The 144,179-nt window shown below is 41.0% G+C and overlaps 5 protein-coding genes and 1 long non-coding RNA gene across 15 annotated transcripts; 2 read left to right on the forward strand and 4 right to left on the reverse strand.

The window, feature by feature from the left end:
- Positions 1 to 252: 252 nt before the first annotated feature.
- LOC131217837 (eukaryotic initiation factor 4A-8-like) lies at positions 253 to 16,156 on the reverse strand. The gene is made up of 5 exons (XM_058212687.1): positions 15,988 to 16,156; positions 2,567 to 2,636; positions 2,325 to 2,431; positions 1,807 to 2,237; positions 253 to 1,104 (listed from the first exon to the last, which is right to left on the reverse strand). Exons 2-5 carry the CDS (start codon positions 2,632 to 2,634, stop codon positions 469 to 471), a joined length of 1,242 nt encoding a protein of 413 aa, XP_058068670.1. The 5' UTR covers positions 2,635 to 2,636; positions 15,988 to 16,156; the 3' UTR covers positions 253 to 468.
- Positions 14,209 to 36,838, forward strand: LOC131217853 (eukaryotic initiation factor 4A-15). Of its 4 annotated transcripts, XM_058212689.1 has the most exons (6): positions 14,209 to 14,218; positions 21,690 to 21,749; positions 26,680 to 26,749; positions 26,901 to 27,007; positions 27,087 to 27,517; positions 35,915 to 36,838. In XM_058212689.1, exons 3-6 carry the CDS (start codon positions 26,682 to 26,684, stop codon positions 36,548 to 36,550), a joined length of 1,242 nt encoding a protein of 413 aa, XP_058068672.1. In that variant the 5' UTR covers positions 14,209 to 14,218; positions 21,690 to 21,749; positions 26,680 to 26,681; the 3' UTR covers positions 36,551 to 36,838. The 4 variants fall into 4 exon arrangements, with proteins under 4 accessions (XP_058068672.1, XP_058068671.1, XP_058068673.1 ...); XM_058212688.1 differs by lacking the exon at positions 14,209 to 14,218 and having other exon boundaries at positions 21,611 to 21,749; XM_058212690.1 differs by lacking the exon at positions 14,209 to 14,218 and having other exon boundaries at positions 21,694 to 21,760.
- A 3,258-nt stretch (positions 36,839 to 40,096) lies between these two features.
- On the reverse strand, positions 40,097 to 63,158 carry LOC131217761 (eukaryotic initiation factor 4A-15). 7 transcript variants are annotated; one of them, XM_058212682.1, is made up of 6 exons: positions 63,115 to 63,158; positions 62,997 to 63,058; positions 47,344 to 47,413; positions 47,088 to 47,194; positions 46,561 to 46,991; positions 40,097 to 41,171 (listed from the first exon to the last, which is right to left on the reverse strand). In XM_058212682.1, exons 3-6 carry the CDS (start codon positions 47,409 to 47,411, stop codon positions 40,536 to 40,538), a joined length of 1,242 nt encoding a protein of 413 aa, XP_058068665.1. In that variant the 5' UTR covers positions 47,412 to 47,413; positions 62,997 to 63,058; positions 63,115 to 63,158; the 3' UTR covers positions 40,097 to 40,535. The 7 variants fall into 7 exon arrangements, with proteins under 7 accessions (XP_058068665.1, XP_058068664.1, XP_058068666.1 ...); XM_058212681.1 differs by lacking the exons at positions 62,997 to 63,058; positions 63,115 to 63,158 and adding an exon at positions 49,867 to 49,930 and having other exon boundaries at positions 40,097 to 40,370; positions 40,511 to 41,171; XM_058212683.1 differs by lacking the exon at positions 63,115 to 63,158 and having other exon boundaries at positions 62,997 to 63,090.
- On the forward strand, positions 51,935 to 53,038 carry LOC131249532 (uncharacterized). The gene is made up of 2 exons (XM_058250339.1): positions 51,935 to 51,993; positions 52,153 to 53,038. The coding sequence occupies exons 1-2, from the start codon at positions 51,935 to 51,937 to the stop codon at positions 53,036 to 53,038; spliced, it is 945 nt and encodes a 314-aa protein (XP_058106322.1).
- A 21,027-nt stretch (positions 63,159 to 84,185) lies between the features above and the next one.
- LOC131217916 (uncharacterized) lies at positions 84,186 to 85,072 on the reverse strand. Its single transcript, XR_009157506.1, has 2 exons — positions 84,737 to 85,072; positions 84,186 to 84,573 (listed from the first exon to the last, which is right to left on the reverse strand). It is a non-coding gene; the product is annotated as an uncharacterized LOC131217916 (long non-coding RNA).
- A 1,388-nt stretch (positions 85,073 to 86,460) lies between these two features.
- LOC131217900 (pathogen-associated molecular patterns-induced protein A70-like) lies at positions 86,461 to 87,620 on the reverse strand. Its single transcript, XM_058212692.1, has one exon. It carries the CDS (start codon positions 87,443 to 87,445, stop codon positions 86,822 to 86,824), a length of 624 nt encoding a protein of 207 aa, XP_058068675.1. The 5' UTR covers positions 87,446 to 87,620; the 3' UTR covers positions 86,461 to 86,821.
- Between the last annotated feature and the right edge of the window lie 56,559 nt (positions 87,621 to 144,179).

The following is a 144,179-nucleotide window of genomic DNA, read 5'->3' on the forward strand; positions in this document are numbered from 1 at the left end:
AACGCTGTCATCCTCTGGATTTGAAGACCAAGGTAACAGGCAAGATCACAAACCCACACCCCCATGAAAAAAATAAGTGTTTCAACTTTCAATATGCATATCAAGCAAAGAAACCGTGAAGGCTCCAATGTAGTCGAGTCTGATCATCATCATCATAAGATCAAATCAAATTTTCGTTCTACATGGGCCACTTCCGAAAGGAAAATAGAACAGATCAAAACTGCATCCTTTCAGGTAAAAAGAAACATATGATACAAAAATGCTTTTGTTGCTAAGAAACCTGCAAAGACGAGTTCTCCACACAGCATGGGTGCCTCATGGAACCCAACATGGCAAATGTGCTTGGACCCAACATCACTCCATTAATATGTTTCAAGATTCACCAGAATAATATACTAATCCATAACAATATTTCAAATAATAATAATAAAAACGAACCTTACCTCGATAAACCACGGGAAAATGTCATCAGAGGAGGTCAGCGACATTTGAGGGGAGCTCCTCAATCACCACATTGTAGAACTTTTGGATATCAAACAGCATCCGCTCATCGTCAAGTGTTACGAAGTTGATCGCGACACCTTTCCTTCCAAAACGACCACTACGCCCAATACGATGGAGATAGTTCTCTGGCTGTGTTGGCAGATCATAGTTAATGACAAGCGAGACCTGCTGGACATCAATACCACGAGCCAATAGATCAGTGGTAATAAGCACACGGGAGGATCCGGACCGGAATTCGCGCATGATTATGTCTCTTGTGTTCTGGTCCATATCACCATGGGTGGCAGAGACTGTGTGATCCCGGCTGCGCATCTTATCAGTCAACCAGTCAACCTTACGTCGGGTGTTAACGAAGATAACGCTCTGAGTGATGGCCAGGGTCTCGTAGAGGTCGCATAGGGTCTCCAGCTTCCATTCCTCCTTTTCGACATTCACATAGAACTGTTTAATTCCCTCCAGGGTCAGCTCATCTCTTTTCACCAAGATCCTCACAGGTTTGTTCATGAATTTCCGAGTGATCTCAAGAGCCTCGGGTGGCATGGTAGCCGAAAAGACCCCCACCTGGACTTTCGAAGGGAGGAGCTGGAAAATGTCATAAATCTGACACACACCCCCAAAAAAAAAAAATCAAATCAAATCAAATCAAAAGAACACTAAACTCTATGCAAACGTCATCTAGAAGAGCATAAGAAGTATTTCATCAAGTTAAGGAAGAGCCAAACACAAAATAGGGTCTAGTAGTGAAGGACAGATAATCATGCACACACATGGATATGCCCCCGCAATCATAAACAATAAAAATCTGAAGATATCAGAGCTGACAAGTATGCAGGCCCCCACCATATACTTTTAGAAGGAAACTCACTGAAACGATGTCCCTAATATGAATGCATATTATGCTTGTGCTTAAACCAAGGGAGGAGCATTGTCCTAGCTAGTCGAGGTCAGCCAACAGAACATCCTCATCGTTGTAGTCTTGTCCTAGCTCTTAAGAATCATGATTGATTGGCCAAAGTTTAACAAACAGCCATTTTACTCAGGCTTGGGACCGGCTGGCATCTCACCACTAGTTTATATCATACATAAAACTTCTAACTAATAAGCATATTTTGGAAGCAGGATAATTAAACATGTAATCCAGGCTTGGGACCGGCTGGCATCCCACAAGCACCCTTATAATACATGTAATCCAGTCTACAAAAGATAAACTACAGATTACATGACAAGCACGGGATAGCATATTTTGGAATCAGGACAATTAAACATAACAGCATAGAATTGAAGGTTAGAATAGAAGAGAACCTGATCCTTGAAACCTCGTGAAAGCATTTCATCTGCTTCATCCAGTACAAACATCTTAATGCAGTCAGGGCGAAGGGACTGTCTTCGCAGCATGTCAAAAACGCGACCAGGTGTGCCAACAACAACATGAACCCCACTTGAAAGAATGCGCTGATCCTCACGCACACTGGTTCCACCAACACAGGCATGCACCTTCACTCCCAAATAATCGCCAAGTGCACGCATAACCTTTTCAATTTGTTGGGCAAGTTCTCGAGTAGGAGCAAGAACCAAAGACTGACACTCAACTAGGCCATAGTCAAGCTGCTGCAAAATCCCAGAACAGAAAGTTGCTGTTTTGCCAGTACCAGACTGTGCCTGCTGGATGACATCGAGACCCTTGCAGAACGGCACAATTCCTCTCTGTTGGATTGCAGATGGCTTTTCAAAACCTACAAAGAGAGATTAAACATTTAAGTGTTTCTTCTTTCTTCTTAACATTCAACCAAAAAAAAAAAAAGATATAAGCACGTATCCACCATAAGCATAGATGCCTCGCAGAAGATTCTCCTGCAGGCCCATAGAATCAAAACTTTCATAAACCTCATCATATGAGGCAAAAAAATCTTGTCCATCAGCTGTCAACCTACACCCATCCATACGACAAGCCAAACAGGACCATTAGCATTGTTGTCACAAGTACTATATTTTACATCATTGCAATTTATAACAAAATAAGCATACAGAAAAAAAAGTGTTAGAAGGCAATAAAAAAACTTACAACTCATTCATTTTGGCATCATATTGCTTAGCATCAAATTGCGAGCCTTCTGGTGCCAAGCCTGCCATGACTGTAAAAGAACATTTAAAAGGCAACCCCAAAACATATTTAAGGTCAGACAATCTGGTCCTTATAAAGACAACATTGACTTCCTTTAGCTAAAATCATTACTAAAAAGTTAAGATGTTGGAACCAGAGATGCATGTGGGACTATTTTCTTAAATATAAGTAAGTGGTGCAGCCAGCTGATGGGAAAGATCCACCCAAAAGTCGGCACCTTCAATCTCGGCACGAGAATCACAACCAAAGCAGAAGAAACAATTCAAAATTTTTATTCAATTCAAAGAAGCCTCAAGACTACAAATGTAAGGATCGTAAATAAGGCTCCTATGATGTACAAAGAAAGTAGGTTCATAATATCATTGACAAGCAATGACTAGTTGCAAAAATGAAAAGGTGATAAAGAGATGCCTAAGGGATAAGAATGCATTTGAGATTTGATTGATTGATTATTACCTAGTTAGTTGATTGATTTTGCTAGCTAGCTACCTAAATAGGAGGGAATTAGGCCTCTTTAATGATGGGATAGCTGTGGGGCCTGGGCTTGAGCTTAATGGGCCTAGCCCTAGCCATTGATCTTGGGCCCAATTCAGCCTGGATCAGTCCTCCCTAGTGTGAAAGAACTTGACTCAGCGACTTAATGGCCTGATATTGCTCGTAGAGGTCAGGATTCAAGCAAAGTCGGTAGTTGTGATCCATATAGCAACAAAGAGAGGTCGTCCTTGCCAACTACGGTATGCTAAAAAAGCCGTTACGGGGTTGTAAAGACTGTTACGTAAAGGTAACGATGGCAACTGTTACACGTTGCAGGGTCATAAAGGTCATAACAGATGTTATGGAAAAATGACCCGTAATGGCCTTTACACAGCCTCCTAAACAGCCCGTAATGTCCCCCGTACAGGACATAATGACACCATAATGGACTGTTACGAGCCAATACAGGTTTTTCAGATTTTTTTCTATATATATATATATATATATATATATATATATATATATATATATATATATAGAGAGAGAGAGAGAGAGAGAGAGAGAGAGAGAGAGAGAGACCATAACAGCCATTACAGCCCCCATAACGGCCATTACACCCCGTGTCATAGAGGTAACGTGGTGGCCGTTACGACCACCACTACGATTACGGAATACCTTGTTACCAACAAACAAGAAACTTTTGGTAATCACCTTTGTGAGCCGATATGATCTACTCATCAAGAACTTTAATTGTCATATCTATAGGTGGCAAAACAGTTCCGCATAAGCATTGGTCGGTATGGTAACCACCTTTGTGCGCGGATGTGACAACTTGTTCTTTGATACCATTGTCAGTATGGTGCCCACGATAGATGGAAAGATCTTCCACATTGAAAGTATGAATACTAAGTAAATCTCATTGGAGATCGAAAACATAAGCATTGGCACTAATCTTCTTTATGATCTTGAACAGTCCCGCATTGCGAGGATGGAGATTCTTCGAGGATCGAGGGCTAATCAAGACAAATACATACCATAACCATGTCGTCTTTCACAGATTCGGCAAAACGACGACTTGCAACTTCATGTTGCTTACATGCAGTGATATTACATCGAACATCATCATACACTTGCTGCACATTGTAGATGAAGACAAACTGAATATCCCACGGAGGGAGCAACTCCTCAGGTGAATTATCAAGGACTAAATCTTTTGTTTTTAAGGTATCAGGGCCATCGGGTACTAAATCCTGAAGGTCATGAAGCATAAATTTAACTCATCAGAAGTCGTTTTGTGACTAAATAGGCTCATCTTGATTAGTAAAAGGCTCTTGCACCTGTTTTTTGACTGGAGTGAACATTACTCCTTACTCTCTTCCTCGAACTTCCGCATGGTGAGAATATAGAAGTTAGGGAGAGCAGTTGATGTCAACGACGGGGGCATAGATGGAGATGATAGATGTTGCAATGGGCGAACGTGGTTTTGATATGAAAATGAAATCATTCCATCAGGATCATGCCCCTTAGTATAAAATTATGTAAACGGTAAGAAAAGAAGACCTCTCAATATGAGTATATCCCTGATCTATCATAAACCAGTCAACAGTCAAGTTTGGATCCGATTCTCCTGACTAACCATCCATATTTTCCGTTCAAACCAAAAAGGAATATCTAGAGATGAACGAAAGAGATGAAGAAGAGATGGGTTCAAGATAAAAGAAAGTACGGGATTCTAGGACATAAAAAAAAGACGACAGCAGATTCTTACCTTTTCCTGCACATCGAAAATCTAGAAAGAAAAAGAAAAAAAAAAAAAACTGAAATCGGGGTGAAATTCTCAACACCCAAGGGTCAATCCTGAAACCCTAATCTCTTTGGTAAGAGAGGAAGAAAGCATGCGAATTCTCATTCATTCAATAATTAAAATAGAGTTTCTTACAGTGTATATATAAGCCACGGAAAAAACAAAAAGTGCACTAAAGCACCTAAAAACAAGGAAAATAACAAAAAAGACACCTAAAACTAAAAGGTGCACTAAAGCCACTGAAAACAAGGAAAATAACAAAAAGGCGCCTAAAACTAAAAGGTGCACTAAAGCCCTTAAAAACAAGAAAAAGAACCAAAAAATACACATAAAACTAAAACACCCGGGCAACAGGGTGTAAAATTCGCCCCATGGGCCTGTGGTCAAGGGTACAGTCATGCCGCTCTTGTACTCGTAACACGTCAGAAAATGGGTTCGATGGAACCGATGTCCATCCATGTCAATTCCTCCGCTCCAGTACTCTGTTGGCGACGCCTCCTCCTCTGGTACACTCTAAAGAGTGCACCACTGATGTCTACATCACCATTGTCATGTAACTTTCGATCAAAGAGCCAAAGGTTGGCAGAGATAAATGCTAGTGGCATTCATTGAAATTATGTCACACCAAATGTTGTCCCCATAGATGTCGATTTTAAAGGACACCAAACACTTTCGAGTCACAGGGATAGCAATGCCATCAATCTACCCAACCTTAAATAGTTTTGGATGCATTCCAGTTGGCAATTTGAGTTTATCAATTACACCTCTCGCTGCGTTGCAAGCTCTATATAGGGTTGTTACATCTTGATAAGCTCATCATAATACTCGTGGTCGTCCGAGCAATAGAGGTCCTCATTACCACGGTAATAGAGGTTCCTAGCTTTTGAATGCTCAGTTAAAACTTGTCATACCTATCTACAATAGTAACGGTTAGCATCGGGGAGGATTAGGATTATGACCTCGTAATTTGGTGTCATGCCCCTACAATGCTGGTTGCCTTTAGTATGTTTTTTTTTTTTTAACGGTGCCGTTGGTATGAATTTTGCGGCATAGGATGCTATAAAGGTCGTGGTTACCTTACAAGTGGAATCTACATCTGTGGGTGTGGCTAAAAAGGGTAGGAAGGTGGTCGGTAGCCCTGCGGTGGAGTCCGGTTAAGATATGGATCCATACCTTACCTCACAAAAAGTTTCCCGACTAGAGGGGGCTGATTTTTTGGGGCTTTTAATTGGTTGGATTTTTGGGGCTTTCAATGGGCTGTAGTAGGGAGCTAGATTTGGACTGGAATATGGCTGAATTGTTTTACCTTTAATGGGCTGGTATAGAGCTAAAATGTGTGCTTTTAACAGGTTATAATTGGGAACAAGGCTGATTTTTGGAGCTTTTGATGGGTAGGTAAATGGCTGCCAAACTATCGGTGGACTCCCCCTTTGTCAATTGAAGGTTTGGGCTTTGTAAAAGAAAAGAATAAAAGTGAATGGGGGTAGGATGGATAGATGCAATGAAGAGAACAGGGGAAATGATGCAAAATTTTATAATTAAAGAACATAGAAACAGAATATCGACATTGTTGTTGATCTAGGACTTCAATTCAGCTGTTGGAACCCACTTTGACACCAAAGCGGCACAGCCAGCTGGTCGGGAAGATCCACCCAAACGTAGGCACGTTCCATCTAAGTACGAGAACCACAAACAAGGTAAGAAGAAACGATCCAGAAATTTTATTCAATTCAACAGTGCCCTTAGCCCTTAAATAAACTCCTTAGATGTACAAAAAAGATAGGTTCATAACGTCCTTGACAACCAATGTCTTTTACAAAAAATGGAGAGGTAATAAAAAGATGCTTAAGAGATAATAATGCATTTAAGAATATTTGATTGATTGATTAGTGCATAGCTCGCTAAATGATTTTGCTAGCTAGCTACTTAAATAGGAGGCTTGGGCCTCTTTATTGATGGGATAGTTGTAGGGCCTGGGCTTGGGCTTAATAGACCTACGCCTAGACCATAGATCTTGGGCCCAGTTCAGCCTGCATCAGTAAGTCTATTTCATAGCCTTGGTGAAACAATATTCATGAAACCGACACCTAATAGTTGAAAGAACAAAGTACAAAGAATATAGGTTCAGAATGTCATTGACAACCAATGTCCTTTACAAAAATGGAAAAGTAATAAAGAGATGCTTAAGGGATAAGAATGCATTTAAGAATATTTGATTGACTGATTAGTGCATAGCTCGCTAAATGATTTTGCTAGCTAGCCACTTAAATAGGAGGCTTAGCCCTCTTTTTTGATGGGTCAGTTGTAGGGCATGGGTTTGGGCTTAATGGACCTAAGCTTGAGCCATAGATCATGGGCCCAGTTCAGCCTGCCTCAGTAGGCCTATTTCAATAGCCTTGGTGAAACAATATTCATGGAACCAACACCTAATAGTTGAAAGAACAAAAGGAAGCTAAAAGTCAAATTGAGCAGTGGGACAATAGAAGCGTAAGGAAAAGACAATGATTAAGAAAACACATCCTTCTTATGGTGAGAACTTTGCATGTGGGCAGAAGTATGATCGTGGCAGGCCATTGGATAGAAGGGGTCAACCATGGATTGCACAGACCCCATATTAGCCCAATCAGATGATCGCATGCAACCATACTATATATAACACAAGCAGCTTTTCGACATTTTGGCCCTGCAATCAGTTTAATAGGGTGGAAAACTTTCATTAGAAAATATTTTAAATGGAGTCTGGTATTTTGGGAACTAAAAATTGTGGTTGTTGTCTATCACGCTCAGATTTCACTCACAAAAAGCATGCAATAGCTTAAGAGTTTAGTATGTTTTCAATTCTTTCATGCGAGTAGCCAGCTCAAACTTCTCTCTGTGGCCTGCATAAAGCATAGAAGTAGGGAGACCATGCTTTGTGGGGTTCACTATGAAAATCCATACCTTAGGTCTGTTGGCCGGTTAATGTCCTAACATCAACCCAAAAATGAGGCAACCACACAACAAGAAAAGGTGGAGATGAGTCATTGTCTGTTGAAACCATGAGCGCCCCCTTCTCTCTTTCTCTTTACATGTAACCTACACCTTTACTACTATTTCCACCCCTTTTCTCCTACTTTATCTCTCCCATCCTCTTGGTACGTGCTCATGCCACTTCCCTAGTCCAAATAAGGGCCTGACTATCATTTTTATAGGCAGCACTTACTTGAATGGCTTTGATCACTCAGTCATGGTAGTTTTGGGTTGTCAAACATATAGAGGATTCCCCCTATCCAACAGTGTTTGTTGATTGTAGGAGGGCCCAGTTGCACGTGCATGTAGGTAGGTAGGTGTGTGGGTATGTATGCATAAAGCCACACCATAAAAGGATTTTTTTTTTTTTTAAAAGACATTGAACGTCCATTGTTAGCTATGTAAATGTATATGACACTTATCTACAAAACAAGTGAAACCGCATGACCACCATGTCCAAAAGCACAAAGCAATGGGAAGACCTTAACAGAGACGGAAATAATAAAAATCCCACTTATAGAGGTGAGGTATTCTAATTCCACATGTGGTGGTGTAGCCCATCCACATTCATGCTGACCACACATGCCAACATGGCAGATGTGCTGAAATCCAAGCTGTCCATTAGGAGAGCCCCACTAGAGAGTGGACCAGCCTGATTCTTGGCCAGGGTCCTAACACCAGCCCACTTGATGGATTGCTTGGATCTCACACCAGTTGGCACATGGCAGCATGTAAGGGGGTGTGTTGTGCATGAACATGATTAGTGAACCTCTAAGAAGACTGTCTACAATATCCAGGACTAAGGCTTGAAATAAAATCAAGAATGCAATAAGCTCACTCTTTCCAACTTTGATGTGGCTGCAGCATCTATAATAATCGTCTCATGTTAACCCAACATCAATATCAATATTATGGAAGTATAAGATTAGTGAGAGCATTGTGTTTTTGAATAGTTTAGTTTGATGAACACACTGTTTTCTGGCTCAATGTTTATCATCCCTCATCCGTTGACTTTTTCAAAGATGACGAAATAATTAAACCATAAAAAGAGGTACAGGGTCCAAGAGACCCAAGGCCATAGTAACCATCTTGTCACTGCACTTAGATTACAAGAATCACGGCCCCTCGACAGAGCACAAAAAGCAAAAACAACAAAAATAGCCACAAAAAAAAAAAGAAAAAAAATCATGGTCATAAAGGCCAGGCCAAGGAAAGGATTCATCCCTTTAAAATTGCATCCCCCAATCACTTTCAACCCAACTAACAATAGACCAGGAAATTCCAGAAAGACTAACCCCCATTCCAGCATCAAAGACACAGTGTCCCCCCACTAGAAGGTCTCCAACAATGCTACTTTGAAAATTCTAGCATTTCTTTCCTTCCAAAGGCCCCATAGAATTGCAAAATGCAGCAGCTTCCAAATGATTTTACCCCCAGACCATCAGGCCATCTCACCATAACCGCAAAAACAGATCTACTAAGCACCAATTGCACCAGAAATAGATTTTAAGCAGAGTCCCAAACTGCTAGCGCAACCGTACAGTGCAGGAATTGGTGATCACTTGATTCCTACGTACTTCTACATATTGTATACATATTCAGGATTGCAATTCCTAGTTTCTTTAGATTGTCAGTTGTGAGGATTTATCTGCCGATGCAATCCACACGAACGCTTGTACTCTGGGAGCAGGCACTTTCCACACAGGCACAGAGATGCATGTCTCTACCAGTCATACAAGACAACTGATTTAGAGGATAACAATCCCTCTGAAGATCCCTTCCTCAACCTCAGATCCTCACTTGAGGGATCAATTTTGACTTCATAAAGGATCTCTAAAAGAGCAATGGAATCTGCCACATCTCAGCATCTCTCAAGTTTCGCTGAAGGTTGACGAAGTCCCAAATCACCCAGAAAAGCACTTAAGCACTTCTGAACCTCGAATTTCTGTGGTGTAAGTGTAACTGATCATGCATAATAAGGCTACCTAAGAACTTCAGAACCTTAATTTCCCATGTTGGCACCAAATTAATTGGAAATTCAAATTTTCGAAAGTCAATCAATAAGGGCCACATGATATTACACAAAATGGTTCGTTTCAGAACCTTGAGATCCATGAAGCATTGTGACAAATATCACCCACACGTGTGTACAATTCAGCTAATGCACATATTCCAGCACAGTGGATATGTGCAATATCCAGGCAAACCATCAAGAGGGTACTAACTACTAAGTTGATACCCTACCCCAAGAATCAGGATGGTCCACTAGTCAAGTGGTCCACAATTAACTGAATAAACGTAAGGTTGTGAAAAGTCAGCCAAAGGGTTCTCCACTTAGCTGACTTGTACACGCATGATATTTTCACGGAAAATTATGATATTACCATGATAATATTGCAGATTTTCATAATATCAGCAATTATAAATTTCCGTGATCTTACCACAATTATTAGCACAAAAAATATTTTAAAAATTAAAATAATGATTTAAAGTTTAAAAATATTTAGTAATTTATAATAATATTTTGTAATTTTTTTATTTTCAATGTGGTTTTTCTAATAACATCGTGAGAAAAAACATCAGATTATGATCCCAATTCCCAAGAAATTGATGGGAACAATATTTATCACTATGCCATGAAGATGCATGCAGAATTGAGATGTCGGCAATACAATATCTAACAAGCACTTATATCTACTGATGCTCATTTAATGAATCCAGCATAATAAAGCTTGTTTGAAGGTTTCAGCATTAAACATGCATGAGATAGGATTAGCCCTTTTTTATGAGAATGCTGGAAATTTATATCCAGATGCTAAACCCAATGTCTTCTAATGCCAAAGGAGCCATTTTTATTAGATTGGCACTTGAGTCATCGTGTTACACTTCCTATACAAGAATCCCTATATGAATTGACCACACATAATGTGGACATACACCAAAAACATGCATTGAAATTTCAGACTTTATAATGCACTGCAGAAACTCTATTTATTCCTAGCATGGTTTTAAGACTCATCCGAGTCACTGACTCAGAATTTCAAGGACCTATTCCAGTTCAATTCCACAGGTTGGGGAAAGGGCAGTGACTTGACCAAGTCAGGTAGGACTCGGTCAATATGGCCGAGTTTGCCTGTCCGACTCATTCATCTCTCTCTCTCTCTCTCTCTCTCTCTCTCTCTCTCTCTCTCTCTCAGAGTAAAGGTGTGCCTACAACTGAGCACCGCACAGAAAAGAATGTGCATCAAATCCACCCCGTCCATTAGGTGCATGGCCACATTTTCACCATGGATCCTACAACATAGTTCAATCCAAACCACAGGGAACGGTGCAAAATCATGGGTAACAACTCTACATTCACATCAATGTGGCCACACGAGTCTTGGATGTATGGTTTTTTCTTGGAATCCATTCATCCCAGTGTGGCACGTCAGATGTGTGAATTGGATTATTGGATACAATATACACACCACAGAGGACCCCACGATTTGGATGATTTTAGTTGTGGAAATTCCCATCTCAACTGTTCCCCATGGTGTAACCCACCTGAGTTTTGAATCGACCCGATTTTTGGGCCGCAGTCCACACACCGTGGTGCATATGATGGACAGTGTGGATCTCATCTACATTAAGTCCTCCATCCATATCAGTGAATAGTCACACCCCCCACATCACTAGACATGGTCACGCAAGCATGAATTGGGCATCTGGGCTTCACAATAACTGGCTTCACAAAAAAGGAAAGAAAGAAAGACTTTGATACTTTGGATGCATGTGATGAATGACAAACAGGCACTTATTAATTCAAATTAAACCATCCAAATGAATGCTATAGATTTGGATGTATCAGGACCCAAAAATTACTGTTATTTCATTTATAAGTATCAGATTGATGGACATTTATTGGAAAATAAATGATGAAAAATGTGCAAAATTGCAATGATCTTATTTCAGCAAATAAGGGTCCAGAAATAAGAGCATCGTTGTCAAATAGCATAAGCAATTATATGCGACCCAAGGGGCTTGTGTGCATATGTGATCACATATGCCATCGCACAAATTTTTTCATTGCATAAGTGATGACATAATCTCTTATTCAATCACATAACACAACCACCTCATGTAATAGAATGCCAACTCCACAAGATTATCACCTAGCTGAAAGTAGGCTCGTGTCTCAAGGCAACAAAGTGGCTGACAAGGCTAACAACGTGCAAGGGAACCACTTTTATTTTTAATTTTCACATTTTTTTAGGGGTTGTTTGGATGCATGTAGATGGTTTAAGTGGGAAATGATTTACAGATGTAAACCATTTACAGTCTGTCCTATTTGGATGTAAGTTGTAAATGATTTGGTAAATGATTGTCTGTGTTTGGATAGCCAATCTTAGAAAATATAGCCGTTAAACTATATATGTGGAGCATGTAAATGAAATCCCACCTTTTTGCCTGTAAATCAAATGGGGGTAAATGTTGTAAATCATTTACAGCTTGTAAATGATTTACAGGCCAAAAAGGTCATCCAAACAAAGAGAGTAAATGATTTCCGAAATCATTCACAATTTGCCTAATTTACAGGCATCCAAACGACCCCCTACCATCAAGATTTTAGCAAGTTGAGAGTGAGGAAAAAAGAAGAAGAAGAAATGTGCATTCAACCATCTCAGTTTCTCACAAGAGTCGCGACAACAAAACATAATTTCAAATCTAACAACATCCATACTGATGTAGAGCGGGTCGCGGACACTTTCATGTCCAAGATGGATCAGAGAAGACCCGATCAGAAGCAGAAATCATCAAGACCATCAGAACCTTAAAACAGTCATATCTCGCAAACCGGAATGAGTTACTCGACGCACCATATATGATTTTGGGGTAGGACGAGCTACTTTGGCCAACCAACCCGGCTGCCCACACCGAATTTCGAGATTGCATCATATCAACGGTCAAATTCCATGTGTATTTCCGTTTTTACTATTTTTAGTAAGTTTTAGTTTGATTATAACCCTTCATCCGTTGGGCTTTAAGAGTTGCGTCCAACATGAAAAGTGTTTAGAAAATTTAGGAGAATAACGTGGTTAAGCCACATAGGACACTTACTATAAAAAGTAGATTTACTATTTATAGTAAGTTACGAATTTTAGGGAGTTTTAGTTATAGTTTAATTCTTAAACTTCTTCCTAGTCTTGGTATCCCTATTTAAAGGGTTGTAGACTCGTTTATTTCACATATCAATCAATCAATACGTTTCTTTCATATATCTTAAAATTATTTCCATTTCTTTTCCTCGTGGATTCAAGAAGTCTCTGTGAGGAGTCTAGAAAAGCTCCGTAGATTCGGAGTAGTTATCCTTGAGGAAGACGGTGATCGACCTCATCACGTTCATCCCTGCGTCAATTGGTATCAGAGTGAGGACTCCCCTCAGGCCGATGGCAAACAACAAAGGTATGAACAAAAATCCTGTAGACAGTGATCCAAGGATTCGTTATCTTTCGGAAAGAATAGAAGCTTTCCACCGGGAGAGTCAGTTGACCATGCAAGGGCTGCAAACAACCCTCAACCATATTGCGGATGCGCTAATTCCGCCACGAGTTCAAAGCGATGCTCAACCGGCCGTGTCCCTGTACGACACAAACCCGATTTCTGCAAAGCACCATCAGATGATGGTAAATCGCAGGCCACCACTTTGATCGTGAGGAAGCCGTTATACATGCCAAAGGTAGAAATAGAATTACAGCAAGACAACATCTTTCAAACGAGATGCACTATAAGCCAAAAGGTCTGTAATGTGATCATCGATGTCAGGAGCAGTGAGAATCGCATGTCGAAAATAATGGTGAAAAAGTTACAACTGAAAACAGAAAAACATCCATCTCCGTACACGATTGGATGGACCAAGGAGGTTAACAAAACAGAGGTAACCGAACAATGCACCGTCTTATTTTCAATTGGTAAAAATTATAAGGAACGAGTACTTTGTAACGTAGTCGACATGGAAGTTTGTCATATGTTACTTGGTCGACCATGGCAAAATAATATTAATGGTATTGCTACGCATAGAGGTCAGGATGACGCATTTATATTTACTAAAGACGGTAGAAAGATTGGCCCCGTCGCTATGGGAACGAAGGACCAACCCAAGACTTCAGAGTTGAGGAACATTCTCTCACAACTAAATAGGCTTTTGTTAAACAATCTGAGGAAATAAGAGATATATATGCATTAGTTGAAAAGAAAGAATATATGGAGCCTCTGAACATCCCAGGGGATTTGAAACCAGTGTTGCACGAGTTCAAGGCAATTGTTCTCGACGAACTCCCAAATAAATTATCTCCAATACGAGGAAAAAAAAAAAAAACCACATTGATCCCGACTTAAGGGCAAGTCTGCCTAATTGCCCACATTATCAGAAAGAATATGAGATCTTGAGGGCAAAAGTAAAGGAACTAATCAATACTAGTCAAGTCAAGGAAAGCATGAGTACATGTGTTGTGTCAGCTCAAGAGCCTAATGTCAAATATAATAAAATGGCTAATAAACATCGGCGTCGAAAGTTATCTCAGAATCATGAGCCAAATTCCTTGAGTAACTCGAGGACGAGTTTTTTCCAAGTGGAGGGGTATAATGTAGAACGTGTCAGGAATATATTCCTAGCATGGTTGGACCAAAAGAAGTTGGACCGTAAATTGATCATAACTTTTGATCTGGGAATCGTTACAACGCACCAGCCCGAGTATCAAGAACCAAAGCAGCACGAGACTCGAGGACGAGTTCTTTTGAAGTAGAGGGGACTGATGTAGAGCAGGTCGTAGACACTTTCATGTCCAAGATGGATCAGAGAAGACCCGATCAGAAGCAGAAGTCATCAAGGCCGTCAAAACCTAAAAACAAGCATATCTCGCAAACCGAAATGAGTTACTCGACGTACCATATATGATTTTGGAGTAGGACGAGGTACTTTAGCCAACCAACCCGGCTGGCCATGCCGAATTTGTGAGATTGCATCATATCGACGGTCGAATTCCATGTTTATTTCCATTTTTACTATTTTTAGTAAGTTTTAGTTTGATTATAACTCTTCATCCGTTGGGCTTTAGGAGTTGTGTCCAACAAGAAAAGTGTTTAGAAAATTTACGAGAATAACGTGGTTAAGCCACATAGGACACTTACTATAAAAAGTAAATTTACTATTTATAGTAAGTTACGAATTTTAGGGAGTTTTAGTTATAATTTAATTTTTAAACTTCTTCCTAGCCTTGGTATCCCTATTTAAAGGGTTGTAGACTCATTTATTTCACCTATCAATCAATCAATAAATAGTAACAAAAGTTTCATTACGTGAATTCGGAGTCTCTATGAGGAGTCTAGAGAAGCTCCATGGATTCGGAGTAGTTATCCTTGAGGAAAACAGTGATTGACCTCATCACGTTCATCCCTGCATTACATACTCATGCAAAAGTTTCATTACTGTCGCAAATCCATATCAGCTGACATGAGAAATTAACATAACTGCATTCAAATAGCTACCGAAAAGAATCATATATACAGTTCAACAGAAATTACTTCACAACTCCCTAATTCGATATCAAAGAGAGCTATCGTTTAAATTGATCAGCTACCATCCAATTTCATCAAAACACAAAACATCAAAATCTACCATAGAAAAAGCTACATACAACATACATAACCCATCATCAAACATAAAACACTTTAAATCAATCTAAACACTAAAACATACATTCCAAAACCAAACACAGAACCCTAGATCATCTTGCCGACAGATCTATCAGTCAAAATCATAGGAATCTCCATCCAAACGCATCGAAAACAACATCTAGATGCCCGTAAGTTGGGTAAAATGTAAGTAACTTACAGGGAAGTCACTTACAGGTGGTGTTTGGGGGAGGAAATTCACATGTAAGTCACTAACAACCTATAAGTCACTTACAGTCAAATCTTCCAGGAAACTGCAGGGGGTTGGGGGTGAGAAGTCACTTCCCTGTAAGTGACTTACAGGCACAATGTTCCGATTTTTGAAAAGAGGGAAAGGGGGAGAAGTGCACCAACAGCCTACCTGCAATTAGCTCCAATCTCTCTCTCTCTCCCTCTCTGCAATCGTCTGTCTCTCTTTCTCTCCCTCTCTACAATCGTCTCTCTCTCTCTTTCTCTCCGTCTCTGCAATCAGCTCTCTCGCTCTCTCTCTACAATTGCCGTGCGCCGGTTGCTAGGGTTGCAAGCTTCTTCCTTTTTTATTGCTTTTGAATCGGCCCGATTCGGGGAGGCCGTGACAGTGGGGCCCACCTTATGTATTGATAGACGCGGATTTCCTGCGAAATCCTGCGCAAGGATGCTCGGTGGGGTCCACTGCAATGTATGTAAGAAATCCGTTCCGTCCATCCTTTTTTGGATCTAATTTTAGGTCGTGCGGCAAAAATAAGGTAAATAAAAAACTATGTGGGTCACACGATAGAGAAAATTAGGGAAAGAAATTTCTACCGTTGAAACCTGCCTAGGCTCCACCTTGATGTTTATATGCTATCCAAACCGTTTAAAAGGTCATTCCCGGTAGGATGAAGTGAAAAAACTAAAGGTATAGCCTGATACAAAACTATTGTGGCCATAAGAATGCTTCAACTGTGTTTACTGAATTCCCGCTTTTCCTGTTGTGTGGCCCACTTAACTCTTGGATATACGTCATTTTTTGTCACAGGTCCTAAAATGAACTCTAAAAACGGATGGACAGAATAGATTTCTCACGTAAATTGAAGTAAGCCCCACCCAACATCTTACGCAGGAACTTCCTGCTAAAGGCTTTAACAGGAAATCCGCTGATATAGGAAACAAATTGGTTACTCTAGTGGTCGTTGTTTAGTGGGCCCACCATGATGTGTGTGTTTCATCCATGATGTTCATATATTTTTCCAGATCATTTTATGGTATGAAACCAAAAATGATGTATATATCGATCTCAGTTGGACCACGTTAAGGAAAAAAGTGCTGAATGAGTGTGGTCCATTAAAAACCTTTTGGGGGTCATAAAAGTTTTGGATCAAGCTGATCTTTGTTTTTTTCCCTTCATTGGGACTGTATGACCTAATCAACATATTGGATGTCAAATGAACAGTACACTGGACACTAGGAGGATTTTAATGGTGGATATCCAATTACTATTGTTTTCATGTGGTGTGATTCACATGAGACTTATATTCCTCTAATTTTTGGGGTCGAGCGCTAAAATTATCTTTAAAAATGGATGAATGGAATGAATGAAGCATATACATCATAGTGGGGCCCACATAACACCAACCATCAGCCACCGTGCTGGTGGGAGGGGAGTAGCCATTCCGTTTCCATACGCGGATTAGCTCGGATTTCCAAGTTCCTGCACCGGGTACTAAGTGGGGCCACCTTCATGTTTTTGAGAAATCTACCACGTTCATACGTTTTTTGAGATCATTTTACGACATATGGCCAATAATGAGCGGGGTTCGATACTCGAGTGGCGACAAAAACAAGGATTTAACGTCCACAGTTGAAATATTTGTGGGGCCAAAAAAGTTTCAAATTAGGATAATGTTTGTCTTTTCCGTTTATCCAAGTAATAACGATGTTATCAACGGTATGGATGGCATGCAAACATCATTGTCAACCCCAGAGATATTTCAACGGTGCGAATTTCCCTACCCACCTTTTCCTTGAGTACGGCCCACTTGATAATTGGATCCGGTTCATTTTTTGCCTCATGTTGTAAAATGATCTCAAAAAACGGATGAACGTGATGGATCTCTCATAAACATAAAATTGGCCCCACCTATGTTCCCTGCGCAGAACTTTTGCAGGAAATTCGCGTCCCAGGTTGAGCAGCGACGCTCGCTACCGAAGTGACGTCACTAAGTTCCGTGGGGCCACCATGATGGACGTTTCGTATCCCCACTGTCCATCCAATTAGAAATATCATATTAGGTCAGATCCAAAGCTCGAATGGACCTGCCACAGAAAACTGTGAGGAGAGTGACACCCACCATTAAAGAGTTATAAACGTCACGATAGTTTTCGATCAAGCTTACATTTGTGTTTTCCATTCTTTGATATCTGAGTTAAAACATAAACAGGATGGATCTCAAATAAACATCATAGCGACCTTCCGCATGTTTCAACTATGGGCGTCACTCTCCCCAATACTTTGTATGGTGGGGTCCACTCTAGCCCTAGATTTGCCTTATTCTTTGGATCATGCCCTAAAATGATCTCTCTAAATGTATGGACGGTGTGGATACAATACAGACATCACGGTGGGGCCCACAAAACTTGGTGATTTCACTTTAGTAGCAAGTCTTGCTACAAGGTGTGTCAGTAGTTAATCGGCATCCTATTGATATATCCACGTTGTCCATCGGTTATATAATCATGGGCTAAAAAATGAGGCAAATCCTAATCTCAAGTGGTTCACATCGCAGAAACAGTGGTGATTGAATGTCCACCATTAGAGACCAACGTATGGCCTATCATTATGTTTATATGTCATCCAACCTATTGATAATGTCACACATGCGTATAAGGGAAAACAAAAATATAAGCATGGTCCAACTATTTTGCAGCCACAAAAGTTTTTATTGGTGGGCATTCAATTATCAGTAATTGTTTCTCACTGTGTGGCTCATCTAAGATTTGGATTTTATTTTTTTATGTGCAAAGCCTTGTAATGAACCGATGAAATATACATCAAGGCAGGTCCCATGGTCTAGTCCGTCGCGGTGGACAATTGCTCTTATATTTTTATTTATTATTATTTAGCTATTGTCCATTAAGATGGGCCATTTTTATTTTATTAAACCATATTGTTCGTGGTCCTGGAAGATATATGATGATCTTAATGAGTTGTTATCAACATCTCCTCCTATAGTTATGGTTGATCTAATCTTCAATTGCCTTGAAAGAATCCATAGTCTCTTAGTGAGATGTTTCTTCAGTATGTTGCACTATTATTTTATGGTCATTCCTTTTGTTGTAAATCCGGCAAAGAACTCAATCATCTAGCTACAACAAAAAGATTTCTTAGTGAGCCTGGTTAAATTTTTCCCATAGTTTCCTACCAATTCTTATATTAAGTTATTGCAATATATTACAGGTATTTTGAATCAATGAGCTCACTTTTATGGCTAAGTCGATGATTGTTTAACCTAAAAAAATTGGCTTAAATATTTATCTAGATGGGCCTAACAAAATTATATATTCAATGCCAATTTTTGTTTTTTATGTAATCATAACAAATTGGAATGATTCTGTGCGTTAAACTTATTTCGATGTAAATATAAAACTTCATATCTATAAATAACTTACAGGTTATTCAAATGTAAAAACCAACTTACTTGGAAGTGACTTACAGCTTACATTCAAACAAGATTACCTCTAAGTAGCTTTCATATGTAGGTCATGTAAGTCACTTACAACTTAAAGAAGTTACGGGCATTCAAACACACTTTCAAACTATGCAATTCATTAAAAAAATATAAATAAATAAATAAAAACAAGAGAGGAAAAATCGAGATCAAGAGCTCTCCATCGAAAGTCGCTCCGCAAAAACAAATCTACATAAGAAGAATTAGGGTTCGTTGAAGAGGAGAGCGGATCATTAGCAAAGAGAGAGCTAGGTTTTTTTTTTTTTTTTTTTCACTCCTTGTATCTCAACCACGGGGTCGAGAGAATGAAAGTGTAAGAGAGTGACATACGAACATGAGATTTCTACAGTACGATTTAAGGGGTTGCTTGGTACTCTCCAACGATCCAGTATCTTGTGTAGTTTGGAACTCAATTTCAGAATTTCCATGATTTGAAAATATTGGATTTCAATTACATCACTTGTGTTTGGTAGCTTATAGCCAAAATGCACTGAAATAAAAAATAAATAAATTCATACTTGTATGCATGTTTGAATTATGAGGGCATTCACTTTCAACATCCACAATTCAAAATTGTTTTAAACCATGAATTTATTTGTCTCAAACTTAACGTTCAATCCTTGAGTTTCTTTGTCTCAGATTCTATACGAAAACCCAATGTTCGTCCTAATATCCCTTGTTGGGAATACAACAAGCCTTAACATGACTTGTCTGATGTAGAAGTAACTTCAAACAAAATTGCACAGCACAATAGGGAAAAAAAATAAATCAATTAATCACATAAAGGTTTTATTTGGGCCTCATTATCTCAGCGGACAGGTCTGTGCTCAGTCAAAGGTTTTATTTCTGTGGGCTATAACTTTGGACAGAACTTAGCCCAGCCCATTGATGGATCATTGGGCCTGTATAAATGGTTTAATAAAATAAAAAAAAGCCCATCTTAATAGGCAATGGCTAACATAAAATTTAAAAATATAAGAGTAATAGTCAACCATGATGGACTAGACCATGGACCTGCCTTGATGTATATTTCATCAATTTGTTACGAGGCATTTCAAAAAATTCCGAATCTTAGATGAGCCACACTGAAAGAAATAATTGCCAGTAATTAAATGCCCACCAATAGAATTTCTTGTGAGCCACAAAAGACTTGATCAAACTTATATTTAAGTTTTCCCTTATTTACATATGTGTGGCCTTATCAATTGGTTTAGTGAAAACATTAGATCAGCCGTAGCTCTAGAAGCAGATTGATAACAACTCATTTATGAGTTGGATAGACCATGACACCCGCTTTGATGTATATTTCATCAGTTCATTACGAAGCAGTGCCCAAAAAAATTATTGGTAACTGTATGCCCACCAATAGATTTTTCTGTGGGCTGCAAAAGAGTCGGATCAAGCGGATCAAGCTTATATGTATTTTTTCCCTTATCTACATGTGTGACCTCAACCGGTTGGATGGCAAATCAATGTTACGATGGGCTCCATGTAGTCTTTAATGGTGGACATTCAATCACCACTGTTTCCCGTGATGTGACCTAAATGAGATTTGGATTTACCTCATTTTTTGGCATAAGCTCTAAAACGAGATCGCGGAACTGATGAGCAGTGTGGATATATCATTACATAAGGTGGACCCCACTGTCACGGCCTCACCAAATCGGGCCGATTCAAAAGCAAAGAAAAAAAGCGAAACGGATCGGCTACCCCCCTGCCACCAGCCAATGGCTGGTGGCCGGTGCTTTGTGGGCCCCGCCATGATTTATGTGTTTCATCCATGCTGTCTATCTAATTTTCCGGATCATTTTATTGGATGAGATAAAAAATGAGTTATATCACAATCTCAAGTGCAGCACATTACAGGAAACGGTGTTGAATTAGTGTTGACCATTAAAAACCTTTTGGGGCCATAAAAGTTTTGGATCAGGCTGATTTTTGTTTTTTCCCTTCATCTAGGTCTGTATGACCCAATCAACAGGTTGGATATGAAATAAACAGTACAGTGGGCCCTAGGATGATTTTAATGGTGGATATCCAATCGCTATTAATTTCCTGTGGTGTGGTCCAAAATGGAATTTTTATCCCCTCATTTTTAGGGAAAAACATAAAATGATCTTTAAATGTGGATGAACGGAATGGATGAAACACATACATCATGGTGGGGCTCATAGAGCACCGACCACCAGCCACCGGGCTGGTGGAGGGGGAGTAGCCGATCCGTTTCCGAAAAATAGAAGCTTGTAACCCTAGCAACCGGCGCACGGCAATTGGAGAGAGAGAGAGAGAGGGAGGGAGAGAGAGAAGAGAGAGAGAGCTGATTGCAGAGAGGGACAGAGAGTGACGATTGCAGAGAGAGAGAGAGAGAGAGAGAGAGAGAGAGAGAGAGACGATTGCAGAGAGGGAGAGAAAGAGAGACGATTGGAGCTGATTGCAGGTAGGCTGTTGGTGCATTTCTCCCTCTTTCCCTCTTTTCAAAAATCCGAACGTTGGGCCTGTAAGTCACTTACAGGGAAGTGACTTCTCACCCCCAGCCCCCTGCAGTTTCCTGGAAGATTTGACTGTACTTACAGGTGAATTTCCTTCCCCAAACACCACCTGTAAGTGACTTCCCTGTAAGTTACTTACATTTTACCCAACTTACAGGCATCTAGATGGTGTTTTTGATGCGTTTGGATGGAGATTCCTATGATTTTGACTGATAAATCTGTCGGCAAGATGATCTAGGGCCCTGTGTTTGGTTTTGGAATGTATGTTTTGGTGTTTAGATTGATTTAAAGTGTTTTATGTTTGATGATAGGTTATGTATGTTGTATGTAGCTTTTTCTATGGTAGATTTTGATGTTTTGTGTTTTGATGAAATTGAATAGTAGCTGATCAATTTAAACGATAGCTGTCTTTGATATCGAATTAGGGAATTATGAAGTAATCTCTGTTGAACTGTATATATGATTCTTTTTGGTAGCTATTTGAATGCAGTTATGTTAATTTCTCACGTCAGCTGATATGGATTTGTGACAGTAATGAAACTTCTGCATGAGTATGGATGCTGTTAGATTTGAAATTATGTTTTGTTGTCGCGACTCTTGTGAGAAACTGAGATGGTTGAATGCACATCTTCTTCTTCTTCTTCTTCGTCTTTTTTCCTCACTCTCAACTTGCTAAAATCTTGATGGTAGGGGGTCGTTTGGATGCCTGTAAATTGGGCAAGTTGTGAATGATTTTGGAAATCATTTACTCTCTGTGTTTGAATGGACTTTTTGGCCTGTAAATGATTTACAAAATTTACCCTCATTTGATTTACAGGCAAAAAGGTGGGATTTCATTTACAGGCTCCACATATATAGTTTATATATAGTTTAACGGATTTTCAAAGATTGGCTATCCTAACACAGACAATCATTTACCTGTAAATCATTTACAACTTACAGCCAAAAAGGACAGACTGTAAATGGTTTACATCTGTAAATCATTTCCCACTTAAACCATTTACAGGCATCCAAACGACCCCTAAAAAAAGGTGAAAATTAAAAATGAAAAGTGGTTCCCTTGCACGTTGTTAGCCTTATCAGCTACTTTATTGCCTTGAGACACGAGCCTGCTTTCAGCTAGGTGATAATCTTGTGGAGTTGGCATTCTATTACGTGAGGTGGTTGTGTTGTTCAGAATAGATGCTGTAAGATTATACTGGCCTTGTCATTCCCTCTATAGGCTGTTTTTTGTGCCATACCCACCTTTCAGCTTTTAGAAAGGGTGAACATTGTTGTTCAAGAGTGATACTGTTGTTGGAGTGCATTTGTTGTTCATACTACTGCCAAACAGTTAACCATCTCTTGGAGATTTTACCTGACTGGTCATCCAAATGCAAAGCTTGAGTTACCCATAGAGAGTCCAAGACACTGAGATACATGGTCCCACTTAAGGGTAACTTACTTTTTTTTTTTTTTTTTTGAATTTCTAGTTTCTTTTTATTGATAAGTTGCACAAATGATAATCTTGTGAGACTATTGATTGGAACTGTGAAGTGGAAACATTAGGTCATGTTTGGAAGGCATGGATTCATGCCAAAAAATGGAAAAGGAAAAGGGTTTTCCATTGATTTGATGATTTGTTTTGTTTGGACAGCAGAGAAAAAGGTGGATTCCCCCCAACAATCATTACACTTTTTCATATTTTGAATTCTTGGCACAAGAAACTAGGTGAATACTGTGAGGGGAATATGAGATTTTCACTTGATATCCAAACAAGAACTCAAAATCGGAATCATGTTTCAATAGTTCTCATAGAAATCATCATTGGATAATTGTTATTTTTCCTTTCCTTTTCTTTTGTTTTCATGTATCCAAACATGCCTTTAAAAACAATATTTGGAATTGGTCTTTCATTGCTAGAATTGACTCTCTCAAATTTGTTCACTCGTATATGGTAGAGTTGCTCTATGATGGACCTTGATTGTGTTTTTGAATAAGGAACGAGGGAGAGTTTCTGCAATACATTATTGTCTGTGAATGCACATATGCGGAACCAAATCACCGGGTTGCTTTCATTCCAGGAGTGAATATAAAAAAATGATTTATTTAGCATCAGAAATCAATGCATAAATGCATCTGGTGTATAGGTTGAAGCTAATTTTGTCTCTGGCATGTTGAATGCTAAAACTATCAAGAAAGTATTTTGTATGATTGATTTGTCGAATGAGCACAAGTAAACTTAAATCTCTTGAACTTGAAATGGCTTGTTAGATATGGTAGTGTCAGCATCTCAATATTGCATGTCTCCATTGCACGTGCCCAAACCATCTAAGTCTACTTTCCCTCATCTTATTATCTATTAGTGCTACCCCTAAGTTCCCTCTAATGCAGTCATTTTTTAGTCTATCCTTTCAGTTTGAGTGGTACACGATAATCACATAAACTCCACAGCACATTTCCATTTCCTCCAAACAACTTGAATTTATGGGCAACGTCCTTCTCAATCTCTCCACTCATGAATTATTGACCCAAGGTAACGAAAGTGGCCATTTTGGGAAACTTCTTGGTCACCAATCTTAACTAATTCCTTGTTTTCACTCCCATTGTTACTAGAATTGCACTCTATATACTCTGTTTTAGTCTCTCTTGCTTTTTGAAAATTAGGCTTGTATGTTAATATGGGGACCGGGTAGGAATTTTTTCGAAAGTGCTTAAGTGAACTTATGCATGATCACTTTTACACCCTAGAAGTTTTTGTGGTTCAGGAGTCTTATGTCACTGTCTGTTTGATTATTGATTAATAACACCAGAAATCTAATACTGAACTCTCTCATTAATATCATACTTTTCAACATAATTGGACTTTAATTTGGATCAAATGAGAAAAATATCAAAGATACCCGTGCAACACCAAGCTTCAAAATTTCAGATGATTATCATTTAGGAATTACTGGCAGGGATGGGTGGGCTGGTGTGAGACGGTGGTGGCAGAATGGTGATCTGGTTTTCTGGGCGGGTTGAGATTTCTTTCGCGGTCTTGCTGCAGATGTTAAAATTTGTTATTCAGTTTAACCTTTTCCTATAACCATCAAATACAATTTTGTCGGTCCTTGCTAACGTTATTCCCAGAGATGCTAACACAGTGGATGCCCTTGCTAAGCAGGTGTGAGTAGGCAGAATCTGTGGGTTTGAACACTCCCGCTAAATTTGCAACATTTTATAGTGTCTGAGCTGTTCGTTGACCCCTGCTTGCATGTTGTTTTGTTGCTTGGCGCTGCCTTCTTTGGCAGGCCTTCTGTTGTATCATGTTTTCTATTTCTTAATAACTCTCAGTTTGTGTATAAATAAACAGTCCCCTTAATGCATTTGCAATGCTCTTAATTTGCATAATATAGACAGTCTTCTTGGAGGTTCTTTAATTCTAAGCATGCACAAAACTGTCCCCTTGCATGCTGCTTTGTGCCAACACTCATGTGTGAGATTAAGCCATCCATCACATGGGTCCCGGAGTGGATACCCTGGCCCAAAAATTAGGATAGTCCACTCATCCCCACAATGTATTATACAAATAGACGGATGAAGAGCCCGGCTAGGTTGTTTTAGCCGTCTATGTATGCTAGCCCACCTGATTAGTTTTCTTGCCCAATTTTGGGGCTAGGGAATCTATTCGGTGGAGCTTACCTGATGGACTGCTTGGATTTCTGCACATATGCCAGACTGGCATGTGTGGCAAAATTCACGTGGATGGACAATACCACATGTGGAGTTAGCATATGCTTCCCTCTTGAGTGGGATGCTTATTCTTTCCCGATTCCTGTTTTTCTAGGGTTCCCACTATTGCTCCATCTTTTGTTTTTGTTTTTTTTGCCAACTTGACTGGGGCTCATTTAGGGTTTTTGTCCAAGTTTATGTAACAAGGTACTCCATATTCCAGAAGATTGCAATGATGTCCATTGGTCTTGGACATATTGACACAACAAAGAGTAGTTTGATATCTTAATTTATCCTTTTTATTTCTTCCATAGTTATACCTTTATACTCCATAATCATTGAGGTGATCCACTGCAAAAGACTGAAGATTTTAGGCCCCTGGCTCTATTATCTACAAGCTGCGTTTGTACTGCAGTATGGTGTTGGCACTGGGGGTCATATTAACTGTTATCCATCCCTTTCGCAATTTCTGACATTTGCAAGAGCTTGCAGGGTTTCTTACATCCATGACCTAATATGAATTCTTTGCCACTTATTAGGGTCCAAATTTCTGTGTGTGGCCAAACAGGTCCACCTATGATAAGAATTCACTGTAGATTGCACGTGACCACAAATAATCATGATGGGCTAATCACATCCATGCAATTAAGTGCATGCAAAATGGAGAGTAAAAGTGGTCTTATTGCACATTTTGCAGGCCCTTGTTTGGATGAATGTGATCATCCGATCATGGTAATGTTGGAACAATGTGAATCCACACTTCAACCCTCTTATCCAATGGTCCACCTCGATCATGTATGGGCTCACTTGAGCCCCATATAATTCGCACTATAATAAGTTATGAAGAATATGTACTGTATTGTAGCTTTAGTTTCTTAATCTATGTTTTCTATTTCTGCGCCTTTTTATTTTGTTGAATTTGTTATTCAGCTTCCTCTTGTTTCATCAACTATTTGGTGTCAGTTTTATGATATTGTTCACTAACTAGATTCAAAATAGGATCTGGAAAAAATCAATATTTGGAATAGGAATCCTTAAATCCAGGAAAATATTCTCCTGTTCAACCTCTTTAGTAATTATCTATCTCAAAGATTTCAATGTTCTAATCCTTGAAAAAAGGCGCTCTCTATAAAGATCGATGATCCAACCTAAATTTGCTTATGTGGTGTTTTTTTACTGTTGTAGTCATGGCAGGATCGGCACCAGAAGGGTCACAATTCGATGGTCGTCAGTATGATACTAGAATGAATGAGTTGTAAGCCCTTTTTTTTTTTGTCATTGCACTGAATTATATTTTTCCTTTTTGTATGCCAATTGAGTTATAAATTTAAAAACATAAACTATAATGATTTTCTTGTGACAACGATGCTAATGGTTGTTTTGGCTTGTTTTATGGATGGATGTAGGTTGGCGGCTGATGGACAAGATTTTTTTACATCATATGATGAGGTTTATGAAAGCTTCGATTCTATGGGTTTGCAGGAGAATCTTCTGAGAGGCATCTATGCATATGGTGCATGCTCATCTGTTTTTTTTTTTTTTTTTGGTTGCGAAGAAATACTAAAACTCAAATGGTTAACGTCTATTTGAAGGGTTTGAGAAGCCCTCCGCAATCCAGCAAAGGGGAATTGTGCCCTTCTGTAAGGGTCTTGATGTGATTCAGCAAGCACAGTCTGGTACTGGCAAAACAGCGACTTTCTGCTCTGGAATTTTGCAACAGCTTGATTATGGTCTAGTTGAGTGTCAGGCCTTGGTTCTTGCTCCTACTCGAGAACTTGCCCAACAAATTGAAAAGGTTATGCGCGCACTTGGAGATTACTTGGGAGTGAAGGTGCATGCCTGTGTTGGTGGTACCAGCGTGCGTGAGGATCAGCGCATTCTTTCAAGTGGGGTTCATGTTGTCGTTGGCACTCCTGGTCGTGTTTTCGACATGTTGCGAAGACAGTCCCTTCGCCCTGACTGCATCAAGATGTTTGTACTGGATGAAGCGGATGAAATGCTTTCACGAGGTTTCAAGGATCAGGTTCTCTTTGACCTTTTGCTGTATGTTGTGTGTATCTTTCATGAATTAATTGACTGTTGGATTAATTTCTTTTTTCATGAATTAACTTACCATAAGGGTTTTTTTTTTTGTTCCCGTCTTTGATGAATTAACTCACCATAAGATTAAAACCCTTAGCTCACAACTTATTCCAAAAAATTATGAACACAACCTTACGGCCCTTTGGTAAATCAGTCATAACTCGTAAGTTAATTCATCACAGATTGGCATGTTCTTGGGCCTTTTTGAAATCTAACTTAATGGACATTGAAAAGAGACCAATTTCTTGTTCGTCAGATGTTGTTTCGCACTCAAATTGTGGGTATGAAATTGTCTAAAAAAGAAAGGAATCTATAATTTGTTGTTAACTAATCCTAGACAACTCCAAATACAATAGGCTCGCCGAAAGGCCCAAAAAAAAATCCATTAATGTGGTCAAGGCTCACTGTGGGTTGCATACTTGGTGTTAGTTCCACCTTGTCTTGCTTCCCCAAAGAATAATTCTCAACCTCATTCCTCTTGCATTGCATGCAATCTTGGCGAAATGTAGGCATTCTAGCCCTCCTAAGCAGAAAGTTTTTATGTAGGTAAGGAATCTCAGAATGAGATCAATCAACACTTCTGATGCAGGACAATTTGATTGTCCAGTGGGAGCCCACAAGTATCCCATTATTGGCCGATCAAAGATCAGGACATCTGATTGCAAACCTCAATCCAATTGAAACATTCATCTGATATTTCATCATATCTATCTAGAGTCTAGACCATCAATGTGTGCACAGATCCTCTACCTGGATGGTTGAACAGTCCTTAGGATTTATTTTTTAATTAGTTCTTAAGAGTTTGAGTTGCTCATGATTTGTTGATTGTGTTTCCCTATAGTATTTTTGCAAGTATTTTGTGGTGTCAAGTTTCAGGTGTCAAATGGTGTTTTGATTGACATGAAATCAGTCCCTTTGATGACCTATTCAATTTCCTTTAAAAGGGGCCCAGGATTATGCAATTCTGATATAATTATAGTGAGTTCTGGATGATACAGGGAAAACATATATGGTTATGACAGACTGAGGGGTATTTTTACTCATTTTTAATATTTTATGAGATGGATGATTAAGATTATGAGTAATGGGCGATTATAGTGGGGTTACTTTTGCTTCAAGGAAAAATATAAACATATAGAGACTCAAGTGACTCGGAAGAAAAGATGAAACTAAAACTGCAAGTTATGGATGAAGACACCTGCAACACCCCCCACCCCCAACAAACAACAACAACAACAAATAAATAAATAAATTGCAACGTTTTTCATTACTGTGAAAGCATTTGCACTTTACTGTGAGTGAACTCATGTTGAATGAAAAAATGATCCACTGTTTCCTCGCCGTGCAGTGTGCAAGCACAAAGAACAACAATTAGGTAAGTTCATTTGCCGTTTCGTAATACCCTTGAGTTTATGATTGATTTTTAATGGTTATTTTGAGATTTTCAAGCACATGTTGCTTCTATTCCCCTCAAGCACGTATTGCTTTATGTCCTTGCTGGCTGATTAAGACTAGAAGGCTACGGGGTATATTTTCCAGTCCCCTTCAATCAATTTGGATATTTTGGTATCGGTTGTACTAGTAGACTGTCTGTGCATACCAACAACTGCTTATTTGGTGTATTTATCTATTGTGTGGCACTTTTGGAATAATCCAGACACTAGAGCTTAATCTGGCATCTATCTTCAGTTTAATATATCGTGTAGCCAATTCACCCAGCTGCTCCAGTGTTTGTGGTTTATATATATATATATATATATATATATATATATGGAAATGGTCCTATGCGGTCGAGCTCATGGGAACTTCCCATGAGGTCGAGCTGTGTGGGCCCCACCGTGATGTGTGTCAAACATCAACACCATGCATTTGATGGGTCCCTTTTAAATTATGGGATATCCCAAAATCCACCGTATAAAGAACTCAGGTGGGCCATACCATCTAAAATCATGTCAAGGCATGCCTAAAACATAGAAAAGTACTTGGTGGGGCCCACCTAAAATTTGGATGCGTCTGAAACTTGGTGTGACCCCTCATCCAAGTGGGACACACATTATGGATGGACTGGATTTGTGAACCACATCTCGGTGGGCCCAACAAATGATTATGAATGTTTTAAAGGGAGGATAATCCCTCTCAACTTTTGTATGTGGTGTGGCCCACACAAGTCATGGATTGACTTGATTTTTAAGCCCAAGGCCCACCATGGAATGGTGCATCTAATTGATGGGGTGGATGTTTGACACGCATCACGGTGGGGCCCACACAACTCGACCTCATGGGAAGTCCCATCAGCTCGACCGCATAGAACCATTTCCCATATATATATATATATGTATGTATATGAGTCATGCTCACCGACGCACGTGCGCACCTTTGCACACGTGTCATAGGCGTCTAATTCGAACAGTCTATGTGATGCGGAATCCCATGAAACCCTAAAAGACATTTTCACCCTGATTTAAAATTCTAGTGGTCCACAGCAAAGAGAAATGCAAATCAAGGGAGGAAACTGTTTTCATTTTTCATGGCCCACTAGAGTTTCAGATCAAAGTAAAAATTGGGCCTGGGGTGTTTCATGAGGTGTTGCTTCATGTGGACCGTTCAGATTTTGGAGTCAAATCACATACGATGGTGTAGACACCCTACCTAGGCTAACATCTTGAGAAAGCTAAGACAATCTGAGAACCATGATCATATCCTAAACCAAACCCTAATCCCAGCTTAAACCCTATGAACGCTGGAAATCAGCACCCATGTAGATTTATGTTTTATGGTGGGGTGATTTGACTGATTTGGACTGGTGATGCAATGTAGACTTGGAGTCGCCACTAGCCACTTAACTCAAAATCCCGCAGTCGGCTAGAACCTGCAAAATATGTAAAGTCAGAGAATCCGAAGACTCTTACTTTAAGTTGACTCCGGATCTGCGATTTTAGAGATTCTAAGTAAGGGACCTCGGTTACAAAGAGGGAAGGTGTTAGGCACCCTCTCTACCCGTATGGGTGTACGATCTCTACTTTGTGTGGTAAGATGATCTTAGGGGATGTGATGATATGATCGAAGTGGGACTAGACAAACCCAGATTTCTGATGTAGCAATATCTTGGATTCTAGCAAGCTACAGAGCACACGTCCAAGGAATGTCTAGAAAACGGATGTGATGATGCTCATGCAAAAAGGTAAAGAAAAGTGGACTAGATCGCTAGGAATTTCTGATGTGACAGGATCCGATATACGGTAAGTCACAGAGCATACATTCACTAGAGATCTAGAAAAGCAGGGGGTTGAGAAGGGAATAAATGTCATGATGAATGCTTGTATGTAATAAAAAGATCTTTGGCTTGATCTTGAGTAAGCTAAGACATAGGTTGCACCATGATTAATCCGGGCTAGACTTGTGGGTTGAGAAGGTTAGGAGGAGGCCAAGGGGTGGCTGAAAAATCTGAACTTGGAGGCTTGAGAGCTCCTTCTCACCCTTACTCTCTTCCTTTTTCTCCCTCTCTCCCTTGAAATGAGAAGAGTTTTTTCTCCATTGGAATTGTTGTGTATGAAATGTGAGAGGAGATCGGTATTTATAATTATTATTATTAATTTTTTTAAATTTATTTAAGATAACGATTGTATTAAGGAGAAAAAGAAAACAAACAAAAAAGGCCTGCTTAGATAGTAGAGCCGAACAACCTAAAAACCCAAAAAAGCAAGATTATAATCTTTAAGGCCCAGAACATTCACCACCCATTCAATAATCAACTTTTTAGAATAAGATCCCACTGATTTAGCCGATGACTGAGAGTTGTTAAAGCATCTTTCGTTCCTTTCTTTCCAAACCGCCCACCAGGTAGCAAGAATCGCCATTCTCCAGATGCGAGTTTTAACTTTACCCAACTTAGTACCTTGCCACGCTGCTAGCAAAGCCGGAGCAAAATTAGGGTTACAATCGCTGACGTTAAAGCAAGAGAAGAGATCCCACCAAATTTGGGTGATAAAGGGACAGTGGACCAATAGATGGTCGATAGTATCCTCGCTTTGAATACAACAGAGACAGATGTTTACCAATTGCATCCCTCTCTTCCTGAGATTATCGATTGTTAGGATCCGGTTCATAGTTGCCAGCCATCCAAAACAGATGATTTTTGGGGGAGCATCATATTTCCAAATGAAAGGGCATACCATTGCTGAAGAGGAATAATTGTAAGCGAGAACAGAGTAGAACGATTTAACTGAAAAGATGCCAGACTTATCTCGATTCCAGATAATAGAGTCGGAGGTAGATTGGTCCAAAGGTGACATTAGATAGGCAATGAAGCAGCTGCACATAGTCATCCATCTCCCTATCATGCAAATTCCTGAAGCAAGTAACTTACCACACCCCTCCAGTAGCTGTATGGGAGAAGAAGTTAGCAATCGTACTGTCCTTTTCCACAGCAATCCGGTAAATAGCAAGAAATCTTTCACGCAGGGTGCAATCTCCCAACCATTTATCTTCCCAGAATCTAACTCTCGTTCCATTTCCCACCGCAAAATCGATATTGTTAATCACTGACGATTTAAGATGGAGAATCCCTTTCCAGATATGGGAAGCCCTGTACAAAGAATTATCCTTGGTCCACCAACCACCAGGGGACGACCCATATTTACCTTTAATGATTGTGCTCCAAAGAGCCTCAGGTTCCTTTTCCAGCCTCCAGATCCACTTTCCCAAAAGAGCCGAATTCATTATCTTAAGATTCTTAATAGTAGCGCCCCCATTTCGAAAATGACTGCACACATCCGTCCAATCCATAAGATGAAGCTTGTTATGATTTTCTTTACCATTCCAGAGAAAATTGCGTCTGAGATGATCGATACGATTCAAAACTGACGTCGGACATCTGAAGAGGGACATGAAATAGACTGGAAGGTTAGATAGCGCGGCTTTAATGAGGGTGATCCTACCTCCAATCGAAAGTTAACGACATTGCCAAGTAGCAAGCTTCTTTTAAAATCTATCAATGATTTTATCCCACATCGCAACTGGAGGAGGTCCAACAGCGAGAGGGAGACCAGCGAAGAAGGTGGGAAACGAGGCAACCGAACAGCCCAGACTACCGGCAAATCTGGCGATGTCCTGATCTGATCCATTCACACCATACACTTTGGACTTGGCCATATTAATTTTCAAGCCCGACACTGCCTCAAAACATTATAAAGTCGTGTGAAGATTGTCGAGCATCAGCTTCTATCATGATAAGAGTATCATCAGCGAATTGGATGTGAGAGACAGGAAGGGTAATGCCAGGTATCGATATACCTCTAAACATGCCTGCATGCTGCCCTCTAGCAATCATTTGAGACAAAGCCTCACCAATGAGGAGGAAAAGGAGAGGGGATAGAGGATCACCTTGGCGTAAACCTCTTGATCCACGAAAGAAGCCTTTGGGTGCACCATTCAAGAGGATAGAATAATGAGCGGACTCAACACATGATCTGATCCATCTTCTCCATCTTTTGCCAAAACCCATACGACGAAGCATGTATTGCAAAAACTGGCAGTCAACGTAGTCATAGGCCTTCTCGATATCCAAGTTACAGAATATGAAATTCCTTCCGGTAGTATGACATGAATGAAGACATTCATTGGCAATCAACTCACCATCAATAATCTGTCTCCCTTTAACAAAAGCATTCTGATTATTAGAAATAATCCTTCCCATGACTGATGAAAGCCTAGAAGACAAGACTTTGGCCAGGATTTTGAAAGGGGCTTCAATCAAGCTAATTGGCCTGAAATCGGTCAGCGAAGATGCACTAGCAACTTTAGGAATCAGAGTAATAAAAGAAGTGCCTATGCTTTTAGACAGCTTCCCCCTCTCATGAAACTCCAAGAGAAACTCCATAATATCAGGTCTGACCAAATCCCAAAACACTTGGAAAAACAGCATTATGAATCCATCAGGGCCTGGGGATTTATCACCTGATAGAGCGTGAATTGCAGCTTTAGTTTCTTCTTCAAAGAAAGGAGCCTCAAGCAAGACGGCCTCCGAAGACTGGATGGTAGAAAAAACAATACCATTGAGGTGAGGTCTGTCCCACCCTTCAGAGGAGAGAAGGGTCCTAAAGTGGTTGATCGCACAAGCAGCAATCTCATCCTTATCTTCAATATGCCTGCCATCAACAGAAATGTTTCGAATGGAGTCATGCCGAGATCTCATATTGGCAATATTGTGGAAATATTTGGTATTCCTGTCACCTGCTGTCAGCCACCTCACTCTCGATTTAGCCTTCCAGGAAATTTCGTCTTCCAAAGCTCTAGTAGATAATGACTGGATGATCTGAATCCTTCTGGACAGAGTTTCAATTGGGATCTCCTCATCGACGATCGAATCATTAATAGAGATCTCCTCATTGACGATCTGAATCCTTCTGGTTATTTATAGCCTTTTGTGATGGCATTGTGGTAATTGTTGGGCTTATGAAGGGTAAAAGCTGACATGACAGCTTGGGATTGGTTGAAGAGAGAGGAATGCCATGTGGCATGCTCTCATTGGCTCTTGGGTTTGGTAGGATGGTAAATAAAGTAAACTACATGGGTAATTTCATATGAAAGTTGACTTTTGGCTTGGTAGGATGGTAAATAGGGTGAACTACAGGGGTAATTCCATATGAAAGTTGACTTTTGACTTGGTGAGATGGTAAATAGAGTGAATTATAGGGGTAATTACATATGAAAGTTAACTTTTGGCTTGGTAGGGTGGTAAATACAGTGAACTACATGGGTAATTCCATATGAAAGTTGACTTTTGGCTTAGGTAATGGTTTAAGATTTAAGCTAGGGTTAGGCTGGGTTTAGGGTTTAGGCTTAAGGCTAGGGTTTGGGTTAGGGTTAGGTTGGTTTTTGGGTTACGGTTCAGATTAGGGTTTAAGCTGGGATTAGGGTTTGGTTTAGGATATGATCATGGTTCCCGGATTGTCTTAGCTTTCTCAAGATACTAGCCTGTGTGGGGTGTCTACAAACCCTAATCCGAACTTTAAACCAAAAACCAGCCTAACTCAAACCCTAGCCTTAACCTTAAACCCAGCCTAAATCCTAAACCCAACCTAACCCTAGCTTAAACCCTAGTCCAAACCCTAAACCATCACTCAAGCCAAAAGTCAACTTTAATATGGAATTACCTCTGTAGTTCACTCTATTTACCATCATACTAAGCCAAAAGTCAACTTTCATATGGAATTACCCCTGTAGTTCACTTTATTTATCATCCTATCAAGCCAAAAGTCAACTTTCATATGGAATTACCCGTATAATTCACCTTATTTACCATCCAACCAAGCCAAAAGTCAACTTTCATATGAAATTATCCATGTAGTTCACTCTATTTACCATCCTACCAAACCCAAGAGCCTGTGAAAGTATGCCATGTGGCATTATATGTTAAAGTCATGTGAAGACATGCCTAAAACATATAAAAGCACTTGGTGGAGCCCACCTGAAACTTGGATGCGTCTGAAACTTGGTCTAACCCCCTCATCCAAGTGGGACACACTTAATGGATGGGCTGGATTTGTGAACTACATCTCGGTGGGCCCAACAAATGATTATGAATGTTTTAAAGGGGGGGTAACCCCTCTCAACTTCATGGATTAACTTGATTTTTAAGCCCAAGGCCCAACATGGAATGGTGCATCTGACTGATGGGGTAGATGTTCAACATGCATCACGGTGGGTCCACACAGCTGGACCTCATGGGAAGTTCCCATGAGGTCGACCGCATAGAACCATTTCCCATATATATATATTGTTTTTTGAATTTTTATGAGGTTAGGAACTTTAGCCACAAGTTAAACTGCTTATTTCTCCAACCACTGTGTGGGCTGTTGTGTGCTGCTGCCATCAGTCTATTTACCAAAAATGAAAAGAAAACATCAGAAGGGCAGAAATTGCTCAACAGAGACTTTTCATAGAATATCTGCAAACTCGACTCTTGTGATGAATATCATTGTCTGATGAAAAGAAATATTTATCTCTGAGACCCCAAATTTTATCGAGGATGTTATGTGATCTCCAAGGAATCCTTTTACACATCGAATACCCCCAGAAATGTCAGATCCCCTTTCTCCATAGACTTCTTCTGCAACAAAGGGCGAAGATCTCAAGGCCTTTGGGCATATCCGCTTCTATCCCTGCATTTTTTGCAGATGATACATTAGTTTTTTGAAACTGATAAATAGAACATTTTTTGTGACATGTTCTAATGATCAATTGATAGACTGATTACTTTCTTTGAAAAAAAAAATCTGTCCTGATAATAATGACATTTGCACAGTTTAGTATTCTAACAATCGATTTTCTGTGCCAGATCTATGACATTTTCCAGCTCCTCCCTTCCAAAGTCCAGGTAGGGGTCTTTTCTGCTACAATGCCACCCGAGGCTCTTGAGATTACCCGCAAGTTCATGAACAAGCCTGTGAGAATTTTGGTGAAACGAGATGAGCTGACCCTGGAGGGAATTAAGCAGTTCTATGTGAATGTCGAAAAGGAGGAATGGAAGCTGGAGACCCTATGTGACCTCTACGAGACCCTGGCCATCACTCAGAGTGTCATCTTCGTTAACACCCGACGTAAGGTTGACTGGCTGACCGATAAGATGCGCAGCCGGGATCACACAGTCTCTGCCACCCATGGTGATATGGACCAGAACACGAGAGACATAATCATGCGTGAATTCCGGTCCGGATCCTCCCGCGTGCTTATTACCACTGATCTCTTGGCTCGTGGTATTGATGTCCAGCAGGTCTCACTTGTCATCAACTATGATCTGCCGACACAACCAGAGAACTATCTCCATCGTATTGGGCGTAGCGGTCGTTTTGGAAGGAAAGGTGTTGCGATCAACTTTGTGACGCGTGATGATGAACGGATGCTGTTCGACATCCAAAAGTTCTACAATGTGGTGGTCGAGGAGCTCCCGTCAAATGTTGCTGACCTCCTCTGATGACATTTTCCCCTTGTTTGTCAGGTGCTCTTTTTTTGGGGGGGAGGGGATTATTTGGTATTTAATACTATTGAATGTGGCCTTTTAGTTAGTGTGTTGTTCTGGAATCTTCAAACATATCTGATTATGGAGTGATGCCAGGTCCAGTGCATTTGCATTGTTGGGTTCCATAGGGTGCCCAACACAAGGGGTGGCTCTATGTAGAGATCCCATTTTGCAAATATCTTAGCATCTATAGGCGCCTTGTATCGTATATTTTCTTGCTACCTAAAAAGGGCAGTTTGTATCGGTTTTCATGTTTTTATTTCTTCTATTGTCCAATGATAAGAGGTTCATGTAGAATGAAAACATGATATGATATTGAGGATTGGACTTGACAGCATTGGGGCCAATGCAGTTTTACTCTTCTCATCAATGGTGAATCTGTTTTCGCATGGGACTCTAATTCCTTTGCATGTGGTTCATGTACTGCAATATGATCTGCATCAGCCCATGCCTGGGGTATTTATATTGAGCTAAATGGGTTGAGAGTATGAGAACCTATATATATATATATATAAAATCCCAAATCTGAATCGATCATCACATAGGTCTCCCCTCTGATGGCTCACATGCAGAAGTATTGACAGGTGGACCACACTACAGGAAACAGTGGTGATTGAATGCCCACCATTAAAATCTATTGGAATGTTTATCTTCCATATAACCTATTGATTAACTTGAACCAAAACTTTTTGTGGTCCAAAAGTTTTTAATGAGAGGCGTCCAATCACCATTGTTTCATGTGGTATGGTCCACCTAAGATTTGGATCTGCTGATGCTGTCCGTAGCCAGTAGGTATTGGCAGATGTTTTGTGGATCTCCATAATGCATGTGTTTCATCCACGCTGTACCTCCATTTTTAAAGTTTATTTTAAGGCATGAGCCCCAAAATGAGGGAGATCCATTCCTCGTGCGTTCCATTGCAAAGAAAACAATGGTGATTGAACGCCCACCTTAAAAACTTTGTAAGGCCACAAAAACTTTTGTATGAAGCTGATATTTGTGTTTTACTTTAATCCAAGTCTGCGTGGCCCAATCAACAGATGACAAATAGGATGCGGATTGCGTCTTACTCCCGTGGTCTCCGACCAGGAGCTCTTTGTGGCCACGTGATGTATGGGTTTTATCTGCACCGTCCATCTACTTCTCCATGACATTTTATGGAATGGTACCAAAAGTTAAGAAAATTCAAGGCTCCAGTGGACAACACTACAGGAAGCAGTGGTGGTGATGATGCTCACAGTTGAAACTTTCGTAACGCCCACGGTGATGTTTATTTACCATCTAACCTATATTCTAAAGTACATACATCACGGTAACCACTCAGAGCTCCTCTCCGTTCCCAGCTGCTGGAGCCGGGCGGAGGTGGGACACGCAAACATTACAGCGGGACTTATGAAGTTTTTAATGGTAGGTGTTCAATTACCACTGTTTTCCCTTGGTATGGCTCATTTAAGATTTAGATCTGTGTCATTTTTGGGCTCATGCCCTAAAATGATTTAAAAAAATACATGGATGGCATCAACAAAAACACATATATCATGGTGGGCCCCAGAGCACTGTCCAGTAGCCAACTGTCAAGTGACAGCATCAGTAGGCAATGGGCGTCCCTAATTTTTAGCCCAGTAAATTAAATAATCTAAAAATAAATAAAATGAATGGACAGCATGGATAAAATGCATATATCATGATGGCCCACAGCACCGACCTTGGAGGATCACTACCAAAATTGAGCCCAGGAAAGCCGGACGGAGATTGCCTGCTAAACCCTTTCGCATGCACTATACTAGGTGCGGCCCATTGTGATGTTTCTGAGAAATCCACTCCTTCCATCCATTTTGCTGATCATGTTAGCACATGAGCCCAAAAACGAGGTAGATCCAAAAGTCAAGCGGGCCACATGAAAAGAAAATTTGGGTAGGGATATGGCCAGTGTTCAAACCTCCCGGGTCCACCATGATAAGGTCATTCCTACTGGGATGAACTGAAGAAATGAAAATATCAGCCTGATCTAAAACCTCTATTGCCCCACGAATGTTTCATCAGTGGACATTCAATCCTCACTGTATCCTATCCTCCTATCCTGTCTGTCCACTTGACTTTTGGATCTGACTCATTTTTGAGCTCATGTCTCACAAACACCAAGGTTGGCCCACCTAACTATGGAGCTTAGGAACTTCCTTGGGTTTGGCAGGCATTCCGTGGAGAAAGCCCCTTAACCCTAAGCTCTCTCGGGAGCATCATAATGCCCGTGCTGTATCCACTCCGTTCATCTGTTGTGCCACCACATGTTAGGATGTGGCCCACCATACTGCCCCACTATGATGCATATATCTCATCCAAACCGTCTACCAGATGTGCCACCCTGTGTGGACAGTAGCCCACGAGTTAGGCGGATTCAAGACAAGTCAGCCACATCACAGGTAACAATTTCCATCACAATTTCATTAATTACCTTGAAAACAAAGGATGTCGCAAACGGATTAGGAGATGTCTTTTGCTCTTTTTAGAATATATACAAGGACCCAGCAGTCATAGCTGGGGAGGAGCGTGGCTAGATAAGCATTTTTGGGCCAAAGATCCGGTTCCAACCAGAATGCTTAATTACCAGGAATTGGCCCACAATTGCCCATCAAGCAATGGTAGGCCAGCTACACGGCCCATGGCTAGCCTTTAGGAATGCCAGAGTCAGGGAAGTTGTCCTGTTTAGGATTCAAAGGTCCGAAATTATTCTCCCTTGGCTGAAAGTTCACGGACACATGCAATGAATGGATGGATCCCATCAAGATATTGGTGGGAGCTGGCCAATTAAATTATCCTCAAGTACTCACGCCTCATGGGCTAACCTTCCTTTTTTTTTTTTATTGAAGGAAACAGATTGAGATAAGCAAAGCTTACTACTCTCACCAGCATTCGAGTTTATAAGGTTTATTGTTTTTCATACACCCCATACAGAATCATGGCATCAAACCTTCAAAGAAGGATGGGAGTGCAATTTTCAGTGATGCACTTACTGGTATAAGTTGGGAAAGAACTATGGTAAAGGCCCGCCACATCCAAACGCATCATCGGAAGGGATTCCTTTGGTTACTACCCATGATTACGCTAATGGGACGTTCATTTCCATTCTGTTGGAAGACTTCGGGAGAGTGGATGATTAAAAATAAATATATTTTGAAACTACCTTTGACCATCCTTTTTTCTGTTGAAACTAAAAAGGATAAAAAAATAATTATAAAAAAATAATCATAGTTTCTGCATGTGAGCCATCAGAGGGAAGACCTATGTGATGATCAATTCGGATTTTATATATATATATATATATATATATATATATATATATATATATATATATATATATATATATATATATATATATGTTCTCTTACTCTCAACCCATTTAGCTCAATTTAAAGACCCCAGGCATGGGCTGATGCGGATCATATTGCAGTACACGAACCACGTGCAAAGGAATTAGTGTCCCATGCGAAAACAGATTCACCATTGATGAGAACAGTAAAACTGCATTGGCCCCAATGCTGTCGAGTCCAATCCTCAATATCATATCATGTTTTCATTCTACATGAACCTCTTATCATTGGACAATAGAAGAAAGAAAAACATGAAAACTGATACGAACTGCCCTTTTTAGGTAGCAAGAAAATATATGATACAAGGCGCATATAGATGCTAAGATATTTGCAAAATGGGATCTCTACATAGAGCCACCCCTGTGTTGGGCACCCTATGGAAACCAACAATGCAAATGCACTTAGACCTGGCATCACTCCATAATCAGATATGTTTGAAGATTCCAGAACAACACACTAACTAAAAGGCCACATTTAATAATATTAAATTCCAAATAACCCCCCCCCCCCCCCCCCCCCCCCCCAAAAAAAAAAAAGAGCACCTGACCTTGACAAGCAAGGGAAAAATGTCATCAGAGGAGGTCGGCAACATTTGATGGGAGCTCCTCGACCACCACATTGTAGAACTTTTGGATATCGAACAGCATCCGTTCATCATCACGCGTCACAAAGTTGATCGCAACACCTTTCCTTCCAAAACGACCGCTACGCCCAATACGATGGAGATAGTTCTCTGGTTGTGTCGGCAGATCATAGTTGATGACGAGTGAGACCTGCTGGACATCAATACCACGAGCCAAGAGATCAGTGGTAATAAGCACGCGGGAGGATCCAGACCGGAATTCACGCATGATTATGTCTCTTGTGTTCTGGTCCATATCACCATGGGTGGCAGAGACTGTGTGATCCCGGCTGCGCATCTTATCGGTCAGCCAGTCAACCTTACGTCGGGTGTTAACGAAGATGACACTCTGAGTGATGGCCAGGGTCTCGTAGAGGTCACATAGGGTCTCCAGCTTCCATTCCTCCTTTTCGACATTCACATAGAACTGCTTAATTCCCTCCAGGGTCAGCTCATCTCGTTTCACCAAAATTCTCACAGGCTTGTTCATGAACTTGCGGGTAATCTCAAGAGCCTCGGGTGGCATTGTAGCAGAAAAGACCCCTACCTGGACTTTTGAAGGGAGGAGCTGGAAAATGTCATAGATCTGGCACAGAAAATCAATTGTTAGAATACTAAACTGTGCAAACGTCATTATTATCAGGACAGATTTTTTTTTTCAAAGAAAGTAATCACTCTATCAATTGATCATTAGAACATGTCACAAAAAATGTTCTAACTCTCAGTTTCAAAAAACTAATGTCTCATCCGCAAAAAATGCAGGGATAGAAGTGGCTATGCTCAAAAGGCCTTGAGATCTCTGCTCTTTGTTGCAGAGGAAGTCTATGGAGAAAGGGGATCTGACATTTTTGGGGGGATTCGATGTGTAAAAGGATTTCTTGGAGATCACATAACATCCTTGATAAAATTTGGGGTCTCAGAGATATAAATATTTCTTTTCATCAGACAATCATATTCATCACAAGAGGTGAGTTTGCAGATATTCTAAGAAAAGTCTCTGTCCAGCAATTTCTTCCCTTGTGATGTTTTCTTTTCATTTTTGGTAAATAGACTGACGGCAGCGGCACACAACAGCCCACACAGTGGTTGGAGAAATAAGCGGTTTAACTCATGGGGCTAAAGTTCCTCAACTCATAATATATATATATATATATATATATATATATGGGAAATGGTTCTATGCGGTCGACCTCATGGGAACTTCCCATGAGGTCCAGCTGTGTGGGCCCACCGCGATGTGTGTCGAACATCTAACCAATCAGTCAGATGCACCATTACATGGTGGGCCTCGGGCTTAAAAATCAAGTCAATCCATGACTTGTGTGGGACACACCACATACAAAAGTTGAGAGGGGTTACTCTCCCATTAAAACATTTATACTCATTTGTTGGGCCAACTGAGATGTGGTTTACAAATCCAGCCCATCCATTATGTGTGTCCCACTTGGATGAGGGGTCAGACCAAGTTTCAGATGCATCCAAGTTTCAGGTGGGCTCCACCAAGTGCTTTTATATGTTTTAAGCACGTCTTCACATGATTTTAGATGGTATGGCCCACCTGAGTTCCGTATACCGCTGATTTTTGGGATATCCCATAATTAAAAGGGGACCCATCAAATGCACGGTGTTGATGTTTGACACACATCATGGTGGGGCCCACACAGCTTGACCTCATGGGAAGTTCCCATGAGCTCAACCGCATAGAACCATTTCCCTATACACACACACACACACACACACCACAAACACCAGAGCAGCTGGGTGAATTGGCTACATGATAGATTAAACTGAAGATAGATGCCAGATTAAGCTCTAGCATCTGGATTATTCCAAAGGTGCCACACAATAGATAAATACACCAAATAAGCAGTTGTTGGTATGCACAGACAGTCTACTAGTACAACCGATACCAAAATATCCAAATTGATTGAAGGGACAGGAAAATATACCCCATGGCTTTCTAGTCTTAATCAACCAGTAAGGACATAAAGCAATAGGTGCTTGAGGGGAATAGAAGCAACATGTGTTTGAAAATCTCAAAATAACCATTAAAAATCAATCATCAACTCAAGGGTATTTGGAAACGGCAAATGAACTTACCTAATTGTTGTTCTTTGTGCTTGCACGCTGCACAGCGAGGAAATGGTGGATCATTTTTTCATTCAATGTGAGTTCACTCAGAGAACTTGGGAGAAATTCGTTGCTCTGTCGGAATCCTTTTGGGTGATGCCCAAAATGGTGGGGAGCTGTTCTCCATGTAGAACTTCACTCAATCAGGGAGGAAAAGGACTGTCGGCGCCACTCCCTCACTGCCATTCTATGGGTGACTTGGCCAGAACACAACAACAGATCTTTCAATGACAAGGCAGCGACCCAGACCAACTGTTCCACAAGGCCAGGTGGGTTGTTTTGGAACAGGGTAGAGTGTCTAATACTTTTTAAGGGTTACACCTTGGAGCTTTTCCAGGGCAGCTGGGGGGGTTCTCTCATCATTGCATTAGCTGGATGATTCCTCATCATCCCTTTTGTATTTTCTCCCCTTCTGTTTTATTTAATAAAATTTTGAGTTACCCTAGAATAAAAATAAAAATTGTTCATCCAGAGATTCAAGGGTTTAGAGCAACGTATAAAAAAACAGTTCTGTAACAGCCATAAAGCTAAAGACATAAGCCATTAAGTGATATGGATTCGTAATGGCCCATGTAAAAAAAAAGGATCATAATGGGCCTATAATGGCTGTAATGGTCCACCATGCATAACAGCCTTGGCCTGTTTTGCATAACGGTTCCTTCTCTTGAAGACATTTTTGCTTCTTGAGACTATTTAAAATCCAGTTTTCAACTATATTTGTGGAATTTCTGAACACTAAAACAGAAGATTTAAGCCATTTTCAAAGCATCAAAGATCCAGGGCCAAATTTGGGAAAATCGAAAAATATGTAAGCAATCTTCTTCTTCTTTTTCTTACTATAAATGTATTGATTCAACGTTAATTACCAAATCTTGCTAGATTTGTGATCAATTTGGCCATGTTTGTATAATGTCAAAATTTTTTTGGTATTGAACCCTAGTAAATGGAACTCCCAAACCCCATTCAAATTTCGAAATCCCTTCAAATCAAACCGTAAGTAGAAGCATATTCCAACGACCCTTTCAAACAAACCCTATTCAAATCTCTTTCAATCAAAACTATAGCAGAAGAAAATTGCAATTTGCGTTATGTAAATGTTGTCCCAAAATTTTCCTACTAAAATGCTCCTTCTTTTTCCCACTCCCCAATGAGATGTTCTCCTACACGAATGGGCCGCTCGTTTTGTACCACATACAAAAGCCTCTAAACTCTCTCATATGCACACAAGCCTCTTATTTCGCACTCACATGTGTCTCTCCCATCCCATCTCCACGCCTCCCCTCGACCAACATTTGGCTGCTTCCATGCAACTACCGACTCTTCTTCATCGAGAATTCTGCTTCGGCGTTCATCTCCCCACCACTTGCGTATGTTGTGTAATGTTTTCTTATTTTCAAATGATTCCATTCAAATATATTTGAATGATTCGAGGGTTTCGTACAAACGTCAATCATGATTTCATTTTATTCTATTGTAATTAAATTTCTATCAATTTCAGGGATTTGATTCAAATGGATAAGGGAGATTTGGGGATTTGTTTCTATTAGGGTTTGATTGAAAGGAATTTGGGATTTGCTTATATCTACGGTTTGATTCAAAGGGATTTTGGGATTTGCTTCTACTAAATTAGTAATCTAAAGAGGGGTCTGGGGATCTGCTTCTATTTAGGGTTCGATTCGAAGGAATTTTGAAATCTGATTCATGGGTGTGTGGTTCCTATGAAGGATTTGATTCAAGAGAATATGGGGATCAAATAATTGCAGACAGGTACATGTCTTTTTCTAGACATAAAAAGTGGGCCCCACATATTGGTGTGTATATTGGGGCCCATTTTTCCTTGGTTTAGATAAACGTTGGTTATAAGAATGATCATAACAATAACTATATATATATATATATATATATATATATAAAGAAGAAGAAGAAAAGAATGATCATAAAAATTCACGAATGTGATGGTTTTAACAGGAAAGACCCATGCTGGTCCTTTTTTCCTTTACCTATAAAAGTGGGCCCCACATGTGTTGGTTTGTATGGTGAGGCCCCTTTTTTCTTTGGTTTAGATTAATTTTGGCTACAAGAATGATCGTGTATTCGTGAATGTGATGGTTTAAATAGGTAGGAACATGTGTATGTCCTTTTTCTTTACTTAAAAAAGTGGGCCCCACATGTGTTGGTGCATATGGTGGGGCCCCTTTTTCCTTGGTTTGTTTAGGCAATCTTCGAATAAGTGCTTGAGAAATTTAAGTTCATTTTGGGATGTGCTTTGAAATCATAGAGATTTCTGCACTTGTATTATTGTGTAAACAAATGTGGGGAAATGAATCACATAATAAAAATATAGGAAAAAAACAGGCACAGTAAAGTGCAAATGCTTTCACAGTAATGAAAAACGTTGCAATTTATTTATTTATTTGTTGGGGGGGGGGGGCGGCGGTGGGGTGGCTGCTGCTTTGGGATTGGGTTTAATGAACTCTCTCGCCATGTTCTTTAATAAATGAGCATATTTTTTGCTAGATCAGCCTTTTTACCTAACAAGCATTTTTCAAAGAGGTGAGTGAGGTTGCAGGTGTCGTCATCCATAACTTGCAGTTTTAGTTTAATCTTTTCTTCTGAGTCACTTGAGTCTCTATATGTTTATATTTTTCCTTGAAGCAAAAGTAACCCCAATATAATCATCCATTACTCATAATCTTAATCATCCATCTCATAAAATATTAAAAATGACTAAAAATATCCCACAGTCTGTCATAACCATACATGTTTTCCCTGTATCATCCATAACTAACTATAATTATATCGGAATTGCATACTCTTGGGCCCCTTTTAAAGGAAACAGAATAGGCTCATCAAAGGGACTGATTTCATGTCAATCAAAACACCATTAGACACCTGAAACACGACACCACAAAATACTTGCAAAAATACTATAGGGAAACACAATCAACAAATCATAAGCAACTCAAACTCTTAAGAACGAATTAAAAAATAAATCCTAAGGACTGTTCAACCATCCAGGTGGAGGATCTGTGCACACATTGATGGTCTAGACTCTAGATAGATACGATGAAAGATCAGATGAATGTTTCAATTGGATTGAGGTTTGCAATCAGATGTCCTGATCTTTGATCGGCCAATAATGGGATACTTGTGGGCTCCCACTGAAAAATCAAATTGTCCTGCGTCAGAAGTGTTGATTGATCTCATTCTGAGATTCCTTACCTACATAAAAACTTTCTGCTTAGGAGGGCTAGAATGCCTACATTTCACCAAGATTGCATGCAATGCAAGAGGAATGAGGTTGAGAATTACTCTTTGGGTGGGAATAAGAATCCCCAGGGAGCAAGACAAGGTGGAGCTAACACCAAGTATGCAACCCATAGTGAGCCTTGATCACATTAAAGGATTTTTTTTTTTGGGCCTTTCAGCGAGCCCATTGTATTTCGAGTTGTCTAGGATTAGTTAACAAGAAATTATAGATTCCTTTCTTTTTTAGACAATTTCATACCCACATTTTGAGTGTGAAACAACATCTGACGAACAAGAAATTGGTCTCTTTTCAATGTCCATTAAGTTAGATTTCAAAAGGGCCCGAGAACATGCCAATCTGTAATGAATTAACTTAAGAGTTATGATTGATTTACCAAAGGGCTGTAAGGTTGTGTTCGTAATTTTTTGGAATAAGTTGTGAGCTAAGGGTTTTAATCTTATGGTGAGTTAATTCATCAAAGACGGGGGGGAAAAAAAAAACCCTATGGTAAGTTAATTCATGAAAAAAGAAATTAATCCAACAGTCAGTTAATTCATGAAAGATAAACAACATACAGCAAAAGGTCAAAGAGAACCTGATCCTTGAAACCTCGTGAAAGCATTTCATCCGCTTCATCCAGTACAAACATCTTGATGCAGTCAGGGCGAAGGGACTGTCTTCGCAACATGTCGAAAACACGACCAGGAGTGCCAACGACAACATGAACCCCACTTGAAAGAATGCGCTGATCCTCACGCACGCTGGTACCACCAACACAGGCATGCACCTTCACTCCTAAGTAATCTCCAAGTGCGCGCATAACCTTTTCAATTTGTTGGGCAAGTTCTCGAGTAGGAGCAAGAACCAAGGCCTGACACTCAACTAGACCATAATCAAGCTGTTGCAAAATTCCAGAGCAGAAAGTCGCTGTTTTGCCAGTACCAGACTGTGCTTGCTGAATCACATCAAGACCCTTACAGAAGGGCACAATTCCCCTTTGCTGGATTGCGGAGGGCTTCTCAAACCCTTCAAATAGACATTAACCATTTGAGTTTCAGTATTTCTTCACAACAAAAATTAAAAAATAAAAAAATAAAAAAATCCAGATAAGCATGTATCCACCATATGCATAGATGCCTCTCAGAAGATTCTCCTGCAAACCCATAGAATCGAAACTTTCATAAACCTCATCATATGATGTAAAAAAATCTTGTCCATCAGCCGCCAACCTACACCCATCCATAAAACAAGCCAAAACAACCATTAGCACCATTGTCACAAGAAAATCATTATATTTTACGTCTTTAAATTTATAACTCAATTGGCATACGAAAAAGGAAAAATATAATTCAGTGCAATGACAAAAAAAAGGGCTTACAACTCATTCATTCTAGTATCATACTGACGACCATCGAATTGTGACCCTTCTGGTGCCGATCCTGCCATGACTACAACAGTAAAAAAAACACCACATAAGCAAATTTGAGGTTGGATCATCGATCTTTATAGACAGCGCCTTATTTCAAGGATTAGAACATTGAAATCTTTGAGATAGATAATTACTAAAGAGGTTGAACAGGAGAATATTTTCCTGGATTTAAGGATTCCTATTCCAAATATTGATTTTTTCCAAATCCTATGTTGAATCTAGTTAGTGAACAATATCATAAAACTGACACCAAATAGTTGATGAAACAAAAGGAAGCTGAAGAACAAATTCAACAAAATAAAAAGGAGCAGAAATAGAAAACATAGATTAAGAAACTAAAGCTACAATACAGTATATATTCTTCATAACTTATTATAGTGCGAATTATAAGGGGGCTCAAGTGAGCCCATACATGATCGAGGTGGACCATTGGATAAGAGTGTTGAAGTGTGGATTCACATTGTTCCAACATTACCATGATCGGATGATCGCATTCATCCAAACAAGGGCCTGCAAAATGTGCGATAATACCATTTTTACTCTCCATTTTGCATGCACTTAATTGTATGGCTGTGATTAGCCCATCATGATTATTTGTGGTCACGTGCAATCTACAATGAATTCCTCCTATCCAACAGTCTTTGTTGATCATAGGTGGACCTGTTTGGCCACACACAGAAATTTGGACCCTAATAAGCGGCAAAGAATTCATATCAGGTCATGGATGTAAGAAACCCTACAAGCTCTTGCAAATGTCAGAAATTGCAAAAGGGACAGATAACAGTTAATATGACCACCAGTGCTAACACCATACTGCAGTACAAACGCAGCTTGTAGATAATAGAGCCAGGGGCCTAAAATCTTCAGTCTTTTGCAGTGGATCACCTCAATGATTATGGAGCATAAAAGTGTAACTATGGAAGAAATAAAAAGGATAAATTAAGATATTAAACTACTCTTTGTTGTGTCAATATGTCCAAGACCCATGTACATCATTGCAATCTTCTGGAATATGGAGTACCTTGTTACATAAACTTGGACAAAAACCCTAAATGAGCCCCAGTCAAGTTGGCCGAAAAAAAAAAAAAAAAAAAACAAAACAAAAAACGGAGCAATAGTGGGAACCCTAGAAGGACAGGAATCGGGAAAGAACAAGCATCCCACTCAAGAGGGAAGCATATGCTAACTCCACATGTGGTATAGTCCATCCACGTGAATTTTGCCACACATGCCAGTCTGGCATATGTGCAGAAATCCAAGCAGTCCATCAGGTAAGCTCCACCGAATAGATTCCCTAGCCCCAAAATTGGGCAAGAAAACTAATCAGGTGGGCTAGCATACATAGACGGCTAAAACAACCTAGCCAGGCTCTTCATCCGTCTATTTGTATAATACAATGTGGTCCATCGGATGAGTGGACTATCCTAATTTTTGTGCCAGGGTATCCATTCCGGGACCCATGTGATGGATGGCTTAATCTCACACGTGAGTGTTGGCACAAGGCGGCATGCAAGGGGACAGTTTTGTGCATGCTTAGAATTAGAGAACCTTCAAGAAGACTGTCTATATTATGCAAATTAAGAACATTGTAAATGCATTAAGCTCACTCTTTCAAATTTGATTTATTCATTTATTTATATGCAAACTGAGATTTATTAAGAAATAGAAAACATAATACAACAGAAGGCCTGCCAAAGAAGGCAGCGCCAAGCAACAAAACAACCACAAAAAAAAAAGAGAACAAAACAACACGCAAGCAGGGGTCAACAAACAGTTCAGACACTATAAAATGTCGCAAATTTAGCGGGAGTGTTCAAACCCACAGATTCTGCCTACTTGCACCTGCTTAGCAAGGGCATCCACTGTGTTAGCATCTCTGGGAATAACGTTAGCAAGGACTGACAAAATTGCATTTGATGGTTATAGGAAAAGGTTAAACTGAATAACAAATTTTAACATCTGCAGCAAGACCGCAAAAGAAATCTCAACCTGCCCAGAAAACCAGATCACCATTCTCCCACCACCGTCTCACGCCAGCCCACCCATCCCTGCCAGTAATTCCTAAATGACAATCATCTGAAAATTTGAAGCTTGGTGTTGCACAGGTATCTTTGATATTTTTCTCATTTTATCCAAATTAAAGTCCAATTATGTTGAAAAGTATGAGATTAATGAGAGAGTTTAGTGTTAAACTTCTGGTGCTATTAATCAATAATCAAACAGACAGTGACATAAGACTCCTGAACCACAAAAACTTCTAGGGTGTAAAAGTGATCATGCATAAGTCCACTTAAGCTCTTTCGAAAAAATTCCTACCCGGTCCCCATATTAACATACAAACCTAATTTTCAAAAAGCAAGAGAGACTAAACCAGAGTATATAGAGTGCAATTCTAGTAACAATAGGAGTGAAAACAAGGAATTAGTTAAGATTGGTGACCAAGAAGTTTCCCAAAATGGCCACTTTCATTACCTTGGGTCAATAATTCATGAGTGGAGAGATTGAGAAGGACGTTGCCCATAAATTCAAGTTGTTTGGAAGAAATGGAGATGTGCTGTGGAATTTATGTGATTGTCGTGTACCACTCAAACTGAAAGGATAGACTAAAAAATGACTGCATTAGAGGGAACTTAGGGGTAGCACTAATAGAGAATAAGATGAGGGAAAGTAGACTAAGATGGTTTGGGCATGTGCAATGGAGACATGCAATATTGAGATGCTGACACTACCATATCTAACAAGCCATTTCAAGTTCAAGAGATTTAAGTTTACTTGTGCTCATTCGACAAATCAATCATACAAAATACTTTCTTGATAGTTTTAGCATTCAACATGCCAGAGACAAAATTAGCTTCAACCTATACACCAGATGCATTTATGCATTGATTTCTTATGCTAAATAAATCATTTTTTATCATACTCACTCCTGGAACGAAAGCATCCCGGTGATTTGGTTCCACATAATGTGCATTCACAGACAATAATGTATTGCAGAAACTCTCCCTCGTTCCTTATTCAAAAACATAATCAAGGTCCATCATAGAGCAATTCTACCATATATGAGTGAACAAAATTGAAAGAGTCAATTCTAGCAAAGAAAGACCAATTCCAGATATTGTTGTTAAAGGCATGTTTGGATACATGGAAACAAAAGAAAAGGAAAGGAATAATAATAATAATCTAATGATGATTTCTATTAGATCTGTTATGGGAAGATCAGAGACGTCTCAGCTCCGAGGTTTGAGGTTATCCAGAGCCGACTCGAGGCGTAGGACTAAGCTTGGAGTCATGAGTATAGGCGAGGGATGGACCTCCAATTTGACGACTGTTATGTTTTCACTCCGAGGCCCCAGACGGAATGATCTGAGGTTGAGTCGGTCCACCCGGAATTCAGAGCGGAATCCTGGAATGATCCGAGGCTGAAGCTCTCAGCTTGGAACGATCTGGCGCCGAGGTGCTCGGTTTGGGACTCGGATCGGAACCCACTTATGAGGGGGACCATGAGGGGGACCATTACCACATGATTGGCGACAGCTACCCAACCGCCTACGTCCGCACGACCACACAACGACTGGGTAGCCGAATCTCCCGCGGGATGTGGCAAGTGGCAAATGCCCCAGGATGTGCCGAGTTATGCGAACATGTCCATCTCAGGTGAGGGGGTGTAAATAGCGTCTTGTGGGGAGGAAACAGGTACGCAATATCTTGCACTCTCCCTCTACAACTCAACTTAGACTCAGATTCTCTTGACCTGACTTAGGCATCGGAGGGTCCCCTGTTTCAGCCAGGGTCTCCTTTGCTATCAACTGTTGTGCATGTTCAGGTCTTTGAAGTGGCTTGGAGTTCAAGTATCTGAGCGGAGGGAAGTCCGGATTTTGTCAGCAACATTTTTGGCGCCGTCTGTGAGAATCTGATACAAAAAGTCAGTTTCCTATCTTCCGTTACAATGGCAAGAGGAAAGAAGAAATCCGCAGCTGTGGAGCCGGAGCCGAATGACCAGACTCGGTCTTCCTCGTTACTTCACGCCGAGTTAGCTCCGGGGTCATCCCAGCATTCTCGTAATCGGGCGAGTAAATATCGAGCCATGCAGAGCGAGATCCAAGCCTTACGTGATGAACTCAATTAGATGAAACAACGACAGGAGCAACAGCTGCCTCCTGTCCAGGAAACGGTCGGACCAGTGGTGGAAGTCCAGTTCGCACCGCAGAGTATGAGACCCGAAGGGTCACAACATCAATCCGCTCGGGTTCCAGCTTCAACTCAGGATCCTCTCCCGACCTAAAATCAAGTTCTGACTCAGAACACAACGACCCAGGCTCGGCCGAATGCTTCGGTCACCTCAGCTCAAGCACCGACGGATCTTCGTCATGAGCTAGAGAGGAGGAGGGGAGGGAGGACTCCTAAGGTAAAGGCTTCACGAGAGATAGAGGCCGAAAACAGAGGTCCGTAGCAAGCGCGGTTCGCAGAACTTAATAATCGGGTTCTGATACTACAACAGAATCAGTAGCCTTCGTCTGTTCCCGCCGCCGTTCAAGCAATGATGGAAGAAACCGAACCTACCTTCACCTCTGCAATCATGAACGAGGTGATGCCGCAGAGGTTCTGAATACCTTCCGTCATCTAGTACTCTAGGTCTGGAGACCCGTCTGAACACATAGAGGCCAATCGCTCATAGATACAAATCCAGACGGCCACGGTCGTGATGATATATAGGGGATTCTCGATCACCCTTACCTGATCCACTCGGAGTTGGTACAGGCAACTCAAACCCAATTTAGTTGGTTCCTTCGCAGAGCTTAGCAGATTATTCCTTACCCAGTTTATAAGTGGTAAGAAGAGTTGGAAGCCTACTACTCATTTGTTCACCATCAAGCAGGGGCCTAAAGAGTCGTTGAAGGACTTCATCGCTTGCTTCAACGAGGAGGCATTGCAAGTGGAGGACTACGATGATAAAATGGCGCTCTCTGCCATGTTCAGCAGTTTGAAAGAGGGGAAGTTTACTTTCTCCATTGGGAAGAATCCGCCGAAGACGTTGGCCGAGCTCGTCACCAGAGCTCAAAAATACATTAACGCCGAGGAATTCTTTAACTCTCGCAAAAATGTTCAAGTGACAGAGCTGCCGACCAAAGGGAAGAGGCTGAGGAACGAAGAACCTCAGCCATGCAATAAGAAATCGGACGACCATGTCCCTCGTGATCGTCGCCCGAGCAGAAAGCCTGAGGGTAAGTTCCGTTCCTACGCTCCGCTCAACACATCTACAGAACAAATACTGCTGGACATCAGAGGCCAGAAGCTCCTGAATTGGCCCGTTTGCATGAAGGCCGACCCAGATCATCGAGACAAGCGCAAGTATTGTCGTTTCCATCGTGATCACAGCCATAACACAAGTGATTACGTGGATCTCAAGGATGAGATCGAGACCCTCATCCGTAAGGGTCGTTTGCGCCGATACACGAAGGAGGAGAGAACAACTCGCGGAGAAGAGCAGCCGAGCAAGGCTGTAGAAGAACCGGTTGAAATCCATACCATCTTTATTGGTTCATCCGGTGCAGGAGACTCGAATAGGGCCCGTAAAGCCCATTCTCGGAAGCCTGACCCGGAGCACTACATCTACATGACCGAGAGACCGAGGAAAGAGCTCTGAGTCAGCCCTTGCAGTCTGACCTTCACGAAAGATGATGCGTGTGGAATTCAGCATCCGCACAACGACATCTTAGTGGTGACTATGACCATAGCCAACCACAAGCTGTACCGCATCCTGGTCAACACCAGGAGCTCGACTGATGTTATCTACTTGGAGGCTTTCGAAAGAATAAAGATTCCAAGGTCACGCCTCAGACCTGTGAAGACCCCTCTGCATGGCTTTGCCAGAGAAAAGGTGATCTCCGAAAGAGCCATCTCCCTCCCTATGACCGTGGGAGATGGACGGCATCGAGTCACCCTCCCGGTGGACTTCCTGGTCGTTAATGTGCCATCAGTGCATAACGTCATCCTGGGCAGACTTTCCCTCAATGCAATGAGGGCGGTCGTGTCCACATATCATCTAATGATGAAGTTTCCTACCGAGGGCGGAATAGGCTACCTCCGAGGCGATCAACACTAGGCTCGAAAGTGTTATGCGATAGCAGTGAACAAAGGGTTGGTGAAGCAAGCTCTCACCATCAACATCCTCGATCCCAGGGGACATACAGAGGATTCATCCGTGGAAGACTTGGAGGTCGTGCCGCTTGATGAAGCAGATCCGAGCAAAACCATTCAGCTCGGAATGTCATTGAATTCTGAGCAATGGTCTGAATTGTTGGCCTTCCTGCAGCAGTACAGAGACATTTTCGCATGGTCTCATGAGGACATGCCGGGTATCTTTCCCGATGTCATGGTTCACAGGCTGAATGTGGATCCATATCACAGACCAGTGAAACAGAAGAGGAGACCGTTTGACGCCGAGTGATATGCAGCCATAGCCAAGGAGGTCTTCAAACTCCTCGGCATTGGCTTCATCGAGGAGGTGCACTATCCAGATTGGATTGCAAATGTGGTCCTTGTCAAGAAAGCGAACGAGAAGTGGCGGGTCTGTGTGGATTACTCTGACCTGAACAAGGCCTGCCCCAAGGATAGTTTTCCATTGCCTCGGATCGACCAGTTGGTAGACAGTACAGCAGGACATGAACTGCTCTCCTTCTTGGATGCCTATTCCGGGTATAACTAGATTGCAATGCATCCCTTAGACAGGCAGAAGCCTACCTTCGTCACTGACAAGGGACACTATTGTTACCGGGTTATGTCGTTCAGCCTGAAAAACGCTGGGGCCACATATCAGAGATTAGTGAATTAAATGTTTGCCAATCAGATCAGACGTACCATGGAGGTTTATGTCGACGACATGCTCGTCAAGAGCATCAATGCGTCCGATCACTTAGCAAATCTCGGAGAGACTTTCTCCATCCTCTGAGAATACCGTATGAAGCTGAATCCCGCGAAGTGTGCCTTTGGAGTCGGCTTCGGCAAATTCCTCGGATTTCAGGTCAGTTAGCGGGGCATTGAAGCAAATCTTGACGAGATCAAGGCGCTCCTCAATATGAGCTCGCCTCGGACTACAAAAGAGATACAATGCCTCACTGGACGAGTAGCAGCACTCGGGCGATTCATATTCAGAGCCACTGATAAATGCATCCCATTCTTTCAACAGTTGAAGGGTCATAAGAAGGCTGAGTGGACATCGGAATGTGAGCAAGCCTTCCATTAATTGAAGCAGTATTTGGGCTCGCCGCCCCAACTGTCCAAGCCGGAAGAAGGCGAATCCTTGTTCTTGTACCTGGCAGTTTCAGATTCAGCCGTCAGCTCCACGCTGATAAGGGAGGTGGGGGGCAAGCAACACCCTGTGTATTATGTGAGTAAAGCAATGGTACCTGCCGAGACAAGGTACCCGCCTTTGGAGAAGTTGGCGCTCTGCTTGGTTGTTTCGGCTCGGAGGTTACGCCCGTACTTCCAGGCTCACTCTATCAGTCTTGCCCGACTCTCCCCTTAGGCAAGTGCTTCAGAGGCCTGAGGCGTCAGGTCGGCTAACTAAGTGGGCGATCAAACTCGAGGAGTTCGACATTCAGTTCTGACCAAGGACCGCGATTAAGGGTCAAGCAGTGGCTGATTTCATTGCAAAGTTCATTGCCCCAAATGCAGAGGGGACGAGCGCCGAAGCAGAAGTAGCTCCTTTGCCCGCTCCTCCAACTAAACAAGATACAGAGTTAGAACCGAGGTGTACCCTCTTCGTTGACGGATCATCTAACGCCAAGCGTGCTGGAGCAGGGGTAGTCCTAGTCGCGCCTGACTCTACACCCATCCAGTATGCAATCAGATCAGGGTTCAAGGCCTCTAACAATGGGGCAGAATACGAAGCCCTGTTAGCTGGGCTCAAACTGGCAGCCAGTTTGGGGGTCCAATCCCTTGAGGTGCGATGCGACTCTTAGTTGGTGGTGAATCACATCTCCACAGAATATGAGGCCAAGGAGACCAGGATGGTAGCTCATTTGCCCGAGGCCAAAAAGTTGATAGAGAAATTTCGAAGGTGCACTATCAATCAAATACCGAGAGCAAAGAATTCCCGGGCCGACGCCCTCTCGAGGCTAGCCTCGACCGCAGAGGGAAAGATTCCTCGGGTTGTCCCAGTAGAGTTCATAGAGCATCCAAGCATTGATCGGACGGAGCAGCAAGCGGTCAACCCAGTGAATGTCATACCGAGCTGGATGGACCCTATTTACAATTACCTCACATCTGGTAAGGTCACCTCGGACAGGTTGGAGGCAAGGCATCTGAGGGTTAGAGCTGCACGGTACATAGTCTTGGACGGGACCTTGTACAAGAAAGGCCATGCACAGCCCTACCTCAGGTGTCTCCGACCTGATGAAGCAGACTACGTAATTCGGAAAATTCATGAGGGCATCTACGGAAATCACTCTGGTAGTCGGGCCCTGGCTCTGAAAATACTCCGTCAATGATATTTCTGGCCGACCATCAGGGAGGACTCGAAGAGCTACATCTAGAGGTGAGATAAGTGCTAGCGATATGCGGCCGTGCTAAGGCAGCCTGCAGAAGAAATGACCCCCATGAGTGAGCCGTGGCCGTTCGCCCAATGGGGGATCGACATCATCGGACCTCTGCCCACTGGGAAAGGACAGGTCAAGTTCGCTATTGTTGCAGTCGACTGCTTCACCAAGTGGGCCGAGGCCGAGCCTGTCGCAAAAATCATGGAGCAGAAGGTGGTTGACTTTGTTTGGAAGAACATCATCTGTTGGTTCGGAATCCCGCGCACTATCGTATCTGATAACGGCAGGCAGTTCGATAACGACAAGTTCCGAGGCATGTGTTGGGGGCTCGGCATTACGAACGCGTATTCCTCGCCTCAGCACCCGCAATCCAATGGACAAGTGGACGCAGTCAACAAAGCCATCAAGCACCATCTCAAAACAAAATTAAAGAAAGCGAAAGGCAATTAGGTCGAGAAGCTCCCATTCGTCCTCTGGGCTTACAGGATTACGGCTCAGTCGTCTACTGGGGAAACCCCATTTTCACTTTCTTACGGTTCGGAGGCGATGGTGTCAGTCGAGATTAGCCTCCCTACGGCTCGGGTTAGGAACTATCAAGAAGATTAGAACGCCGAGCAGATTGCAGCTAATTTGGACCTACTCAAGGAAGCTAGAAATGTATCCAGACTCCGGGTTGCTGCTCGGCATCAGCAGGTGACGATTCTACAATTCCAAGATCAAAACATGGCGATTCCGTCCAGGAGACTTGGTCCTTCGCCGAGTTTTCTAGAATACTGCAGAGCCAGGGGCTGGAGTACTCAGACCCAATTGGGAGGGGCCCTACCGCGTGGTTCGATCGACCAAGCCTGGCTCCTACCACTTGGAGGATCTCGAAGGTAGTCAGCTTCCCCACCCCTGGAATGCCGAGCACCTGAAAATCTACTACCTCTGATGTACTGGCCGCTGAAGGTTCTCAATAAGTGTACACCTTGGATCAACTAGCCTCTTAAGGCTTTCAATAAAATCTATCTACTTGAACAACAAAAAGAAAAAGTTGCCTCTCACAAGCAGGGGCCGACTCAATGGACTGATCCCTTAGAGAAGTAGTACGTTAACCCACGAAAACTCGTCAAGGGATCCCCTCATATTTAGGGGAAAAGACCATTGACGACCTGATTCCTTGACGAAGGAGTCGGCTCGTCGTGAAACCAACAGATCTACAAAAAGTCACACGCCATTTGGGGGGGGGGTGCTTGACTCCTCGGGGGGTCGATCCTTGTAATTTTAAACATTACACGATTCTACAAAATAAGAAATAACCAAGGGGTCTCCCCTAAATACAAGAAGACAGCCCTGGAATGAGCCGACTTGCGAAGGGGCCGGCTCGTCAATCAACAACTAAACATCTAGCAATCATCATCCAAAAAATCAACTATGTTATATCACGCCCTCTCTGGAGGGTCAAAAAGATCATCCACCAAATTATCCATTAAAATTATTGTTTAAAAGAGTTAAAGAAGAGGGAATGTCAGAAATTATTCGGTCAGAGGAGGCTGAGAGGCAGGAGCAGGGCCCGAGGAGACATCTTTCGTCGGTCTCTCCCCTGTGTCCTTGGGAAGTAGGGGCTCTAGGTTGAGATCTGGATAGAGCTCCTGGACCGCATATATACAAGCGTCATAGCCGTAGTTATAGAACTTGGTAGCTTCGGCGGTCCTCTCCTTGGAGGACTTGAACCCGTCCACAGAAGCAGCCACCGCCAACGCCAGGGAGGCCTCATCTTCAGCCCGTTGAGCTTCCTTTCCCTACGTTAGCTCTTCCGCCACCTCGACCTTGGTTCGCTCCAGTACACCCCCCAATCGGGCATTGTCCTTTGCGAGTGAATCGGTGTGGCCCCTGGCTCTTGTCAGCTCAGTCGTAGCAGTAGTGCATCGTGCCTGAAGGTCGTCGACGACCCCCTGGAGTTGCAGCTCTTGCGCCTTTCCATCATCGAGCTGCTGGCGCAGTTCCGCCTGCTTTATTCGGAGGAACGCAGCCTCATCTCGGAGAGTCCCGACTTCGCCCCTGAGAGCCGCTATCTCCTTATCCTTCTGCTTGATCTCCCACAACCTCTCCCGAGTCATCAGGAGCTTCGGGACAGACTGAATCAGAAAAAAAAAAAAGAATATAAGCACACAGACGTGATGAGAGGAGAATTAAGACAGGAAAGGTTAGTAAAATACCGAGTAGAAGACGGAGGCCATATTGTTTATGAAGGACTCGTCTGACTTATTGAGGAGGGCTGCAATCTCCTCCTCTGGGTATTGCTTCGAAGCCCAGCGAACTAAGCCCGACATATGATAGCCCGGCGGAAGTCTGTCCCCACTGGTCCCGACTCGAGCTGACCTCGTAGCTCCCCCTGCCTTAGTCCCGCCGCTTGCCGAAGCTTGAGACTCGGCTCTAGGATCATCTTCGACTTCGGGAGAAGAGAGCATCGCGTCGGTCATCTGAATGGCCTGCTCCTATTCGGATGAAGACGGGATGGCTATGCAAGGTTCGGGGGCTGGTGGAAGCGCTTCGGAAACACGAGGGGCGATGACTGGAGGGGGAATCAGAGCTGGAGCATGATCAACCGCGGCCCCGACCGCGGTGTGCTGGAGCTGCAACAACAGAAATTGAAGCTGGAACCGGAGCTGCAGCGACAGAAATTGAAGCTGGAGTCAGAGCTGCAGCAATAGAAATTGGGGCCGATGGGCCTCCGTCGCGAGTGGTCACCTGCCTCTTTCGACTCGTTGTCTTCGTCCGCAATTCGAACCTCAACATCTCCTCGACAGACGGGGGGGGCCTTCCTCTTCCGAGATCCGGAGGCCTCGGCCATGCCTGCACACGGGACAATGAAACAATGTCTAAGCTGAGAGAGCTTCAAGTTCATCAAAATAAAAGGCGAAGGGACACTTACTGAATGAAGTGCGGAGAGGCTTGGACTTGCAGAGCTCGGATCGATGAAGGTTGTCAGCAGTGATCAAGGCCGACCAGGAGCGTAGGTCTTCTGAACGCGCCCTGGCATTGGTGATCTGATTCTTCTGGTTCGAGGTGACAAGAGGCGGGCCCCTCGGGAAGTCTACAAAAATGGAATAAAAACACTGATTAGGTTACAGCAAACAGGGGGCATTATAAAGAGATTGTTCAGGATTCGACCTGGAAGAGTAAATCGGGTAGGAACCCGAGTCCTCAGATTCCTGAGCTCCGCCGCTGGTACTTCCCACTGGCCCGAAGCCCAGAACCACTTGTTCTTCCAATCTTTATTAGAGGATGGAAGTTGCAGGACTAGCCCCGAACCCTTGCTGTGGCGGGTCGCAAAATAGTACCACGGTTTCTGACTATCGTGCTTGATCAAGTATAAACTTATCAGCTCTTCTGGTGTCAGTTTCGGGTTCTTGACTTGGCGCCAGATGATGTATGAAGATATTAAAACCCTCCAAGTGTTGGAGTAAAATGGCCTAGGGCTAGTCCCAAATAAGTCGTCAGGGCTCGGATGAAGCGATGCATCGGAAGGCAGAGTCCACATTGTAGGGTGCAGAGGAAGATCGCTACTTCCCCTTCGGCAGGAGATCCAGCGGTGTCAAGGGGCTTTGGCGCCCGTATCCGTATGGAGTCCAGGATCTCAAATTTTGATCGGATCCAGTCCATCTGGGACTTGACCAGTACAGAGCCTCCTGGGATGGTCTTTGCAGTTCGCCCACTCGCGGGCATCTCCGTAGCCCCCTCTGTCGAATCTCGAGGGGCTCGAGAGGCCTTTTTCCCACCCTTGCGGCGTATCCGAGCCCCAGCTTCCTTACCCCTCTTGGGCGGAGGGTAGAGGGGTACTGCATCAAGGGGGCCTTTAAAGGCCTCTCGTCTATTATCCGAGCTCTCTGGCCCAAAATCATTCTCGAAGGCATAGTCGCCTCGGACCATCTCCGAGTCGTTCGACATTTCACAGAAACGAAGTAAATAAAGGCAATCCGGAAGTTAGGGGGGTCCTCATTGGAAGTTGTTTAGGACGGTCGCCATAAATCGCTTTTACAGGAAATTGTTGATCTGTCGGAATTGCCTCTCCTCGCAAGTTACGCTTGCCGTAAATCGCCTCCTCAGGCAGCTCACAACAATAAGAATTCAGAAAACAGAAATGGAGGCATCTCCGAGCGCCAGGGGTTTTTATAACCCACAAGTGACCCTTGCATTAATGACGGGACTTGATGGCCGCAGCCGAACCGTCGCGAGCCGACTTCGGAAGACACGTGGCTAAGTGCCACTGGCCCAAGCACTGCCAAGTAGCGTGCCCTTGGCATCGGGTGACGAGCTCCGAGCAGTGGAAGCGTCACCTAGCCGTCTCTCGTGGCTTCTGTGGCGATCCCTCATAATTTCTCTGACGATTCGAGATCTTAACTGTCGCCATGCGTCTGCTTGAGGATAACCCGAGGATGGAAAACCTCGAGTACGTATCTTTTCGAATATGGAAACCATGATTGCGACTGCACGCGTTGGGGGCGCAACGGTGGAAGCTACCAATCTTCTGCATGTGCTTACTCTCTGAGTCCGTGTCCGAACTCAGAGAGTAGGGGGCTTCTGATATGGAAAGATCAGAGACGTCTTAGCTCCGAGGTCTGAGGTTATCCAGAGTCGACTCGAGGCGTAAGACTAAGCTTGGAGTCATGAGTATAGGCGAGGGATGGACCTCCAATTCGACGACTGTTATGTTTTCACTCCGAAGCCCCAAATAGAATGATCTGAGGCTAAGTCAGTCCACTCGGAATTTAGAGCGGAATCCTAGAATGATCCGAGGCTGAAGCTCTTAGCTCGGAACGATCTGGCGCCGAGGTGCTCAGTTTGAGACTCAGATCGGAACCCACTTTATGAGGGGGACCATGAGGTGTCCCATTACCACACGATTGGCAACGGTTACTCAACCGCCCACATCCGTACGACCACACAACGACTGGGTAGTCGAATCTCCCGCAGGATGTGGCAAATGCCCCAGGATGTGCCGAGTTATGCGGACATGTCCATCTCAGGTGAGGGGGTATAAATAATGTCTTGCGGGGAGGAAATAGGTACGCAATATTTTGCACTCTCCCTCAACAACTCAACTTAGACCCAGATTCCCTTGACCTGACTTAGGCATCGGAGGGTCCCCTGTTTTAGCCAAGGTCTCCTTTGCTCACAACGGTTGTGCAGGTTTAGGTCTCTGAAGTGACTCGGAGTTCAAGTATCCGAGCGGAGGGAAGTCCAGATTTTGTCAGCAACAATAACTATTGAAACATGGTTCCGATTTTGAGTTCTTGTTTGGATATCAAGTGAAAATTTCATGTTCCTCTCACAGTATTCACCTAGTTTCTTGTGCCAAGAATTCAAAATATGGAAAAGTGCAATGATTGTTGGGGGGAATCCACCTTTTCCTCTACTATCCAAACATAACAAATCATCAAATCAATGGAAAACCCTTTTCGTTTTCCATTTTTTGGCATGAATCCATGCCTTCCAAACATGGCCTAATGTTTCCACTTCACAATTCCAATCAATAGTCTGTCAAGATTATCATTTGTGCAACTTATCAATAAAAAGAAACTAGAAATTCAAAAAAAAAAAAAAAAGAAAAAAAAAAGAGTTAAGTTACCCTTAAGTGGGACCATGTATCTCAGTGTCTTGGACTATTTATGGGTAACTCAAGTTTTGCATTTGAATGACCAGTCAGGTAAAATCTCCAAGAGATGGTTAACTGTTTGGCAGTAGTATGAACAACAAATGCACTCCAATAACAGTATCACTCTTAAACAACAATGTTCACCCTTTCTAAAACCTGAAAGGTGGGCATGGCACAAAAAACAGCCTATAGAAGGAATGACAAGGCCAGTATAATCTTACAGCACCTATTCTGAACAACACAACCACCTCATGTAATAGAATGCCGACTCCACAAGATTATCACCTAGCTGAAAGCAGGCTCGTGTCTCAAGGCAACAAAGTAGATGATAAGGCTAACAACGTGCAAGGGAACCACTTTTTATTTTTAATTTTCACCTTTTTTAGGGGTCGTTTGGATGCCTATAAATGGTTTAAGTGGGAAATGATTTATAGATGTAAACCATTTACAGTTTGTCCTGTTTGGCTGTAAGTTGTAAATGATTTACAGGTAAATGATTGTCTGTGTTTGGATAGCCAATCTTTTAAAATATAGCTGTTAGACTGTAAATGTGGAGCTTGCAAATGAAATCCCACCTTTTTGCCTGTAAATCAAATGGGGGTAAATGTTGTAAATCATTTACAAGCTGTAAATGATTTACAGGTCAAAAAGGTCATCCCAACACAGAATAAATGATTTCCGAAATCATTCACAACTTGCCCAATTTACAGGCATCCAAACGACCCCCTAAAAAAGAAGAAGAAGAAGATGTGGATTCAAGTATCTCAGTTTCTCACAAGAATTGCGACAACAAAACATAATTTCAAATCTAACAGCATCCATACTCATGCAGAAGTTCCATTACTATCGCAAATCCATATCAGCTGACGTGAGAAATTAACATAACTGCATTCAAATAGCTACCGAAAAGAATCATATATACAGTTCAACAGAGATTACTTCATAATTCCCTAATTCGATATCAAAGAGAGCTATCATTTAAATTGATCAGCTACTATTCAATTTCATCAAAACACAAAACATCAAAATCTACCATAGAAAAAGCTACATACAACATGCATAACCCATCATCAAACATAAAACACTTTAAATCAATCTAAACACCAAAACATACATTCCAAAACCAAACACAGAACCCTAGATCATCTTGACGACAGATCTATCAGTCAAAATCATAGGAATCTCCATCCAAACGCATCAAAAACACCATCTAGATGCTTGTAACTTGGGTAAAATGAAAGTAACTTACAGGGAAGTCACTTACAGGTGGTGTTTGGGGAGGAAATTCACCGGTAAGTCACTTACAGTCAAATCTTCCAGGAAACTGCAGGGAGCTGGGCGTGAGAAGTCACTTCCCTGTAAGTGACTTAAGGCCCAACGTTCGGATTTTTGAAAAGAGGAGGGGGAGAAATGCACAAACAGCCTACCTGCAATCAGCTCCAATCGTCTCTCTTTCTCTCCTTCTCTGCAATCGTCTCTCTCTTTCCCTCTCCGCAATCGTCTCTCTCTCTCTCTCCCTCTCTGCAAGCAGCTCTGTCTCTCTACAATTGCCGTGCGCCGGTTGCTAGGGTTACAAGGTTTTTTACTTTTCTTGCTTTTGAATCGGCCCGATTCGGTGAGGCGTGACAGTGGGGCCCACCTTATGTATTGATATATCCACACTGTCCATCGGTTCTGCGATCTTGTTTCGAGGTTGGACCAAAATATGAGGGCAAATCCAAATCTCACGTGGGTCACATCATAGGAAAAGTGGTGATTAAATGATCACCATTAGAGACTACGTATGGCCCATCGTTATATTTATTTGCCATCCAACCCGTTGACAAGGTCACACAAACGTAGATAAGGGAAAACTTACGTATAAGCTTGATGCAACTCGTTTGCGGCCCACAGTAAATTCTATTGGTGGGCATTTAATTACCGCTAATTGTTTCTTTGGTGTGGCTCATCTAAGATTTGGATTAATTTTTTTTAGATGATGCCTCATAATGAACTAATGAAATATACATCAAGACGAGTCCCATTGTCTAGTCCATCATGGTAGACCATTACTCTTATATTTTTAACTTCTATTATTTAGCTATTGCCCTTTAAGATGGGCCATTTTATTTTATTAAACCATTTTGTGTGTGGTCCCATAAGTTATACAATGATCAGGCTCTATCAAGGCTTGCAAGATTGGCATTGAGTGAGAAAGCTGAGTTGCTTCCAACAATTTGAATCATATATGTTCCAACTCATAAATGAGTTGTTATCAACATCTGCTTCTAGAGCTATGGCTGATCTAATGTCTTCAGAGGCCTTGAAAGAATCCATAGTCTCTATGTGGGATGTTTCTTTAATATGTTGCATTATTTTTTTATAGTCATTCTTATTGTTGTAAATCCGGCAAAGAACCCAATCATCTAGCTACAACAAATAGAATTCTTAATGAGCCCAATTAAAATTTTCCCATAGTTTTCTGCCAATTATTATATTAAGATATTGTTCTATATTATAGGTGTTTTGAATCACCGGTTCCACTTTTATGATTAACTTGATGATTGTTTTACCTTAAAAATTGGTTTAAGTATTTATTTAGATAGGCCTAACAAAATTTTATATTTTGTGTCAAATTTTTTTATATAATCATAACATATTAGAATGATTCCCTACGCTAAACTTGGTTCGATGTGAATATAGAACTTCTTATCTATAAGTAATTTACAGGTTACCTAAACACAAAAACCAACTTACTTATAAGTAACTTACAACCTACATCTAAACACGATTACCTGTAAGTGACTTTTACATGTAAATCAGGTTAACTTACAAGCATCTAAACACACTCTCAAAGCATGCAATTCATTAAAAATAAAAATATTTTTTTAAAAAAAAAAGAAGAAGAAGAAGAAGAAGAAGAGAGATTCAGAGCCCTCCATCGAAAGTCGCTCCGCGAACATGAATTTACAAGAGAAGAATTAGGGTTCAAATGGAAAAATCACCAATGTGTTCGAGGATTCGAATGAACATCATTGAAGAAGAGACGAAATGTGAGCAAAGAGCTAGCTAGTTTTTTTTTTTTTTTTTTACTCCTCGTATCTCAGCTGTGGAGTTGAGAGAACAGAGGTGTAAGAGATTGACATACAAACGGGAGATTCCTACTGTACAATTTAAGGGGTCGTTTGACACTCTCCAACAATCCTAGATTTTGGGTAGTCTGGAACTCAAATTTAGGATTTCCAGGATTTGAAAATCTTGAATTACAATTACATCACTTGTGTTTAGTTGCTTATAGTTGGAATGCATTGGAATTCGAAATTTATACTTGTATGCATGTAATTGGAATGGGTTAAAATTCATTAATATTTATGTGAATTTAAATTTCATTAACTAAATCAGCTTTAATATTTTAAATTAGCCTACATGTGATATTTGACGGAATAATTATAATAAGTTCATTGGAATATTTCATTTGATAAAAATGACGAAATTCCCAGCTTCAGAAGGGCCACAAATATAAAGATTATAAACAAGTAACTCATCGACCTTTTTTAACTTTCCATTTAGATGGCTAATACTTAGTTCAGATCATCATTCTATTGGTGTGACTTTAGTATTGTGGCCAATAATTAAATTGTTTGTGGATATTATTAGCATGGTGCATGTAGAACGAATTATAACTTGGCAACACCTTTGTTAAAGGTGCAACACTTTCCCAAGACATTTAATTCCAGTTACAATTGAATTACGGTGAAACACCAAAACTATTTATTTCAATACCTTTAATTCAAATCTACCTCTTAAAACATGACGCCTATTGTAAATAAATAAATAAATAAGTTAATTGGTGCTGCCAAGTAATCTATTAATGTATTGACAGTCATTCACATGGCAAAAAGTTTCACTTAAATTTATATAATGATTATGAAATACATTCACAAAATAGTGATGGAATATTGCAAAAATCAAACTTATGTAATTATTATATGAATAATACTATATAAAAATATTAATGATGATAAAAAAAGAAATATAATATCTTGTTTTAATTATGAAATTAGTGGCTCACTTTTATACGCTACCAATCACTTTAAATTGTTTTTCCCTAAGATGTTTGACAATGGACTTAGTGTAAGGATCATTTTAAGTTGCATAGGTTTATCATGTTGAGAATATTTAAGAGTATTTAATTTATCACATTTATTATATAATAAATATACCATGAAATAATTTGTGGAATCCAACAATCAACATCTAAGCTCCCAGACACAATTTTGAAGTCCATAATTTTAAACATTCACACACTACCAAATATAAATAAAAAATCCAATATTTCAATTTTAGAAGTTCAGCTCCATGCTTCCAAATGAGCCATAGAGGCTCACTTTCTATTTGACTTTACCTATGCTACTTTTTAATAAAAATTTTATACCCTAGCAAAGTGGGTTTGATGATAGCAAATAGAGAATACCTAGAAATTACATATCCATAATATAAGAAATTCAAAATCAAATTGTCCAAAGAATGGGTTATGGTTTAGGCGCCTCTCAAACCAAAAATTATGCTTATTTATCTATTTAATGTGTTGGGAATGCAACAAGCCTTGACACGACTTATCCAGCACCAAAGCAACCTCAAACAGAATCACACAATGCAATAGGGAAAGAAATATTCGAGCAATCACAGAGAACACACGAATTTTATGTGAAAAAAATCCTTGTGTGAAAAAAACCACTGCACCAAACGACAAACAATTCACTATTAACAGAAAGTTACAAGAGATGGAATAACTTACAAATGAGAAACCCTACGCGCTCCCTTCAAAACCATGGCTCGTAAGCTCTCACATTTTGCTCTTTTGGAATAACCATAATCTCAACTCAACATAGTTTACATAACCCCCATATAAAATTATAAATAAAACCACACATAATAGAGTCTTTCGATCAATCGAAACAGATCTTGATCTACTAGGAACATTAAAACATAATTCAGCGGATCCAAGAATTCCATAGTCGACAGAATATCACTTTTCCAAATTAAAGGCATGATGAGTGTAAAATATTGCATATTTCTCCCTCATAATTCATTGGTTTTAAGAATATAAAGGTGTTTAATTGATCTATTTATATATGTTTTCTCTTGCAATGTGATTTTGAGTTTAAAGTGAAAATGATACTAAAAGCATGGATTTGTTATCCAAAAGATTACCAAGATAAAGAATGGATCATTGGAAGTTAAAATAGAAGAATTCAAGAGTCCAAGATCTAAGAAAATCAAGTAAAGAAGGAAGAAAAACTGAAGCTGCACAGTATGAAAATCTGAAGTGCTGAACTTGACAGTTCGATGCCATCGAAGGATGATCAATTCCATTGAAAAAAATCAATAAAAATCTGATTTCCTTATTGGACATATTTAGGACCCCTTCAATGCTATCGAATGAGGGTTCGATCTCATCGAATAAGCGCTCGATGCCATCGAAGTCAGTTCGATGACATTGGAAAAATCGTGAATTTTTGGATTTACCCGCTCGAAAGTTCTAAGCATTCTTTGATTTCGTCGAAGGAGTGTTCCATGGCATTGGAGTCATTTCGATGCCATCGAGGACTTACGCAGGAGCAGAGAAATTGTAGCAGGACAACTTCCAAATTCGAATCGAATTCTTCGATCGGACGTCGATGCCATCGAAGGTGCTATGTTGCGATAACCGGGTAAATTTGATGTAGTTTCAAACTCGGTCCAAGCAAAGCCTATATAAAGGGATCTTCTGAGTTCTTTTAAGCACGAATTAAGATAGGAAGAGTAGAGCAATGAGTTGTGGAGTTCCAAGGAATTATTCTTCTTAAATCCTTCTTTTCTAGTTAGTTTTTATGTTTTTTCTATTTGAGTTTTAGTCTAATCATGTATTTAGTTAGCTAATCTCTTAGCTAACGTTAATGGATGAAGCTTATAGTTCATTACCCTATTTTGTTTATTTGATTCAGCAAACAATGATTGAATTATGATATTATGTTGAATGAATTTGAATTTACTTTAAAAGTCTTTGAGTTGTTTATTTATGAATTTGTTGTGCACTCTGTGTACAATAAATGCCTTGATTTAACAATTGTTTACTATTAAACTAGAGAATGATTCAATATGTACAACTGATTGATCTATGGTCCCCTAAGGGTGATATAGATGCTTTTAATTCCCCGCGATTGAAGTCTGAGTTCTTTATGAGAGAATTGTTTAATTGAATTCATGTTTTATATTGTTATGATTGATTTAACTGTTCTATCTTTCGAATGAATAAAATAGGACTTTGATTCTAATTGTATTATAATCGTTGAATCAGTAACTTAAATATTACGAATGCTACAAGTGGATTCATGGATACTTGATCTTTTATCTAATTATTTTAGAACTTTTTCCTAGATCGTTGGATTAAAAACCCAGACTAAAACAATTAGATAGATTAATTCTAAGCTGTATTCCCAAATTCCCGTGGATTTGACCTCGGTCTCACAAGCTAAGGTGGAGTTAAGAATTTAAAATGTGAGAGAATGATTTTCCTTACACAACTCAAATGGGGGGAGGGTTCTCAAGGTGGCAATGAAAAGATTTATTGTTAGCCTTATAACGGTGGATGGTTTTTAACTTTTAAGCTTGGATTCAAATGGATTTTGTTGTATTCTTGAATAAAGTAATTCAATTCTTTGTTTTTTGTAATCTCTCGTTAATATAATAGATTTTTCTTTACCAGATTGTCCGTAGTTGTAGCATAAGTGATGGAACAACATTTATATTGCATTCTTAAGATGCTGTGGTTTTCAGTTTTTTTTTTTTTCATCATCTTCTTTTTATTTATTGCATACAAGCCTTACATATTTCATGTGTCATTAGAATCAAATGATGATTGATTTTGGTGGTGTGCTATTTGGGCAATGGTTCTAGTTAAGTGGCCGGTGATAATTTTAACCTATTTAAAGGGCATTAATTGTCTTTATAGTCATTTCTATGCAACGAAAAAGATGATTAGTATTTGAAGTAATTTCATTCTTTCAATTTTTAAATTGGCATACTTTATAATACTTCTGCTTCCAATGCCGACTGCAATGTTGCCTATTGCTGTATCCAATCAAATCACTGTTGGTTTTAATAACCTGCTTCATTACTGTATCCAATCAAATTCAAATTAGTTATTTATTTATATTGGAAGCCGATCAGAATTTCATGATTTTATTGAGAAGAAGAAACTAAAAACTAATGACTTGATGTGGAACTTGACCGTAGGGCTTCTAGGAGTCGAAGAAGCCCGAGCATCTTGCCCAATGTTTCAGGTCCAAGTCTTCTCCGCATAAGTTCCTTTCTTTTGATTCTCAATGCATTGGATGGGAACCTTGCCTAATGGAAGTGAAATGAAGTTCAAATGGACAGGTGTGGTCCACCTTATCACCAGACATGCTTGAGTCTTGGAATTGAGCATGTTCCCACGGAGCACTATTTATTACATAGGCCGAATGCACCGAATGCACAATGCGGTCAGGTGTGCCATGATTCTTATCTTTATACCAGTTGGATGTAGGTAGTTGCTTGCTTCACAATCATCTGAGTTGACTCAGGCTCGATAGGATCTGATCTGGTTCAATACCATGAGTCACCGTGAGTCAGGCCAATTAGCCCGAGTTGGTGAATCCTGACACAACTAAGGACTGAGCGAGTTGGGCCAAGTCGCCAAGTCTTTTAGCCATGAATTTTAAACATTAAAGCTGAAGCCCCAGCTGCAGTTCATGCCCATGCAAACAGCTAAAGCATAACATTTATTTTGATACAGAAACAAGCTTTGAATGTGAACTTGCTCAAATGCAATCTGTCAATAAAAATAAAACCTTGGACCGAGCACGGACCTGGCTGCTGAGATAATGGGGCCCGAGCTTGAGCCTAGCCACTCACTTTTGTGCAAGATAACAGGCTCTTGAACGAAGCCAAAGCCCGGATTTATCATTAAACAGCTTAAATTTTAGGCCAGGGCCCGGTTCTTAGTTCTAGCATTCAAGACCAGGCCTGACACGAAAGCCCGACCATAGGTTAAGCACCGAATAATAGAATCTCTCAAGTAAAAGCCTCTAAAATAATTAAAAATTTCAAAATAGCCTGCAATGATTTTTCCTCGTTGATCTTCCAGCGGTTCAAGCATTCTCGCGAGTCTTGAAACTCGTTGAGTCACCAGATGAAGTCTCGTCGAGTCCAAAATTCGGTCGGACAGCCAGCCAAGAGCACTAATTCTAACTGTTTTTTACTGCCATTTCACGTTGAGAAAATTCAATCTGTGCAAAAGGTAGGCCCCACCGTAAAGATAAAAGATCACACGACACGAAGTTATGCTGTGGTCCATCTTTTGTACGGTTCTGATAGCCCGCACATGCGACACGTTGGCTGGACAGAAAGAGCCAACGCCGCGGATTCCGCACACATTGCAATGTTGGGACGTGGGTGGGTCTGGAAGTCGCATCTAAAGGGCGGTTAGGAATTAACACTGGAAGATCAAATTGCCTTCCCGTACAAATTACTGTACGAGAACTAGGTGGGCCAACCTGTTATCACGGTAGATGAGAGATAGGAGGGGCCCACCTACAAATAAATTGACGATTAGGAGAGATGACCAATGGTTCAGATTCGATCTGACCAGTAGCCCATCTGATAATCGAATTATGCGGAGGATCTGATGAACGGACTCGATATTTCATACATGTGAACTATTGCCACACGTGAAGTGCCCGTCATGAGTGACGGCATCTTGTTTCGTTCTCTCTGAAGTGGGCCCCACGATTCCCTCTCGAGTGGGCCCTCGTGGGTATGAAAGTTCCCTCTCTCTTTCTGGCGTATGCGCTTGTTTTATTTTGATGACGAGAGATTACAGCTGTATCTAACGGATGATAGGGTGTTGGACTCTTCGACTCTCTAATGGACAACGAGAGTGACAGGGGTGGCTCTTTTCTGTACACGTGGCATGTATTTCAGATCTAAACCGCTCAAATAGTCGAAATCATTGTAGATTAGACAATTATGAAGTCTGATTAATGAATACTCTTTTGTTCATTTTGGACCCTTAGATCGGTTCCTCTAGAGTCCTCTATAGAATAATTTAATCATCATGTGGGCCACCACCTTCATAGCCCATGTAATGACTAAGTAGGCCCGATTATTTGGATGTTTTGTCATCACAGTCAAGTTTACTTAAGGCCTATTCGAGTACCATCAAATAAGTAGCTTTTTTAACTTGTACAAGTTACTAAGTTACTTTTTTTTTAATTAAGTTGGTTTAATTAAATTACCTAAGATAGGTCACTTATGCCTTAAGTAGCTTAAACTTATCTTGATTTCTACCTATTAAACTGAAGTGATTAAATAATTTTAAATAAAATAATTACTTATAATTGATTAGAAACCAAACAGGCTCTAAGATTCAGTTTGGATGTTAAGTTACTTTATATAAGCTACTTATGCCTCAACAACTTATTTTGGTTTCTACTTAATCATCAGATTAACATATTTGGTAAATATGTTTTTAACACATTGTCTCATGTAGTCATTTTGAAAAACCGTGTAGTGCCATAACTATAGGGCTCACTTTAATTAATGTGTTAGATATCTATCTTGTCCATATGTTTCGCCAGCTCATTATAAAGTATTGACATATTAATGAATGAGATCCAAATCTCAGGTAGACCATACCAATTGAAAATAGTTTTGATTGAATTCTCACCATTAAAAACCTTCAATGGCTCACCATAATGTTTTTCGCCATCCAACCTTTTGATAAGGCCACATGCAAGAGAACGAAGGAAAACACAAATATCAGCTTGAATCCTTGATCCAAAACTTTTGCCACCCTAAGAACTTGTTAATGGTGAGTGTTCATTCACCATATTTCTTATGGTGTCGTCTACCTGGAAAAATGGATGAAACGAATGAATATAAAAAACATATACCAAGGTGGGTCCACGGTCACAGCCTAGCACATTTGTTGCCCAGCTCCTTTTGGTGGAGGTGAATTGGTGACTCAACCCAACTCCACATGCCTAGGTCCACCGTGATGTTTCTTAGAAATCCACCGTACCCATTCATTTTAACGGATTATGTTAGGGGGTGGGCCAAAAAAGAGGCAGATCCAAAGCTTAAGTGGGTCACATTGAAGGAAACAATGGAGATTAAACGACTGACATTAAAATCTTCCTGAGGCCTTCATGCTGATTATATGCCATCCAAACCAGTCACAAGGTCATTACCACACGCATAAGATCATATGAAGAAGCCGGTAGATAAGCGGATATTTTAAAAATAAACAATGTAGGCATCATGACTAATTCAACCATGGGGGTTTAATAGCATTGTTTTAAGCAGTGTGGCCCATTTGAGTATTGGATCTGTCTCATATTTGGGTCCACAACCTAAAATGATTTGAGAAAAATGGTGGATAGGATAGATTTCTCAAAAAAAACATGGTAGGACATTCCAATTTTTAAAGCTCTTTTGTACTTAGTTGGGGTTCAATAATACTGTTTCAAGCTGCTTGGTATACTTGAGTTTTGAATCCTCAGTATATTTAGGCCCACCAATTAAATTCAGCTGAAAAACTAGTGGATGGGTTGGATTCTCAAAAACATTATAGTAGCCACACAACGTGTGCGGTTTCATTGGTAGGCATTTGATACCGCTGTAATAAGTGGTGTGGCCCACTTAAGTGCTGGATCTGCATCCTATTTAAGCCCACCTCTTAAAAATAGATAAATAAAATAGTTGACAAGATAAATTTCTCAAAAGCATCACTGGTGGATTTCCCAACATGGCACATCCATTCATTTTAGTTAGAAACCCATTCATTATAGTTAGAACGCACGCACTCCTCACAACAACAATGGTTTAAGTTACTTTTCAAATGTTAAAAAGAAATAAAAAATAACTTAAGGAAATAAATTATTTTATTTAATAAGCTATTTATTTAAGTTGATTAACCAAACTAACTTAATTTTTTTTAAAAAATAGCTTATTAACTTACATAAGTTAAAAAAGTTATTTATTTGATGGCATCCAAATGAGTCCTAATAAACCTAAATAAGTAGCTTGTTAAAGAAAGTAACTTATTTTCTTGTTTATTTTCTTTTGAACTTAAAATAATTTAAATCACGGTCAGTATGAGAGTGTATACCAATCGTGACGAATGGATGTGCCGTGTTGGAAAATCTACCGTGATGTTTTTGAGAAACCGACTCCGTCAACATTTTATTCATTTCATTCTGACGGTTGGACCTAAATATGAGGTAAATCCAAATGAGTATATTGAATTCCACAAACACAACATGGCTTAGAAGCAACGGTGCACGCCAGGTGAATAACTTGTTCTAGCAGGTGAATGACATTTTACAAGTAGGCTAATAATTTGTAGAATAAGCCCATTCTGCAATCATTTGTAGAAGAAGGGGTCTTTTTTAACTCCTTACTACACTTAGCTTCTAAAATCCATTAGATGTCCTCTAATCAGCTAGCAAGAGTCATACATCTATCATAATTTTTTGGGTTAAAGCAATAGTTTGTTGGAAGGTCGCATCATGCATGCACCACATCATAGTTGCCATATGAGGCTAACCAATGTGTCATTATCGTGCGGAAATATCTCCTGCGTTATGTTTTCTTTTTCTTTTAATGATAACTTGGGAAAGTCTTAGGCGGCTCATCCGAGTTGGATTGGACTGAGTTGCATCCGATCTCGTTTGACACGGCAATTACTAGTCGCCCTCTAATCAGCGAGTGGAGCTGGAGAAGTAAACATTCACTCGATTCCTGTTTAGTTCCACCGAGAGGGCAGGTGGTCATGTTAGTGGTTTCCTTGTCTAGTGGATATTTTTCCACATGGGATATTAGCTTTCCATGAACTATCCCAAGGGAAGTTCTCTCCAATGTGACATTGGGGATCACTTGCTGTGCAGTAGACGAGTTAAACAAGAATCCTTTATCCTTGTTAATAAGGGGTGCACATGGAATTGGTAGAACCAGAAAACTAAACTAGAACCGCATGGTTTGGTCTAGTTCTAAAGTGCACCGGTTCCTGTTCCGGTTCCGAAAATTAAAGAACCGATTAGTTCAATTCGGTTCTCAGTTTGGGGTTATTGGAACCGAACCTGGAACCGGACCGAGTTTACAATTATTTTCGTTGTCTATTTTATTATTTTATAATATATTTTAGTTGTCTATTTAACTTATGATTTATGGTTTACAATGCAGCATTTGATTGTTTCCTTAAATATCTTTTTGCATATATACCTTACACACTATTTAAACCATTCATCAAATAGATCATAACACGAATAGGCATGGGCTATATATATATATATATATATATATATATATATATATATATATATATATATATATATATATATATATATATATGCAATTGGGCCGGATTATAAAAAGACAAGAACCATAGAACCGAACCAATTTTACGGTCTAGTTCCAGTTTGGTTTTAGGGTGCAAACGGTTCGGTTTCGGTTCTAATTTTCCTGAAACCATTAGGAAAGCTTCGGTTTTGGTTTCACCCCAAAACCAAACCAATCCGACCCGTGTGCATCCTTACTTGTTAAGCCTCCAAACAAGGTCTTCAAGATACCCACAATGGGGATTCGGGTGTCCTGGATTCTCCATGAGGAGATTGATTTGGTGAGACCCCATACTCACCCAAGACGGTGCGGCCCTTACCATGAGGCCCACCTTGATATATGCATTCTGTATTCATCCATTTTTTTCATATCATTTTAAGGCATTATCCCAAAAATGAAGTAGATTCAATTATCAAGTGGACCGTGCTATAGGAAACATTAGTGATTGACCATTATTGGGCCACAAAAGTTTTGGATCAAGCTGATATTAGTTTTTTCCCTTCACCCAGGCTTACGTAGCCTTATCAACAGATTGCAAATACACACTACGTAGATACTAAGATTCACCTTAGGAAGTTTTTAATAGTAGAGCATTCAATCCCTATTATTTCCTATAGTATGGTCCACCTAATAATTGGATCTGCTTCATTTTTTAAATAATACCTTAAAATGATCTTAAAAAAAATATATGGAAAATCGTAGATATATAAAACATACATCAAGATAGGCCCCACTGTAAGGGCTGCACCGACTCAGGTCTCAACCAATCCGCTCCCAGATTCTCATGGCCACTTATTCAGGCCAAATTCATTTCATAAAGGTGGCCTTCCACTTCAGCTCGTGATTATCTTGGCATTGGCTGAGAGGGCTAGGAATCGAGTCATTCAATTCAATCTCATCAGGTTGGGAGTAAACCAACAGAAAGGAGAGGATGGAGATTAGAAACTCATCTATCCATCCAAATGTCGATACTTTCTTTTCTTCTTCTTTTTCTTTTTTTAACACACAACACCGTCAGTGCACACTCCACTGTTAGCCACCCCACTAGGGAATCGGTGCCATGACCTCAGGTGTTGAAACGAGGTATCTTCTCTCAGTCTACCCCTTGAGATATGGATCAGGGTGTCAAATGCCGGTACTCTTGTCAGATCACACTCTATAGGAAAAAGAAAAAAGAAAAAAGTCGCGTCAATGATGCTTCTGCTCACCAGGGTGCCTTTTAACGAAGAGAAATATCAGGGTGGTCCACCCATCAGGTGGTGGAGGGTCTCAATCAATATATAGTGGCGACGGTCTAACTCAACGTACGGGTTTAGCCCACCTAATGATTTGATTGATCGAATTTTCTCCTCAGTTGATCTTTATTGTGTGGTCCACCTTTTTCAGGGCTCAAATGTTCTAACCAAATGACGTGTCAGCAAGGAAGATGACATTCGCATGCAGATGTAGACGGCGGATTAGCTACCGACAGGTTGAGCGGCGAGACAGGCACTGAAGTGTTGTCACCAAGTTATGTGGGTCCCACCATGATGTACGTATTGTATCCACACCGTCTATACATTTCGAGAGATATTTTTAGGGCATGAGTCAAAGAATGAGTCAGTTACAAAGCTGTAGTGGACCCCACTATAGAAAACAGTCGAGAGAGTGACATCCACAGTTGAAACCTTCTTAAAGTCCACCGTGATGTTTATTTTAGATTTAATCTGTTCATAAGTTAAAAAGGACATTAAAAGAGGGAAAATACAAATATCAGTTTGTTCAAAAACTTTTGTGGCCCTTAGAAGTTTTTAATGATAGACCTCATTCTCATTTTTGGCTTAGGCCCTAAAATGTTCTCTCCAACTGGATGAACGGTGTGGATACAAAACACATATCATGGTGGGACCCACAGAACTTAGTGATGTTACTTCCATAGCGAGTCTCGCTGCTCAACTTGTAAGTAGCTGCAAATGTTGCATGCGCACCTCTAATTTCACGAGTCAGATTAGATATTGACAGGCTGAGTGCCTCACCATGATGTATATATTGTACTCAGCTGCCCATTCATTTGGAGGTATCATTGCAGGGAATAAGCCAAAGAATGAGGCATATCCAAAGTTGTATTAGACCCCCATCGTATAAAATAGCGGGGAGATTGATGCCCACTGTTTTAAAACCTTCCTAAGGCCCATCATGATGTTTGTTTAATATCCAACCTTTTCATGGGTTAATATAAATACGAAAGAACGGCAGGTTTAGGATTTGACTCATTCCTTGGCTCTTGCCCTGGCTCTTGCCCTAAAATGATCTCTCGAAATGAACGGACAGCGTAGATACAATGCACACATCATAGTGGGGCCTACAGAGCTTAGTGGCGTCACTTCAGTAGAGAGTGGTGCAACTCAACCTGTCAGTAGCTAATAGGCGTCCCTATTTTCAGCTGCAGTTGCCATTCATCAGCACCAGTGCACTTGAAAATATTATAAGCGAAAGTCAAGAGGGCTGACGTGTCACGTGGCAACACGTGTATGAAAGGCGCGAGTTCTGATGCGCACAAGACTAGGGTCGGAGTTGGAATCGAATCTATAGTCGAGACCATCAGCCAAGGACACTAGTCCAAGCTCGGTCCAGTTCGAATCTATTCTAAACGCTCAACTCACCAAGGTTAAACAAATCATGCCAATCCACTTGCTGTCCTAATAGGAGAAGGAGAACGTATATGATAGGGATCCTTGAATGGTGAAAAGTGTCATGGGGCCATGGTTCATATCTATATCTTATTCCCCGCTGATTTGTCAAGCCTTGAAATTATCTTTGATAGCATAGTCACCTCCTTTTAATTTGTGGGCCACAAATAGATGGTTAAGGGGGAGAAATACGTTATATGATACTACCTCGAATTCTGAGTTTGTGCAAGTTGGGTTCATGATACAGATCGTTCATCTGCTAGGCTCTGACGTGTATGAACTACACCCAGTAAAATGTTTACTCAATGGAACGATTGTAACTCTTAGAGGAAAGAGACCAAAGGTTGCATGCTAGGGATTTCCAATCAGGGACTTCTTGGGACAAGGTTCATCAGTTACCGGGCTTACAAGATCAACAAACCAGATACGTGTAGGAGCCACTGTTACGTATCTACTTATCCGCACCATCCATCCCTTTTCCGGTATCATTATTGTAAGGTATAAACCAGAGAATGAGACTAATCCAACGCTGAAGTGGACCACATCACATATGGTTCTTGCTTTTAATGCAACCCAAGTGTCCAATTTAGGGTGGTTCACTTGAGTGTTGGATCTGTATCACGCTCTGAAAATCGACACTCAAGTATAGAGATCCCGGTCTCGAGTTTTCGGGTGTGAACCAAATGAAAACATACGTGTGATCTTATTTAGATTCACCTCCATTCCATATACAAGTAAGCAGAGTAGCACAATTTAACTTAGCAGATCCAAAGTAAGGTAAAAATAATAAAAAATTATAAATATAAAACTAAGAGTTAAAAATACAATTCTAATAGTGGTGATCGTAAAAAATGGATATTATACAAACCACAATGAACATACAACAAAATTTACACATAAAACACGCCCGATCGAGGACTTTAACATACACATGCATAAAACTAAAATAAAAGCAAAGTTTTCCAACTTTGTCCGTTGTTCCCAAGGCACATGGTGAAAGTACAAGACGACCTAAGCCTACCCGCCGGAGGCGTTGATAGCACTTACAACGACAACGACGGCTGCTTGGTGTTTTAAAACACCGTCATAAGTAGGAGTAAGTAGTTAACTAAGTGGTTTCATTAGTTTTAAGTTACACATGTTATCGACTCAATTAGCACAATTAATGATAAATAAGAAATCAAGCATTTCCTAAATACTCTTATTAGATGTGTGAATGAGATTATGAAATTATGTATGTGCTTTACAATCCAACACTCCCCCACAAGTAACTTTAACAGCTATTTCGCAAATGCTAACACTCCCTCATTAAGTGACTTCAACGCCAAATCGTGACATCCTATTCTAGTGCAATACGATTGATGTGCATGATTAATCGAGTGATTATCAATCCCAATTTATATAACAGATTGAGAAGGCCAGGATACCAACGTTATATCACGAGTCCTTATCCGAATCACGTGCCTTGTTGCGGCACGTAGCGACTCTTCACCAGTGTCCTTTAATCCAAATTTAGGTATCACCCGTTTATCTCACAAATTAACAATTTCAAAGGTAAGACATGATACCCAATGGTATGAGGATCAACCCGATGTGGGTTGTCACCCAAACACCGAGTATGATCACTCAGTTTTGAAGTACGGGCTTGTCATATAAAATCAAATCACCATAAAGGAAATGATTCATCACCTAATTACATTCACACCCGGGCCATTCGAATGGTACTCTAGCAGGGAGCCATCGACTGAGTAATTTGACGAGGGTCACTCGAACAATGATCTATTACCTGCATTAGTGCTCACCGGTCGCTACGAAGAAGCTCGGCACCCCAGCATAGGCCGATAGCTCTGACATGATGTCTCATACCACCATGTCCAGCTCATGAGTCTAAGTGATATCGTATCGCATTAACGATTATTAATGAATTCATCCATTGGGAACGTGATATCTTAAATTCAATTTGATCGTGTCATACATTGTGAACATACATGATCAGTCAGCTAGTTGACTAATTTAATTGACCTGAGAGAATCCTGACACAACCGACTTTTGATGTAAGCATCCCGTGTAGTCCATCTACTGTTGGTTGTCTGTGTTCAACCTGAGTCGATTGAATAAGCTTAGGGTGGCCGCCCTAACTCAGGCCACCCATTTGGTTCGGGCGGTTAGCCAATTGACCTAACATTGTAGCAATCATAAATATTGTTATGGGCTAAATATTACATTAAGCAATTATAGCATAGGTTATACTACACAATTACTTAGGCATTTCATCGAACATGTGAGCATACATAGGGTAGTACGTTCATTAAAGCATTAAATTAAACATGTGAGTATGCATAAAGTAATACAATCACTTAAGCATTAAATCAAGCATGTGAGCATCGACAAAGCAATATATTCCACTACTTAAATATTTCATCAAACATGTGAGCATTCATATCCAACTAATAATATATATTATAGTAAAAATTAAAATATGAACATATAAGTATGCACAAATTCATCTGCAAGCAACTAATCATTGACCGAGACCTTCAATGATCGATAAAAGATAACCTAGAGATAATGGTTCGTATCTTGTGACGATTCGCCTGACTCACGAGGCTTGTAGGGTTAGGGTGTTAGGGAAATATCATTGAAAACCTAAGCAAGCATACAAGCTTGTAAGATTTCAAAGAAATTAGCTACAAGACCTAAACCTACCAACATGACTCAATACTTACCTTCAATTCGCTGAATTGACATCTATGAAGGGCAAGGTTGCTATAGAGGGGATGAGAGGTTCAATGTGTATAAATCCTCATACTTCTAATCTCACTCTCTCTCTCTCTCTCTCTCTCTCCTCTCTTTCTCTTCCCTCCTTAAAGTTAGTTTCAAAATTCGTATGGGGAGAGGAGGCATAAAATGAATGGGTATTTATAGTGCCAAAAGTGGTGCAAATGGCCCTAATGGCCTTTTATTCATTATATTAATCTTTAATAGAGTTATTTCCCACTAATGGAACCCAACAGAAGGCATATAGGTCAATATAAGCCATGGGGTATGTGTCCCACATGACTATTTATATTTGAACACAAACATATGATGATCGAGTGTGCCAATTAACTGGGAATGTCCTAACTTAGATCGACGATCACCGATGATAAATCGGGACCATGGCTATACGGATGTGTGAGAAATTTTCTTTAGTCTGACTTTGGCCATGAATTGACAATCTGAAAGTTACAACTTTGTGAAAGAATAAAGGGGTTAGTTTCACTTAAGTTTCAGATTTTCATATAAGGTATTTGCACAACCAAAGTACTCACATTGCGAGTCCAAGTTGAGCGATTTAAGATGCGATATCAGTTCGATGTCTCGTGATGGACGTCAAACCCGCTAAGACAAATATATTTCTATAGCCTCGAATTTAGTGGCCCACTAATGAGCGGTTTATGGCTTATTCGGATAATTAGGGTATTTTTAGAATGAATTGGATAACGGAATTTCTTGTGGGCGATGATTAAGGTGTGGATTAACTAAGTTTATAGTGTGGTATATTCGTAATTAATGAAAATGACGATTCAGTCCTAACTACTCTAAACCTTTGGTTTTTATACTAAATGAGTAACTGGGTTGATTTGGTTTGTTAATTAGATCTGACTCCTAGTTGTTTTCGCTACGTCTTTATTTAGTTACGGTTTTCTTGATTAGTCAACGATATGTCGACTAGATTTAGGCACTAGATGAACATATCACAACGCTAAACTCGACGTTTAAGTGATCGAGCGGATTTGTTGGCTTCCTACGGTTGATTAATCGAATTTATGTGGTTCTTTACTATTACCACTTACGTATAGGCTTACGTCAAACGTTAAGAGTCAATTAGTGACGACGTAAGCTAATTATAGTAAACAAATTTTATTTTATTTAAAAAAAAATTCAAAATAGCGAAAATCCAGGATATTATAATCTAACTCGTTCCTAGCCTCATATCTTAAAGTAATCATAGAAAAGGGATGGATAATGTGAATAACCAGATACATCGAGGTGGGCCCCTCCACATATCCGCATGGACAATAATCTATCCAGGTGGGACAGGACGCAATCCGTGATCCATGGGCCATACTTATCAGAAAAACTGAAAATCCTAGAGTTTATACCATTCATCCTAGCATACTACAAAATTACCGTGATTAGAAGACCATTGGTGGATGCCTAGGATCTATCAATCCAATTTTTGGGCCATGGCTCATCCACACCCGGGCCAAGAGGGACTGCAACTTTCTACCCTGCGTGAGCATGGCACAAAGATTCCATGCTAGAGCATGGTAGATGCATGAGTGCTTCTAACGTCACAGCTGGCGTGTATAGCACGCAAGAGCAGCAATTAGTGGAGTCCACGACCATATTTATGAGGCTGATCGTGCGTTTAACGCAAAGCTAGTGTGCATTTAATTGCTCGGTAACGCTCTGCCATCAATATAAAATAGAAAAGTTTGATACTTTAGCCCAGTGTAATGAATGATAAGCAGGCTCCTATTAATTACTTGGAATTGCAGACGTAGCATAAAAGTAATTTAAGCTCGGCGGTCCAATCATGTCTCTCCCAGTTTAGACATTTCATGAACCAAAGTTGGAACTTTACTAAAATTGTTCAACTGGTGCACTCATTGGCAATTAAAAATGAAAAGTGGCTATTGCAGAATCTGATTTAATGGCAGAATATTTACCAATACCTATACTAACAAATGTGGTTTGCAATTATTATATTGTTAATACTTACTAGTGTACATTTCATGAACCAAAATTTGGGGTGATTGGACAATCCAAGCCATTCAATTATTACAGTGTTCTCCTTTGGATGTAGACCATTCCACTGATAGGCGATTGCTATTGACTATTTTTCCAAAAAAATATTTTTAATTTTTCTTTGTTTTCAAATTTATAATTTGAAAAAAAGAAATATTGCTTTGAAAATTTTAGAATTTAGTACAAGATGTCTATGATGAAAATGATGACAACACATGTTTCACATTGGCAGGTGTAGCATGCTTGAAGATGGATGATGGTACATGTTGGTTGGTGATGGATGCATGGGATGAAGGTTATACATAGTGCAAATATAGTAGATTGGAATATGTGAAACTGATGTAGAGTGGGTTGTAGACACTTTAACGGCCAAGTTAGACCGGAGAAGGCTTTATTGGAGGTGAAAGTGATTCCGACTGTTAAAACATTAAATCAATTGTATCTCACAAATTGAGATAAGTTTTTTGACATATTATATATGATTTTGAGGTAGATGAACCTATTTAAGCCAACCAACAATGTTGAAACTACCATTCATAATATTCTCTATTGATCCATAATCTACCACTAATATGGCACATGGACTGATTATTTTTAAGGCAACTGGTATTCGTGGTGGGAACACATTTGGTGCTACAGTCACCGACCATTGAGGCAGCCAGTTTTAGTAAATAAGGGAGTGGCTAAATTGTTGCGCAGGGCGCATTGTTTGCAAGGGAGGGGTCATAATAATGTGTTGGGGCATCGGTTGTTCTGCTGAGGTGACACATAGCCATTGTCCCTTATCTTGGTGAAGCAAAATGGAGTGGTGTGACCTATCTTCTTGACGTATGCCCATGTGGGATTTGAGAAATTCCATTAGATCAATTATTTTAATTTTTACTATAAATAGTAATTTTTAATTCAAATATAACTCTTGATCATTTAAGTTATAGAAGTCATGTCCAATATGAAAAGAGCTTAGGAAAATTATGAGAATAATGTGGTTAGGCTAAATTGAAGACTTGTCATTTTCTAGCCGAAAGCCATAAAATTTAGTAGAAATATAGGTTGTCTATAAATAATAAGTTCATTATTTATAGTAAGTCATGCTTTTAAGGGGTTAAGTTGGAGTCTAAGTCTAAATCTATGTCTTAGGTTTGAAGTCCTTATTTAAAGAATTTTATTTTTTTTAATTATCAATTAAATTATTTTAAATTTATTAAAAATTATTCTTGCTTTTATTCCTCGTGAATTCAAGAAAGTTCTATTAAAAGTCTAGATAACTTCATAAATTTGGAGTAGTTATCTCCCCGGGAAGACAATGATCGACCTCATCATGTCCCTCCCCACGCTAGAGATGTTAAATAGTTGAACATGTCACACATGCATGTGTGGTACATTGACACACCTATGGTGCTTCAAGATAGTTTGTGATGCATGTACGTTTGAGGCACCTTACGTTTTTTTAATCATACGCACTCACACACCTTGCACATGCTGGTGCACTCACACCGCAAGACCGCGTGTTGAAACTCTTGTGAGTCTGCCACTGGGCGATAGGGTTTGGGCATCTGATGGTGGCATGTTTAAATCACTAAAAGATGAAACGTGGCCATGTGGTACATGCAGACCTTATGAACAAATTGGATGGAAAATAAATGTTATGGTGGGCCTTATGAATGAATGAGAATCATTGTCCCTACTTCTATTTGTGGTGTGGTCCACTTGAGCTTTAGGTAAGACTATTTTTGGGATCATGCTCTAGGCTGATCTTTGCCAAGTGGATGCAGGGTGTGGATATAATAAATATATCATTGTGGCGCTACGTAGGTTTGATCTCCTTTTGAACAGTTCGTACAACCCTAAGCTCGAGGAGCCTAAGCGTTCTCTTCGCATGACATGTACATACCAGCCAGGTGGGCTGTGTATGGTACACCAGCTAATCTGCTTCAAAGAAATTTAGGGCCTGATTGGTAATTGCATTAGATGGGATTAACACCATTGTTACATAATGATGCCCAGAAATATCATGGTATTTTAGGGCATGTTTGGGCAGTGGGATTAGAAGGGTTTAGGTGGGATGGAATTGCATCTGGTCGTGTGCTAATTTCACTCCATGTTTGGGAAGAACGGAAAAGCTTGGGATTAGATCAGATGAAATTGCATTGGGTCCGTGCCGATTTCACTCAATGTTAGCAAGTTTTGTAGGTCTCATCATGATGTGTGGGTTATATTCACACCGTCCATCCATTTTTTGAGATTATTTTAGAGCATGAGCCAAAAAATCAAGTAAATCTAAAGCTCCACTAGACCCCACCATAGAAAGCAACGGGAATTGAATACTTATTGTTGAAAACTTCTTTGGGGCCACATAAGTCTTGGATCTACCTCATTTTTAGGCCCATGCCATAAAATGAGGGTATAAAACAAATGAACAGTTAAAATATAACACATGTGTTATTCTCAATAATTTCAAATGATGGTGGGTATATCCATTTAATGTACCACCATATTACCAGCAAAGCATAAAATTAATCTTATCCCATTGCAACAGGGACACTCCCTGCCATGGCATGGGTAATAGTTATGTTTTTTTGAATCTCTTCCCACCTAATCCCTTCTAATCCTACCGCCCAAACACGCCCTTAGCCATATAATTCTCATGTTTGGGATAAAATTCTTGCTCCAGGATAAATATTGAATTAAGTAGAATGTAAATGCATACAGGTAGAATGTCACGTCACTTGTATATAACACGTGTAAAGGACATATACGAAGGCACAACGTGGATAAATCATACGCGTCAATGCGAAGCCCATATGTACAGTAAATTTTAAAATTCACCAGAAATACATAATGGACCCAATGCAATTCAATCTCACTGGCCCTTCCCGTTCGCCACAATGGGAGGAACTTGCGTGTGACGCACACATGTACTTGAGTGGATTGTTCCTGTCCATCTATTAATTACACAAGAGTTTGTGTCATCTGATGACTGTACCAGTTTGATTTATTCGGAGAAACTTCTTGAACGGTGCCACCTACCTTGTGGACGGTTTGGATCTCACATCTTCTACCACGCTGCCAATTCCACGTGTACATTTTCATCCAGTATGCCTATGTGGCTTGCAAAACTTCATGTGCTGCCGCACGCTCGCTTGTATTGTGGCCAAGCTGCGTAACCCACGTGGCACGTGACAGTGTAGATGCGATCTAAGCCACCCATTGCGTAGGCCCCGCATAGATGCTACAGATCTCCGTAAGTGAGAATCCACACGTGTAAGCACCAGAATCTAATTTGCTTTAACGCGCAAGAGGACAGTGGGACCCATGGGACAAATGGTGTGGATCTCTTCCCTGCCTTGTGCTGCATGAAGCAGTATTTACATGGGTTGCGCTACACACAGATTGATGATAATCCTCTACAATACCAGCTTAAAACACCCAAGCTGCGTGGCCGATCATGTTGTTTGTGTGGCATCCACACCGTCCATCAGGTCATTGGACCCAGAATTATCCAGATGGCAACTCAGGTGGGCTACACCATAGGGAACAATGGTGATGGAACGCTAACCGTAGATCAGTGTGTATCTTCCATTAAACCTGTGCATCATGTGTGGCTCAACCTGATTAGAAAATCGGGTGGGCCACACCGCGTAAACTTAAGAGCTCTTACTCACAATTTTAAACTGTTCCCACGTGTGGCTCAAATGATTTTTTTTCTTCTGCTGATCTCTTGTATATACAGCGAGCGCAGATGTTCTACGTATACCGCACGACGGGCCCAGAGACCGCAGATATTCTACGCATTGCTTCCCTCTAATGCACCGGTGGATGCTTGGCTCGACTTTTGGTCTATGGCTTACGTGTGTGGTGGGCCGCAAACACATGTTCAATTTTATTTAAAATTAACGATCCTCCATATCTGGACCATCCAAGCACCGCCAATGGACATTGATCTAACCGTCCAGAAGGCATCTTCAGGATAGGCTGAGCGAGATCAAACCGTGCGAGGTGGGTGAAATGATTACCTTACGGACGGTCCAGATCCATCTCATGGGCACCGACACCAGACGGTTTTACGCCGGTTTCGGTGCATAATTCATCGACATGATCATTTCTACGGTACAACTGTCATCAAGAACTTCTCCTTATCCGCCGCATTTGCACCCATTGGACCCGAGGGTATGCAAAGTATACAAGAGCTTTCCGTTTGTACATGCGGGTCCATAGTTGAGTGATCCAGACGGTTGGTCTGATGCAACCCGACACGGATGGACCATGCCCCAAAATATCCTGGAATACAAGACCTGATCCGCCAACCTTTTCGCTTTCATTGCAGGAAAGAGGGCTGCTGTAGTTTTTTCTATTTTTAACCGTCTATTTCCTGGCCACAAAAAGGAAATAACTCTCAAATAGGAGGAATTTTTGAAGGAATGGCATATCCTCGGTGGGCCTCAAGAGATAGACGGTCTGGATCACAGAAACAGAATCCCCAGTCGGATAAATTGGAAAGCCGAGTGCACTGCATGTGCTAACGTCCGGGATCCCAGACTAAAAATTGGACGGTTGGAATTCAGAATCAGGCCATGTGCTGCCGTGACGGTGAAGAAAAAAGTACGTACACCGAGATCCAGCGTATAAGCCACCATTCAAAACTCAAAAACCAGTAAAAAGGAAGAGGGAGATGATCACCTACAATGTCATTTTCATAGGAAATCATCACCATTAAAATCTTAGGCCCCATCATGAAGATAACCATTCTCTGAAATCAGACTCATCCGTTAACTAGATGGGCAACCCCTGTATTTTTAGTCAGACCGTTGGTTGTCCATTTATTACAAGTGTGGCCCACCTGATGAGATAACTCGCCATATTTTTGTGCAAGGCGATCTTGATGATGGGGCCAACCGATTTCCTTTATAAGAGCCATGTTAGCAGAAAAGAAGGTATTGTGCCACAGGCTACGGAACTTACCAGTATATCTGTTCTCAGAAGGAAAAATCCAGACAGTTTCAGTCTAATGTGAACGACAATAAAAAAAGAAAGAAACCCCATTAATTTATAAAATTACAAAAACACCATTACTACATGAAAGCAAGACATAATAATTCAGATGCTTGAAAGAAGATCACAGACCCAAAGAGGGTTTCTTAATTCCAAGCAATTACAAAAGAAAGGATACATAACATTTTCACACCTCCATTTTGATATAAAGATACACCTTCCCATTCCCATTCTGCTCTTACTATGACAGAAGCAAAGCAAGAATATGACAAAAGAAAAGGTCCAATACATCAAAATCATGGGTGAATATATCATCATCTCTAAAAAAGAAAAAAAAAAACTAGAATCACCCACTAAAACCCTATAAAAAGGCAAAATATCAGGAAAGAGAAAAATCCTCACTTGCTGTTGTTGAGCATTTCCTTGTTCCTGAGAATCGAATCCAACCGTTGCAACTTCAGCTGATGCTTAAACATGTTGATGAAATCATCGGCCCTTGCATCGACCTCTTCGTCGTCTCCGATCGCCTTCCGTTCCCTCATCGTTGACGGTCTAGGGACAGCGGGCTCCACCAACTCCTCTTCGAAATGCCCGAAAACTGACTTGGCGCTCACAGATCTCTTCAACATCTTCTGAGGGAGCTTCTGTGGTCGCTCCCCAGCCGTTGGATGTGTATCAGACTGGCTCCTCGTAAAATGGCCGACATCTTCGGAATCTGATGCTTCGACGGTTTCGACGGGTTCGACGACTTCTAAGGTCTCAACGGTTTCGGTTGGTTGGGCTTCGAGGTTTGTGATAACGGGAGGGATTTCTTCCGCTTTCAGACGGTAGAGATTGAAGGATCTGAGCCTTTCTAAAACGGAGGATGTGCGGGAGAGCTGGGGTTTGGGGTTCTTTTCTTCCTTTTGGGAGGAAGAGAAGGAAATGGTGCCGATGACGACGTTGATGAGGATGAAGAGGACGGTAGGGATGAACCACCTGTGCATGGAAGCCCAGATGGACGGCAGTGATTCTTCCAGCATTTTTTTTAAATTATTTTTTTAATTTCTAGCTGCTGGAGATGGATTTTTCTTTTTCTTCTTCTGCTCTTGAGAAGAAGAAAGAGCTCTGAGACAACTGCTGCTGCAGGGAGGCATGAGGTGGTGGTAGGGTGTCCTCTTATCCTCGTTACACGAATCTCGAGGGACACGTGGCAAGCGCACATGGGAAGGAGTGAAGCAGGGTTTAAAGGAAAAAAAAGGCAGAGGGTGGGGTGTTGTGTAGGAATGGCGGGTGGTGTATAAGACCGCGTGCATTTTTCTTCGGCACTCTCGATGCAAAACAGACGTGGCAAGATCGACGCCGCTTATAACACCAGTCCAACTGTATATTATTAAGCAGGGACTACGCGGATTGGGTACTAGCTAGAAACGGACGGTCCTGGCCGTGGCTGTGGGGCCCACCGCTATGTTTATGTTTTATCCGTGCCGTCCATCCATTTTGACAGATCATTTTCAGGTATGAGCTCAACAAAAGAGGCAGATGTAAGGCTTAAGAGGACCACTCCACATGAAGCAGTGGGAATTGAACGGCTACCGTTGAAAACTTCCAGAGGGCCACATAAGTTTTGGATATGCTAATATTTATAGAAGGTTTCAACGGTGGGTGTCTGTCACCCCTACTTCTTATGGTGTGGTCCACTTGACCTTTCCATCTACTTCCTTCTTGGGCTCATGCCTTAAATGATGTGTAAAAATCGATGGAGGGTGTGGATAAAATGCTCACATCACGGTTGGCCCCACAGATCAGGACCGTCCGTATCTAGCTGGTTCCTGGTGGGGGTGTACCCAATCCGCGTCCATTGTGGATCATCAGCTGATTCTCTTAATCGAAGGTTTATTTGATGAACGAGGTGTCCACTTGAAGATCATATCCGTCCTACTTCTTAAGTAAATCAATCTGCGCGAATATCTCAGTGATGAACGGCTTGGATCTTGCGACCATTTTTCGAATTATCTCGTGTGCTGGCTGGTCGTTTTGAAGATTTCGTCGTAAAAGGCACTGATACTCCGGCAGAGTGCGACCATCCATACGTGCGCACGCAGTTGCTGCAGACGAAGAATACACATGCATCAAATAAAACCGTCCAAATGGTTGAATGGACGTCGTGGATTGAAAATAAATCGGGCAGTCCTGACATCAATTGAATTCTGTCTTTTGAATTTTGCCTGTTGATGATTTTTAATACAAAACGACAAGCCATGTTTGGAAACCATGTATTCCGGAGGCAGATTGCCTGTGCTCGTTGGAAGCTCTTTGGGGCCCACAGAGACGCCCGTGAGAAATCCAATCCGTCCATCAGTTTTTCAAGAAGACAGTAGGCCAGGAATATAAAAATCAGTCAGATCCAGACTCATGTGGGCCATACCACACGAAACAGCGTGGATTGAACGGCCACCATTGGAAACTGTGGGGTCCACATACGTTTTGTACGAAGACGATATCTGTGCTTACAGTCTATCTGAGTGGTAATAACTCTGTGAACGGTTTGGATGGCATAAAAACATTATGGTTGTCTCCAGTAAGGTTTCAACTGTGGAAGTTTCCATTCCCTATTTTTGCCCCGGTGTGCCCTACGTGAGTTTTTGATGTGTCTTTTTTAAATATTTAAATCTTATTTTGGTCTTTCAAAACTGATGGATGGAGTACATTTGTTACAAGAATCTCTATGTGCCCCCGTGCACTTGGATTACATAAACAATGGAAAGGAGAAATGATTCTTGTTTTGATGCCACAGCATGTATCATTTAGAGAATTAATAGTAAATTTCATCGGAAATAAAGATAATTTCTCAACAAATTTTTAACCATAAACAAAAAAAAAAGTATAATTCAAAATTAAAATTTTAAATAGTTATATAAAAGTAAGCATAAGTATAATTCAAAATTAAAATTTTAAATAGTTATATAAAAGTAAGCATAATATAATTAAACTCAAGCTTGACTAGACCACACAGTGGGAATTAAACTTGTTAAAAATTTATTGGGAATAGAAGTTTTGAATAAAGTTAATCTTTTTTATTTTCCTTACCATGTAGCTTGTGAGTTGTGAATAAGTAGGATTGCAATAAACACCGTGGCTAATAAACACTTTGGCTGGGAAGGCTTTTGAGTACCAATGCTACCACTATTTCCTGTGGTGTGGTTTACTTAAGATTTAAATCTAACTCATTTCTGAGATGATCTGGAAAAATAAATGGACGGCGTAGATAAAACCCATACATCACGGTAGGCCCCACATAACATCTGCCGTCCGCTCGGTTGGGGGACAGGGCGCAATCCGCTGCCATTTTAAAATTTTATTGGAAAGAGTTGTTGTGGTCACGAACGCTCGTTTGACTGAGGTACCTACCTGTAAATTGTGCCAGTGAATATGTGCATTTGTGGATAGTTTTCTGCCGGTGCATCAAGTCACTCTGGAGTAGAGAAAGGGTGCCAGAGTGGAGAAAGGGTGTGCATTACCTATAAGTGACTCTTTGCATGATCAACGCCAATCCGGACCGTCCATGCAGTGGATCCCATATGAGAACTCACTTGAAGTATGAAATCAGCAAAAAAGTGTAGTATGAAACCAGCAAAAAAGTGTTGACTTGGCTTGCCCGTTTGGACTAATTTTTATTTAGCGTCCTTTACTTATGGGGCCCACAAGATGTACGGTTATGATCCGCCGCTTCACTTGCTATGTGGGCAATATAGACCCACTAACACTTTCCTCCAACGCAACCACGCGCGCTCAGCACGCAGAAAAGGGCCGGTGGCATCCTGAGCTAGATAGGTCGATGGGACATTTAAAGAACTCCAAGGGTTGTCAGGCTGTAAATACGCCGCTAAGAATGAAAATGCGGTAAATTTCTGCTTGAAATGCCAAAATCCTTGGGTCTACGCACGCGGTTTGCGTTCTACCCCCGCCCGTCTCTAGCTCCGAACGGGCAGTTATTTAGGCGGGCCCACCGTAATTTATCTGTTTATCCAAGCCGTCTATCCCTTTTCCCAGGTCATTTTAAGCCTAAGAAAAAACACTAGTCATATCCAACGCTCAAATGTTCCGCACCAAATGTTATTATTGCATTTAATGCAACTGGCAATTAATGATATGTGCATTTAATGCAGCGAAGCTTATTATTTAGTGTGGTCTACTTGAGCTTTTTATCCGTCTCATTTTTATATTCATGCCTTCAAATGATATGAAAAAAAGGATAGACGGCTTGGATAAACAGATAAATCATGGTGGACCCGCCCACAGAACTGCCGGTTCGAGGCTAGAGACCGGCGGGGGTGGGACGCAATCCGCGTCGCGGGTCCACGGTCGCGGATTCGCTACTGAACACTTCACTAGCGATGTTGCTACTGAAGTGAGTTTCATTGGCGCAAAAGTTGGGGCTCGGTTGAAGGCATTTAATGCTCCTCCGTCAAAAAATAAACCGCCGTTTACTGGCAGCGTTTATACTCGACCACAGAGACATCCTCATTTTGCTTTGATATACAGAAAGCAGATCGGGTACTGAGTAACTCAGTACGCCACAGTAAACTCTCTGGCCCACGGTAAGTATTTTATCCACTCCGTCCATCCAAATTAACAGACATTTTAAGAGATTGAGACTAAAAACGAATCATGTACAGATCGCAAGTCGACCAAATCATAGGAAACAGTGTAAATTGGATGTTTACTGTTGAAAATTTTTGAAGGGCCACTGAAGTTTTGGACCAAGCTGATATTTATGATTTCTTTTAATCCATGTCTGTGTAATCTTGTGAATAGGTTGGATGACAAATAAACGTAACTGTGGGTCGTAAAAAGTTTTCAACGGTGGAAGTCATTATTCCCAATGTTCCTTGTGGTAGGGTCCTCTTGAGATCTGCATATACTTCTATTTTAGGCTTAACCGCTCCAATCAATTGTAAAATCGGATGGACGGCGTGGATAAACCACATACACTCGGGACGGGGCCAACAAACTTCACTCAGAACAACCCAATTGAATTCCTTCATTTTTCCCTATACAACATGGCTCTCTTCTCCTGCGCACGACACAGAGTAAATTCTAAATTATTATTTTTTTCCCAAAATCTTCCAAGAGCCGGAATTTTCCACTACTTCGAATTTATTTGGGTTTGAAATTTGAATTTCAAGCGGATGTATGATTTAAAAGCTAGGGCCACTGGGAGAGTCACGGCCAATCAGCCACATCTATCCTCAACTCGAAGAAGGGACTTTATTGTATCCTTTTATCAGGATAAATTCCGAAGCTCGAGACGTGCTCATTACAAGGAAAACAATGCGGCCAGTAAACGGCGTTTCTTTTATGAGACGGAGTTACATTAACTGCTTTCAATGGAGCCCTAGGTTTTGCCCCAATGAAACCCGACCACATCATTTCAGTAGCAACATCGCTACTGAAGTGTTCAGTAGCTAATCCGCGGGGTTCTTCCTAAATTGTGAGTCATAACATTTCAATGGCATTGGTCCACACATGAGGTGTGTGTGGTACACACACCAGCTATATCACTTATATATTGACGTCAGTAAGTTCTATGAGCCCCATCATGAGGTATGTGTTATATCCAAACGGTTCGTGCATTTGGCGAGCTCTTCTTAAGGTTATATACTAAAATAAGACAGATCTAAAGATCAATTGGACCACACTGCAAAAATCAATGGGAATTGAGCGTGTACCATTAAAATCCTTTTGGGGGTCACGGAAGTTTCAGATCAATATGAAATTTGTTTTTCTTCTTCATCCATGTATCTGTGACCTTAGATGGAAAATAAAAGGTTAGGGTAGGCCCTATGAATATTTTAACGGTGAAAATCATTATCCTCGCTGCTATTTTTGGTGTGGCTCATGTGAGATTTAGATATGATTCATTTTTTGTGCAATACTCTAAAACGATCTCAAAAAATGAATGAACGGTGTGGATATAATAAATACATAATTGTGGGGCCATAGGTGTGGCTAATCCAGTAGCTTTCCCATGTTAATATCAATGATAGATCAAGCCTTCCCAAATAATCTCAACTTCACTAATTCTAAAGTTTCATTTGTGCGTGGGGGGTTCCCGCTATGGCGTGAGTGTGTGAGGGTGTGTGTGCGTGTGTTAAAAAAAAAAAAGAGCTATTAATGAGAAGGGTTTGTTCCTAATAACTTTATTTTTTTTATTTTTTAATTTATTTTTATTATTTTTATTTACTTAAGAAAGATTTTTCATTAAATTGTATAATAGCTTATACTATTTAATATTAATATAACTTAAAAGTAGTAAAATAGATCAAAGCCGATAAAATTAATAATACAAACGTATAAATAATAAGCTTAAAAGAGCAACAAAAGATAACAAACAACAATTCATTCATTATATGATAAAATATCACTATTTGTAGATAAGAAGATAGTCGAACATCAAAGGCATGATCATATACTTAGCTCTTTATAGCAAGATGGCCCTTAGGAATGATAATTCATCCGTAGAGTACCATGCTTCGTTATGCAATAAAATTGTGGTTCATGGGAAGATAGTGAATGTTTGTTCATCACTCAACTCGCTTTGTTGTTAGGCAGTTATTATGCTAATTGTCTGTTCATTATATATGATTAGATTCTATGGCAAGACATTTAATTATAAACAAATCTCCGACAATATGTTCATTACATGATTGGGTTTTGTTGCGAGGTGATCAATGGAAATGACGTCTGTTTGTTACCCCTCATAACTGAACTTTGTGGCCGAGACAGTCATAGTTAAACAATTAACCAATCATCACTTAGCGACATACTTCGTGATGGGAAGGTTGGTGGGATGAAAACCTCACTTTATGACAAGATATTTGTAAGAGTGACTATCACTTCATGCTTGGAACCTCACTCTTGAGGCAAGGTCATTGTGGAATGGTGACATGCTCGTTGCTTAATTGAGCTTTGTGGTAAGGCAACCGTAATAAAATAGTGACCTGTTTGTTGTTTTGGTTGAACTTAATATCAAGAATGTTTAGCAGAATCCTTAAGCATGTAGCATAATTGTAAGATTCGTAATCTCGTGAGACCTTCCATACACTTTTACTTCGACAACGACATATTCCTGGCGGACCAGGTCAACGAGTTTTGATCGCAACCTCATTTTTAGTACCGCAATACTTTGATATTTGTACCCTAGCGACCGTGTGAGCGTTACGATTCCAACACCGTGCGACATGCCCCATTTCGACTCCTATATTAGAAGTTATAATTTTAGTACAATCCAATGTGGGCCACGCAACGCATGCGGGCCCCACTTACACAAATCCACATATTATCAAATCAAGCCATCAATCAACCCATCCATTACTGATGTCACTCTCTCCCCATTAGTCAAGCAAGCTTATGCATTTCTTATACAACTCATACCCCTACTTATACTAACCATCATTATTTCCTTCTTTTTCTCTCTATTTTATCTCACTTTCTTTTCATAATTTCTTATCTACTCAAAAATCTCTACCACAGGAACTCCATAAATCTCTCTTATTTTTACCATTTTTATAGTAAGAGTATAAGAGAGAAATAGAGAAAAGAAAGAAATATTAGGGAGAGCTTAAGAGAGAGATAAAAGAAATAAAGATTAAGGAGAGATTAAGAGAAAAGAAAAAGAGCTTGTGAGAGGATTATGAAGGATCAAGAGAGTAAGAGAATATAAAAATGAGTGATTAGATGATATTAGGGTTGTAAAGTAGCTTGGTCACCATCCAAGTCGTTCGATCGACTATCCGACCCGATCCGATCATCCATCATCATTGTGAGTGCATGGAGGGTTATTGTGATTTTCTTATTTCGGCGAGCCCACAAGGGTGGGACCCATCTTGATCGTGTATAACTTGTATGCTAGGCCCCATTCTAGCAGGGGGCCACCCTGATGGCCAAATCCCTTCCCTCGCTTCACATTCTTTTCCTTTCTTTTCTCCATCTTTTCATTTTAAATTCATGGTGTTGTGGGGCCCATAAATGAGCCACACAATTGGAGAGAGTGCCCCGTACGCTATCACAGCGTGGACCACCTTGTGTGGCTCACCGTGATATTTATTTTCCATTTAAACCTATTAATTTATATAATTACATTTGAATAGTGGAAATATGCCAAAATTGATATGATTTAAAGCTCGTTGGCCCACAATGACCCGACCATTTTAATGGATAGATTTGATTTGTTTATGTGGACCCCACCACCTTGCAAACAAACGAAAGATAGAGAGAGAAAGGGGCATACGTTGGAGCATGTTCGATGAACGTTGCCGTCCAGCATCACTGTTATGGTAGCCCCTTAGTGGGTGTTGGGAGGAGTTCTACTCATGGGACCCAACATGATGCGTATGATTCATTTATGATGTCCATTCGATTTCCCTTTTCATTTTAGGCGTTGAGCCCAAAAATCTAGGTAATCCACCAATCAGGTGAATCACACTAGAGGCAACGGTGGGGCTAGGAGCACCCCCTCACATTAGTCACGCAGGCATGGGGTGGGGGCATCCTAGTTGTAGACCCCACCTTGATGTGTATATATTAGATCCTTGCCGTCCACATTTTTTATAGATCATTTTAGGCTATGGACCGAAAATGAGAGAGATCCTAGTCTCGAGTGGACCGTACTGAGGGAAATAAATCCCACTGTTGAAACTTTTTAAGGCCCACTCACTAGTGGAGCCTACTCAGTATTAAACACAATAAAAAGGGTAAAAAGAAAAAAAAGTGACACTGTGCATTACTGCCTAGCGACGTAAGGGGCAGAAGCCTCCTTAGGCTACCCCCACTCATGAACCCCACCATGACGTATATGTTTAATCCACACCGTCCACCATCTCCTCTATATTATTTTAGGCCATAGGCCAAATATATGACGTAGATTTGAATCTAAAGTGGGTTGTACTAAGGGAAACAATGTCCATATGTTAAGACCTTTTAGGGCCCACTGTGGAGTCCCTAATCATCTAAACTAGTCATAGTCAGCCTATTGGACCTCATTCGACATGGCCAAGATGGTGGATGGAGTAGATCATCAATTCGGGGGCCATCCTGATAGTGTATTAATATATTTTGACGGATGCCCAGCCAGGGGTGTACAAGTGGGGCCACTCGTGGGACCTTACATGTTATATGTATCATATCCACTCTGTTCGTCTATCTTGCCAAATCATGTTTGGGCTTGAGCCTAAAACTTAAGTTGATCCAGATCTTAAGTCGGTCACACCACAAGGAAATGTGGGGTAGAATCCTCAACGCACAAAGCTAAAAGGATCCTTTGGGAGGACTATCCTTTACTCTTTCGCAAATTGCCTGATTGCTATAACCATTGGTGGTTGATGAGTGCGGTTGAGTTTTATAATTCGGTCTTACATGATACATCTTGGTGCAGGTCACCGGAATTCAATCAAACATTAAATTGAGCATAACTTTGACATCCCATACTTTCCAAATCACAATACACACACACACGCGCGGAAACACTCACCTGCAAACCAGTTCGTACGTACTACATACGAACTTTTTTGAGAACCTATCATATGTGATGTGGAGCCAAAATCTGAACCGTTCATGTGAAGCAGCACCTCGTGAAACCTCCTGGGACCAAGTTTTACCTTGATCTAAAACTTTTATGGGCCATGAAAAATGAAAACAGTTTCCTCCCTTGATTTGCATTTCTCTTTGCTATGGCCCACTAGAATTTTAGATCAGGGTGAAAATTGTCCCAGGGGCTTTTATGGGATTCCGTATCACATGGACCGTTCAGATTAGACACCCATGACACGTGTGCAAAGTTGCGCACATGCGTAAGTGGGCAGGGGAGCATGACTCTCTCTCTCTCTCTCTCTATATTAAATAGCTTTTGCTAACGTGTATGACCTCGTATTTGATTAAATTGCACGAACCGCAGTTTTTCTCTGGGTGCGTGTTATAAAATTGCGTTGAACCAGGAAGATAACGAGGGACTTTGAGGACAGATGTTATAAGCAGGACGTTGCGCCCGTGTAACCGATAGCTCCATGGGACCACCAAGATGTGGATGTGTCATCGAATTCACGGACTTTGCCATCACTTGAGCCAGCTTATAATAGGAATTGAGTCCAAAATTCGGGCCGATCCAAAACTAAAGTGGGCCACACCATATAAAAACTGTAATGATGGGATACCTGCCATGGAAACTTTCCTATGCCTAACCTTGAGGTTTGTGGTGCCATCCAACCATTCATTCGATGGGTTGTACGATGATGAAGGGAAAAATCCAAATATCAGCATAATCCATAATTTCCTTGGCCTCGTAAAAACATCAACGTTAGGTGTCCCATCCCTACTTTTACTCCTGAGGCAACCTGCTTTGTTTTGGATTGGGAGTTGATTAGGTGCGGCCTAGGCTTTAGTTAAGACGGTGCAACCCTTACCGTGGGGCCCACCTTGATGTATTTATTCTACATCCAAGCTATCCTTCCATTTTGCAAGATTCTTTCAGTTCATGAGCTGAAAAATGAAGCAGATCCAGATATCAGGTGGACCATACTATAGGAAAGAGTGGTGATTGAACGCCCCACCATCAAAAACTTCCTAGACCCACCGTATTGTTTCAGTAATGTCTATTTGCCACCCAACCTGTTGGTAAGGTCATACAAGATTGGATGAAATGAAAAAAAAAATATGAGCTTGATCTACAACTTTTGTGGTTCACAAGAAGTTTTTATCGGTGAATCACCAGTATTTCCTATAGTAAGGTTCACCTGATATTAGGATTTTTCAGCTCATGCCCTGAACGATTTGGCAAAACGAATGGACAGCATGGATGTTGAATACAGACATCAAGGTGGGCCTGACGGGAAGGACCACACCGTCTTTGGTGAGGCTCATCCGCTCCCGTCTTGTGTTCATATCCTAATTCCTAACAGTAAGGGGTGTTTAGAGCATAGGATTAGATGGTTTAAGTGGGATAGAATTACCAAAATATAATGATTATATTGCACAGGGATTGTCTCCTAATCCCATGGATTGAAGCCATCCCACTCCATATCTGGGAAACGGATTAGCATCTCATCTTGCTAATATGGGTCGGTGCTATGTGGGCCCCAACATGATGTATGTGTTTCATTCGTGCCGTCCACCCATTCTTCCATGTCATTTTACGGTATGAGCCCAAAAATATGTTTGATCCAAATTTCAAGTGGACCTCACAGTTAGCCTTATGAGGTTTTTAATGGTGCAATTCATTCACTACTTTTTTTCCCATGGTGTGGTCCACCTTAGATATATATCTACCTCATTTTTGGAATGAAGCCGAAAAATTATATTTCAAAATAGATGAATGGCATGGATAAAATACATATATCATGGTGGGGTCCATATAGTACTGACGAGTAGCTACATGAGATCCAAAGTACGGTGATAGAAACTCTTGCTCCAGCGTTAATCTGATGAAGGGCTTTACAATCCATGCCTTGTGTGTGATTCCCAAACATAACTTCCAGTGATCCGTGAGGTCTTGAAACTTACTTCCACTAAATCTTACTTAAACCCATGCCCCAGACGCCCCCACAGTCTGTTGCATCGGGTCCCTACGAACAATTGGTCCCTACAAACAACTGTTGTAGGATACTCACGTCCCTGTGTGTATATGGGTGCACGTTTGGATTTTGATTAGACGTTGCTTGGGTGATTTGGGAAATAAATGGCACAGCCCGCCTCTCCTCATGGTGGCAAATCTGGTTCTTGGTCATTTCTACGGAGATTTTATGATTTTGACAGTTTTTAAATAATATTATTTGCTGAAACTAAAATATTTATTAATGCTTATTCTCATTTTTGCCATTTCCTTCGAGGACCAATCTGTGCGTATGAAACAATATTACATCATTGTTATTGTTTAAGCAATCAATGAATAAAAGCAACGGCGTAAAAGTAGTTAGTGGACAAATGATAAAAGGAGCGAATAAAGCCGGAGTAATGTTGAACCGGCTATAACAACCATTTGAATGTGGAATGAATCTAAATAGTCAAGTTGTAGTTATAAATACCAGTGAAATTTAGAAAGGAAAATGGTATCGTAGCAACTCAATCGAACCCAGACATTATTTTTCAATTACTAGTTAATTATATTCTTTAGTACGATAATTCTACTTTTCTGTCAAATAAATTACATTTTCTAATATAATATTTTATTTTTTGCACGTTGTTTACATTCCATAGTTTAATTATAGTGTAATCACAGTGTTAATTAAATAACTGATAATCTTAGATGTGATTAGAGTCTATGCTCATACACTGGATTCAATTTCTAATTTAGGAATGTATTTTACAGCCGTTTTTCGTAAGACACCCAGGTCTGTTTGATTTTCTAAAGTAAACGTAATTGCATTGTAAATAAGTAATAATTATTTTCATGTGTAATTACTGCATCGTTTTCAAGGATTGATTTGATAATACTTTTCTTAATACTAAAATCGAGAATTCTGCCAAATATATGTGGAGTCAATGATGTATGTGAATTATCCACACTGTCCATTCGTTATGCTAACTGAATTTAGGGCATGAGCTAAAAAATAAGTCAAATTTAAAGTTCAAGTGGACCACACCACAGGAAAAAGGAAATCGAACACCCACCGTTAAAAACTTCTTGAGGCCACCGTTTACTTTGGTGTGGGTCACTTCAATGTTGGATCTGCCTCATTTTTCGGCTCATGTCTCAAAATGTCATGGTGAAGTAGATAGACAATACAGATATGTCATATACATCATGGTGGACCCCACAAATTTAAGTTAGTCCTTTTAGACCGCTTTCCCTAGCAAAAGTACTTGCCTATTTCCATATAAAAGTGAAATTGTAATAAGTATGTATTTACAAGGCATGTACAATGATTTTGAAAAATTAAACAGACCTATAAAAGAATTTCTTTCTCACTTTTCTTTTTATGTAAACTAAAACGTTATTTCATAAGGAAGACAAATGTGTAACCCTTTATCAAACCTTATTTATCTAAATAACACCTGATCCAATTTTACATATTAAGCAAGTGGCTGAATAAGCGATAAATCTCGATCAATTTTAATCATATACTACATATTTGCATATCTTAAGGTCATAGTTGTTCAATTTATATTGTATGTAGAGATTATAGTTTTTCACTTTGAATCGAGCCTCAAATTCAATGGCAGTGAACTGAGCCTCAAATTCAATTATGCTATGCCTGCATTTAAACGTTTGAAAACAAAAACAGTAATTAATAGTAAATAACTTTAAAATACTAAATATAGAAGTATAAACTGAATTATTTTAACTTCTAAATAAACGTCAAATCACAATAATTTTACAAAAATTTCTCAAAATTTAAAAACTACTGAGACTCTTAAAATCTCACAACATTGTCGCGATAATATTTGTTAATAAAAAGTCAGCATATCATCAAGAAATTTTCAAAATCTCGGCTACATTAGTCACAATGCATGTTTTGCTGGAATCATGCCAAAAAAAGAGGCCCCCATGCATGCTACAGTGATCTCCTCCGTGCTCCATTGCATGAATCCCTTCTCATGACACGTGGCAAAGATGTATTATAATCAGTACTGTTGATCTGGTGGGCAACCGTATGGATGGATTGGATTTAGCCAAAAAGTTTCAATGATCAGAGCACTATGATAATCCATTATTGTAAGTTTTGCAAGCCACTGATTGAACGGTCACTGCTGTCCAATCCCATTGCAACCTTCAGATATGGTAAATCCACACGGCGGTCCGCCATTTCAACAGCCTGACTCACTTCTTGATGTATGGAACTTCAGTCACACTTTTAGCTATAATTACTTACCAGGATGTGGAGAAGGTTGTGTGTGCACCGCACGTATGCAACTAGGGCCACGTTTGCACATTTCCGACCATCCAGTAATGGTGTGGGAGGAAGAATCTTAACGCATGCTTTGAAATGGGCTTTCAAAATCCAACATTTGAAATGCATCTTAGATCCCCACCTTCCGTTTAACCCATAGGACATACGTGCGCAATCAACTATGTGCTCCCGCTCCACATTAGAAATCGTGCGCCATTCATCTGGACTCGGATTTCGGTAGCGACTTCATCAGCACCACGTCGGTATTGGTCGGTGCTGGTTGCAATTTCGTAAGCCCCACCATGATGCATGTATTTTATCCACGCCGTCCATCCATTTTTTCAGCTCATTTTAGGGGTGAAAATGTGACAGATCCAAATATCAGGTGGAACGCACCGCAGGAAATAGTGGTGATTGAACGGCCACCATTAAAAACTTCATAGGGCCCACTGTAATGTTTATTTGCCATCAAACCTGTTGATTAGGTAACACAGACCTGGACAAAGGGAAAACACAAATATCAGCTTTATCCAAGACTTTTCTCAAGAAGTTTTTATGGTAAGCGTTCAATCACCATTATTTCCTTTGGTGAGGTCCAATTAAGATTTATATCTACCTAATTTTTTTTCTCATGTTCTGAAATGAGCTGGAAAAATGGATGGACGGTTTCGATAAAACACATGCATCATAGTGAGCCCACAGTGAACTGACCAGTACTGACCTCCACACTGGAGGGTCACTACCGAATCCCGGTCCCATGGCATTCATCGAGAACGGATTGGCTACTCCCCCCTGCCACCGGCCCCGAGGCTGATGGTCGGTGCTCTGTGGGCTCCACCATGATGTATGTGTTTCATCCATTCCGTTCATCCATTTTTCCAGATCATTTTAGGGCTTTATGACCAAAATCAGAGGGATATAAATCTCAGTTGGACCACCCCACAGGAAAACAATAGTGATTGGATATCCACCATTAAAATCCTCCTAAGGCCTAATGTAATGTTTATTTGACATCCAATCTGTTGATTAGGTCCTACAGACCCAGATGAAGGGAAAAAACAAATATCAGATTGATCCAAAACTTTTATGGCCCCCCAAAAGTTTTTAATGGTCGACGTTCATTCAAAACTGTTTCCTGTAACGTGGTCCACTTGAGAGTGGGATATAACTCATTTTTTCTTATACTATAAAATTATCTAAAAAAATAGATGGACGACATGGATGAAACACATGCATCATGGTGGGGCCCACAGAGCACCGTCCACCAGCCATTCGCTGGTGGGGAGTAGCTAATCCGTTTCCCCATTCATCTGTATCATGGGCCCTCATCTACACCATATCTTTTAAAAGAAATGTATTGAGCATGTACTTGGACGGTGATCTGTGATTCTGATGCTTATGGATTTCCATACTCCCTGGCCCACAAAAAAATCTCTTATAAAAAAACATGAGAGGATCAACGAAATTAACTGTCCAATCTCTAAAAGGCCCACTCTCATTCATTCAACTCCTGAAACGACAACACTCTCTCCATGTGTAGTGCACATGTGCCAGCCATTAGTTTTCAGCCTTTAGTAATATTCCAAACTTGCAATCCACTGTACCCGAAATATATATTTGAGAAATGATGATCACATACAGGCAGTGTACCATAACTTGTGATACCATCAGTGCCATTAAAACGGTAGGCCCCACGATGAAGATCAGCTGGAAGAAAAATCAGGCCATTATAATCTTCAAGCTGGCCGCAATTGGGTAACTGACAGTCTGACTCAACATACTGGCACAACCCACCTAGAGAGCAGATCAGCCTGATTTTTTTGAAAAAGGTGATCTTCGTGGTGGGGCCCACCGTTTTCATGGTACGGATTTCCTATGTAACTGTCATGTTAGCGGGAAAGATAGTACGGAACTGGAACTGTGGGACTGTTGCCTGTAGGTGATCAGTTTTCTTTATATTTTATATTTTGAGGAGATCCGGTTCACCTGAAAGGACAAATGTTCAATCTCCTTTACATTATACACGTGGCATAATCTAAACCGTTCTTGCATTATGAGGTTTGATAGATGGAGAACAGACCAAACATCACACTGATAAGACAAAACTAACCATGCAAAAAGATTGCACAAAAGTCGGTGGATCCAATGACTATGATCTTTGTGCACTAATATGTTTTTAAATGTTAAAGATTGGTGGACGACGCGTTGATGGTTGTCCTACACGGATGAACGGTTCAGATTGATGTGTACAACGCACGATCGTGCATGCTACGGAAAGTTAAAGAAGGAGAATTATTTTATGCATGTCCATTCAAGAGGGAGTCCTTTCTTTGAAACCGTGCCTTCTATTTTAGAAATATGTGGCCCACTTACTTAGATAAATGGCCAGGATATCGACAGATGGGGCTCATCTAAATCACTTCTTGAGTGTGTATTTTCGGCTGTATGCGGAGGTGCGTGTATGCTACTAAACTTCAACTAATTAAATAAAGCAAAAGGTTCATATTACTATGGACAGGGATTTTTGAAATAAACAAATACAGGACGCGGATTAGATACTGGCAGGTTGAGTAGCCAGACTCGCTACTGAAGTGACGTCATCAAGTTCTGTGGACCCCATTATGATGTATGTGTTATATCCACAACGTGCATCCATTTGTATATATTATTTTAATGCATGAGCTAAAGAAGATCCAAAGCTTTAGTGGACCACGCCACAGGAAACAGCAGGAAAATTGATTTCCACCGATGAAACCTTCCTAAGGCCCACCATGATGTTTTTTTTGAAATCCAACCTGTTAAAAAGTTAAAAAAGACATTAAATATGGGAAAACACAAATATCAACCTGATCGAAAACTTTTGTGGCCTTTAGAAGTTTTCAACGGTGGTGTTACTCTCCTCACTGTTTTCTGTGGTGGGGTCCACAGGAGAATTGAATGTGACTCATTCTTTTCATATAACCCTAAAATGTTCTCTCCAGATGGATGGACGGTGTGGATACAAAAATTACATCATGGTACCGTCCACAGAACTTGGTGACGTCACTTCAGTAGCAATCTCGCTACTCAACCTGTGAGTAGCCAATCCGCGTCCCAAATTACAAAGAAAATGTTCTACGGTACTCTACCCTTTGTATTTGAATATTGTACACGTGGATTTTCAGTTTCAACAACTGGGGCACATGGTTCGGTAATCCAGACCATTGGATGCAGTGAGTCCCAGTCGGTGGACCTTATCACAAAATTATCCAAAGTTCCAAGATGCCCAGCCCTCAATCTTGATATATGTGTTGTATCCACACCGTCCATCCATTTTGAGATATCGTTCTAGGGCATGAGCCAAAGAATGAGGTAGATAAAAAGCTGTAGTGGACCCCACCACAGAAAACAGTGGAGAGAGTGATTCCAACCGTTGAAACTATCGAAAGGCCCAGCATAATGTTTATTTAAAATTCAACCTGTTCAAAAGTTTAAAAAGGCATGGAAGAACGGAAAACACAAATATCAACTTGATCTAAAACTTTTGTGGCCTTTAGCAGTTTTTAACGGTGGGCGTCACTGTCCCACTGTTTTCTGTGATGGGGTCCAATGGAGCTTTGGATTTATCTCATTCTTTAGATATTGCCCTAAAATGATCTCTTCAAATGGATGAAAGGTGACAGAACATACATCATGGTGGGAGCCATGGTGCTTGGTGACGTCACTTCAGTCGCCAGCCTGGCTACTCAACCTGTCAGTATCTAATCCGCGCCCGCTTTTGTTAGTCGTCCACGGAATTATTATTATTTTAATAAGTGGCACTTAAGCTGGATTTCAACTTTAATTAAAACAAACTGCAACTTCCAATGCTAAGGTGAGTGGACGGCTTTTGCTTTTGTTATGTGATGGTGAGAATAACATTTTTACTATTTTTCTTTCATAAAAAGGGTAATGTGATGTCTGTGCATGCACCTATGCATCCATTTGTACATAATCTAGAAAAGCATATGATGTGTCACGTTTTTCTATTTTTACCCCCATTAATGGAATGGGTTTGGGTTTGTTTTTGAACTGGTCGGCCAGGTCTCATTCAAAAAGTTGATTTTGCTTGGCTAGGCTCAGCCCATTCCAGCCTTACTCATATCTTATCCCATCCATGTGATGGTCCAGATTTTCTGACATTAATGGGCCCCACTATGAAGTGGTTTAGATCTTGTGAAATTTGTTGCCTGGATTAACAATGGTTGGATATCCCAAAAATTTTAGTTCACTTTCTCTATCTTGGTGAGCTGTAAAACACTTATTTTAACTCTTCTTTATACAATAGATGGTAAAAAGGTTTTTTCTTTTTAAAAACGGTCATTTGTTGAATGTAGCTATTCAATTCTATCATGACGTGTCTACAAGCGGGGAATGGATTAGCTAAGAATCCGGTCTCACCCAATACGCGACCATTACCGTAGTCTCACCTTGATGTATATATTTTGTATCCACATGACCCATTCATTTTACCAAATCATTTTAGGGCATTACCCCAAAAAATGGAGTAGATCCAAGTATGAGGTGAACCATATGATAAGAAATAGTGGTGATTAACCGTTAATGGGCAACAAATTTTTTAGATCAAGTTGATATTTGTTTTTCTTTTTGTTTTTTTTCCCTTCGTCTGAGCTTATGTTACCTTATATACAGATTGGATTACAAATAAACACTGCGGGGACGTTAAGGTGTGCCCAAAGAAGTTTTTGATGGTAGGGTATTCAATCACCGTTGTTTTCTATGGTATTGTTTGGCATGATACCTTAAAATGATATAAAAAATAGATGGACCATACATCAAGATGGGCCCCACAGTGAAGGCCACACTGTCTTGGGTAATGCAGGGGTGTCACCTAATCCGTAGTCCTACAAATTTTAATGATGGAGTAATTTGTTTGGTGTGTATAGAAAATGAAAGAATTCATTTGGGAATTATGAATAAGAATGGGGTTACTAGACTGGTAACAAAAAGGGTGCTATGCATCGAAACCTCATTTTCTTAAATATCCAAATTTCTAGTCACGTAGATGCAGTACTCGTGTGGTTCATCTAACGAGCCCAACCGTGGATGGCATGTGCCTGAAAGGTCAGACTGGTTTTACAATCCTAGACAACGCTCAAAATCTCTTTCAGATGATCCTAGCTGTCCAAGTTGTGGCAACAAGGTGGACGGTTAAGATTGTCTATCAAGTTTAATTTTGGGGCTAGGGCCTCTCCAATGGATCTACATGCTACATGCAAGATGACAATGTCTACGGCTGCAGCCTGTGATGAGTGCCTTTGGACCCTTGCTACTTCAACCCAAATGAAAAGGCTTTGGAGCTGCACTTGCTTCTAGGAGAACAGTATACAATGCCTGCTAGGTCTTAAGCACTTTTGTTCTTTATTTTTTTAAAGGACATGTAAGATATTTGATATAAAGTTGAATGGTATTTTAGAAACTTTGATGTGATTGGTGTCCATCGGACGGCTTGGATTGCACCTGTAAAAGCCCACAAGTAACTTACATTTTACCCGCAAAATGCCAGATGCGCCTCTGACTTTCCCCACTGTCTGCTAACAATCTCTCTCCCAAATGCCCTTTCCACTCTCTCCGCGCGTGCATGAGCAACTACCCTAGTAATTGATACTCTAGCTATGTGATGATGATACTCAGGCACTTAAAAATTACTTAGAGATTGCATACATGGCATACAAGCAACTTAAATAATCTATTCAAATTGTGGTTCCAGATTAAATGCATCGTGAACAAATATTTATGCTTATTTGATTATCTAAATATTGGACATTAAAAAAAAAAAACTGTCGGTCATGGTTAAACAAGCGGCTGTGAATTAGAGGTGAGGATTGTTTGACCTATCAATAACTTAGTGGAAGTGGGCTCGACAGTATGGTCAGTTTAATTTTAGTTAATACATGCCATAGAGTAGTAGACTAATTGCAAGTGAATCCCCATAACTGTTTGGAATTGTGTTGCGGAATCACACGGAGATGGACCGAGGAGCAATCCAAGAGCACCAAGCAAACACAAGAGAACACAAAGATTTAATGTGAAAAACTCTTTTGGAAAAAAAACCACAGCACAAAGTGACATAAATATACTATGAAAGCATAAATTATAAAAAGAGAAGACTTACACTATTCGAACAACCTCAAATCTCACCCTTGCTACACCCCTTGAAAACCTAAAACCTTTTTAGAAACTCTTGAAATACCTTTAGAAAGCCTTAAAATACTTTAGAATAACCCTAGGGACTCCTATTTATAGTTGGGGAACTCCTACTTATGCACTTCTCTGAAAATCGCTTCAAATTTACGCAGTCCAAGCACAATCTGTATAACCCTCGACTAGTCAAGCTAGAACGTCGACTGGTCGAAGGACCCTTTGATTAATCAAGCCTATATTTCGACCGGTCGAAGATCTCAGAAATTTCAAATATATTGTTATTAGACTTTGAGCCGAATTTTTTCAGGACTAGTCGAACTTTTCCAGATTTAAGACATCTTTTAATAACAATAACAACATTTTGGATTACTTGATTATGGTCCACCTATGCAAAGTGATAATCTTAAAGACACCAAACATCGAAGTTTAATGCATGTGGTTCACTTACTTTCACCATATAAATGGGTTTTCAGTTTTGACTAGTGGGTCCGATGGTTCAACGATTTAATCTTTAGTTCGTTGATTCATATGTGGAAAAGTATCGCTAAAGATCTTAAAAACCCACGTTAGGTCCATTTTAGTTGTATGTGGTCTGTTGTTATTTTTTTTTTGACTGTCCATCCCAAGGCCAAAAAAATCCAAAGGTTAAAAGTGTCTACCAAAAAGGTTAATTTGGATATAATATACCAACGATCTCGAATACTGAACTATATGGACCACTTGTCAGAATTAGGAATCCATGTATAACGTGTAACGATGTGTGCCATACATCATATGACTCCTCTAGTCCTCTTCTACAAGGGAGCGGATTAGGTGCGGCCCTCATGTGGGGCCCACCTTGATGTATGTATTGTATATCCAAGTCGTTCATCCCTCTTGATAGCTTATTTTAAGGACATGAGTTGATGTAGAGTGGATGGCAGACAGTTTCATGGCCAAGATGGATTAGGCCCGGCCGATGATAGAAGTGATCCGAACCGTCGAACCTTAAATCGAGTGTATCTTGCAATCCAGATCGACGGTCATTTCCCTATTTTAATTCCGTCTTTACTATAAATAATAAGTTTTAGTTTAATTATAAATCTTTATCTGTTGAACTTCAGGAACCGTGCCCAATGCGAGAAGTGCTTACAATAATTAGGAGAACAACTTGGTGAAGTCAAATATGACACTTACTATTTTTGGCCAAAAACCTTGCACATTGGTAGACATCACGACCATATATAAATAATGAGTTTACCATTTATAGTAAGTTGTGAATTCTTAAAGTTTTAATTGTAGTTTGATTCTGATTTCTCTCCCATTGCTTGGTATCCCTATTTAAAGGGTTGTGAACTCGTTTAATTCATTCATCAATCAATTTACGAATTTATTAAAATTTATTTATATTTTCTTGGTTTTTTTTTTTTTTTTGTAGATTCATTCATCAATCAATTTATGAATTTATTAAAATTTATTTATATTTTTTTGGTTTTTTTTTTTTTTTTGTAGATTCGAGAAGTGCCTATGAGGAGTTCAGATATGCTCCATATATTCGAAATAGTTATATTTGAGGAAGAGGGTGATCGACCTCACCACGTACATCCTTGTGTCATGGGCCCACAAATTTCAGGTAGACCACACTATACGAAGCAGTGTTGATTGAATGCTCACTATTAAAAACTTAATGTAATGTTTATTTGTCATCTAACCCGTTGATAAGGTCACCCTGACCTGGACAATGGAAAAAAAATATCAGCTTGATCCAAAACTGTTGTAGCCCACAAAAAGATTTTAATTGTCAATCACCATTGCTTCCTTTGGTGTGGTCCATCTAGGATCTGGACCTGCTCCATTTTTGGGCTCGTGTTCTAAAATGAGCTCATAAAACAGATGGACAACATGGATATACAATACATACGTCAAGGTGGGCCCATGGTCAGGGCTGCACCGTGTTGGGCGACATATCGGCCGCACCTAATCTGCTTACTTCTTCAGATGACTGGACATGAGACGGACTTGCCATTGAAGCGTTGTGGATTCATAGCACATGTTCCAACATATCAGACATGTACCACTTTAGGCCATTCATCAGGTGATGTCCACCCACTGTGATCGGGCCTATCCACCCATCCATTCATACCGCAACTATTCCCAGAAAGATGCATCCAGGCCTTATATTAATGTGGGGACTACAACGAATTTTAAATATTGCTGCCATTTCTTTTCCTTTTTGAAAAAGAAAAGAAAAGCATGTGAAGCCCAAGGCAATTTTGTCTGCCTGCCTTAAGGCACGTGTGAATTGAAATGCAAACGCTCAGTAACCCAAGTAACACAATTGCAATTTGGATCCCAATCTCATCTATCCAACCTGAAAATAACACAATTTCAATTTTGTGCCCAATCTCAACACTCCAACTAAAAGGTAACAGAATTGCAATTTGGAACTCAAACCTCACTCTGAATGGTAAGCAAGGAAATTAGTATTTAGTCAATTCCATTTTCTTAACTAATAAGAGTAATTTGATTTGACAGTGCATCCAAACGCGCATTATTTCCACCATACCTGAGCAGTGCAACTTAGATACATCTCCAGGTTTGAACCTTGAAGAGATCCTGACGTCGACGTAGATTTGCATCTTGATAATTTACTAGATGAGGCTTAGACCTTGAGCTCTATTACAATACTATGATTTGATGCCTCAACAGTCATTTTCCACATACACATCGATGGATGGAAATGCGGTGTCCGCACGTTGCCCATCTTTATGCGTTTTGTATTTTTGTCTGTAAATTATGTGCAAGATTCGTCTTTGGATGTGAAATTAAAAGAGAAAATCTTATAAATCTATAAAATACAAGTACCACCCAAAAATCAACCGAAAATGACAGTAGCATCTTTGTTGATTCCCCCGTGATCGAGTGGTTGTAATTTCATGCTTGGACTCCGTTTTGGCTCAATAATGGAATGGAATATCAACTCAATAATTATCTGAGCCTTGTTGAAGTTATCTTCACAAAAAACGCTTTGTTATATACATATATATGCCAGTGCAAGCATCATCTCTCACCATTTAAATTCAACTATGCCCGTGGGAATTTGTAACAGTACCAAAACTTGAAAATTCAAATTCCATTTTAAAATGCCTGTTAAGATTCCCATCCACAATGTTTGGATGGTGGGAGATAATTGCCTTTAATATTATCTATCCTCGTTTCTGATGGTCCAAATAAATCGAATGGATTATGCATATACAAAATTCAGATTTTACCAAACGAAACCAGGATTTTTTTTAAAGACAAGCAAAATGGTTTTTGGTGAGTAAAATGAGTAAAATGCTCTCATATGTTATTTTTCTTAAGAAGTATTAGACCCGTTTGGAATCTTTGATTTAATCTAATAAAATCTTTTTATATTAGACTTACTTTACAAAGATATTTTCTTTTAGTTATTTGTTTGGTAAATTTTTTTTTTTTCATAGTAAAAAAGCTCTAAATTAAAATAAGAAAGTTTGATAAAACATTTAAATAAGAGTTTAAAAAAAATATATAAAAAATAAAAATTTAAGGATAGCTGTCATTTTTAAAGATAACAACTCCATTAGGATCAAATGTGAATTGTACAATTTTTTCATACTGTTGATTGGATAGCTTAAATATCCAATTAAGAGGAATGGGTGAAGGTGCAATGTAAGGCCCACTTTCAATATGAATCATTCATTACGTGGGCCTACTTTTGATGTCAACCTTTCATTCTGTGGATTCTTCTTCAATGTTCATCACCTATCATATGGGTCAGCCTTTGATGTGGTCCATCCATCATGTGAGTTCCACTTTGTCTATCATGTGGACCATTTATCACATGGGCCCCACCTTTAATATGTGCTATTCATCATATGGTCCACCTTTTATGTCAACCTTCTGTCATGTGGCCCACCCTCAATGTCCAACATCCATCGTGTGGGTCCCACCTTTGGTGTGGACCATCCATCATGTGGGACCCAATTGATGTGGATATTCCATCATGCCGGGCTACACTTTGATGTGAGCCATCCATCATTTGAGGCCCACCTTTTATGTGGCCTGCATCATTTGGGTGCACCTTTAGGTGGATCATTCATCAGGTGGGGACTCATTTACATTATGGGTCGTTCATCATGGGGTCCCGCATTTATTATCAACCATCCATCATAGGTCTCACCTTTGAAGTGGATTGTCTATCATGTAGGGCCCACCTCTGATGTTAACCATTCATGATCATGTGGGGTCCCTCCTTTAGTATGGGTCGTTCATCATGTGAGGCCACTTTCAATGTCCACCATCCATCATGGGGTCCCACATTTGATGTGGACTGCCATCCAGTGGGGCCCACTTGATGTGGATTGTCCATCATGTAGGGCTACAATTTGATGTGGTCCATTTATCATGTGAGGCCACGTTTGATGTGAACCATGCACTATGTGGGCCCACTTTGATGTGGACCATTCATCATGTACGGCCATGACTCAGTACATCATATGGTCCCACTTAAGAGAGAGAGAGAGAGCGAGAAAGAGAAAGGAAAATTACAAAGAAATATGCTATGGCAAATTTGGTAATTGAAAAATGATTAAAGTGTTAACTTCTATTCACTTAAGCTGTCGTCCATTGCTTATTAATTTAGATCTTATTTATTAATTTATAAAAGTTTATTTTTGATTTTACAAATAAGCCTATATGCTCGAGATGCCAAACGCTCCCTTCGAGCTGAGGCTGCATTCCACCATTTTGATCACACAAACCAAAAATCAGGCCAATTAAACCATCACATGGGCTACACCACAAAAAACACGATATGCCATCTTAAAACCCTCCAAATTTACATGTGGGCCTCCTAAGATTAGTCGAGCATGGTTATTGATTCATATGTACATCAGGGTGGGATGCACCAGATTAACAGGTTCAATAACACACCACGTTGGCCCACGAAGCTGACTCTTCCAATTTTTTTCTTTCTTTTAGAAAAATCATAAATGAGGTTATCTTTGTCATTCAACTCAATAAAAGGTGTCTGCTAGTTCTTTAAAATAGGTGAGGCACTGTTTGGTAAAATCAGCATTATTGTGGAATTTGTGGTAAAACATCCCTATTGGTATGCACCAAAGATTTGAGGGGATTTGAGGGCATTCCAAATCCATCGTTTGTTTGTGAGGGTAGATTTGAGAGTATTCTAAACTTGGAAGATTTTAAATTCTCACTTTTGATGAGTATTGCAGCTCCTTTTTTCTGCTTGATTTTTAATCCTATCTTTCTCTTACTTATTTTTAAGAGTAAATGAGTCGCATGAGTACCATATATGTTATTAGGCTACTAATTTATTATGCACAGGCCCACTGATTATAACCCAAAACAATTAGATTATCAACAACATTAACTAAATTACTTCAATAGAATGGTTAGAGCAGTCCAAACATTGTCCATGTGAATCAACAGTTAAAAATAATTGGCTAAGCCAAAGTATATATTTCAATGAGTTTATTACAATCATTTTATCAAATCGGAATATTAAACTTGATTTAGTAATTAAATTCAAACTAAATCAACTCTACTTTTATCTAAAAGTAATCAAGTTATTATAAACCTGACCACATAAAAAAATCCTACATAAAATGCAATGTGCATGCGTCCAACACCCCCAATCATACCTAAAACCTAATTCATAAATAATCAATCTATTACAATTTTACGTCAATGGTACAGATCAGGTGTATAGATTTTGTTGAATACCAATCCTTATTTTTTTTAATTTTTTTATTTTTAAGGCCACTACATGGATAATTAGGATAACCAGATGACATTTTATGTTTTAGAAACATAAGTGATCCCAAAATATGAAATTGCTGACTATTGGCCTTATATATATATATATATATATATATATATATATATATATATATATATATATATATATATATATATATATATGATTGCTTTATAGATATGATCTCGACTATTCATGAATTTGATTGGACATATTAGAATTGTTTGATTGGCATGATGTTTTCATGGAAGTACGTAGTTCGTATGTTAGATCCAATGAACCTTCCAGATCTTGTGATGGACACTATATTGTTCTGGACTGCATACTATCATTCCCCTTCAATAAATTTACTTAGAATACTATATGTTAGTGTATATAGATGATCCGTCAGATAGAGTGGTCCAGTCATTTTGTCACCTAATGTGAAAATGTAAAAGCCAAGGAAAAATAAAAGTCAAAGCACCACTCAATTAAGAAAGGCCCATGCCAACAAACCTAGACTCAGGTAATCGAAGAGTCACATGGGTGGAACTTTCATAAGACTCCTCTATGAAACTAAAAGCCATTATAATCTAAAACTCAAGTAGGCCATACAATAGGAAGTGGATAGAATAGAAGGAGACTTGGATGGGCAGGGTGTATATGCCATCAGATCTATTCATCTGATGTGTCTCATCAGACTGAAAGAATTAGCAAAAAATGATTATATTTATAAAAATCAGGTGGGCCGTATGGCACGGATACAAAGGTTTTAGATAAAATTTTATGAGGTGGCCCACCTGAGTGTTGAAATAGCTTGGTTTTGGGACCAAGGCAAAAAAGAGAGTTGTATATATACCTGATGGACCGGTGGATGTCAAGCAAAAAAGGAGTGTGTGCCTGATGGACCGGTAGATCTCATGCATGTTTAGGAAGAGTAACCCTGGTAGCCGGTAGGTACCGAGCGGACTCCTTTCTTGAGTTGGACTAAGAAATGCTAACATCCAACTAGTTGGATGATAAGTTAATGTACACCCATCAGATACCTTCCAACCATCATATGCTTGGTGAGATCCACACCGTTCAATAGGTTGGTCCCACCATGAGGAACATCTTATGTAAAAATCAGTCACATTCAACTCAAATATAGACGTTAATATTTAAAAAATACATGTATAGTCCAGTGTTGAGTAAATGGGGCTGGTGTTTGCACAAATCGTTCCTCATGAGACAACCAGACCACTGGACGGGTTTGATCTTGAAAGCACATACTATATAGAGAGTTATCCACTTAGTGGACGGTAACTTATCATCCAACTAGTTGTATGCAAGGATTTCTCTGGGACGTCAGCATAGGAAGGTAGTTGCGTGGATTTCATAGCTTTGGAACCCTTCACTCCCATTTTTCATGTGGTTGTTGGAATTAATGATGTGGGCGTTTGGTAGAACGTTTTTGTTCCAACTTACTAGTTGGAAGCATGGGAAATGTGAAGTGGGCAGCTGAGCTTTCGTAATCCAACTCCCCACTCGCCGTGCAACAAAACACCTTGACCTATGTGGGGAAGTGGGGTTATCCAATCTATAAAGTGAGTCGGGCCCACAATGCAGATGACTTGTCTACTCATGGAGTGGGCCACACTGAGAAATTTGATTGGCCTATGGTGGACTGCGTATGGTGTTCTTAACAACCTTCTAATGGCAAGAAAATCGATTTTCAAGAAAGTCCTTTGGCTGTGTTGGTTGAAATTTTTATGGCATTAAAAAGGTTGTTGAGGGAGTGAAATTTTCATGGCATTAGAGTCAGTTGGTACACTCATAAGGCGGACAAGCATCTTTCAAATTGGGCACTGGAAAGTTCATAATTTGAAAATTTACTCGTTTCCTTTTAAAATTTTACTTCCAAGGAAAATAGCATGTGTTCTAATTGGTTAACCCCCGACGTTTTAAAGGAGTGGGTGCATGAATAAAAGAGAAGAAATCATGGTTTTCTTTTTTAAAATAATCCTTGAATCTGTAAAGAGGAAAAAAAAATAATCTAAAATTGAGAAATAAACTTGATATTATTGAATAACAGTTGATTGAAAAAGCTTTTAATCAAATAAGAGTTAGCTTTTCAAATAAGAGTTATTTTAGTAAGTTCTTGTTGTTTGAACTCTTATTTTAAATAAACTCATTTGGTAAAGTTACTTTTTCAAAACAAAAAATAGCTATTATTTAAAATAAATATGCTTGATAAAACAATTGAATAAGAGTTTTTTTTTTAAAAGAAATTGATATCATTGTTATAAGAGCAATTAAGATAGTTATTTCGGTGGATCTTCTTATAAATGGATCGTGCCCCAAATGGCAAAAGAATGACTGAATACGATCTTTATGTTTTAAGACATTTAGGTCATCCTTTATATCAAACATTGGATATAGATTATCCATCATATGGAGCTCACCTTTGATGTAGACTATCCATCACGTGAGCAAAACCTTTAAAATTAGCCATCAATCATGCGGGGGCTGGCCTTGGATGTAGATCATCCAGTATATGAGGTCCACCTTGATGTATGTCATCTATCATGGGGGCCCACTATCAATGCTAATTGTTCTTTATGTAAGATCCCATAATGTCTACTACCCATCACAGGGAGTCCACATTTGATGTGTCCATTGTGTGGGTCTCACTTTCGAAGTGGGTTGTTCATCATGTGTGGCCCACTTTTAATGTCCACCATCCATCATATGGGGTGCACTTTCTATGTCGATCATCCATCATGTCAAGCCCCAAACCCGGAAACAGGGCTTACAAAATCTTCGATCGCCGAATTCGGTGCCGACAGCCTCCGTAGTACTCCATTCTCGGCTCCCAGCGCGTATACGCCAGATTCCGATCCTAGGATCCTACAATAAGAATTTTTCAACGTACATTTAACTCGCAATAAGCATAACTACAAGTTTATCCAAATCACAAGGGCAACATCATCATCACATATCCACTAATATAAACATTTAAATACAATGCTGAAAGAGAAATACATATATCGAAATCAAAGCTTCAGAAGACAGCCGCACGCTCCAAGCTCAACGCTTCTGCAACCTAACACCACTTGCATGCATCTATCGTACATAAGCTTATAGAAAGCTTAAAGAGTGGTGAAAGTGTGTGCGTAAGATAAGTGCTAAGCACACAAATACAATGCCATGATCATACTATGTCGAAAATACTGGCAAGATCATGAATCATATGATATCAGAGTAAGCGGAAACATACTAGTAAGTCTATGAGTCATACAATATCAGAGTGCGGAATGCAGATTAAAATGAGGCAAATATCATATGCCGAGTATGTAATACAATATGCAAATCCTGACGAGCCACGAATACCATCAACCTCATCTAAGACATATAAATGCAAAAACATAGTAACCTAAAATGCTAAATGTTGCTAATGCAATGCAATATGCGGTGCGAATGAAATGACTAAGTTGGAGTGAAGTCGGGATGATAGTACGTAGTATCGCAGGCTATGGGGTCCATCACAATGAACTTCTATCCAAACCAGTCCCATACCTAAATTTGGATAGCTTGACTCAATGTGGTAAACATTTGATCTAAGGTTAGTTGCGTGCTTCAACCGAAATCTTTGCCATTGCGAAGGTACACAACAATTAGTTGCGTACCATCAGCCTGAGTGGATAGTGAATGAATGAATGAATGAGTATGCAACTCCTGCTCCACAAATCAGTACTGTACATCTCTGGGATCATCACCGGGGTCTAGTACACTCCAAGCTGGCTACCGCCCCTGCCGGTCGCGCAACCCAGTGAGTGGAAAAGACCTCACTACCCGCCTACCAGTAGTATACCAATGCCTACCCGGCTCGTTGATAGCGGACCTATTTGGGAGCTGGTCAAACTCAGCCTAACTTACAGTCCCCTCACTCGGGCTGATAAAGCCACACCTCTTCCCAAACGACCACGACATAGTGAGAGACGTGGTCTACTGGTATTCGGCACTCGGGTGCTCATGTATCCACTCGGTATAGATGTTGGGGCATCTCTTGGCCACAGACGTTTAGGGACTTTCACCCATGGACATCCAAAGTACCCAGAAGCTTGAACCAAACATTTTCAGTGTCCCATCTAGCCATACACGACATGCCTGTGGAGGCTACGGCCCTGATGTCGCTAGGGCGTACAATAATCACAACACACAATGTAAGATGCATGAGTCATATAATCCAGTTATGTATCAATCTTGCGCATACCGTGCGCTCATGTGAGACATTAGGGAGTCTCATAACAACCTACCCAATGACATATGCAATAGTTAACCACATCTCATAATAAACATGTAGTTGATGCGTATGGGCATGTACATGATGCTATGCTGTCACATACTCATAATCGGTATCGACAACCGGCACCGATAATCGGCATCGATAATCGGCTTATATAATCGGCTTCGACAATCGGAATCGGCCTCGATAATCAGAATCAGCCTCAACAATCGGAATCGGCCTCGACAATCGGGATCGGTCTCGACAATTAGAATTGACCTCGATAATCAGAATCGGCATCGACAATCGAGATCGACTTCGACAATCAGAATCGGCCTCGACAATCGGCCTCGACAATCAGAATCAGCCTAACAAAGGGCCTAAGGGAAGGTCACGATGAAGATATTAAACCATTATTGCTCATTAATGTGGACATTGAACCAGCATTGCTCCTAAGGAGTGGCTCACATAGAGCCAAACATATAACGGGCCCAAGGCCTCAATAATGACACAATATACATCACCATGGGCCTCTCTCAAGTGCCTAATACACATCATGATGGGCCTCACTTATGAGCTACATATACAACACGTTGGGCCTTGCCATATGGGCTTGAATTATATCACAATGGGCCGCAACAATGGGCCAATACACATCACAATGGGCCACGACATATGGGTCAGAAATACATCTCATTGGGCCTTACCAAATGGGCCGAAAATACATCACAATGGGCTGTAAATACATCACATCAGGCCTCATCATATGGGTCTCATATACAACACGTCAAGCTGCATCACATGGGCCTAATACACATCACTATGGGCCGCTCACACGGGCATAACACACAACACTATAGACCACATCAATGGGCTGCACCAATGGGCCTCATATACATCACATTGGGCCTCATGCTTGGGCCGCATATACATCAAGTGGGCCGTATTACATGGGCCACACATACATCACATCGGGCCTCGCCAAATGGGCCATAAACACACCATAATGGGCCTCGTCAAATGGGCTGGAAACACATCACAATGGACCTCATACCTGTGTCGCATATACATCACTTTGGGCCTCATAAATGGGACTCAAATACATCACGATGGACCACAACTCATGGGTCGTAAATACTCAACAGGTGGTAGAGTTGGGCATCGAACCGAGTCGGATCAGATTGGGTCCAACCCGACCAGGTCCGAGTTTTACCTGGCCTGACCCGAACTTGGTCTAATCCGGGACCGAGTCTGGGTCATCTGACTTGAGCTGATCCTAACCCATGCTGGCCAGAACCGATCCGAGTTCGACTCGATCAAAAAAATCGAGGTGGATCGGATTGGGCCAGGTTCGGATCAGAAAGGTAATGATCTACATTCAACGGGTGATGGGCCTGTAATCGAACCATTTAGATAAGTTTAAACTTTGATATTTGTGAGGCCCACCAAAGGACAGTCCCAATCTCATCTGAGTAGCGTCGTACGCTGACATAGGGCACATGGCTTCGTATGCCAATCTCTCACAAGGACACAGCTGTCCATACCAATGGAAGAAAAGTAAACGAGATAATAGTAGGGTCCGATTTCCCAAGTGGGTGACGTGGAGACAATTGGGCCATATAGCCTCCCAGAGTGGTTTTGTTAGCTAAAGGAAGGTTATTTAATACTCCGAATGCGTATGAAGTTTGATACGCAGGCACTTATAAATGTTAGACTTAGCATATTTTTTTTATGAAAATAAACCGACTAAATTGTGGAACTCACCATCTCTAAGTTAGAATCTAAAAAATGATATTGTTTGAATAATCCTAGCCTCTGATTCATGAACAATTGTTTGTTGAAATAAGACCATTGGATAATTTTCTTTTATAACTGTTAAATAAGTGTTCATCCATCTAATACTCAGATATTCAGTTAAAGTATAAAGTATCGTTCTTGATACATATAACCTCGTGCACATCATTTTCATGGTTTCATTTGAGTTACTTTTATAGACCGTACACAATTTAAAAGTAGCGTGCCTGCGTACCGTTCATCACCAATCACCAGAGAATTAAAGGTTTTCTTTGAAACAAAAGAGTTCGTTTTGCTACTGCTGCGATTTAGATTCCAATGTGTGTCGCTTACCACTGGCCCTCACATACTGAGGAGTCCGATGATTAGATCTGTCCATTAAAACGGGCTTAAAAAAAAATTCACTAAACAGATGATTAGGAACAATTAAAAGAAATATTTCAATGGTTTGCATTTAAATCTAAAAATCAATGGTTATAATGACAAATGAACCGTAATTGTTAGAAAAATAACTTATCTATGGTAGTTATGAGGATATGGACAATTCAAATCATCAGACCAACTCAGCATGTGTGCCCCAGTGGTTGGCGACACACTTTCGATTATATATCACGATAGAGGCAAAACGAATTCCTGCTAAAATGCACCAGAGGGGAGGAGTGCTTTAATAATGGCAGGTCATCCAGCAGAAAGGGTTTCGTGAGGTGATGCTCAAGGTAAGAAGAAAGTGCCAGCGAAAAGGGTTGGAACAATGACACCAGTGAAAGGAATTCAAAAATCCTGCTCTTTCTGCTTGCCTGTTTCTCTTCCTCGTGTAGACACCAGTCGTAACACCAGCTTTTGATGTCGATGTTTGGATATTTTCTACTGCAATATAGAAGAGAGATCATAGAGGAGGAGGAGTGGGATCTTACGAGTGTTGGAGCCTAAAACCACATTTGCACGAAAATGAAGTAATTCGGAAGCCTATATCACCACACAAACTGCAAACCTCTTCAATTCCACTACATTGGGTGGGGTTTTTTGGCGCCAAACGAAAGGATGTGTGGGTGGTAAAACTGCAAAACTCATAGATATTTACATCCCGGGTCGGGTCGGTTCGGACCCTTTCGGTCCGGGTTTTCGGATTGGTTCTATCCGAATACACCACTATCCGAACCCGACCCGAAAAACGATCGGATCTAGATGACCAGACTCGATCAGGGCTAATTTAGGCCATCGGTTCTGTTCGGAACGGTACCGAGTTGGGTCGGATCGGGTCCAATATGCCCACCTCTAACAGGTGGGCCCCATCACATGGGCCTCAAATACATCACCTAGGCCGCATGACATGGGCCTTACACGCATCACTTGGGCCTCAAATATACATTGCAGGTGGGCCTTGCACATGCAACAAGTGGGCCTTGGATGCTGCAGGCAGGCCCTGCAAGCTACGGGTAGGCCCTACAGATGAATGGTCTGCATGAAACACATACGTCATGGTGGGTCGCACCGGCCAGGTGGACTGACGATGAAGATATACAATACATGCATCAATGGTAGGCCCCACATGGTACCGTCCAAAATGGACGATGTAAATATACAATGCATACATCTAGTGGCCCCCACCTCCACACGTGCAACACATGTGGAGTGGGTCCCACACGGACGGTTGGGATATAATATATACCTCATGTCAGACTATAGAACTTGCCGATATCAAAATAGTAGCAAATATAGATGGGGTCCCTAGCAAAATGGATGGTACAGATAAAACTCACACATCATGTGTGGTCCATATAGATGGACGGTGGATAGAACACATACATCATGGAGTCCACGTAATGGACGGCTGAGATAAAACACATATACCAAGGTGAGCCCCACCATACATGACGTGGTGTCCCACCATCCAGATGATGGATGGCTGGAATAAAACACACATGTCAGATGGTGTCCCTCCGTCCTTTGTTGGATTGGACGGTGAGGATACAATACATAAATCACGTGGGTCCCACCTGCTGGACCACGTGGATCATACAACAAGGTGGGTTATAGACCCACAAAACTATAGCTACTGTACACCCGCCAATCCACTTCACGGAGGTGGGTCCCACGTGGGGCCCACCCTAACGTTTATTTTCCATTCAATCTGTTCATAAGGTCACGAAGACCTGAAAGAAGGAAAAAAAAACAAATTTCATATTGGTTTAAAATTTCTATACCCAAAAAGGGTTTCAATGGCAAACATTCAATCCACCGCTGCTTCCTGCCATGTGGACCACCTGAGGTTCCGTGTACGGCATATTTTAGGGGTGCCCCACTATTTAAAGGGGCCCCATCAAATGCACGGTATTGATGTCTAGCACACATCACGGTGGGGCCTACGGCTGGGACCCACGGTCCCTGCCCCTTTTCATCCACAGCGCAGTAGGACGCTGCTGTAGCGTCCTCTGGACGACAGCAGCAACAGCACCTGCTGCATAATTTTTTTTATTTTGTTGTAGTTTTTCATAGGTGGGGCCCGCATTAGGAGGATCCACTCCATCCATTGGATTCTATGGCTCATGACAGACCAAACGAGCTCAATATTCAGCAAGTTTTGGTGTGTGAAAACATCAAAGTGGGCCCTAATAGATTTTAAAAGTCAATATCACTGTTTTCTATGATGCGGCCCGCCAGATATTCGGATTGGCTTCATTTTTTGGCTCAACACCTAAAATGAGCTGGGAAAAAGGGTGGATGGTGTGGATCAGATACATACATTAAGGTGGGGTCCATGTGAGTGTGACCCGCCTGCTTTTGAATTAAAACTGATATTTGTTTTTCCCTTTATACCGTCCAGCAGCAGAGGCTGCTGGACATCCTAAGGCAGGACGGTTGGATGTAATACATTCATCCAGGTGGGGTCACATACACGTGGCTTATCAGCCACATACGTTGAGGTGGTCCCAAGCAAACGTGGCCCACTGATGGACGGTGGTGTTGATATAACACATACCTCATGGTCAACGCTCACTAATGGACGGTTTGGATAAAACATACCTCATGTGGGTCTCATGAGATAGACGGAAGGTGTGGATGAAATCCACATGCAGGCAGGTCCCACGACATGTATAACGTGGATCAAGCATCAAGGTGGGCCATAAAAGGGGAAAAAGAGAGAGGGAGAGAGAGATAGAGAGGCGTGAGTAGTGGAGGGACCCCGCCACTATGGGTCCCTCTTTGAACAATGCATACATCAAGATGGGTCCCACAATATGTGGGCCCTCAAATTACAAAAATCATTGGTAGAAAATCTAAGATCACCCACCTTTGATCTCCTCTTCCTTCTTTCGCATATAGCCTCTAGAGCTCTAAGGGAACGATTTTAACTGTTGAGATGATCTTTGGATGGTGGGATTGGGTGGTAGGGAGCGGGCCACACTAGTTTCTCATCTCCTTAGAAAACCATAGACTTTGGGTGCTTGGGGTTGCTTGGGAGAATGAGAGAGAGATGAGAGAGAGAGGTTGTAAGAGAGAGAGAGTGATGGGTGAGTGATAGGTGTACTTGAAAAGGGATGGGTGGAGAGAGAGAATGTTAACTTTGGGTTGCTTGGGGACGGGACATGTACATGACATGTGGGGTGATTGATTTGACATGTTTCTCTTGGGTTTTACAACACGTGGCATTTTCCTCGAATTGAACACGGGCCCACATCTCCTAGCCTGGATATCGCCTCAGTGCGCGAGACACGGCATCGGAACCGCAGCGACGACGCGGTCGCTAGAGTAGAAGTCTCGGGTTGAGCTGACTCTGAAATACGGGATATGACTCAAGGTCGCGCGCAACTGCCAATTACAGATCGCGAGTCGTCGAAATTCGATCGGGAGGACCGCGGAAGCCTACAGAGAAGTATAGGCTATGATACGGGTCTTACACATCACGTTCGGCCACTTTGGATATGGGTTGTCCATTATGTAAGACCTTGGATGTGGACTGTCCATTAGGTGGGGCCCACTCGATGTGGCATGTCCATCTTAAGGGGCCACACTTTGATGCGGGCCATCCATCATATGAGGCCCACTCCGTCCATTATGTGGGCACACCTTGATGTGTACCATTCATTATGTGGGGGCCCCGCCTTCAATATGGGTCATTCATCATGTGGGCCCACCATCAATGTCCATCATCCATCATGTGAGTCCCACCTTTGATGTGGATTGTCCATTAAGTGGGGCCCATTTGATATGGACAGTCATCATGCTAGGCCACACATTGATATGGGTCATCTATCACACGTGGCTCACCTTTGATGTGAACTGTGCATTATGTGGGCCCACCTTGATGTGGGTTATTCATTATGTGAGTAGAGGTGGGCATCGAGTTGAGTTGGACCAAGTTAGGTCCAACCCAACTCGATCCAACATTGTGAAAGTCCGGACTCGAACTCGGTCCGACTCGGGACTGAGTCCAACGGGCCTGACTTGATCCGAACGGATCTTAGCTGGGCTAATCTGAACCGAGTTTGACTCGGGGAGAGATACTGAGTCGGATCGAGTTGGCTACTATTCAGATGAAGTGTTAACGTGATGTTTACGTTACTGCTGAGGGAAGGTTGTTTGAAAAGCTTCCGTTTTTCTCATTGATGTTAACGTGACGTTGAGGGGAAGCTTGTTCGAAAAGCTTCCGTTTTTCTCATTAAAATCTATGGGCCCCACCGTTATGTATGTCTTTGATCCATGCCATCCATTCATTTTTCCCACTCATTTTATGGCATGAGCCTAAAAATGAGGCAGATCCAATACTCAAGTGCACCACTCCATATAAGATAAGAGAGATTGAACATTTTTCGTTTGTTTCTTCTCTAGGGCCAAAGAAGTTTTGGATCAAGTTGATATTTGTGTTTTCTCTTCATCCATGTTTGTGTGATGCCATGAATGGATTGGATGACAGGTACACATCCCTGTGGGCTCTTGGTTCATTTTTATTTTCAATGGTAAGTATTCACAATTATATTTGTTTCATATGGTGTGGTCCACTTGAACGTTGTATTTGTCTCATATTTATGCTCATGCCCTAAAATAGGCACGTAAAACAGAAGGATGGCATGGATCAGAGACATGCATAACAATGGGACCTACAAATTATACTCTCATAATTTCAATCCCTTTACCCAGGAAGCTCGACTACATATTGAATAATGAGTAACTCTTTTGGCTTATCCTAAGCATACTGAGTAAACTCTGTGGGGCCCATCGTCATTCATGCATTGTATCAACTCTGTCCATCCATTTTATCATATAACTTTAGGGCCTTAACCCAAATATTAACCACATACAAAGCTTAAGTGGACCACACCATTGGAAACAATGTGAATTGAAGTCTATCGTTGAAAAGTTCTTGAGGGCCACAGAAGTTTTAAATCAAGCTTATATTTGTGTTTTCCCTTCATCCATGTCTGTGTGATCTTCTGAACAGTTTAGATGACAAATAAACATCACTAGGGGCCTTAGAAAGGTTTCAACGGTGGAAATTAATATTTCTACTGTTTCCTACCGTATGGTCTACTTGAGCTTTTGATATACTTCATTTTTGGGCTCAACCCCTAAAATTATATGGAAAAATGGATGGACGGTATGGATAAACCACATGAATTCACAGTGGGCCCAATAGAGTTTACTCGGTACGATAAGAGCATATTGAGTAACTTAGTGTGCAACCTGATTTCCTTTACTTGCCACGGTTTTCGAGATTTTGCAAAATAAGTGTAAAAAGCAACGATAACAACATCCTCTTAGTAGTCTACTAGACCACATAAAAGTATAGAACGTGGGCCCCACCACGGATCGAGTCGGGTTTTGGATCAGATCAGATCTGACCGAATCAAGTTTTGGTTCGAGTTGGATCGGGTTGCTATTTAACCCGAACTCGACTCGGTCGGGATTCGGATTTGGCTGAGTCTACTCGATCCGAACTCGACTTTAACATTCGGTTCGAGTCGAGTCGGATCAGACCGAGTTGGACGAGTCGGATTTGCCGGATCGAATCAGGTCTTGCTCAGCTCTACATGTGAGGCCACACCTTCAATATGGGTTGTTCATCATAGGGGCTCACCTTTGATTTCCACCATCCATTACGTGGGTCCCACCTTTGCTGGGGACTGTCCATCATATGGGTCCCACTTTTTTGTGGACATTTCATCATGTGGGGCCCAACCTTCAAAATGAATCATTCATCATGTGGGCCCACTTTTAATTAGAGCTGTACATCGAGCCGAGCCAAGTTGAGTAGAGGTGGGCTAAGTTTGGCTTGACTCGTCTATGCTCACCTCGAGCTCGAGCTCAGCCTCGAACTTACCATTTGAGCTTAGTTTTGTTAGTCAAATCTTTCAAGTCGAGGCGAGCTTACCTCGTGTCGAGTGAGCTACTCTCAACCTCATCCAATCCAATTCAACCCAATTGTATCCAATCTAATCCAACACCCAACTCGCACCCAATTCAACCCAGTAACCCGACCCAACCCCTACCTGACTCAACCCAGCCATCGAGTTGAGTCGAGCCGAGTCAAGAGTTTTCCAAACGAGCTAGGTCATATGAAGCTTGGCTCGCCTCCGGTTGTCATTTAAGCCGAGCTAAATCGAGCCAAGCTGAGCGAACTTTGTGTGCTATCTTAGTTCGTGTGCAGCCCTTTTTAGCTTTGGCTCGTGTACAACCCTACTTTTAATGTCAACATTCCATCTTGCAGTCCCACCTTCAATGTCCACCATCTATCATATGGGTCCCACCTTTGATGTGGACCGTCCATCAGGTGTGACCCACTTGATGTGGATTGTCCATCATGTGAGGCCACACTCTAATGCGGGCCATCCATCATATGGGCCCACATTTGATGTGACCATGCATTATGTGGGCACACCTTAATGTGGATCATTCATCATGTGTAGCCCTTACCTTCAATATCGGCCTATCATGATGTTGGCTCGTTTAAAAGAGATTGTAAATAGAATAGAAGATGGCAAGATGGACATTACTTAAAAAGTTCTAGGATGATCTTGTTCAAAAACTAATTAAAAATGTCTCACCGTTGAAGCTAGATAAACCGTTTTAAAAAAGTGACTCTCCATTTGCTTACTTTTTAAATAATTTCTAAAAAAATTAAATAATAAAATTAGAACTTCATCAAACAATTTATTTTTAAAATAAAAGCTATTGTTTTTTTTTTTTTAATAGAATAAGTAAATAATCTCTTATTAGTAGAGATACCAAATAAGGCCTTATATAAGTTTTAAACCCAAAATTTATAACTTTTTAGAAATAATAAGTAAACGGTTTGTAAATTGATTTGACTTTTTTCCATGACTCGAATAAAGACTTTAAGCTATTATAAACCTCTCCAAACCTTAAAATGACACAAAAATAGTAAAAATTATAATTATTAAAATAATAAAATTTAATATAAAGCTTTCAACAACATATTATATGTACAATTGGTATAATCGTTTGTAAAATTAAATAGAATTTGACAACTTTTTACCAGTCAGTTTACTATATCGAAAAAGTTTGTGCTTGGAGTCAAATCAAGAGTCTAGTATTTCTTTTACTAATATAATAAAACTATTAAGAACAATATAAGGGAGACTTTATTCAATGATATTAATTTTTATTCTCATTTTAGATATTCTCTCTTTGGTTGTGTATTGCAAGGGTGTTTTTGAGAAGAAGAGTGTAATCTCCTATTTTATCCTCCTAGTCATTATGCCAGCAATAATTAGGGCGGTCAATGGGCCCCAAATGAGCTAACTGTTATAATTGAATAGGCTTGGTATGAGAGGCCCATCTCCACCAGTTCAAAATCCAGGCCGAAAACAACCTCAGGCCCGGCTTGTCGACAGCCCTAAGAACCGTTTATACTCCATGCGTATGTCATATATGCATGACCAATCAAAGCAACCAAATTGTGTGCCGCCTAGTAGATAAATCATAGCCCGAAAACCATATGTTTGTGTGGGCCATATGGGCTTCCTTAAATTTGGACTACTCGTCATTTCATTTGCAACTGTCCATTCGATGTTGGGCCAGGTCTGGCCCATGAAAATTTAAAACTATCTCAATTCTATATTTTAAGTAATCTAACCATGTATTAACTGATACATGAAGAGACCATTTAGGCAATCTAACCATTTTTTAACTGATACATGGAGGGGCCAGCTTATTACAATTGCTTCATGCAGGCCCAGGTCAGGCCAAGTAAATCTGATGCTTGAGCCAAAACAAATAGGCCCGAGCCTGGCCTGTGATGATTATGCATGGCCTCAGGCAAAACAAACACCTTTGTGCAACATCTAGGCTGTTCATTAAATGGGCAGGGTCAATCTAGGCTCATCTGGGCTTCCAGAACAGGTATTAATGGTTTGAATTATAGCCCAGGGCCATCCTCAGTCCTAAAATTAAAGGCCAAGCCAGGCGTGATGTGGCCAGACATGATAGCCCATTGGTCCAGCCCAGACCATGGGTAGCCTTAGACTCTATCACCTAAAACCTTGGCCCGCATCCTATGCATGTATCCAAACCCAGCCCATATTATAGCTATGGGCCCATCCTTATATATAATCATCTAAGTCAAAGCCAGCCCAGACTGCCAGATAAGTTCGGTCTGTCGAAGCAGAGGATGTATGCAAACTTCAGATACAGCCATCTCTTTCACGCCGAGATGTGTCACATAAATATAAGATATCCTATCCGTGAAAAAGGTGGGACACACCATGATGATCACCTGGAGCAAAAATCATGCCAATCTACTAATTGATCAGGCCACAATGTCAAAATCAATGGACAACTAGTGGTACTGCTCAATGAAAATAGGGCTATCAACGGACCAGAAACGAGATGGGCTGTGATCTGTTCAAGCTAGGTCCACAATGTAAAACCCATTTCTGAGCCTGATTGGATCAATGATGGGCCAAAACGGACACACGCGGGACCAAAGATTGTTATTCTTGGGATATGGTAATATAAAGACATACATCCAGCACAGATGGCTATCATGGTAGGCCTTGCCCAGCCCAACAAAATCATGGCCTTGACCTGAGCCCAACCTAATTACTAATTGCCCATACTTTCATACCTTAGCCAATGGCTCCTGATTAGGATTTTGACCCAGCCCAGCCCATGTCATGACAGCCCAAAGATCTAACAGGCCGGCCCCACCAGTTGGCAACGGTTCATATCTGCGGCAAAGAAATAAATTGACGGGTCTTCCATGATCGTCCAATCATAGTGATTGCTGAACCAAGGGCAATTGAATTTGAGCCCACCAATCAGGTAGAAAGTTTCGCCATGATGAAAAGCATTTCTGGGCTTGATTGGGTTGCAGAGCAAGCCCAATTACGTATGGGCTTGGAAAGTAGGCCAAGGCCCAGTCCAGACTGTGACTTGATCCGTTCAATTGGAGTAAAACGTATGAGACCTCCAACTAGAGTGTGTCTCAAGTGTCATTATCTGACAGCGTATCAAATAACTCAATAATCTCATCAAACAAGTGTGGCCCACCTGATGAATGTATTAGTTTGATATAAGAGACAGGATACATAAATTGTCAGTCCCATCTTGTAGAGGACGCTGATGCTGATTGCATGTTGACACTGCCAGTAGCGACACGCTACTTGACAGGGAGCGGATTAGGTGTTACCCGGGTAATACCTTGATGGGTGTTACGCTTACCGTGTGGGTCCCACCTTGATGAATATTTTATATATCCACGCCTCCCATTCGGTTTTTCAGATCATTTAAGGACGATATTCCAAAAATTAATCAGATCCAATTCTCCAGTGGACCATACCACTGAAAAAAAGTGGTGAATGACCATTAAAAGCTTGTTGTAGACCACAAGAGTTTTTTTTTTTTTTTTTTCAATTATAAATTATCAATCTGATCTTTATATTTTCCTTTATCCAAGTCTGCTTGACCTCATCAATGGTTTGGATGGCAAATAAAAATTACAATGGTGGGCCCTGGAAAGTTTTCAAGGCGTTCAATCACCATTATTTCCTGTGGTGTGGTCCACCTGAGATTTTTATCTGCTTAATTTTTAAGACCATGTCATAAAATGAGGACAACATGATATATAACCCATCATCAAGGTGGGGCCCACGGTTAGGGTAACACCTAAGGGGTGTTAGGTGGGCACCCGGATAGATGGTGCTCTGTGTCCACCGCCACCATGATGTCTGTGTTTTATCACCTTCAGTAGATCCTCGTATCCAGGGCCTGGCCTACCGTGATGTATGTGCCTTAAATCCTTGCCATCCATCCGTTTAACATCTCATTTATGATAGAAAATGAAGTAGACCTGAATATCAGGTGGACCCCACCATAGGATTTGGATCTGCTTCCTTTTTCAGATACATATATCACAGTGGGCCCCACACTCAGGTCTCCCTCCCTCACATCACACCCATACACAGATAATGCACACGTGGCATGTATATAATATTTTAGAAAATTCCGACCAACTATTCTACAGATGTTACACAGAGAAATCTTATAGGATACGACATATAGGAGGAATCAGAAGATCGTAGAGCTATCAATCGGATCCATCACATTAAAAATGGTGTTTATCGAGTCAATGGCAGAAAAAGAAATAATTAATGATCAGAAAGAAAATTATGAATAGGATTGTCTGCTAAGTTTGATTTTTGAAATAAAAGCCATCCATCTTAGAGCCCAGTAGATGAACGGACCTGATTGATAGTTCATCTTTTCTTGTGCACTAGACATGGTGCGGTTCGTACTGGTGTGGTCCATATACGTGTCTGGTTGCACACCATCTGGAACGCACCATACTCCCATGGTTACTAAATCAACCGCAATTTTGAACACTGTATGTAACTGGTAAACGATCACACGACTAACATGTTCACACACATCTTAAATTGGCACGTGTGGCATCCACGTGTCTAAAAGAGTGTGATTTGTATGGCGACTGTCTGTAGCATATGCTCATCTCATTTTTTCCTTCTAACTTGCATTGTATATTTCCAAGATCTTATCAACGGCTGTTATTATCCTATAATATCCTAACTTGAAACGTTCTATCAATCTTGAGGCTTCTGAGAGCAGCTGCCATACGTGGAAAGGGCTATCTGAAAAAGATGTTAGAGTGAGTGTTGTCATGAAAAGGGCGGCTGTATACGTCGCTGCAGGGTGCGGTGGAATGTTACAATCCCCACCAACCACATCCTAAATGATTAGAAATTAAACATTAAAATCAATTTACTGGAGAGTAAAATTCCTTTTTATAGATTAGTCATGAGAGATCCTCAAGTATGAGATTATAAATTAGTCATTTTTGTGGTGACTTCATTTAGGAAGAATAATTCAAGGGAAATATTTCTCATTTGTAATTCTGAAAGCTACCCTATGTGAAAGTATTGGATTTTTACCATATAATTTATTCAAAGTTATGATTTTATCGTATGATATGTTAGTGCTTTTTGGAGTTTAAATGACTCAAATGCCCTTATCGATCTTTTTTCTTTAAGAAATGGATTATTGGGCCACATCTATCCTATTGATATTATGCACTCGACCTTGATCATGGGATTAAATAAAAATATTGTGAATCAAATTATCATATTGGCCATATCGGAAATTCGATTTTTTTTTGGTATGCTATACCTTTTTCTTTATGATGTGGCCCACTTGACAATGGCATTGGCTTGAGTTTTGGTTATTTTGATCATCTACTAGCATGCCTCGATTGGTCAAGCTAAATGCCGACGTATACGCAATGTTATCATATGTGATTACATAAGTGATTATGTAATCATACCATGGCTCAAATTGCTTATTCCATGGTCGCATATACCATAGCATACTAAAGTATGGCATGATCAAAGGATGGTATAATTCCATAATCATAACATATGGCATGATAGCCAATATTCAAGTTTTTATAGATTGTAATAAATTGTAAGTTGTGACTTGTATTGGATGCATTAATTTATCAAGATTCAAGTTATCAATACAATTTTTATATTCGTAATTTTTAATAATTAATTTCTTCTTTATGTAACTTATTAATTATTTAAATTTGTTTTGTTATATATAATATAATATAACTTAACATATAAATAGCTTAATAGTCAAACTATAATGAAATAGGTAAATAAATCTAATCTAATCACTTAAAGTAATTATACATAGCTTTTCTTAATTTTTAAAGATTTTTTAAAGAATTTTTCTATACGTATGCTTGCCTTTTGGGCCACGAACTTAAAACCTTATGCTTTTAAACTATTTCTCAGGATCTGCCCATAGTTTTCACAGTTAGGCACTGCACCTCTTGCAGTTAACTACGTATGCGAATATATTGTATGCGAATATATTTTTCTACTTTTGTATTACTGAAATTGCCCTCCCACACTTCCAATCTCCCCTATTCTATACAAGATCATGTGCCAACCACAGTCTGACTACAAATGGAGCCCATTGTGATGTTTATGACAAATCCACCCCGTTCATCTGTTTCTCCAACTCATTTTATGACGTAAACCCAAAAATGAGATGGATCCAAAGCTCAACATGTGCTCCAAGATGGACCCAATCAGTTTCAATGATAAGAGTTTAATCCCACTGTTTCCTATTGGGTGGTCCATTGGATACTGATATCCCCCTCATTTTTGGGCCCATGGCATAAAATGAGCCAAGAAAACAGATGGACAAAGAGGATTTGTCATAAACATTCCATGCTCTGCAAATGTTTCAACGGTGGGTGTTCAGTTCCCATTATTTCATGTTCGTTGTCCCACTTACGATTTGGATCAGCCTCATTTTTGAGCCATGCCCTAAAATGAGATGAAAAATCCAGTGGACGGAATGGATTTATCACAAATATAATGGTGGACCTCACTTACACTCAACCAACTCTCGCCCTTGATTAGAATTTCCTCCTAACCTCTGGACGTAACATTGATTGACGCGGATTGTCATGCTAACCTAACCTCAACCATATGTGGGGCTCACCTTGATGTTTTTTTAGAAATCCACCCTGTCCATCTATTTTCTAGCTTATTGTAAGGGATTAACGAAAAAATGAGCCACATCCATAGTTCAAAGTGGGCCCCTTAATGGCCCTAATATGTTTCAATAGTTGGTGTTCAATCCTACTGTTTCCTGTCATGTGGTCCACTTAAGGTTTGGATCTACGTCATTTTTGGTCCATGCCCTAAAATGATCTGGAAACACAAATGGACAAGGTAGATTTGTCACAATCAGTGAGCCAACGAATGCTTCAATGGTAAGCGTTCAATACTCACCTTTTCTGTTCGCTTGGCCCACCTGAGCTTTATTGAATCAACCTCATTTTTCAGCACATGTCCTAAAATGATATGGAAAATCCAATGGAGGAGTGGATTTGTCACAAACATGATGGTGGGACCACCTAATGGGGGCCACCCCCTGTCTGGACTTAAAATGTCCAAAATCTCTCCAAAAAAACTTTATTGACCCTTGATTGCTGTGCCAACCTAACCTCTACCATGCGGAGCTAGAAATCCACACCATTCATTTGTTTTACTAGCTCACTTTAGGGCATGACCCAAAAAATGAGAGAGATCCAATGCTCAAAGTGAGCCCCATGATGGCCCCAAAATGTTTTAACGATGAGTGTTCAATCTCACTATTCCCTTACGATGGACAAGTTGAAATTCTCACAAGCATCCCATGCCCCATGAATTTTTCAAGTGCCGACGTTCAATCTCCACTATTTCCTGTCATGTGGCCTTGTTGAACTTTGAATATGCTTCATTTTTTGCCATCATCATTGCACGGCAGCAACCATGAGATCATTGGTATAGAGAATTGTACAAAATGAGTATAAAGATGGCATGCATGATACATTTGGCTCGTATATAGCAACAACGGACACAAGTCCTAGTGAGTGAAATTTTCTATTATTAACCATCCATGATTAAATCAACGATATGGATAGGTTTGATTACCCAACAACCCTGATACATATACATTTTGATAAGTGCATATGTGTAAACCAATACACTCCACCAGACACCTAAACCCACTTCCCTCTTCTTTATCGTGCCTATAGCTAAGGCGTTGGCTGCCACTGCCAGTGTCACATTTGGCAAAGGTCAAAAAATGAAAATGATTGGACGGTGATATCTGCGGTCAATGGAATTAAGATGGACTTTTCTGCAGTTAACGACTCGAACCAGTAGAATCTGTTAGTGGAAGCGGCCATAAAATGTATTTGGAATAGGTAGGCAGGTTGTGAGAAATAGTTCAGAAGTATGAGATACTCGATCCATATAAAAAAAAGGCACGTGGTCATATGGAAAAATCTCTCTCTTTTCTCCTTATTTATTATTATTATTTTTTTCAATTTTTCAATTTTTTAAATTAAAAAAACCCATTAACCCAAGGGATCACTTTTGCAATTATGCAATGACATAACAACTAGTTCAGACCGATGGCTCATGTGATTTGACAACATTGCATACGTGTACCCCACAATTTCTTGACTACCATAACGAGGGAAAAAAAGGCAAGCATGTTTAGGTAATTTCCTCCAAAAAAAAAAGCACCTTCTTGTAATTTGGGTTTCCCAAGGCATTCTTTGTAAAATTAGGAATTTGCCATATAAACCTTAAGAAATTAGGAACTTATGCCTGGATTTTTACAAGATTCCTTATGCAGAGTGGGTCATGGACACTTTTATGTCTAAGATGGATCAGAGAAGGCTTGATCGAAGGTGGAAGTCATCGAGACTGTCAGAACCTTAAAACTGGCATATCTCGCGAACCAGAATGAGTTACTCAACATACCATATAAGATTTTGAGGTTGGACGAGCTACTTTAGCTAACCAACCCGCCCATGCCATATTTAGAGATTCCATTATATCAACAGTCGAATTCCATGTTTAATTCCATTTTTACTATAAATAGTAAGTTTTAGTTTGATCATAACTCTTCATTTGTTGGACTTTAGGAGTTGTGTCCAACATAAGTGTTTTAAAAAATTAGGAAAATAACATGGTTAATCCACATGGAACCTTTACTATAAATAGTAAATTTACTATTTGCAGTAAGTTACGAATTTTAAGGAGTTTTAGTTATAGTTTAATTCTTAAATTTATTGGCATCCCCATTTAAAGGGTTGTATAATCATTTATTTTATCGATTAATATTTAACAAATTTATTTCAACTTTTTAAAATTATTTCTAATTTTTATTTTTCCTCGTGGATTCAAAAAGCCTCCGTGAGGAGTCCAGATAAGCTTCATGAATTTGAAGTAGTTATCCCCTTGGTGAAGATGGTGATCAACCTCATCACGTTCATCCCTACATTAATTCCTCAAGATCATAATTTTACTAAGTGATGCATGGACTTTTTAAAGTCCCAAAGTACTAATTGGGTGTAAAAAGAAAAGAAGGAAACAAAGTGACCGTACCGTGCATTATGGGACCATGTGGGGGTGTGTATAACATCCAACCCGTGCACCCCATCATGGTGACTAGACTAATCAAAAATCAAGCTGATCTAATCACCAGATACCTCATGAATTTTTTTGGACCTTTTTGGGTGTAGTTGGTTTTTAGTTCGTCTAACCATCATAGTGGGGGAACTTGTTGAAATGGTTGGTGTTGGGAAAAAATATGACAAGTCCGGAGACCCGGTTATGGAATGGACCAGCTCTACTGACACATCCCGAAGACCCGAGGTAACGGGTTTGACCGAGGCAAGACAGTAAAGCCTAAAGGAGAGACTTAGCTCGGATTGCGGGAAATGAATCCTGACCGAGACTCAAAGAGTCAAGAGCCATATGCAAAATATATAAGACACATTAAGTTGACTCGACTAATGAGCCAGCAATGTCTAAAGGGGACCAACTGAGGTCCTAAGGCTAGAAATCGCCTGATCGATCATAAAACTGACTCATATTGAGTCGGTTGTAGTATCGGTTATTGGAATAAGAAGGAACATCGGTTACGAGCCGACTCTGTTTCATCCGATAGAAGATAAAAAGCCCTGTCATTGCAGCCAACCGAGACTCATTTATTGCTAGAGTCGGTCAAGGCCGAGCCGAGTGAGGAAAAGATGGTGTAAGCGTAAATACCGTCCCGAAAATCTTGTGAAAGGATTCCCGACCCCGGTAATCTCGGGATCAGGAAGTATCCATAAACAGATTGCAATCAGATCAAATCTCCTAAGATTGGGGAGAGAATCCCTGCACGACGGGACCTCTCACTCTTATAAAAGAAAGACGTCTCCAAAATCAAAGGTACACAGAAAACCCTTCTAAAAACTCTTCCTACGCTGTCCAGTCACTGACTTTAGCATCGGAGGGTCCCCGGCTCTATCCAGGGTCTCCTTTGTCTCATCCTTGTGTAGGCGGTAGATCAAAAGAGAGGTTTACCAGTTTTTTGCATCAACAGTTTGGCACCGTCTGTGAGAATCTGTACAAAAAGTCATTTTTTACGCTCTATCTAGAAGCTGTAAATGTGCTCTAATGGTGATAACTAAAAAAACGGTCCAAGAAGAGCCAAATGAGGCCGCTGTCGTTGAACGAACGAGTGCGAGCGTAACCCGAGGGACTCAGAATCAGTTTGACAACCGTCAAGATTCCGTTGCTCGTCCGGCCTCCTCTGCTGCGACGAGAAACACCCAGCGGAACCGAGGCAATGGGCGATTGGATAAAGAGGTCCAGGAACTCAGATCCGACATAAACGTTGTGAAACAAATGTTGGAACAGATGCATCGGCAACAAGTTCAGCCCGATGCCCAGACGACCAACGTCCCACAACAAGTCACCGATCCTGAGCCTATCGCTCCGTAATCGGCGATCCCTCAGCGAAGTCAGCCCCACGGTCCGTCCGAGCCAGCACCCGCTCATTTCGAGACTGTCGTGCTGCCCCCCACTGATCTCCTACACGAGATCGATCGGCGGAGGCGCAGTCAGCCTCCGATTGAGGGAATGACAGAAAGTGACGAACCTTGGAAAGCTGACCTTCACGACTTCAGGAGACAAGTGTGGGAAGAGATTGCGGACATGAAGCAGAGTCGGGATGCCCATCAAATTAGGCCCGAAACAAAAGCATCCCCATTTGTAGAGAAAGTAATGCAGGCTCGGCTATCGGAACGGTTTTGTCTTTCACATATTACACCTTTCACCAGTAAAATCGACCCAACTGAGCATATTGAATGCTTTTGAATGTATATGGAATTACATGATGTCTCGAATACTGTGATGTGCCGAGCTTTTTCACTGACCTTAGCCAATATAGCTAGACTTTGGTTCAAGCAGTTGAAACCAAAGTCCATCAGTTCGTTTACGGAGCTCAGTGATGCGTTCCTCACCAACTTCATTGGTGGGAAGAAGAAGGTCAAGCCCCCTGCGCATCTGAACAATATAGTTCAGAAGGAGGGAGAGTTACTAAAAGATTACATCAAATGTTTCAATTTTGAGTCACTCCAAGTTCGAAAATATTCAGAGGAGATGGCACTCAATTCCATCATGCAAGGTGTTAGGGATAAGCCGTTTCTAACATCCTTGGACAAGAATTCGCCTGAGATGTTGGCTGAATTCATGACTTGGTCAGATAAATACACGGATGCCGAGGAAACATGAAATTTGCGTGAGGCCGCCCAGAACGCAAAAACCCCAGCTAAAAAGGAAGTTGACTCGGCCAGAGGAAAGAAGTGTAAGGACGACCGAACACGCGATGAACGCAAGTCGGACAAGCGATCCGACCGAAGGTTTTCTACATACACCCCACTTAATAAACCTCAAGAGCAGGTGCTGATGAAAATCAAGAGTGAAAGATTTGTCAGTTGGCCGAATAAGCTTAAGAGTAATCCGAACTGACGGAATAAGGATAAATATTGCCACTACCATCGCGATCATGGCCACAGTACGAGTGATTGTTATCACTTGAAGGAATGAGATTGAAAGGCTTATCTGAGAAGGTCGGCTCAGAGAACACGTCAAAAGAAATGGGACAGCGGAAGAACGCCCGGGTGACAACCGACCCACGGAGGAAATCTGGACTATTATTGGTGGTCCCCGAGGCGGAGGCGACTTAAACAATGTTTAAAAAAATTACGCCAGGAGCATCAGTCGACCTGAGTCCGAGATCCTGATCATAGCCCGACCTTCGAAAGAAAAGAAGAGAGAAAAATACTGTATTTCGTTCACCGATGAAGATGCTCAAGGCATTCACCATCCCCATGATGATGCTTTAGTCATTACTCTCACTATATCGAACCGAAGGGTGTTCCGCATACTCGTCGACACAGGATCATCTGTTGACGTGCTGTTCACTCAGGCGTTCAACAAAATAGGTGCTGAACGACCGGCATTGCGGCCGGTTCGTACCCCATTGGTCGGATTCTCAGGAGTACAGATACTCCCAGAAGGAATCATCTCACTACCACTTACTACTGGAAACCCTCTGAATCAGGCAACAGTGATGGTCGACTTTCTGATAGTCGATCAGTCATCCATCTACAACGCTATACTCGGTCGACCCTCTCTGAGTCTCCTTCAAGCTGTGGTATCATATACCACTTCTTCATGAAATTTTCGACTGAGTCAGGAGTAAGAGTCGTCAAAGGAGATTAGCAAGATGCACGGCGCTATTATGCGACAGCCGTAAAAGCTCCACCCGAGGTATTAGTGATCGAGTCACTAGACCCTCGGGTCGAAACTCACGAACGAGAACAACCGGTGGAAGACCTTATCTCAGTACGTTTGGACGAGACAAATAAATCTAAAATGGTGCAAATTGGCTTGTCTCTGCAGTCACCCTTGAAAGACAATCTGATAGCTTTGCTCCGACGCTACGCTGACGTATTTGCATGGAGTCATGAGGACATGCATGAGATCGATCCTTCGGTAATGACTCACCGACTCAACATTGATCCAAACTATCGGCCGATTCGACAGAAGCGACGCCTGCTCGGCCCCGAAAGATACGCTATAATTGAAGAAGAGGTCAGCAAGCTCCTCAAGGCCAAATTCATAGAAGAGATATACTAACTAGAGTAGATAGCTAATGTCGTGTTTGTAAAGAAAGCCAATGAGAAGTGACGAGTCTGTATTGACTATACCAATCTAAACAAATGCTGTCCAAAGGACAGCTTCCCTCTTCCGAGGATCGATCAGATGGTTGACAGCACTGCGGGGCACGAACTTCTTAGTTTTATGGGTGCCTATTCTGGGTATAATCAAATTGTATCGCATCAATCTGATAAATCTAAGACTACCTTTGTCACCGACAAAGGTCTTTATTGTTACCGAGTGATGCCGTTTGGTTTGAAAAATATTAGAGCGACTTATTAAAGATTAGTGAACAAAATATTCACTCTGCAAATCGGCCGAACCATGGAAGTTTACATTGACGACAAGCTCGTCAAGAGTATATGTGCGACCAATCATATAGCCGACTTAGAAGAAATGTTCCCCATCTTGCGCAAGTTCCAAATGAAGTTAAATCTGAGTAAGTGTGCCTTCGGCGTGAGCTCGAAAAAATTTCTCGGATTCCTAGTTAGTCAGCGAGGGATCGAGACAAATCTGGAAAAAATCAAGGCATTGCTTGACATGGAGTCTCCGAAGACGATCAAAGCTATACAAAGGTTGGCCAGACGAGTAGCCGCACTCAATCGCTTCCTCTCCTGAACTACCGATAAATGCATCCCATTTTTTAAACAACTGAAGGGACGACAAACGGTGGATTGGACGGAAGAGTGCGAAACAGCGTTCCAGCAATTAAAGTCTTATCTCGGATCTCCACCTCTCTTATTGAAACCTGAATCAGGAGAAGCTCTGCTTTTGTATCTCGGGGTGTCCGAGGTAGTGGTTAGCTCAGCTCTGATACGAGAACACGAAGGAAAGTAGCTGCCAGTTTATTACGTTAGCAAAGCATTATTACCGGTAGAGACAAGATATCCACTTCTAGAAAAAGTGGCCTTAGTCCTAGTAGTTTCCTCGCGGTGACTTCGACCATACTTTCAAGATCATACCATTGTCATTATGACCGACCTCCCACCGCGTCAGATTCTACAGAAACCAGAAGCTTCAGGCCGACTTAGGAAGTGGGCAATTGAACTTAACGAATTCGATATTCAATTCAAGCCGAGAGTAGTAATCAAGGGGCAAGCCGTAGCCGACTTCATTGCTGAAGTGACACCACGAGCAGATTCAATGACTTGGAATACCGAGCCTATTGAAGAATCGACGACCGCTTCTCCCGAGTCATCGCCCCACCCAATCCCCTGGAAGCTGTATGTCGATGACTCCTCCAACTCTAAGGTAAGCGGGGTAGGAGTAGTCTTGGAAACTTCCGATCAGACCTACATGCAGTATGCCTTAAGACTTGGATTTCAAGCCTCAAACAATACAACAGAATATGGAGCTTTATTGCTCGGCCTCCGACTCGCGGCCAATTTAGGCGTTACACATCTTAACCTCTTCAGCGATTCAAAACTAGTCATCAATTAGGTTACGAGCGTGTACCAAACATGAAAAGAACAACTAAAAACATACATGGAGAAAGTCAAAGAATTGATTGGTAGCTTTCAACTATGCGTCGTCACTCGGATCCCTCGGACAGAAAATGCCAGAGCCGATCTATTAGCAAAACTTGCCTCAGCCGACGAGGATGACATACTTAGGTCCATTTTGATCGAGTACGTCACCAAGCTGAGTATCAATGAACCAGTTAGCTCGACCATGCATACAATTGATTCGAAATCCACTTGGCTCGACCCGATCATCTTATATCTCGACAATGGAGAGTTGTCCAAAGATCGCGCCGATGCTCGACGATTAAAGATCCGAGCTTCCCGCTACGTCATTCTTAACGGGATACTATATAAAAAGGGTTTCTATGCTCCTTTATTATGATGCCTAAATCCCGATGAAGCCAATTACGTACTACGGGAGATCCATGAAGGGATCTGTGGAAATCACTCAGGAGGGCGAGCACTCGCACACAAGGTGTTATGTCAAGGATACTACTGGCCGACCGTCCAACACGACGTTCGTAAACTCGTCCAAGGATGCGACAAATGTCAAAGGTTCGCAGCCATTCCGAGGCAACCCTCGGAGGAGCTAACTCCAATGTCCGGTCCTTGGCCCTTCACGCAGTGGGGAATCGATATTATCGAACCACTTCCCATGGAAAAAGGCCAGACTAAGTTTGCTGTCATAGCAGTGGACTACTTCACAAAGTGTGCCGAGGCAGAACCTTTGGCGAAGATAACCGAACAGAAGATGTGAGCCCCGTATCCTAGACCGTACCATTCCATAGGCTTCTGTGGTCTTCCCGGTCGAATTCCGGCAACCTTCGACCCTTAACCGGTATCTGCGCGCGACCTGAATTCTCGTGCCGTCAACCCGAGTCGACTCAACCCAGGGCTTATACCTTAGCGACCGCGTCGTCGCCGCGGTTCCGATGCCGCGACTCGCGCGCTGATGCGATGCTCTGGTTGGGAGATGTGGGCCAGCGTTCGGTGCGAGAAAACGCCGCGCGTGCGAATCCCGAGAGAATCTCTACGAGGTGTCACATCAATCCCATCAATCCCATCATGTCAAGTACACATCACTTTTCACCCTTTCCCAAGCAAGCCCCAAAGTCAAAAGTTCTTACACAAACCCATACCTCTCTTACAACTTTTGCCAAAAAAGTCATAAAGTTCTTACACTCCCATCCCTCTCTCCCATCCATCACTCCATCACCCATCACTCCCTCTCTCTCTCTCTCCCTTACAAGTCTCTTTCTCATTTCATACTTTTCCAAGCAACAAAAATCCATACGTATGAGACCCTCTCCCATTTTCTCCCAAATTTCAAGTGTGGCCCATCTCCTACCCCTTCATCTCTCATCTCAACCATCCATTTTTCATCTTCCTCCATTAAAGAGAAGCACAAGGAGCTAAGGAAGCCAAGGGAGCAAGAAGATCAAGTGGTGGGTGTTTTTATAGGGTAGATTTTGATGTTTTTAAGTTGGGCCAAGTGAGGCCAACCGATTAATGGTTTGGATCTCACTTTGGACCTTAAGATGTGGTCGATGGCCCACTTGGATCATCATGATCATTCCATGATGGGGCCATTCTCCATGGACCCCATCATGATGTTTATTTCCTTGTATGCTTAAGGTCATCTAGACCATTTATTTTAGTGGAGAAAGGATCTCCACCGTTGGATTTCAATTCCATGGACCCCACATGTAATGGGATCCACTTGATGTATGATTTAGTGCAAGGGAGGGCCCATGGTGCCGGGGTCCCTCCATCACGCGGGCCTCACTCTCTATCTCTCTCCTTTTTATATTTTATCTTATTTTTTTGGGTGATGATAATGAGATTGTATGGCCCACTTGAATGGACCCCGCCATGAGGTAGGCATTTTATCCAAACCATTTGCAGTGGGGCCCACTTTATATATGTAGTACCTTGTCATCCATCCCCTGGTGGCCCACCTAAGCAGGGCCCACCTCCTACGTATATGGAAAGTCTAGCGTCCAGGGACGCTGGACGTTGCTGGAAAGAAAACACAAATATCAACTTTTCCAAAGTTTTGGGGTGGTCCATTTATGTAGGCCCCACCTTGATGTATGTATTAAATCCTCACCACCCATTCCTTTCCCAAGCCATTTTTAGGCGTTGACCCGAAAGATGGGATCAATCAGACCTTCGGGCGGGCCATACCATAGCAAATGGTAGTTTTCACCATTGAAACTTTTCCCGATTGTTTATACATTGTAATATGTCCAATATTGGACTTGTTTTGCTCGTGGTGAGCCATGGAAGAACACTGGACGGCGTGGATTGTTTGGATGTGAACCCCACCTGTGAAAACCTCGAATGTATTGAAATCCAAACAAAAAAAAAAAAAAGATCACAGCAGCAGTAGCTGCTGTGTCAGGCGATGCAGCAGGCGCTGCCTGCGCACTTGCGCTCGGGCGAGGGGGCGACTGGACAGCCTCTCACGGCTGTAGCCGTGGGCCCCACCTTGATGTTTGTACCCCATCTAAACCGTTCATCGGGTGGGCCACTCTCTGACGTGGGCCCACCCCAAAAATCAGCCAGATCCAAGACTCAGGTGGCCCACACCGTAAGAAACAGTGGGATTGGACCTCTACCTTTGAAAATGTTTTGGGGTCCACCGAAGTTCCGGATTAAGGTGAAATTTGTTATCACCCTTCATCTAGGTCTGCTTGACCTTATTAATGGTTTTGATGGAATATAAACATAATGGTGGGCCCCACATGGAGCCCACAGTGATGTAAGTATTTTACCTCCACCGTCCGCCTGGACGGTGGAGCCCACTGTGTGTGTGTGCGTGTGTGTGTGGGTGCGTGTGTGTGCTGGTGTGTGTATATATATTTATATATAATATTATATTATATATAATATTATATGTTATATGTATATATATATATAATATTATATTATATATAATATTATATGTTACATATATATATATATGTATATATATTATATTATATATAATTTATTGATGGTGGGAGGCCCACCTCAGTACTTGTGGCCCATGGTTGAGGCCCACTTTGATGCATATATAGGGCCCATGGGTCGAGGCCCATTTAATGTATTAGGGGCCCATGGGTCGAGGCCCATTAAGATGTAATGTGGCTAATGGGTTGAGGCCCATTTGATGCACGTATGGGGCCCAACTGGCGAGGCCCATTTGACACATGTAAGGCCCATAAGATTAGGCCCATTTGATACGTTCTAAAGCCCATAGTTTATAGTCCATTGCAATGCACATAAGGCCCATTGGTGCGGCCCAATGATGTGGCCCACTTGATGAATACAAGGCCCATATGATATGGCCCATTTGACGTATTTAAGGCCCAATGGGACTTGCCTAAGGTCCATTGCAATGTACGATCCCAACATGATTTATGTAATGATGTTTACGTCAGGGCTATGCCTTGGGAGCAATGGTGGTTTGACGTCCACATTGCAAGTATAGTGTGGTTAAATGTCCGCATTATGACTTTTCCTAGGGCCCATTGTTAAGCCCATGCGTGTTATGTGTAGGTCGTCTAGGCCCATCTTTATTATGATTATCATCCATCATATTTAGCATGTTTAGTTCCATGATTCATGACCATATGCATCATACGTATGCTTGATATGAGGAATGACTGATCATCGCATATGCCTTTGGGCAGATTGTTTAGGGGCTTCCGTACAGGGGGTGTTGCCCTACATGAGCGCACGATACGCGCAAGATTGCTGTATGACTGGATAGTGTGATTCATGCATTCGCATTGTGTGATATGGTTACTGTACGCCCTAGCGACATCAGGGCCGTAGCTTCCACAGACGTATCGTGGTTGGCAGAATTGGATACCGGAAATACTGTTCTACATGGGGTGCGATAGATATCCCTGGGTGAAAGTCCCTAAACCCTTATGGTACCAGGAGGTTGCTCCAACGTCTAGACCGAGTGGGTGCATGAGCGCTGAGTGCCGATTACCAGACGGTTGCGCTTTCCACTGTGTCGTGGTCGGTTGGAAGGGGGTGCGGCCTTACCCGCCCGAGAGTAGGGGGCAATGCTAGGCTGAGTCTGACCAGCTCGAGGAATGGGTCCGCTATTGACGAGCCGAGCCCGATATTGGCAGGCGGATAGTGAGGTCTTTTCCACTCACCTTATTGCGCGCGATGGGGCGGCAATCTGGCTTGGAGTGTACTAGACCCCGGTGATATTCCAGATTTTTAGCTATATTGATATGTGGACTTAGATGAGGATTTGTATGCTTGAGTTGCATTTCGCATTGCATGGCCTTGGTATGGCCGACATCATTCTTTGCACCGCATGGCCTTGGTACGGCTAATGGTATTCTTGGCATTCATCAGCATGTTCCGCATTACTCTGATACTGCATAGCTACATTACTACCTTGAGCATACACTTTCATCACCCTCTAAGCTTTCCATAAGCTTATGCACGACCGTTGCGTGCAGGTGACGTAGGATCGCAGCAGCGCTGATGCTTGGGCGCGTGGCTGATCTTTTTGGAGCTTTTGGTCTATCATCATTGTATTTCCCTTATGCCCATTGTACTTGTAAAGTTTTTGATTATAGTGGAAATGTGATGGAGTTTTTGATTGTTGTTTGTGGGTTATGCCTTTGGTTATGCTTGTTACGAATCAAACTGATGTTGAAAATTCTCCTTGTAGCATCCCAGGATCGGGACCTGGCGAATGGGCGCTGGGAGCCGAGAATGGGGTTCTATGGAGGCTGTCGGCGCCAAATTCGGCGATCGGGAATTTTGTGAGCCCGGTTTCCGAGTTTGGTGCGTGACAGAAGATCACAGACTTTGTATGGAAAAATATTATCTGTCGGTTCGGGATACCCTGGACTATTGTTACTGACAACGGAAAACAGTTCGATAATAGAAGCTTTTGAGAGATGTGCGATAATCTCAGAATCAGAAATGTATACGCATCACCCCATCATCCTCATATGAACGGACAGGTTGAGGCGGTCAATAAGATCATTAAACAACATCTCCGAACTAAGCTTAACTGAGCCAAAGGAGCATGGGCCGAAGAACTCTTAAAGATACTGTGGGCATACCGAACCACGGTTCGAACCGCTACAGGAGAAACTCCTTTCTCCCTTGCTTATAGCTCGGAAGCCGTTACCCCAGTCGAGATCGGGTTGCCTTCAGCCTGAGTCAGTTCATTTAATGAAGAGGATAATGAAGAACTTTTAGCCCTTGAACTCGATCTTGTGGATGAGCAAAGGGAAAGAGCTCGACTACGAATGATGACTCGGCAGCAACAAGTAGCACGGTTTTATAATGCCTGAGTCAAGGTTAGACAATTTCGAGTTAAGGATATGGTTCTCCCAAAAACGTTCCTCAACACTAAGGAAGT

The sequence above is a fragment of the Magnolia sinica genome, chromosome 1 (assembly GCF_029962835.1).
Source record: "Magnolia sinica isolate HGM2019 chromosome 1, MsV1, whole genome shotgun sequence".
In the NCBI taxonomy this organism is placed as follows: domain Eukaryota; kingdom Viridiplantae; phylum Streptophyta; class Magnoliopsida; order Magnoliales; family Magnoliaceae; genus Magnolia; species Magnolia sinica.

Coding starts and splice junctions, on each gene's coding strand:
- LOC131217900 (XM_058212692.1), bottom strand. CDS start 87,445: ATGCTGGAAGAATCACTGCCGTCCATCTGGGCTTCCATGCACAGGTGG.
- LOC131217853 (XM_058212689.1), top strand. CDS start 26,682: ATGGCAGGATCGGCACCAGAAGGGTCACAATTCGATGGTCGTCAGTAT. Junction 26,750..26,900: donor GATACTAGAATGAATGAGTT/GTAAGCCCTTTT, acceptor GGATGGATGTAG/GTTGGCGGCTGATGGACAAG. Junction 27,518..35,914: donor CACGAGGTTTCAAGGATCAG/GTTCTCTTTGAC, acceptor TTTCTGTGCCAG/ATCTATGACATTTTCCAGCT.
- LOC131217837 (XM_058212687.1), bottom strand. CDS start 2,634: ATGGCAGGCTTGGCACCAGAAGGCTCGCAATTTGATGCTAAGCAATAT. Junction 2,238..2,324: donor GCGAGGCATCTATGCTTATG/GTGGATACGTGC, acceptor CTCTCTTTGTAG/GTTTTGAAAAGCCATCTGCA. Junction 1,105..1,806: donor CACGAGGTTTCAAGGATCAG/GTTCTCTTCTAT, acceptor GGTGTGTGTCAG/ATTTATGACATTTTCCAGCT.
- LOC131249532 (XM_058250339.1), top strand. CDS start 51,935: ATGGAAGAAACCGAACCTACCTTCACCTCTGCAATCATGAACGAGGTG. Junction 51,994..52,152: donor AACGAGGTGATGCCGCAGAG/GTTCTGAATACC, acceptor GAGTTGGTACAG/GCAACTCAAACCCAATTTAG.
- LOC131217761 (XM_058212681.1), bottom strand. CDS start 49,915: ATGGGCAACGTCCTTCTCAATCTCTCCACTCATGAATTATTGACCCAA. Junction 47,414..49,866: donor TCATGAATTATTGACCCAAG/GTAATGAAAGTG, acceptor TTACTGTTGTAG/TCATGGCAGGATCGGCACCA. Junction 41,172..46,560: donor CACGAGGTTTCAAGGATCAG/GTTCTCTTTGAC, acceptor TTTCTGTGCCAG/ATCTATGACATTTTCCAGCT.